A 144179-nucleotide genomic window follows, 5' to 3' on the forward strand; every position below is an offset into this window, starting at 1 on the left:
CAACAGGAGGGTGTGCGAGTTGGGGTTGAGCTCATTAGTACTTAAAGATATATCTCTTTTGTCAAAAAGACTAAACTATGCAAAATTTGGATCCATCCTAAATTAGTACAAGGGTATTTTGGGAATCTTTGAAATTTGAGGGGTATTTTGGTAATTCTCCCTTCGCCCTAGCCTGCTCCCACAGTGCCCATCGCCTGCGATAGAGAGAAAGGTCTCCCTTACCTGCCCTACACGAGAGAGAGAGAGAGAGAGAGAGAGAGAGGCGCCTCCTGTCCCCCCCTCCAATTGAGAGAGAGAGAATCTCCACAAGGAATCTCTATTTTTCCTTTTTTTTTAATGTGGTCGATACATAAATACTACACTTATTGGTGCAATTAAAAAACAATCCCCCAAAATCACCTGATTCCTTCATAATATCCCCCTCCCCCCCCCCTTCCTTCTCTCCTTTGCACCGCCTTCGCTCTCCCACGCTACACCGCCTCCTCCTGCACACCTGCCCGCCCCATCGTCATAGCATTGTCCCCAACCCTTGGCTGCTCTACGGACAGATATTGTAGCAATCAGACAGTCGCTTCAGCCGCTTGCATCATTACAGGAGGGGAAAGAGATCGCAGACGCGTGTATGACTACAATGGGGGCACAGAGAGAGAGAGAGAGAGAGAGAGAGAGAGAGAGAGAGAGAGAGAGAGAGAGAGAGAGTAGCATACAACTGTCCTCTACAGACCCACAAGAGAGAGAGAGAGAGACTCGCATCCATGTTGCAGCCTCCTCCCCTGCTCTCGTGCTGCCCCCGCCTCAAAATTCCCGCAGCAGTTTGTTCATTGCCCTTGCTTACCCCAACCTCACAAAGGCCTGCACACACAAAGTACTCCTTCCCCGCCTCAAAAACATCTACAACCGCAACACCCAAAAGTCGGTTGACACGATGCATGAGAGAGAGAGAGAGAGAGAGAGAGAGAGAGAGAGAGAGAGAGAGAGAGAGAGAGAGGTTGATTAGGAGCATCTAGAACCTCGGATAAAGAGAGAAAAGGCATGGCATCGCCCACACGTAGAGAGAGAGAGAGAGAGAGAGAGAGAGAGAGAGAGAGAGAGTCATACGGTGCTGCCTACTTGGCAACCCGCATGTGTGTGTCTCGTTTGCATTCGGTTGATGGCATCTTCAACAAATTCTCTCTTTCTTCCATTTTTTGGCATGCCCCAAAGAAGGCTAGGCCTTAGTGATGCTTTCCCCTTTTTGGCCTACCCAAAGGGCTAAGGCCATAGTGATGTGTTCCTTTTTGGCATGCCCAAAGGGCTAAGGCCATAGTGATGTGTTCCCAGAATGATGGTATATCTGATGGTAAGATATTCTCGGCTAGTCCTATAGATATAAAGCCCCTTTCCACGTTGGCAACCAACTCTGGGTATGATGGCAAGTGAATGATAGTTTGTGTGAGCCGAGAGAGAGGCACTTTGTCGAGCTTATTCTCTCTCTTACTTTTGACCCTCTCTCTCTAGACTTTTCTCTTGAGTCTCCATGCACGATTCCCTTTCTCTCTCTAGTTGGAGCGCTCCTCCTCCCCCATAGTGATTCCATGCCAAGCTCATTGCAATGTCCCAGACCAATGCTTGTAGTTCACCGGATCTGGCACAGGATGCTTTGCCTTCTACTGTGCCCGCTTCAATACAGCCTACTGGCCTGCGCTATGTCTTAGTACTGGTCTTTACATCCACTAGCCATGCAACCCCTTTTCAACTGCTCTATTGTTAATGCCATTCCTTCACCTCGTCTTCCTCCGCTCTCTGCCCGAGTCCACTTGATGTAAACAACCCCTCCCTACCTGTTGCTAACAACAACAGTGCTCCTCTTTTGATCAACCCTTGGTCCATAGCTGCTACGCACTACAACTTACAAGAACGCAAGAGTAGTAGTTGTGATTTATGGAAAGCTTGCTCGTGTATGTAGCTTTTAGATGACATGGAGGCTTTGAGGAATATTAGTGGATCTATGCTTGGAATTTGTGGTGATAAGGACATGCTCTATTGCTTCCTACCACAACACTTATTTGCTAATGCTTGCGGCCATGTTGTGTTACCAACAAAGCTCTAGAGCCGGCCCCCTTTCCCCCCCGCCTTCAAGCACTATCGATCCTTGGACTCACTACTCTGTCGCCCTTGCACGCCACTGTGAACCCTTGTTGAATTGTTCGGTATGTGGCATGCCCATGTTGTGCATCCATCGCGCTGCCCAACCGGCATCCCAACTACTCTTTGATTGCCTTAGCTACTCTACAATCCATGTTACCCATTTTAGCCATATTGTGCTTCCTGCCTTAACACCTCTAAGCTACAGCTCTGCCAGTGCTGCCTAGTCCACCACCCCTTTTGTGTCACTGCTCCACTGTCCAAAGATGCCAGCTTGCAAAGAGGCTATTTTTCAAGAAATCAAAATCAAAGCATCTAGTTCCTAGAGAATCTGCAGCTCCGTGCTTTTAGATATGTTTGCTAGCAAGTATCTACATTTGTTTGCACCTTGATTTGGCGGAGAACGATGTTGAGCAATACGGGTTTCATGTCTTGAAGAGACTTTGTGTAACTTACGCTCAAAAAATGCCTTTGTTACTATAGATTTAGTTGTCTGATGAATATCAGAATTTCACGTCTCCCCATTGCAGGCTTTTTGTGCATATAATTGAGGCAAAATAAGCCCCATTTTTCTATGGACTCCTTGCATGCAGACTTGAATATAGTTGTACTTGGCACTGTAGATTTGTGCTCGGATATTGCATATCTTCCCGACAATGTTTTAATCTTGTAGACCTTAATACTATAGGCATGCAAGGAGTCCATACCAAAATATTCAGTCGAGTACCTCTCAAATGCTGTAAAGCTCCTAAATTCAAGTCCATCGAGGTTGTTTGATCTGTTTATCTTGTTCCTTATCTATTTTTGTTCCAACCACAACTCTCATGGATGCTTGCATCAAAACTGGACAAAATCTAACCACAAAACTCCAGTTTTGCATAGCTTTTGTTTCTCAAAATTGTACTCCCTATTGACAACACCCTTGTTGATGTCTAGTAGACCCCTTGGTGTTTATAAGTTGGTTTTCAAGCATCATATTACCTATCTTCCTGCATCCCCACTATGATACTATCCCTCACCCTATTCGGACACAACACATGATTATGGTTAAAATACTTGAGTACCTCATGGTTGTAATTATCTCTCTGTAGGTTTTTGATGCAAGTAGTATGCTTGAAAATATCTTACTATCATTGGAATGACTTGCAATAAAACATATATGGACTCTCAAGAAGTAATCTTTTGGTGTGTGCTTTATCGGGAGTTCTAAAACCTTATATGTGTTTTAAGCAAGTCTTGCAAAAAGTGAATTTATACTAAAGTAGTATGTAAATTCGTGCATGCCACAAATTCCCATGAAAACTCAATGACACTAGTGAAAGTGAAGTGTAAATCTAGAAGCAAAAGGTGATGCTTGATGGGTGTCGATGTGTTGTTTGCCCCAACTTAATTAACGGTCAAGAGGAAGGCTACGATAGGGCTCGTGTCTAGGTAGCTCAAGCCTATTCTAGTTCTCTTGAGCATTTGTTGTCTAGCGATCTCACAGGGTGGCATCCTATATAAGCCAATGTATTTGGTAGTTGTATCTAGGGTGGCTTGGCAGGAGCATGGCTTCCTATGTAAGCTTTTTTAATTGTATGTACACTACTATTGTGAGTTTGGGGGAAAAAATCCCATCAAATGAAGAAATATGATTGCAATGTTTTCTCTAGAGATAATTCTTGCAAACTTTTAAGTCTTAGGGTTGTGGATGTTTGTGTTTGGATGCTTTGCAAGATTTATTCGTTTATGGGAAGACGAGTGCCAATAGCCCCATGGTTTGTCCACACTGGTCTCAACTCATGGTTCTTCTTTGAGTATGTTGATGTACTTTGATTATCTCTTGCTATCTTGCTCAAGCTTTTTGCACGTCCTCGTTAGAAGAAAGATCGCACTTACATTGGTTTCTCCCATTCTTGCACTAAAGCTCACTATTAATTAAACTCTTTTGCTTTTGGTTTTTGCATCACTTAAGTCGCACGCCTCGTGATTTTATCACTTGTTATTACTGAAAAAGGGAAGTTTTTTTTAAAAAAAATGCATAATTTCTTATTGGCTGAGCACATAGAAGATCATATTCATTGCAAAGACAGCAGCTCTTGCCAAGGCAGTGAGATACTCATTGAAGAGACAAGACTGAATCATGACAAGGCATGGTTATTGTGTGCCCTATGTTAGGAAATAAAACGTAGCTAAATAGATTTTTTAGTAGATTACTTAATGGAGAGAGATAGATTTCACACACAAGAGATTATAGAGTAGAGAGAGAGAGAGAGAGAGAGAGTACACACGATATACATGGTTCACCCAATGTGGGCTACGTCCACGGGAAAGCAGCCACTCAATGGCTTTAGCACTTCAAAAGAAGAAGTAGTTTACAAAGGGATTAAACCCTTGATAGAGCTCCCGCCTTGCTTCACTCTCACCACCTCACACTCACCTTGTTGCATCAACTTCACACTATGAAATGTGTGTAGAAATGGCCTCCTTTTATAGGCCAAAAGGGCTGCCCTCTCTTATGAGAGACAGCCATGTGTAGCCGCCCTTGTGCGAATAAGTCCAAATCGGACCCTCCAATCCGCCCATGTGTGGCCACCCTTGAGAAGACAAGTCCGCTTTTGAATTCGGCCACCGGCCACCGGCCATTGACTTCCGACCACCGGCCACCGTCCATTGACTACCGGCCACCGACCAACCGACCGGTTGTTTTTCGACCACTTTCCGGCCGCCGTCCGGCCATAATATTCCGGCGAAAAGAAATATTCCGGCCAAAAAAAAAAAGTCTCGAGGGCCTCCGCCCCCGAGCCCTTTAAGGTTGCCCCTGATTCTTGTCCGTGAAAATTTTGGTTTCCGGTGAGTGATTTTCCTTCACGCACGATAGCTTCTCTTCATAATGGGGGCCTTACAAATGTGCGCTTTTACCACAGAAAATTACAAGGGTAAATCAGGCTCCATACTTAACAATCTCCCACTTGGAGACTGATCTCCAAACCAAACCTGTGACCGCTTTCCATTCTGGCTTCTTATCCTTGAATGCCGATTGAAGATGAGCAAAAGCTCAACTTCTCCTTGTTGACCACCTTTGTAAACATGTCTGCAGGATTTTCACTTGTATGCACCTTTCCTAGCTTTAGCTGTTCCTCTTCCAAAAGAGTGCGTATGAAGTGATATCTCACCTCAATGTGCTTTGTCCTTGAATGAAAGGCTGAGTTCTTCTCAAGATAGATAGCGCTTTGGCTATCACTGTACAAGACACAATTGTCTTGTTTGAATCCAAGCTCTTCTAAGAATCTGTGAAGCCACAAAATTTCTTTGCTTGCCTCCGTCATTGCTACATACGCTGCTTCCGTGGTAGAAAGTGAAACCACTTTCTGCAGCTTTGAAGCCCAACTTACTGTTGTGCCTCCAACCGTGAACACATAGCCAGTAGTGCTCCTTCGAGTATCTTTGTCACCTGCCATATCTGCATCAGCATACCCTTCTAGAAAAATATCAGTTCCTCCAAAATACAAAGCATTTGTTGTTGTCCCTTTTAGATACCTAAGTATCCACTTCACAGCTTGCCAATGCTCTTTACCTGGGTTGTCCATGAACCTACTCACAACTCCCATTGCATGTGCAATGTCTGGCCTTGTCCAGACCATAGCATACATTAGAGAACCTACCGCTGTAGCATATGGAACTTTAGACATATAGGCTATCTCCTCTTGTGTCTTTGGACACATATCCTTCGTTAGTTTAAAATGACCAGCCAAAGGTGTAGAAACTGGTTTTGCATTTTGCATTGCAAACCTTTCTAGTACCTTCTTGATGTAATCTTCTTGAGATAGCTTTATTGTCTTCTTCGTCCTGTCCCTTGATATTTTCATACCAAGTATCCTCTTTGCAGCACCTAAATATTTCATTGAAAAAGATTTGGACAGCTCCTCTTTTAGGTCTTTGATGTCCTGCATGTTAGCACTTGCAATCAACATGTCATCAACATACAACATTAGGATGATGAATTTCCCATCTCCCAAATTCTTCGTGTAGACGCAGTGATCCGAGTTGCATCTTGTGAATCCATGATCCAACATCCATCGATCAAACTTCAAGTACCATTGTCTTGATGCTTGCTTTAAACCATACAAGCTCTTCTTTAATCTGCAAACCATTTTCTCCTTACCTTTTACTTCATACCCCTTTGGTTGAAGCATGTAGATTTCCTCCTCTAAGTCACCGTGAGGGAATGCCGTATTTACATCCATTTGCTCGAGATTTAGATCATGAGCAGCCACAAGGCTTAAGACAAGCCTAATTGAGTTCATTTTTACAACAGGAGAAAATATTTCATTGAAGTCAATACCTTTCTTTTGAGAAAAACCTTTTACCACAAGCCTAGACTTGTACCTTTTCTTCCCACCTTCTTCTTCCTTTAGCTTGTACACCCATTTGTTTTGAAGTGCCCGCTTACCTTTAGGCAACTCAACCAACTCCCATGTTTGGTTGCGATGTAGTGAGTCCATCTCCACTTGCATGCTCTTCGTCCATTCTTCTTTGGATTCATGTTGCATAGCTTCTTCGTATGATTCCGGCTCTCCAGAATCTGAGATCAAGAGATGGTTGAAGGAAGGAACAAACCTTTCTGGAGGTCTACTTGCTCTTGTAGATCTTCGGGGAATAGGTTGAGGCTCCTCATTTGGTTGACGTTGTTGCACATTGTCACCGTTTGCAGTCCTTGAGTCTTCACCGTCCTCAAGCTCCATGTACTCATCACCTGTTTCTTTTGTTTGTTTTCTTTCCAAGTAATCTTTGTACATATTTTGTTCGTTAAAAATTACATCCCTACTCCTTAAGATTTTACCATCTTCAGGATTCCATAGGCGATACCCAAAGTCTCCTTCTCCATAGCCAATGAAGAAATACTTTTTGGACTTTGCATCTAGCTTTGATCTTAGGCTTCTATCTATGTGCATGAAAGCCTCACACCCAAACACTTTGAGAAATGCATAATTCACCGGTTTACCTGTCCATGCCTCTTCTGGAACTCCCCCATCCAATGCCGTTGAGGGTGACTGATTGATTAAGTACACAGACGTACTTACAGCTTCCGCCCAAAGCTCAAGCGGTAGGCCTGCATGTAGCCGCATGCTTCGTGCTCGTTCCATGATTGTCCTGTTCATCCTTTCCGAAATCCCATTTTGTTGAGGTGTCCTTGGGGTTGTCCTTTGCCTCCGAATGCCATTGCTAGCACAAAAGCTTTCAAAAGCTTGGCTGCAATATTCGCCTCCATTGTCAGATCTGAGGCATTTAACCTTGGTACCTGTTTCATTCTCCACAAAGGCTTTCCACTTTTGAAATATGGAAAATACATCGGATTTATTCTTCATGACATAAACCCATATTTTTCTAGTCGCATCGTCTATGAATGTTACATAGTACAATGAGCCACCAAGTGATGGTGTACTTGCAGGACCCCAAACATCAGAATGAACCAACTCAAGTTTTTTATTTTTTCTTTCATTTCCTGATTTTTGAAATTTTACCCTCTTTTGTTTACCATAAACACAATCTTCACAGAACTCTAAGTCCACTTCTTTCAAACCTGGTAGAAGCTTCTTTGTTTGAAGGATTTGCATTCCTTTGGCACTCATATGCCCAAGTCGGTAGTGCCACACCGCACTGTCAACTTCTGTAGTTGCTGCACAAGCTGAAGGTTGCGTGCTAACAGTACACAAGTAAAGTGTACCGACTTTTTCTCCCTTGGCAACCACCAAAGATCCCTTTGAGATCTTCCATCGTTTGTTTCCGAATGCAATGTTGTGACCTTCATCGTCCAATTGTCCTGTAGAGATCAAATTTTTGCGAAGAGAAGGAACATGCCTAACATCTTTCAGCTTCCATTTATTTCCGTTAGCAGTTTTGACAGAAACTCTACCTTTGCCGACAATCTCACAAGCTTCATCATCTCCCAAGTATACATACCCAAAATTACCTTTGGTGTAGTCTTGGAAATGTTGCTTGTGTGGTGTCGCATGGAATGAAGCCCCGGAATCTACTATCCAGGAATTAGACACATTGTCTAATGAGAGAATTAGAGCATCTTGCTCTACTTTACCTGCCACATTGGCCTCCGATGTTGGCTTGTTGTCTTGAGACTCTATCTCCTTCTTCTTCTTGGACCAGCAATCCCTCTTGACGTGGCCCTTCTTGCCGCAGTTCCAACATTCAAGAACTGACTTTGTGCGTGACTTGCTCCGCTTTGAGCGATCATGACCCTTTTGGTTTTTGAACCTCTCCTTAGGCCTTCCTCTTGTTTCCACTGATAGTGCAGCACTTGATGATTCTCCTGTGCTTCTCCTTCTCATTTCCTCGCTTAGGAGAACACCCACAACATCATCAAACTTAAGAGTATTTGTGCCAGAGATAGAATTACTTACAGCCATCACAAGGCTGTCCCAACTATCCGGTAGAGATGATAGTATAAGGAGAGCTCGCACTTCGTCATCGAAATTGATTTTCACTGATCGAAGTTGACTTATGTTTGTGTTAAAGTCATTTAGGTGTTCTGCAACTGAACCATTCTCTGCCATCTTTAGATTGAACAAGCGCTTCATAAGAAATACCTTATTGGATGCCGATGGTTTCTCGTAGAAGTCGTCGAGTGACTTCATCAAGTCCTCCGTGGTCCTCATCTCCGAAACATTGAAGGCCACCGTTGACGCCAAGCGTAACCGGATTGTTCCCAGTGCCTTTCGATCAAGGACAATCCATGCTTCATCTGCCATTGTTGCGGGCTTCTTCGCAAGACCGCCTAGTGGCAAATAGAGGTCCTTCTGGTAGAGATAGTTTTCAATCTGCATCTTCCAATGTTGGTAGTTTTTGCCGTTGAACTTCTCAATCTTGAGCTTCCCTTCCTCCGCCATAACTCCCACTCAATTCAAGGAATCCTTTCCTTGAGATAATTTAGCTACGAGCAAACCTTGCTCTGATACCAGTTGTTAGGAAATAAGACGTAGCTAAAGAGATTTTTTAGTAGATTACTTAATGGAGAGAGATAGATTTCACACACAAGAGATTATAGAGTAGAGAGAGAGAGAGAGTACACACGATATACATGGTTCACCCAATGTGGGCTACGTCCACGGGAAAGCAGCCACTCAATGGCTTTAGCACTTCAAAAGAAGAAGTAGTTTACAAAGGGATTAAACCCTTGATAAAGCTCCCGCCTTGCTTCACTCTCACCACCTCACACTCACCTTGTTGCATCAACTTCACACTATGAAATGTGTGTAGAAATGGCCTCCTTTTATAGGCCAAAAGGGCTGTCCTCTCTTATGAGAGACAGCCATGTGTAGCCGCCCTTGTGTGAATAAGTCCAAATCGGACCCTCCAATCCGCCCATGTGTGGCCACCCTTGAGAAGACAAGTCCGCTTTTGAATTCGGCCACCGGCCACCGTCCATTGACTACTGGCCACCGGCCAACCGACCGGTTGTTTTCCGACCACTTTTCGGCCGCCGTCCGGCCATAATATTCCCGTGAAAAATGAATATTCCGGCCAAAAAAAAAAGTCCCGGGGGCTTCCGCCCCCGAGGCCTCTAAAGTTGCCCCTGATTCTTGTCCGTGAAAATTTTGGTTTTCGGTGAGTGATTTTCCTTCACGCACGATGGCTTCTCCTCATAATGGGGGCCTTACAAATGTGCGCTTTTACCACAGAAAATTACAAGGGTAAATCAGGCTCCATACTTAACACCCTACTCACATTTCACGAGGGTTTTCAACTACTACTCCTACACGTAGAAGAGAAAGGACTATGCAGACATGCTCGTGCTCCATCTCCTGCCTCAAGTCTGCGCTCGAGCGCGCTCCCTCTCAACAACCTCATCACACACCAACCCTGACCTTTTGAGAGAGAGAGAGAGAGAGAGAGAGAGAGAGAGAGAGAGAGAGAGATGTTTTAAATAATTGATGTTGGAATAAACTTTTCACAATCCACCGTTGGCTTCCTCCTGCGTCATCGTCGCCATCCTCACGCCTCCTTCATGCTAGAACTTTGCAGAAGTAGAGCCATAAAAAAGAAGGGTTCTTTCCTCCCTTGGCATCTCTGCATCTTCCTCAGATTCGAGGTGGTATGAGAGAGAGAGAGAGAGAGAGAGAGAGAGAGATACGGTTTTGGCTTGATGTTAGAATGCAGCTTCTTGCAATAAGCTTGTATCAATTGCCCGTGATGAGTTCTAACTGTTGATGAAGTGTCCGACGTTGAAGTGGCATATTGACAGTTGAGCAACATGTTTCCTCACGCAAGAGAGTAGAGATTTGAGAGAGAGAACGTTACTGGGATCTTCCCTCCATCGAAGCTCCTTCCGTGATCTGTAGATACTGCAAGTTGGAGGACGAGGGCTCTGGTTGCATGGGGGTAAGAATTGCCAGTTGAATGGGGAGAAAATGACACCATTTGGACGCCATCAGTTAGAATGAACAGGAGGCCACGAGCTACAAGGGCCCCCCAGCCCGCCTGCACTTGACAATGCTGCTGCTATAGCGCCGCATATCACGGCAGTCATATCTAGCTATGGCGAGCCCTGCTCTGCGTCTTTGCGTAGAGACGATTCAAATGAACAATGAGAGCAGCAAGTTAATTAGAATAACGAGGATATTCTCACCTTGGTCATGCTCAGAGACTATTGCCTGACCAAGGGAGGCTACTGGAACACTGCTGAATAACAAAAATTTGTTGTCTAAGGTGCAAGGTGCGTCAGCCCGGGGTCAGATCGTGAGATGGAGAGAGAGAGAGAGAGAGAGAGAGAGAGAGAGAGAGAGAAAGCCAGCCAGGGTATCGATGGAAAGGCGCAAGGTGTGGGAACATCAACTGGAAGTGCAAGTGTAATTAGGGCGCAAGTTGAGGATGCATGTCGTGGGGCAAGCGAAAACTAACATCATGCTCTCTCTCTCTCTCTCTCTCTCTCTCTCTCTCTCTCTCTTTGATCTCTCTCTCGCACGCGTGCAAGGCTAGAAGAACACAATTTCCCTTTACTGGTGAAAACTAGAGTGCTTCGTTAGCCGCATTTGTATTGGATTGAAGTGAGTCCAAGAGTAAGAGAAAGCAAGAACCTAGAAGAGAAGCTTGAAAGAGAGAGAGAGAGAGAGAGAGAGAGAGAGAGAGAGAGAGAGAAAAGCTTGTACTTTGTTTTCCACAAATCTTGTTACCTCAAGTTGACATGGTGATCTTGTGTTCACAATGCCATGATCTACATGCCCCGACTTTGATATGTCTAAATTTGTCCTTAGTTTTTAGATTGTATTAATTTTTTGATTCAATCTCGTCCTATTGTATGCATTGTTGTCATTTGCGTAAGTGTGGTTGTGTAATATGAAGATTCAACAAGAGAATATGTCCTTGAAGAAGAAAATGGAAGAAAGAAAGAGCTTGTTATCTTTCATCAAAGCATGTTTCCTTGTTTTTTGATTGATACCTTCCTTAATACAATATGAAAGCCCCAATTTTGGTCAATGTACCTCGCAAAAGAACCATGCAAATTTTATAATTTTTATAAATAGATGATATGAGTCATTTAAAACATGTTCACATTTAGATGTTGTCCGTTTTTTATGTTTGGGAAAAAAGGAAAACATGCAAGTCTCCTTGCATGGGGAAGTTTGCACAATCCTCCCCAATTTTTATAATACGAGGGAACGTGCCATTCCCACGGCAGCGTGCAATTTTCAGTGCATTCATTTCACAACGTTCTTAGTAATGAGTAAGGAATAGAGTATTTTACGTATCTTTTGTTTTGACATTCATTTGTCAACTGTTCTAACCAACACGATGATATTGGCTACAGCTTTGTGAATGAGCTTGCGGATATGCTTTCTGCATGCTCACATTGGTATATCTTGCAATCTCAGTGTGGATTCTCATCTGTGTGAAGGTCTTGTGTAAGACCACAAGCTTTCAAAGAGCTGACCAAACTGAGGGATGATCAGATAATGACATCAAGGTTGCATTTAGAGAAAGGCCTTCCCTTCACAATTAGTAAAAACAACCTAGAGCTTCCTTTCCATAGCCACATTGGGCATATCTTGAAATCAACGCGCTCTGGGAGACGGTATCACGGAGATGCCCATCATGAATTTTTTGCGCTTTTGTGAGGGAACCGCATTTGGCATACATAGCGAGCAAAGATTCAACAAGAATGACATCCTTCTCCATCAATGCGTTCCAATGGAACAATCAGAGGATAGGAAGTCCTTCAAGCAATGCGCCCTCTGTTTCAGTGGCACCAATGCACCCTACCTTAAACTACAATTTTCAGAGAGACGCAAGTCTTTAAAGAGTAGTGGATCCCACCATTTGTCTCACAAAGAGTCTGCATGTCTTTGTCTTGTCATAAATTATCCCCGACATGTGAGTGTCTTGCATTAGGCCATAGGCCTTCATGGTGCAAGCATAGGTGATTGAATTAGGAGAAAGGTATTCCCTTTACATTTGGTTAAAACCACTTAGAGCTTCCTTGCCATTAGCCATGTTGGACATATCCTGTGGTCAATACATTCCAAGTGATAAAAGTCTAGAGAGAATAAACCAAAGTGTCACCAAGCATGTCATTTTTCATATGGAAACAGGCCTTCCCTTCGCATCCGGTGTGTGTCTTTTCCACAACTATGTTGGGCATATAAGCCATGAAATTCAAGAATCCCATTGAGAACGAACTTGTGCTTTCGTGAGGGTACCATATTTGGCATACATACTCACTAATGTGCTTCTTAAATCTATGTCTTTTTTAAGTAACCCGTTGTTGAGGAGCTCATTGTTTATCCTCCTGACTTAGTACAAATCCTTCCTCTGAACACGTGCATGTACTGCGATGATCAATCAATACTCTCCAAGAAATGACTCATTAAACAATGTTGATGAGCTGCCCTTGTGTTACATCAAAGAAAGAGTTCACATCTTTCTTAATAAGATTGAGTTGGGTATCAAACTTCTATAAGAGTACTCCAAGAGCTTTTGCCTAGCGAGAAACCATCAAGATGAAAGTATAGGTGACTAAATTTAGAGAGATATACTTGCTTTGTATCTGCTAAAAACAACCTAGAGCTTTTTATCCCTGCTCTTGTTGTGCGTATCCCCCAATCAGTGCATTCCAAGAGGGGACATTCCGGACGGGAGCTTCTCAAGCATTTTTGTGCTTTCTCAAGTACACCACATTTGGCATACATATCGACAAAGGCATTGCCAAGCACAACATTTTTTTTAAACAACAGCCCCTGACTAACATTATTAGCCCGAATTTTTGTGCCCATATCATCATCTTGTGTAGAGCCATATGCCGTCAAGATGTATGCATAGGTGATTGCATCTGCTAAACATAGACTAGAGCTTTCTGCAGTGGGGCAAATCGTGTAGACATTGCATTCCAAGAGTACACACTCCGGATAGGAAGCTGAAAACAACCGAGAGCTTTCTGGCCGTGCTCCTGATGTGTGTATCCCACAAACCGTACGTTTCGATGCTTTGCGTCGCTAAAAACAGCCTAGAGCTTTCTAGCCCTGGTCTTGTTGTGCATATCCCGCAATTAGTGCATTCCAAGAGGCGACATTCCAGACAGGAAGCTCCCTCGATCACTTTTTGTGCTTTCTCAAGTGCACCACCTTTGAATTACATATTGACCGAGGCATTGCCAAGCATGAAACCCTTTTTCACAGACATCTCCTGACTAACAATATCAGGCTGAATTTTTATTGCTATATGAGCATCTTGCGTAGAGCCACATGTCTTCAAGATGTGCACAGGCTAGAGCTTTCTCCTACGGCAAATCTTGCAATGGGTGCATTATACAAGTCCACACTCCAAAGAGGAAGCTGAAATAACATAGAGATTTCTGGCCTTGCTCCTATTGTGTGTATCATGCTATTAGTGCATTTCGATGCTTTGCATCCAGTGAAAACAACCTAGATTTTCTAGCCCTACTCTTGTTGCGCACATCCGGCAATCAGTGCATTCCAAGAGGCAATATTCCCGACATGCTTTCTTGTGAAACGTGCACTACATCTGGCATACATATTGACCAAGGCATTGCCAAACACAACATCCTTTTTCATCAATAGCCCGTAATAACAATATCAGGCTCAATTTTTGTGCCCATACAAGCATCTTGTGTTGCGATTGAAATGATGCATGCTTTCCTGGCCAACCGATGGAAGTGGTGGAGAGTCGTTTCCACTCCCTTGACCCTGATAATAGCTTGGATCACCCAAGGCTCCTTAATGAGCTTTAGAGTCAGCTTCAGAGTTGTAGAGATGAACATAACCACTTAGCTAAAGAAGCACTTCAGAAGTTCATATCACAAAATGATCTGGCAACTGATTCGCATGCATGTGTCCTTTGCAAATCTTGCCCAATCTAATCAATTTTTAAAACTTTAAAGAAACCTGCTGATTCCACTTGGGATGCCATTATTTTGGCCCATGCCCGACAATTAGAGAGAGGCATCTGGTAAAAACAGCCCAGAGCTTTCTTGCCAGAGCCAGGTTGGGTATCTCTTGCAATGAGTCCGGTTAGAAAAGAAAAACCCGTTCCTTCTAACTCCTCATCATGCTCTGCTTGTCTATTTTTCAACAGCCTCTGACCAACAATAAATTGTGAATTTTGTGCCCATATCATCATCTCGCATATAGTCACAAGAAGCATGCGTAGGTGATTGCATATAGAGAGAGGCCCTCACTTCGCATCTACCAATAACAGACTAGAGCTTTCTAGCCCTGCCCCGTGTCACGTGGGGATGCCATTATTTTGGCCCATGCCCGGCAATTAGAGAGAGGCCTTTCCTTCACATCTGGTAAAAACAGCCCAGAGCTTTCTTACCAGAGCCAGGTTGGGTATCTCTTGCAATGAGTCCGGTTAGAAAAGAAAAACCCGTTCCTTCTAACTCCTCATCATGCTCTGCTTGTCTATTTTTCAACAGCCTCTGACCAACAATATAATATTGAATTTTGTGCCCATATCATCATCTCGCATATAGTCACAAGAAGCATGCGTAGGTGATTGCATATAGAGAGAGGCCCTCACTTCTCATCTACCAAAAACAGACTAGAGCTTTCTAGCCCTGCCCCGTGTCACGTGGGGAAAATCTTGCAATCAGTGCATTCCAAGGGTCCACACTCCGGTCAGAAAGCTCCTCAAGCACTTGTATAGAGCCACGTGCCTAAAAGATGTAAGCATAGATTTCAAGACGAGAGTGTAGGTTACTGAATTTGCATTTGCTGAAAATAGCCAAATCTTTCTGGCCTTGCTCTTGCTGCGCATATCCCGCAATCAGTGCATTCCAAGAGACAACATTCTGGACAAGAAGCACCTCAAACACTTTTTGTGCTTTCTCAAACGCACCACATTTGGCATACATGTCGACCAAGACAGTGCTAAGCATGACATCTCACCCATTGAAAATAGGTGAGAGCTTTCTGGCCATGCTATTGTTGCGCTCATCCCGCAATCAGTGCATTCCAAGAGGCGACACTCCGAACAGGAAGCACCTCAAGAACTTTTTGTGCTTTCTCAAGCGCATCATATGTGGCATACATATCGACCAAGATAGTGCCAAGCACGACATCTCACCCACTGAAAATAGCCTAGAGCTTTTTGGCCCTGCTCTTGTTGCACATCCCGCAATCAGTGCATTCCAAGAGGTGACATTCTGGGCAGGAAGCACTTGTGCTTTCTCAAGCGTACCACATTTGGCATACATGTCGACCAACACAGTGCCAAACAAGGGCGGAAATTCTTGCAATCAGTGCATTCCAAGAGTCCACACTCTGGACAGGAAGCTCCTCGAGCACTTGCATAGAGCCACATGGCTTCAAGATAAAAGCATAGCCTTCAACACGAAAGTGTAGGTGACTGAATTTGGAGAAATACACTTGCTTGGCACCCGCTGAAAATAGCCTAGAGCTTTCTTGCCCTGCTCTTGTTGCACACATCCTACAATCAGTGCATTCCAAGAGGCAACATTCCTAACAGGAAGCTCCTCAAGCACTTTTGGTGCTTATTCTGAACAAGAAGCACCTCAAGCACTTTTGCCAAGCACGACATCTCGTCCGCTGAAAATAGCCTAGAGCTTCTCCGATCTTGTTGCGCACATCGTGCAATCAATGCATTCCAAGAGGTGACATTCTGGACAGGAAGGATCTCAAGCATTTTTCGTGCTTTCTCAAGCGCACCATTCATATTGGCCAAGAAGTGCCAAGTACAACATCTCACCCGTCAAAAACAGCATAGAGCTCTCTGGCCCTGCTCTTGTTGCGCACATCCTGAAATCAATGCATTCCAGAGAGGCGACATTCCGCTTGTGCTTTCTCAAGCGCACCACATTTGGCATACATATCGACCAAGACAGTGGCAAGCACAACATCTTTTTTTAGTAGCCTCTGACTAACAATATAATTGTGAATTTTGGTGCCCATATCAGCATCTTAAGTCCACTTGAAGTTTTTGCCAAAGGCCACATGGAGAAAGGTCTTCCCTTCATATCAGGGTGAAATAGCTTCCTTAATGCCAAAGCCATGTTGGGCATATCCTACAATCAACGCATTCAAAATGACGACCTTCTAGAGAGGATGCCCATTAGAATTTTTTGTGATGCACCACATTTGGCATACATATCAAACCAAGCATCATCAAGCACATTTTTCTGCAACAAGTAGAAATCTGATAGTGAATTATCTTACACATATGAATATCTTGTGTATGCCCACATGCCTTGAGGTGGAAACATAAATGATTTTATTTCGAGAGAAGCCGCCCTCCTTTCAGTACTGGTGAAAAAAACCTAGAGCCTCCTTGCCACATCCATGGTGGGGCATATCTTGCAATCAATGCTATCCAAATAATGAGATCCTGAATAGAATGTGCATCGAGACCATTCGTTCTTTCGTGAGGCACTTGCATTTGAAATACATATCAACCAATGCATTGTTACACACGACATCTTCATTTAGCAAACCCTGACTGACAATCTCATTCTGAATAGTCTCACCCATGTGAAGGTTTTACCACATCTTTAAGGTGAACAACCATAGCTTCATTTTTCCTAGCCATGTTGGGCATTTCTTGCATTTGACTGCATTAGTATTGACCAAAGCACCCCCATTAGGACATCTTCCTTCAATAGTCCTTGACTACAAATCTCATCATGAAATCTCTTGCCCATGTGAAGAAGGCCCGCAAGGAAAAGTGATTGCATCTAGAGGGAGGCCTTGCCTTTGGAGTTGGTGGAAAAGCCCAGAGCTTCCTTGCCACAACTATGTTGGGCATATCTTGAAATCAATGCGACCTAAGTGATGACATTTTGGAGAGGATACCTACAAAAACTTTTCATCCTTTCGCAATGGCACCACATTTGGCATACATATAGACCAAAGCATTGCAACAACGCATGCTCTTCCTGTCTATGCTTGACTTGTGTAGTGAATATTGCTTCTTCTGGGTAGTGGATTTACTGTGGATACAAAACGCGTGATTCTTTTCAATGGAACAAAGAGGCCTACACCAGAGTGCTTTATTGCCACTGCCATGCATTCCGGCAATCACTGCATAGCAAAATTCAACATCCGGGATAAGAAGCCTATCAAGAACTTCTCAACATTGTGCTCTTTGAATAAATGTCTATACTATTGTGAAGCTCAGTGACCAGTTCTTCTAGCTCATGTCCTGTTTGGGGGGGAGAGAGAGAGAGAGAGAGAGAGAGAGAGAGAGAGAGAGAGAGAGAGAGAGAGAGAGAGAGAGAGAGAGAGAGAGAGAGAGAGAGAGAGAGAGAGAGCAGTGCATGCGTTTTTTTTAAAAAAGACACAACGAGAGAAAAAGAAAAGCAAGAACGCCAAAGACAAACCTGTAGACAAAGCTCGGAGCTGCTTCTGGCAACCTACGAACTGCTTGTGGTTGCTTCTGGAACTTGCAAACTGCTTGTGGAGAAGATCCAATTGTTGTTGAGAGCAACGCAGAATGCTTTTTTTATTTTATTCACTAGGTAGCTTTTGACACTGTAGTTTTTTTTAAAGCTTTTCATCGTTGGGTAAAAAAAAAAAGAAGAGCCACGTGGGTTAACGAGAGGCCAGGGATAGGAAAATGCCTCCTACGCTAACGAAGTAATAAGGGCAAACTTGAAAAACTCACACTCTCTCTCTCTCTCTCTCTCTCTCTCTCTCTCTCTCTCTGGGCTAGAAGAATACATTTTGCCTTAACCGATCAAAAAATGGGCAAACTTGAAATTCTTCTTCTGTCGACATTCACTTTTTAGCAGCTTTCACCAACGAGTACTTGCTGTTGTTCTCTGATTTGACCACTGCTTCAGGTCCTGAGGAGTCAGGAGCTTCATGCAATTGCACATGTATCGATAACTAGAGATTGGCTTGTAGTTGTAGCAGGCTTGAAGTATGGAGTATGGATCTTGGAATCAGAATGAAGTTGGTGGGCGACAGTGGCGCCTAGCGAGGGATGCCTCATTCTAGCCTCTAGGCTTTGTGGTGAGGGGCCACGCATGTGGTCTCAAATCCTACTGCCCAAGGGATGGCCTCCAGGCTAGCGTAGTAGCTACTAGCGACTCTCAATGCTCTCTCTCTCTCTCTCTCTCTCTCTCTCTCTCTCTCTCTCTCTCTCTCTCTCTCTCCACCCTTCAAATTTTTTTGGAATCAGTGCGCTAAGTAGTGTCTCTCTCTCTCTCTCTCTCTCTCTCTCCATCAACCACCCACACACACACACACACACACACACACACACACACACACACACACACACACACACACACATCATCTCCTTTTAAATCGAGATTTTAAAGAATATTTTCTACTATACAATAATTTTAATAACATATAAATTTTGATTTCCTTTTTTACAACAAAATTGAAAGGAACTTATTTCTCTTTACTAGTGCAGCAAAAGGATTTCCCCCAATCTCAATCCGCTCTAGGCTAGGTTGAGATAAACCTTTGCCAAACAATGGTAGATATTGGTTGCTAAAGTGCTTAAATCCTAATCAATTAGGCGAGAACATAGGCTGTAAATGAGAGAGAAATAGGCGGAACTAAAAGGGTTTGGAAGAACAACATAAAAGAATTGGATGCAGGGCAAAGTTGAAAGAGGAGCTGAAAGGGAGGAGCTTGGCAGTCGCGTTTCCTTGCACACCTCTTGCTATCTCTCTCTAAGTTGGTAGGCATGGCGCACGATAGTTGTATATTGTGTACTCTGTTACACACACACACACAGTACATCTGTGAAGTTGTGAACTCGCCCCCTGCCCCCCCCCCCCCCCCCCCCCCCCCCCCCCCCCCCCTCCCAAAAAAAAAAAAGCACACACGTGTGTACTCTGTGAGAGAGAGAGAGAGAGAGAGAGAGAGAGAGAGAGAGAGAGAGAGAGAGAGAGAGAGAGAGAGAGCACTGAAGCATTCCAACCAGCTATAATGATGGCGAGCTGGGCCTATCTAGAGTGAGTCTCTCTCTCTCTCTCTCTCTCTCTTTTCTTTCATATAGCGTCATACAAGATCGTGATATCATTCATCATGCCACGATGCACAAGTTGGTAAGATGGAATAAGATCATGACATAAATATGTTATCTAAGTATGTAAGAGTTGCACCCCACTCTTAGCCGTTCCTAGTAAAGGTCGTTAACCATTGGTACCATGAACACATGTAGCGGTTAATGGAATACACGCCCACTTATTAGAGTTGCTTTTTAAAATTTGAAGCATTTTGAATTTTCTAATGACCAATGCTTGTAGGCAGGCCTCGTGATTTTATCATTTGTTTAAAATCGGACAGACATATTGGAAATGTCATAGTTTCCGTGTGCAAGAAGCCTATGCTGGGGATTAAACTCTTTTAACACGTGCCATGTCAGATATAGACGAGAGAGCACTTGACAGGAAAGGGCGCTTCACGAAGGCTCTAATTTTCCCGCGTCGAAACGGGCTTTCTGTGTTGCTGTATCCCGCACACGCAGAAGACAGAAGCCTCGAAGCTTACCAGTACTGCTCGTCACCATGTACATTAAGCAGGTAACGTGCCTTCTTAGCTTAAATTTTTTTGCTCTCTTTGCTGGTACATGTATGTGCTAGATGTTGTCTGGTGTGTTTTTACTCGAAATTTTCTCCCCTATCTTTGCTAGGCAAAATGAAGACTTCACACTGCGTATAATAACTTGTTCTTCTGAGTCTGCTTTTTCATCCCCACACAAGCGCTCTGAAAAGATTTTTTTTTTGCTACTGTGTGTTTGCCAGGTAATAATAGAGGGATTCAAAAGCTACAAAGAACAAGTCGCAACCGAACCTTTTAGTCCCAAGCACAACTGTGTGGGTATGGTCTTAACTAATGATAGCTTTGCGATGTCAGTAACATTAATTTAACTTGCTTTAAGCAATCTGCAAGGATACTTTTTTTGGTACCTCAGCTTGTCAAGCGTCCTTTCTTTTTTGTGATAATCAGCATGGTGAGGCTATGTGCTTTTCTCTCTCCTTTTGTGCCTCAAAATGTAGCCAACAAAAGTTTCATCACCAACACATGGAGCACTCAACGTATGAAAACCTAGTCAATAGTGCTACAAACCAACATAAAAAACAGCCCACGATTTGGAATGCAAAAAGTCACTTAGTAATAAATAAAATGCTAAGAGGTGGTTCATGCGGCAAAACACCTATATGCTGAAATGTGGTGCTGTGCAAGAGAGGGTATGCAACTATGACTGGCTTGGACATGCATGTCTTGTTAGAGGCTCACAAAGTGCAAGGCTAGGTCCTAAGCTTAACTAAGACTAAAGCTAGATTGTAGCAGAAGCATGTCCACATAACGCAAGTGCAGTGCGCATGTGACATTGAAGTGGCATTCTTGGTAGAATTTGATGCCTCATGAACAACGCCTTCTCCTTGTTATGGTCCACACGCATCTCTTGTTCGCAGGGTTGCTCCCGCTCCCTTTGAGTTTCCATCATGCCAAACTCACAGGATGGCGATTGCGAGGATATAGATCCTCTAGCAATTCTTAGGAAGCAGATGGAGGCCTTTTCCACCGACCACGCCTCGATGACTTCTTTGCTGGACCAGACGTAGTCACATACTTCTTTCTAGTTTCAGCGTCTGTCTTCTCCAACACATGCATCAATTGTTGCGGTGGAAGAAAAAGAAGAAACTGAAGCCTTCGTTGAGGTAGATAACCAAGATCTAAAACTTCTTTATAGACTCTTAAACATCGCACAAAAAAAGAAATTGATGTCGAGCTACCTGAACTATACACTGGTAGTTTTGACAAGCGTGTGTTTGACCAATGGTTATTCAAGATGGAGGTCTACTTTTCTAGCACAAATTTGATTGAGACCAAGAAGTGGCATTGACCAGCTATCTTTTGAAGAATACCGCCTTCTTTTGGTGGTGTTGTAGGGTTGCAGATGGGAAAACCACATCCTTATGGGACAAAGTCTAGTGCACAATTCGCAAGGCCTTTGAGCGTGCAAATGCGGATTTCCATGTCCGTTCCTCTTTTTGTCGCCTAAGCCAAATTGGCTTCTTGGCTGTGTACATCTCCAAGCTCCAAAAATTGACTACGGAGATAGACTCTTAGTCGAGCCAAACTTGAGGGATGTTTCTCATAAATTCGACCCTGCCACCTTAGATGGTGCCATCACTTATGTCAGCGTCTTTTAGTCCCAAAGAACAAGTTACAACCGAACCTTTTAGTCCCAAGCACAAATGTGTGGGTATGGTCTTAACTAGTGGTAGTTTTGCGATATTAGTAACATTAATTTAATCAATCTGCAAGGATACTTTTTTTGATACCTCAGCTCGTCCTTATTTATAAGCGTCCTTTCTTTTTTGTTGATAATCAACATGGTGAGGCTATTTGCATTTTTCTCTCCCTTTGTGCCTCAAAATGTAGCCAACAAAAGTATCATCACCAACACATGGAGCACTCAACGTATGAAATACCTAGTCAATAGTGCTACAAACAGTACTCAAGAACCAATGAGAGCAATGAGGCCGACTAGAAACTGGTCAGAGATACTCATAGCGTAGCTGAATGTTAGCCAACTAGGGTAGAGAAGCATAGTTGAATGTTAGCCAGCTAGGGTAGAGAACCATGAGCTGCCCATACTCTGTAGGAATATTTTCGTCCCAGTTGGGAGTCCCTTTGACCATTTTTTCAACAATAGCGAACCCCAAGGCTGACTGCTTTCGATCTGCTTCCTGTTATTTGCACCGATTCCTCAGTCGGTCTGTTTCGTCTTCTATGTTTCCTGACGCTTGATTTTTTGTCTTTGGTGGTGCTGGTGGTAGTCTTTTCTTTTTTCAGGGGGCTGTGGGTGGATGAGGGAATGTATAACCACCCTTGGAGGATGGTATATTTAGCTGGCAAGAGAAGGCATAGAAGATCTCTAAAGGGATTGCCTGAAAGCAGCTGAACTCACCTGACTATGAGGGTGCCAGTGTTGCTGCACATTCTGGCCTGCAATTGCGGGTCATTTAGGGTGATACTATATCACTTGAAAGGCGCTGGAAATGGACTGTATGAGCTAGCGGTTTTGTTAGCATTATAATCCATAGGATAAGATAAAGAAGTACAATGCCACATTTTTTCTTACGTGATGAAAAGATTGTTAAGGAAATTACCGTATTTCAAAAGCTTTTAAAATACCGAGCTGTTTTTATTAGTGCTTTTTGAGAGTTACTTTTTGTATCAGATGTCTCAAGTGGGCTCTCCGAGCAAGTTGTACACTATGCCTGAATTAATGAAATTAAAGAAATGCAGTGGGGTACCTATTGAGGGGCCAATTATGATATTATTTATGGGGGCAACTCTGATGGAGCTCTAGCTCTAATGGATGTAGGACTATATGCATTGGGAAGTACAACCATGATATGCAAAGGGTTAGGCTGCTAGGTAGTGGTGTAGGATGGCATGCATAGGTGGGTAGGGAGTGAAGACCCCTCGCAACATAGCATGAGTGTTTGAGAGTGTCCGAGACATCGAATATTTTGATCTCGAATGTCGGGTGCAACGGAAGGGTTTATGGATTTAGCTCGGATCTAGTACTCTGCAAAAACACAAGGTTACTTAACTTCACTTAAAAAGTACCGAACTGAATTGAACTGAATGAAAGAGAGAGACACGAGAGAGAAAAGAGAGGACATTGAATGTCGGGTCTCAAACCCTCAAGGGCCCCCTTGCTTTGTTTCCAGAGCAAGTACTTTCTTTATTTCTTGCACAATGCTGATACAATGATGCTGATGCTATTGGGTATCGATGCTACTGATGCTGGGTACTACTGAGATATTGAAGGGTACTGCGCTTACTGGGTATTGTGGGTATTGGGGTATTGCGGATACTGATGGGTACTGCGGGTTCTGATGGGTATTGAGATGTATTGAGGGGTATTGCGGGTACTAGTGGATGTGAGGGGTACTGTGGGTATTGATGGGTACTGAAGATCCCCATGCTGAGCTAGGCAAGAGCCAAGCTAGAACACAAGGGGTGCTAGATACTGGGGTATTGTGTCGACGACGACTGATTGCTGAAAAGGCTAACGATGTCGATGGCTAGGATTTGCAACCATGACGAGGCTAGGGGCTGAATTCTGATGGCGATCATCAATAGGCTGAATCGCTGGCTGTTTTGGGCTGAAAACGCTAGTGCTAAAGCTGAAAACGCTAGGTCTTGTTGATGCTAATGGGTACTGATGCTACTGATGCTGGGTACTACTGAGATACTGGAGGGTATTGCGGGTACTGAGGGGTACTGCGGGTGGAAATTTCCTCGATTGAATTGAAACATGTGCTCTTCCATGCGTGTATTGTTAGAGACATGTAGAGAAAGATGAAATGTATGCAGCATTTTGTCCAATGAATGATTGAAACTTATTGCATCTAGATATTTGTCAGAGATCGGTGAGATCTGGATGTGACGACGACCCTGTTGCAAGTACATCAAGAGTTCCAGAAGGATGAGACGGCTGTTAGATTTACACCATTCTGTTGCTTCACATAGGTTTAGGGCACTTCCTTGTACGCCTAGTGTCTCCAGGCTGGCCACCTATAGCATAGGTTGTACCTTGTGCGGTTGACCGAGCCGGCCGTCCACTTGAGTTGGGTACCCACCTTGGGCACTCATAAATATGGGGCCAAGGGGGTACACATTTCATTATCATTTGATCATTGTATGGGTCTTCTGCTCTGGTAGTCAGTGGGGGGTAGATCGCCCCCTCTTTCCTACACCTAGTGCTCTCACGCTTCCGCACACGTGCACTCTCACATGGTATTAGAGCTTCAGGCTCTCCATGTTCTGGGACCAACGTTTCACCATTAGCATGAGGTTCTCCTCTTAAGGGATCAACTCAGCCAGCGTTTTTGCAAAAATTTGCCAGGTTCTCTGCATAAGCAAAGCAAGCGATGGTACGCAATCAAGGACGTTTGCGATTTCAAGAGGGGGGTATGTCATGAGGACGTGGCAACTGCTAACCTTAGTTGGTTTTTTTCTGATGATTTTTGTTTAATTTTTGAGACCCTCTTTTTGAAGTTGCAAATGGGCGGACATTGTATGGCCAGAGTGAAACGGTAGTTTCACACGCAGATGGGAAGTTGGTCGGCACTGGAATTCGAGTAGTAAAAGGGTGTCTAGGCTCAGTTCAAAGTTATTTAGGTCCCCTCGCCGCACTTAATAAGTTGGTGGATACTAGAAAACTAACTCAAATGAGGCACAGTGCCAAGGTGGGGTCACTCAGAGAAAATCACCTAAGAACAGGGCTACATTGTTGAAATGGTGATAAGATTTAGACTTTACACTTCCACAAATCTTTACTTCTTGTCCTTGCTTGAATATGTTCTTCTTAGCACGAATGATGGTTCCTTTTGAAGAGAGATTAAGAGAGGTAGAGACATGTAGAGGGAGAGAGTGTTTGTTCCTCGTCGGATCTATCCTGCACACACGACATGACACAAGCTATACTCACATATAGACAAGCATAGAGCGAACATCAGGCTCACCTCCTAGCCATAGAGCAGATGTGGGCTCACCCTCGAACCTGCAGCTAACAGGCTAGCCTCTACCGCAAGGGCTGGTGTCCCATACCACCAAGCCCACACCAAGCGACTGTGTGGGTAGAGCTGCCAAGGGCCTAGAGTCCAAGTGTGGTGATCACAGAAGATCTCTCACAAATGAGACCTCAATCCTATGTATAGGACTTCTTAACCTCCTTTTTTAACCTCCCTTCAACTAAGGGTGCGGTGCGTTCACACGCATGGTTGGTTCACACTGGCCAAACATATTGTAGGCGCCGATCTTGATGTCCGGGTTGTAAGACTTTTCCTCTTATTTTTAATTGCTGTCCTCAACAATATCCTCAGTGCTAAAACTGGGAAAACGATTCTTCAACGATCTAACCGACTCCCAAGTAGCTTGAGACTCAGGGCGATGCTTCCAGTTGATCAAATATTCGGGGTACGAAGTCTTGCAAGACTTGTGGACCCATTGATCTAGAACCGATTAGGATTCAAATGGAATATAATAGATGGTGTCATCCAAGTTCGGGATTTCCTCAAGAGGAATCACGAAGTCATCCTATCCCAACCGTTCTTTTAGATGGCTCACGTGGAACAGGGGATGAACAGCAATGCCTTGAGGCAAGTCCAACTTGTAAGAAATTGCACTTATCTTCTTTGTGATTTGAAACGGACCACAATAGCGAGAAGATAATTTCGAGCACGGATCGGTTGGGATTGTTTCAGAATCCTTCAGTGCCCTAAGTAACACCCATAGAGTTCGCGGGGGTGTCGATGCTGATTAGCATAAAAAGTGGCACGATCTTGTGCCGTCTTCATGCTCTCTTTTGTGATCTCGAGCATTTCTTGCATACTGTGCAAGAAATCGAAAATCGACGAGTGATCGCATCCTCACCCCCTTGAGTCTGGTGGTTTCGGCTGATAACTGTACATAAGCATAAACAAGCTATAGCGAGTAGCCGATTGTTTAGTACTATTATAAGAAAATTCAATCTGGGGAGATAGCAGTCCCAATCAGATTGATGTCGGGAGACATGCTCGTAGCATATCCTCCACGGTTTGATTGGTGCGTTAAGTTTGTCCATTAGTTTCGGGATGATTTAAGGATGACATGTAGAAATTGCTAGTGAATTTCGAATCACGATCACTCACAATTTCCTCGAGCAAACAATACAATTTGTATAAATGTTCCACAAAGAGCTGAGCTAACTCTTGGTTTTCTACGATGGAACGTATAGGGATAAACCGTGCCATCTTCATAAGTCAATCGACAATGACCCAAATGGCGTCGTGACCACAATTGGTCCACAAAATCCATAGAAATACTTGACCATTTACTATCAAGGATTCGTAGAGGATGTAAGAGCCCAGCACGCTTTAAAAGTGTTCAACTTTGTTGAGCTGACATTACGTGCATTCTCGCACATACTCTTCAACAAAGGCTTTCATGTGTGCCAATAGAAATACTGACCGCCCAAGGCTAAAGTATAGCGTATGCCAGGGTGTCCTGCACTCGGTGCCTCATGACTCTCAAACAAAATTTGCTTGCGGATATTCTCATCAGCGGGCACACAAACTTTGCCTTGCTTGAAAAATAATCTATTCCTAATGGAATACTTGTCCGCTACCTTTCTCTCAATAGCCAGCCCCTGGGCGTTTGGACGCCATAGCTTTCTGGGCTATGCACTCCCTCTTGGACTTGTTGCCATATTTTACCAACGTGACGATCCTTTTGGCAACGCCCTTTGAGAGAAAGAAATCGGTTGAAATTTCAGCAAATGAAAGAGTATTTACCCAAAGATTCTTCTAAGGGCGTCGACTACTATATTGGTAGTGTCCTTACGGTAGCGTATCTCAAAATCGAACTCCTGCTTGAGACCCACCTTGCCTTTCGACCTCGAAGGTTGGGTTGATTTTAGAGATATTTTAAATAGTGGTGGTCCGTCCATACTACGAAGTTGGCACCATAGAGGTAATGAGGCCAATATGAGGATTAGTGGTGCTAATCCTAGAATTAAGACTAAAACTTCATACTTAAAATTAAAGTGAGACTCAAGAGACGAGAATATTGATGTTTGACCGATTGAATGAATTAAAACTGAGTACATTAGGCTCCTTATATAGGAGACGAAGAGTCAAAAATAAAAGGACACGTCTGATGGTGAAGAGACATGACTTTAGATGTAAAGACACATCATGGATGAAGAGCTACAACCATTGGGTGAAAGGGTGTGATCCGTCCTCGAAGGAGTGGCTTTTGGCGAAGAGGCATGTCTCTTGAACGAAGAGTTGTGACCATTCAAGTGTAGGGGTCCTTCTTGGCATGTCACTTCTCGTATCCGCAAGTAGGACTAGATGTTATAATGTAACATAGTCACAATCGTGACATTCCCTCTCATTTAAAATGAGAGCCTCGATTAAAGAAACGACTTCTCATGTTGATAGAATTCTGGAAAAGCATTGAATCTCTGAAAATCTTTAGTCTTTGAGTTATCTGGAACCTTTGTCTTGAAATGTTACTTATTGCGAAACCTTTTTGCTTTGAGTGATAAATCCCATGTCATTGGATCGTTCAAAGATTTTTTAGAGGAATGTGGCTTAATCAGGTTGACTGCAACAAGAGAGTGATCTTCAAAATCCTTCATGTGATGTAAAACTTCTGGTTCAAAATCTTGTAATAACTGCGAAAGATTTGGTGAAGGGGAAATCTTCTCAAGGCATTTTTTGGAGGGGTAACTTCAACGCTACTAATGGTTGGTGGATTGAGACTCCAATAGTCCTCTAATAATGAATCTGAAAATTCTTCAGGATCATCTTCAGAAACTATCACTTCATGACTTGCAATTGGCATATCATCATCCAACAAAGAATCAAAGAAAGCATAATCGTCTTCTGACTCAGAATCTGCAACCGTTACTTTATTTTTATTTGGTAACAAAGTATTTAGAATAGACTTTCAACACTTCAAAACAACGCACAGAGAGAGAGAGAGAGAGAGAGAGAGAGAGAGAGAGAGAGAGAGAGAGAGAGAGAGAGAGAGAGAGAGAGAGAGAGAGAGAGAGAGATGAAATGTAATGTTATATTAACGTCTTCAAAAGGCCAGAGTGACCTATGAGACCAAACTGATACAAAAGTGGTGAATCTGTTACAACGTCTGAAAAGTGTGATAGTGTGAAAATAAATGCGAAAAACCGAATACAAAGTATTAGATAAACTTCTTAGGAGCATTCTGGGTGTCTGGCTAGAATGCTTCTAATCCTTTGTTGTAGTCTCCTCCGGTGAAGTGTGCTTTTGCATCTTGGTCGTGGTCTTCTCGATTTTCTAAGCTCAATTGCCCTATCAATGAGGGTGCCTTTGGTATGAATGTGGGTACTCCTTTGTGCTCGCTGCTGGCCTCTTGCTTCTCCTTCCATTCCTGCTTCTCTCGATCCGAAGAAATCTGTGATCTGCCTCTGAGGTTGTAGTGCTCTTTGTCTTCTCATTAGATTATCCCTGTGCCGATGTAGTTCCAGTAGGTACAGGCCTAAGCACCTTTTGAAACTAATTTGACTATTTTGTTTCTAATTTCTATTTTCTAGAATTAGGACTTTAATAAGAAATGTGCACAAGTTAACTAATAAGTTAAGGAATCACAGATCTGTAAGAAAAACCATCAGGAAGCAGACAACTCTGGTGTGTCATATGATGGGTGACAAGAAGCACCGTGAAGGAGTTGGCTTGTTAGTTCGGTGGGAGAAGACCAGGTAATGGTGGTCCCTGATGAGTCACAAGATGGGTGATAGGTTCATCGGTAAGGGGACACACTAAGGGTCTAAGGAGGAAATCCGAACTGAGTAAGAAAATACGCGTAGAACGCAAGCACAAGAATAAAGATGGGTTCAATGAAGCTTTTTACGAAAAGCAGGAACAATCGCGGGAAGGCAGACGCTTTCCCGCGAGGAATCTATGTTTGCATTGCATTCGTGCATGTGGTTGCATCCAGGGACGCCTGGGAAGTGTTGTTAAATGCATTGGTTTTAACTTATAAGGTTTTTGGGCAGGTTCAGACCAATTTTAAAATATGCCGGCCGCCCACTTAATAAGTGGGCAGCCACTTAGAAGATAAAGCAACAAAACCAGCCAGCGAATTCTCTCTCCCTATTTCGGGTTAAAATTATTTAAAAAAAAAAAAAAAAACGGCCGCGATCTCTACTCGAGCAGTTATTCGTGCCGTGGCCAGGGAGCTATAAAAGCACCACATGCCCTCCCTCACTCACGGGAGGTACCAACATCAGCAAGAGAAGACTCTGCCGCAAGAGATCGCGAGACTACGAAGCACGGAAGTCGCTTTTCCCGCGCAAGAGCGACAGGTTTCTATTGTGGATTCGCCATACGAATTGTTGTCGCGTGTTTGTGTGGTTTGTTTTGCAGGAATCTCTCGTCTTACGGGGAGGCCCTTCACGGGAAGTACGGCTTCACGCCTAAGTCCCTTACGGGAAAGTACGGCTTTGTGCCTAAGTCCCTTACGGGAAGGAACGGCCTTGTGCCCAAGCCCTTTACGGGAAAGCATGACCTTCGGGTCTAAGATTACAGAACGGAGGGGTTTTCTCGGGTTCTCGTGCTTGTATACGAATTCTCCCTGAATAAAAGAATACTCTTAATGGGGGGGGGGACCAGCCCATCTTCTGGTCCCCAATACTGTGTCGATCTTCTCCCTTCTCTCATGTTTGCAAAGTATTATAATTTTCAGATTTTCTAAGTGCTCGTGTACGCTCCCATTTTGTGACAGTGGTATCAGAGCGTGGTCTCCTCTCTTTCTCCGTAAAGGAGGACGACTCTGGGAAGATACGGGAAGAAGCCATGACAAGCCAAGAGAGAAGTAAGCAGGCGGAAACCTAAGTCCTGCAAGAAAAGCTGGCAGAGTTGGAATTTTCTTTTTCTCTCTGCAAGAAGGCGACACAAGACTTGGGATTCTCTGAGAAGGCGACAAGAGCATGATGCTCAAGAAACTAGAGAATCTGAGAAGCGGAATGCTCAAGATACTTCAGAACCCAGAAGATATCCATGAACATCAATCGAGAACCATAGCCAAGAAATCCCGTCATTTCGGGAAGGATATGAAGAAGGTCTCTAGACCTAGGAACACTCCAGTCAAGCTTGATACTTTTGACGGAAGGGAAGATGTCCTGAAAGCTACTGCTTTTATTCGACAGTTTGAAGTTGCCTTTGCAAACGGCAATTTCTGAGAAGTGTCGAAGGTGAGGCATGTGACCAAACACCTCCAGGGGATTGCAAGTACTTGGTGGTATACCAAAGCTCTGCAAGGAACTTACAACAACAATTCAAGGCTGAGTTCTCCGACAAATTTTTTTTCCTCTACGCTTTGAGGAGGGCATTCAAGAAGATTGGGATTGGTTTGCCCAATAGGAACACGAGCGAGTCAAAGCAAGTAGTGGTTCACTCTTGCCAAGGTAGGTCCATTCTTGATCCTCTCTGAGGAAGGAAAGATGAACAAATTTAACGAAGGACTTTTGCCCAAATTTTGTAAACCCATCTGCAAGATACTTTGCAGCAGATGGTGGAGTCAGCAATAAAAGCTGAAAGTGTACACCTTGATGTACATAAAATACAATCCCCGCAGTGGGATGAGAACCATTGAACACAGAAACAACGAATTTTTGTTACCTCTCCTCGAAGGATACATTGCTATCTAGAGAAAGTTTGGAGTAACAGAACTCAATCTAACTCCTGAATTTTTGACCCTCAAACTTTAAGTGAGAGGGCAGATCTTTGATCAAAGTTAAATCTTTGAGGAACTCATAAAATGCGTATTGCTTTTATGCACGACATATGCACGTGTCTAACCAGGACAATCACTCTCGAGTGTTGAGTCAGAACATTGTTTTATACGATGAATTGCTTTGCTTAACCATCCGGAAGGCCCATGATTGATCTGGTATCCGGTAGTTCTCCAACAAATTGCCTGCTAGTGCGGGTAGGAAATTATGAAGGAACCATTCTGAGCTTTCAAGCAAAGAACAACTTTTATCAAGCTTAAGTACCTTACAAACCAACACTCCCTACCCGGTAAGGGAAGACCAATCTTTGCAAGGAAGAGATGCTGCTGCAGATTTCAGCCGTAAAGAAGACGTTGCCGGTGATGCCCATGGCTGCCCCCAGTGTACCAGATGTCGTCAAGACCCAGTGCGCGAGTTCCCTCGCGAAGAAGTGCCTACGGAGCGTGTTTTCATCGCAACAAGCTGCTGTTTTTCTCTGTTTTCAGCCCATAAACGTCGTAGACGGGGCTGATTTACGAGAAGGAACCCGAGAACACACCTCTTTTGTGTGTAGGATTGGAAGAGAGGATTTTCTATGCAGAGATCTCTTCCGGGGAATTGCTTTTTCGAGAACCGAGTTGCGTTACGAGCGTCGTGACTTTGAAGGTACGATTTTTATGTTATGATCTCTAAGTATTTGATTGCAGGTGTACTTCCTCTTCGTGAGGGAGTAGGAGCAGAGGAAGGCATGAGCCTCTGCAGGATAAAAGTGCTCTGAGGAACTAGAGCTAGATCAGCCCAAGGGTTTCGTACCCAAGTTCGGGAAGCAGATCCACGGATTTAAGAGAGGTAGACTCTCAAGATGTGATCCGGAAGTTGAAATTCCTAAGGAAAGGACTTCGTGTCCAAGAAAGCGGAGTTACTCTGCAGGAACAGGACTCTGGAAACAGAGTCGGAAAAGCGTTGCAGGGATGCCATGCCCTGAGTAGGACGGCAGAAAGGAAGGAACCATTCCGAGATTCCAAGCAAAGAAAAGCTTTCATTAAGCTTGAATACTCTTTAAGCCCACACCCCCTACCCGGTCAGGGAGGACATGGTAGTGCTTTTCGCACAAATGAATGAACACTCTACTATGAGAGAAGGAACAAGCGACGACTACGGCTTGTGCTCGAGGAATCCAAGGATTGAAATCCTAGTTATTTAATGAGCGGGTTTTGCTCTAAGATCGAGCCAAGGGATCGTCAAGTTGAGCGTCTTCGCTCTAAGGATCTTACGAAGGGAAGGTAATTTCCCAGGTTCACCAAAACTCTAACACAACTTAAGAATTATGTACACCTTTGGGTACATGGATAACACACGAAGATGCAGACCTATGCCAAGGAATTGGACGAGAGTTTGTTATACTCTCTTGAGCGCCTTTTTATGTGCAAGGATATTCCGACACGAGAGTTAGATGTGTTCGGTAGAAGGATTCTCTACAGAGAAGAGGTTTTCTGATGGTCGTTGATTATTGAGTACGCTATGTGCTTTTATTATTACAGTAGCAACTTTTGGTTGCGGTATATGTTTCTCCATGAGCAGGTCAAGTAGCATTACACGCTGCTGGAATAAGTTCGAACTATTATGTTCGTAAGAGTAAAATTTGCCAACCATTTTAAAATGGTAAGAATTACCTTAACCACATATGGGAGAACATCCTTGAGATCCAAAGCGGGTTCACCCTTAAGTGGGCCAAGTTTGAACTTATGTTCACAGAATGGTATGGCTAGAATTTTATGTGCCTAAGATTTTGCGAGGAATCCTAGATGCTTGCAAGGATGGCCTCTGCAAGGAAGAGACGCTAGTAGGCGTCACGAGAACACTGCTAGTGGTAATAACTTACAGGAGGAAAAGATTGGAAGGAAGTACCGCTGTGCACAAGGAATCTTCGGATTGGAACCGCTCGCCTACGTTGAGCGATGGCCCGAAACAAGAACCTTCTTTAAGGTGATCGAAGACCTTGTTTGTGAAGGAAGATATCGAAATTAATACTCTTATGATTTGGGCATTCCCTATGTGGGAGGACACAAGAGGTTTAATATCCTCTGGACTAACAGCGCAGGATTATGCGCAAGGACAGATGCCTAGATTGATTTCTAGGAGGATTATTCTTCTCGGGATTGAGAAGGTGGAATTGAGTTAACAGATTCTCTGATAAGGAAACTTCCAATCTGTTGGAAAGACGCGAATGACAAGTTCTTACATGGCTCGTAAGTTTGATGAATGGTGAAGGATATCCTCGAGGTACTAGAGGAAGGACATGAACCGGTAAGGTAAGTATTGAATTCTTGAATTTTATTTAAATTAATTTTTAAGCTCTCTTTTGAGAAAGGACTAGCTCAACTCACCATTGAGTAAGATTTGGAATCTTTCCGGTTTCTCCCCGGCAGTTCAGTTGGACCTCTACAGTTGAGGACAATTGTTTATAAGTGAGAGGGATGAAACTAATTTGACTATTTTGTTTCTAATTTCTATTTTCTAGAATTAGGACTTTAATAAGAAATGTGCACAAGTTAACTAATAAGTTAAGGAATCACAGATCTGTAAGAAAAACCATCAGGAAGCAGACAACTCTGGTGTGTCATATGATGGGTGACAAGAAGCACCGTGAAGGAGTTGGCTTGTTAGTTCGGTGGGAGAAGACCAGGTAATGGTGGTCCCTGATGAGTCACAAGATGGGTGATAGGTTCATCGGTAAGGGGACACACTAAGGGTCTAAGGAGGAAATCCGAACTGAGTAAGAAAATACGCGTAGAACGCAAGCACAAGAATAAAGATGGGTTCAATGAAGCTTTTTACGAAAAGCAGGAACAATCGCGGGAAGGCAGACGCTTTCCCGCGAGGAATCTATGTTTGCATTGCATTCGTGCATGTGGTTGCATCCAGGGACGCCTGGGAAGTGTTGTTAAATGCATTGGTTTTAACTTATAAGGTTTTTGGGCAGGTTCAGACCAATTTTAAAATATGCCGGCCGCCCACTTAATAAGTGGGCAGCCACTTAGAAGATAAAGCAACAAAACCAGCCAGCGAATTCTCTCTCCCTATTTCGGGTTAAAATTATTTAAAAAAAAAAAAAAAAAAAAAAACGGCCGCGATCTCTACGCGAGCAGTTATTCGTGCCGTGGCCAGGGAGCTATAAAAGCACCACATGCCCTCACTCACGGGAGGTACCAACATCAGCAAGAGAAGACTTTGCCGCAATAGATCGCGAGACTACGAAGCACGGAAGTGGCTTTTTCCGCGCAAGGGCGACAGGTATCTATTGTGGATTCGCCATACGAATTGTTGTCGCGTGTTTGTGTGGTTTGTTTTGCAGGAATCTCTCGTCTTACGGGGAGGCCCTTCACGGGAAGTACGGCTTCACGCCTAAGTCCCTTACGGGAAAGTACGGCTTCACGCCTAAGTCCCTTACGGGAAGCTTTGTGCCTAAGTCCCTTACGGGAAGGAACGGCCTTGTGCCCAAGCCCTTTACGAGAAAGCACGACCTTCGGGTCTAAGATTACAGAACAGAGGGGTTTCCTCGGGTTCTCGTGCTTGTATACGAATTCTCCCTGAATAAAAGAATACTTTTAACGGGGGGGGGACCAGCCCATCTTCTGGTCCCCAATACTGTGTCGATCTTCTCCCTTCTCTCGTGTTTGTAAAGTATTATAATTTTCAGATTTTCTAAGTGCTCGTGTACGCTCCCGTTTTGTGACACCTTTGATCTTTGTATTGCATGACTCTATCTAGAGGTCCAAAGCCTTCTTTAAATAGGCAATGGAAACGCCCACGTATCTCATAGTATACGGTGCAATGACATATGTAGTGTAATTCTGTCTCCCGCTCCATTCCGCATAACTTGCAAATTCTGCTCTCAGGTGGGATTCCCCTATATCTGCCAAATTCAATTTCCAGCTGGTGTGAGGATGTACGAATCTGACCAATTGCACATCTCAAACCATGAGACAGGTGGGTATCCATGTAGCTCGGGCGAATCACAAAACCATCTTCAGATAGCTGGAGAGAGAGAGAGAGAGAGAGAGAGAGAGAGAGAGAGAGAGAGAGAGAGAGAGAGAGAGAGAGAGAGAGAGAGAGAGAGAGAGAGTGAGTCACGTGCACATCTAACCCTATGTGTACGTGGACAAGCTACTTCATGACAAGGGTTCACTTCAGTTAGCTTAGGAAGTATTCTGGCACTTTTGTGAGTCTGTTTGCAGACCGTGCTTGCCAGGCACTTAGAATAGATGCATATCCTGTGGTTGCACACAGCATGATCATCAGCATTACCATTAGATTCCATCATGAGCATTTTACAGTGCAAAAAACCTATTTTCCCTATTTTTGCCATTTTTCACTTATTATTTTTAAGTGACTTTTGTTGGGAAATTGGGTAGGGTAATTTGAATCGGCAAGTATATAAGAAAACCTAGCGCTAGCACTTTCTGGCAGAAGAGGCAGGAGACCACCGTCAAAGTGCACCTTCTCAGCAAGACCCGGCATAAGACTCAGCGTTTTCAATCTACCAAGATCAGCCAACGTTTTTCATTTGCATTGCAGATCAGCCAGCGTTTTGCATTTGCAGATCCAACCTGGTGACAACAGGACATAGTAGGAGCCTAGCGTTTTTGCTGCAGACCTCAGAACTGGCCTAGCGTTTTTGGATCATATTTTCAGCCTAGTGTTTTTGCAGATTTCCGGCGTGAAGACCTTATCTGCATCAGCGTTTTCAGTTTTCAACGTCTAGACTCCGCCTCGCAAGTCCCAAACCTCGCAGCTCTCACCTTTCCACAACAGATCCTCGTCTCACGGTTAGATCAGCCAAAGTTTGCAGATTCAGGCTAGAAAATGCAGATTTCAGCATGTGCGTTGTCGTCACCGACATAGAGTCAGAATCCAGTAGATACAAGATTTGCAGATTTCAGCCCTTATCGTTTTCAGTTTTCAGCCCATCTCGTCGTCGTCCTCATTGTCGGCAAGTCCATTGCATTGTAGAGATTTGTGCAATCAATAGTAGACCGCTCTCGCCATAGAGAGTGGGGCCTTTGGAGGAGGGTTTGACAACATTCTGCTGTCGTATTCTTCTCTCTTTATCTCTCAGTCTCAGCACCTTCATTCACAGTGTTTATCCACTTGTTTGTGATCATTTACACTCTCTTATCCACTTCCGTAAGTAAAAGGAACCTTGAGCACAGTTCGGAGCACTCATCTTGAGCAAAGTTCAACATTCACTTCCGTTGCACCTTACACACACACACACACACACACACACACACACACATAGAGAGAGAGAGAGAGAGAGAGAGAGAGAGAGAGAGAGAGAGAGAGAGAGAGAGAGAGAGAGAGAGAGAGAGAGAGAGAGAGAGAGAGAGAGAAAGAAAGATTTTTAACGTCTATGTCAGGCCGAAATCGGCCTATGAGACAAATCAAATGTACATGGTGTGTATGTCATCCGTCTATCGGAAAGACAAATGAAACAAAACTGATACAAAACTGAACTGAATGTAGGTAGTGGAGTATCTGAGGAGGGATGGAGCTCTATCTCTAGGGGTATATGCATGTCTATATGCTCAAGGTAGTACAATCATGAGAATGCATCAAGCTATCTAGCTCCATCCTGTACTAATGGGGGGATGTAAGATGTGGTACATGGGCGGGTCTGGTGCCAAGGCTACCCGGATGAAAGCTGTCGGGTCGGCCCTCATCTGAGCCACTCGCTCCTTAGTGGCACGGCGCTCCCGGGCTCGGATCTCCTCGATTTGTCGGTGGTGGGAGCTCGCGCCCCTGTAGCCTGTGACTCGTGGTCGTTGTCTAGCTCGGCTCACCTCCGCCTGTGGGAGTGTCACTCCCCTCTGAGTGTCTGGTGAGGGAGGGGCGGCAATCCTCTGAAAGAAGTCTGTGAGCTGCGACTGTCTCCCCTCTGTCTGTGTAGCTGTGTGTGGCTGTAGTAGTGTGTCCCGATGGCTCTGTATCTCTAGTAAGAAACGTCCGAGCTGTCTTTGATATATATATATATATATATATATATATATATATATATATATATATATATATATATATATATATATATATATATATATATATATATAGAGAGAGAGAGAGAGAGAGAGAGAGAGAGAGAGAGAGAGAGAGAGAGAGAGAGAGAGAGAGAGAGAGAGAGAGAGAGAGAGAGAGAGATGATGAAATGAAATGAAATGATATATTAACGTCTTCAAAAGACCAAAATGACCTATGAGACCAATTCGTTACAAACTACATGTCTGAGTACAAAAAAAGAGATACTAAAATGAATCTAGAAGTGCTACTAGCTGGAACTGGGTGGGGTATGTGTGATCATTGATACAATGGGTGATGATTCCATCCTCAATGCTCATCTGTACTCTAGATGTCGATATGGCTCGAATCCTCTGATGTAGTCTCCATCGGTGCTGTGAAGCTCCTTGTCTTAGTCGTGGGCTTCTCTATCCACCTTCACCTGGAAGAGTGTCAGAGAATGAGGCCTTCGCTCATATTTAAAGGACCTTGGCCTCTCAAAAGCAATTACATGAAAAACATCAAACTCTAAAAGCACAAAAGCTACTAGTGCGTTTTGTGAAAATCCGTACAACTACCACATCATCAATATAAAACGCGGAAATCCGTATAGGTGCCATGTCAGCATGCCAACGCAAATTTTGGGCGTCCATATTAGCTTGCCACATCATCAGCTCTACGCAAGTGGGTCATGCTTTGTTTAATCTCTTTAAGTCACTTGGGCCCCATCAAACGGTGTCCCATAAGTTGGTGGGAACTCTTCTTTTAAAATAGGCCACTCGGCAAGACTTTGCAAGTTGGTACAACTTCTTCTACTCCTTCTAAGGTTCAGGCCCCTTGGCCGAGATCCGTAGGTTGGCTCTGTTCTTCAGTGGCTTGACACGTTAGCAGTTTATGACAAGCATGATGTGTCTCTGTGTAAAGCTAATTGTCTGGAGGACTCAAGTGAAAGGATTCTAGGTACTAATCCTTCATTGATGTACTTAAACTTATGATTAAGACTTAAGAAACTTGAACTTGACTCAGAAGACTCTGTGTTTGATTGATTGATTGAATGATTGAAAACTGAGTACAATATGCTCCTTATATAGGAGACGAAGAGACATTAGTGAAAAGGCATGTCTTTTGGTGAAGAGACACGACTTTAGACGTAAAGACACATCCTTTCAATGAAGAGCTGTAACCATTGGGCAAAGAGTCGCACCCGTAGAGCGAAGGGGTGCGACCAGTCGTCGAACAAGTGTGGTTTTTGGCGAAGAGGCACGTCTCTTGAGCGAAGGGTCGTGACCGCCCAGGGTAGTTGTAGAAACTTCGAGAGAAGGAAATGTATTGTTGTAGTGCTTCTGCATCCAAAGCTCTTTCTGTTAAGTCCCAAATCAAGGCACTGTTATTGACCATGACTATTTTGCCAAACTGTCATATCTACAACTTGATAAGTGCCTTTGTCAAAGTTATTTGTACTTCGAGCTTTGTCCATTAAAAGATTGAATCTATATCTGCTTCGAGTGAAATTATTGCCAAACTATCATATCTGCAACTTGATAAGTGCCTTTGTCAAAGTTATTTGTAACTTCGAGCTTTGTCCATTAAAAGATTGAATCTATATCTGCTTCGAGTGAAATTATTGGTAAACTGACTTGAGTTTTCTGTTGAGTGATGACCACTGGTTGGAAATCTTTAAGGTATTCCATTGGTTTGTCTTAGACCTTTGAATGATCCTCTTGCACAAGGAAAGGATTGATAAATCTTCAACTTTACTACCATTAGACAAGAAAGACTTAAATGTAGGGCAAGGCTCGTGAGGGGGAACTTGTCCAGCGTCGCGACAGTGACGATCGAGTACTCGACTAGGGTCGGATATATGTGCCACTAAGTAAGCCCATCTTGATAGCGCTGATGATCCTTTGGAAGCTTTATATTGTTGCTGTTGACGATTCTCATAAGAAGTTGGTTGCTTAGCACCGTAACATTTCCAAGAATATTCATGTTGAGACTTTCGTTGCTCGCACGAAATTACTTTGTGTCTAGTTGGTCTCTGAGAAACCATGCTTTGGGTGAGAAAATTTGAGTTCTGAAGCCTTCGATTTGAGTGGTTCTTTTGTTACCATATACATGTGGTAGTGATGTGTGTAAACACACTAGGACCGCCGGGGCATTTTTTCCCTCTTTAGGAGGGTTTTCCCCCCCGTGCATTGTATATACGCCCATCACTCTAGGGCTATCTATCTTTCCATTGCACACTAAGTAACACACTCTCTATTGTGTGCCTTGAGCTTCCTTCGTCTTCTGCAAGGTGTGTGTTTCTCTGCAACCCCAATTCCAACAATTGGTATCAGAGGAGGTTGCGTCCTCTGGGGCTTAGTCGCCAGCTGCTCCAGTACACGTCTGCTCACTTTCTTCGATTTCAGTGAGCTTTGGCGAGTGTTCGCAGGTCGACAAATATTTCGGGAATAGCTCGTAGAGCTTGGTCTGCTCAGATTTTCGATTTGGGCTCACTTCGGCCTCCGTTTTCACTACATACAGTACTGCACAGGCTATTTCGTCATTTTGTGCAGAATTTCTGTCAGTGCCGTTTTCTGCATGACAGGTGTCTTACAGTCTTCTACGGTTTGTGCTATATAGCACGTGTTGTTCCCGCTCCGTTTCTCCTATTTTCGGGGAGTTTTCACATCAGGTGTAGCATTTACCATGGCTGACAACAACAACACAAATGTGTTCAAGATGTTTGCTGCTAAGGATAGGTTGGATGGGGACAACTACCCTATGTGGACTTATATGATGCAACATGTTCTTGTGTCAAAGGGCGTCTGGAACATTGTGCAGGGCATTGATGTACGTCCTGGTTCTGAGGATGTAGGCAATGTTGAGGATGTTGCAGGTCTTGCTGCAAGGATTGCTGCTGTTAGAGTTGTTTTGCCTACGATAGAACAAGCTCGTTGGGATGTAAAGGATGCGCAGGCTCATGCATTGATTGCGTTGTCTGTGAAGCGTACCATTGTTCCTCACATCCGCTCAACAAAATCTACAAAACAGGCTTGGGATATTCTAGCAGGTTTTTATGCAAGCCGTAATGAGTCTAAAATTGCTTTGCTGCGTAAAGAGCTGGAGTCGAAGATTATGCATGAGGAAGATGATATGGACACTTTCCTTGCTAGTGTCAAGGATATCAATGAGAAACTCATTTTTGCAGGTGAAGTCATTTCAGACAGTTCCCTAGTGCAGACTGTTCTTGATGCCTTACTAGATTCTTACCAGACTTTTGCTAGTACTTGGAGACTTATGACCCAAGGAAGACCTGAAGTTGCCAGGTTTGATGCATTATGCACATTGCTATTGGAAGAGTCACCTTCCAGAAAAAACAGGACTAGACAGCGTGCAGTTGAACAGGCTTTTATTGCTTCTCAAAGAAAGGGTGGTAACAGCAATGCAGCCACTTCTTATGGTTATGCTGCGAGTGGCAAAAATTTTGTTCCTAATGCTTCTGCTGGCAGCAATTCGTCTGGAAATTCTGGTGATAAGGGCAAAAAGAAGATGCGTTGCCATTATTGTAAAGCTAATGATCACTTGATCAAGTCGTGTCCTAAGTTGAAGGCTAAAGAGGCTAAGAAGAAAGACGGTGGTTCCATTGCAAATGCTGGTTCCACTACAAATGCAGCCATTGTTGAGTCTTCTCTGAAAGGAGACTGTAATGCTGATGTTGATGCAGAATGGGCTTTTAGCGCAGAGTGCACTTACAATCCTGCTGTCCATGATGCATGCTTGTCAGTTGCTGTAGATTCACATGTGGTATTTTGACAGTGTGCTACAAAGCACATTACCTCACATCGTGAATTGTTTACCTCTCTCGAGTCTGTCCCTCATGGGAATTCAACCACTTGTGCCAACAACGCCTCTTATCTAGTTTAGGGAGTTGGAAAGATTGTGCTCACTGTTGCTAATGGCAGCTCCTTCACACTTGTTGATGCACTTTATGTACCTGGGATCAAGAAGAATCTCTTGTCTGTATCCGCACTTGCTAGACTTGGACTTGTAGTCAAATTTGTGGATGACAGATGTACAGTTCATGCTCTCAGTTTTGGTGATGAAATTGTTGCATCTGGCCTTTTGTGCCGTGGGTTGTATAAGCTCACTTTGTATGACAAGTGTGGACAAAATTTTGCAAATGCTGTTGCAGATTCAAGAGCTATTTCAGATGCAAAACTTTGGCATGCACGTTTTGGTCATCTAAATTTTGTCAGTTTGTTGCATTTGCAGAAATCTGATATGGTTGCTTCTTTGCCGCCTCTTGAAGCACCTGTCAAACATGTTTGTGAAGGCAGTAGTTTGGGTAAGATGCATCCTTCTAAGTTTCCAAAGGATGGTTCAGTTCGGGCCACATGCAGGTTGTAGCTTGTGCATAGTGATGTTTGTGGACCCATGCAAACTCCGTCCTTGGGTAATTACTTGTACTTCATGACTTTCATTGATGATTACTCCAGGCATGCATGGGTATTTCCGCTTAAAGCGAAGTCCGAAGTTTTTATGTGCTTCAAACAATTTCTGGCTATGGCTGAAAATGTCTCGAAATGTACTATGGGCACCCTCCGTTCCGATCGAGGGGGAGAGTATATGTCTCATGAATTTAATGCATTTCTGGCTAGTTGTGGGATAAAACACCAATGTACAGTGCCTTATACACCTCAGCAAAATGGTGTTGCTGAGAGGAAAAATAGGTCACTGACGGAAATGGCACGATGTATGGTCAAAAGTCAAGCTTTGCCGCATTCTTTTTGGCTTGAGGCCATCATGTGTGCCACTTATGTACTAAACAGGTGTCCTACGAAAGCTTTGCAGTCTACTACTCCATATGAAGCATGGCATGATAGAAAGCCTCCTATTGAGCACATGCGTGTTTTTGGCATATGCTTTGGTGCCGCAAGTGCAGCGCAGAAAATTGGATGATAAGGTTGTCAAATGTATTTTTGTTGGTTATAGTGTTGAAAGCAAAGGTTACAGGTTGTATCATCCGCAAACAAAACGTATTCTGGTTTCTTGGGATGTAGTGTTTGTGGAAGATTCTGTTCAGCCCTTGCTGTCATGTACTAGAGACAATAATGTAAGCTCACAGGACATTTATGACACTTTGTTGCCTCTTTTCAGTGGTGGAAATAAGAATGTAAGTTCCAATGAGGCAAATGTACAGCCTGTGAGGGTTTCTGAAAATGTTCTAGATCAGCCTATTACTGATGCAGATGTACATGATGTACTTGATGAGGAAAGGGCTGAAAATGAGCAGGCTAGAGGTATGCCAAAATGTCTGGTGCACACTTTCCGTGACAGTAAATTGGATGCACCTTTGTCTAGCCGTACTCGTTTAGGCTCTCGCCATGCATCTTATGCATCAGATTGTTATGCTTTGGCTGTGTCTAGCTTACATGATGTTGAGGAGCCTCTGTCTTTTGATGAAGCACAGAATTCAGAAAATTGGATGGCTGCCATGCAATCAGAATATGATGCACTCATAGAAAATGACACATGGACTTTATGTGATTTGCCTCCTGGCAAAAAGGCCATTGGTATGAAGTGGGTTTACAAGTTGAAACGCAAGCCGGATGGTGAGATTGATCGCCATAAGGCTCGACTTGTTGCAAAGGGTTATGCACAGGAAAAAGGCATAGACTATGAAGAGACTTTTGCTCCCACTTGTCGTATGACTACCGTGCGTTTTCTATGTGCATTGGCAACTCATTTTGGTTGGGATGTACATCAATTAGACATTGTTACTACTTTCTTGAATGGTGACATATTTGAGGAAGTTTATGTAACGCAGCCTCGTGGTTTTGTCATAAAAGGACAAGAGGACAAAGTGTGTAGATGTAAGAAAGCTTTGTATGGGTTGAAGCAATCTCCTCGTGCTTGGTATGAGAAAGCTGACACTCATTTGGTCAAACGAGGCTTTCGTAACAGTCCAACAGAAAGCACATTGTATGTAAAGCATGAGGATGATGTACTTCTCATTGTGGTTCTTTATGTCGATGATTTGCTGATAACTGGACCAAATTAGAGACATATTGTTGAATTTAAGGCTGATTTGAATGCTACTTTCAAGATGAAAGATTTGGGGTTGTTGCATCGTTACTTGGGTATACAGTTTAAGCAGTGTGATGGTGGTATTGCCTTGTGTCAGAAAAGTTACATAGAGACATTGCTATGTAAGTTTGGACTTGAGGATTGCAAACCTATTGCCACTCTCATGGAAACAGGTTTGAAGTTGAGTCTACATGATGCTGGTGATCCTGTTGATGTCACTCTTTACCAAACTGCTGTTGGCTGCCTCATTTATGTATGCAACACGAGGCCAGATATTCAGTTTGCAGTCTCATAGGTCAGCAGATTTATGCATAGCCCAGGGTCTAAGCATTGGCAGGTTGTCAAGAGGATTTTCCGCTACCTTAGTGGCACTTTACATCTTGGCTTGTTTTATCCCAAGGGAGAATCATTGCCGCCAAACTTACATGCTTTTTTGGAGTGAGATTGGGTTGGTTGTTTTGACACGCGAGTGTCCACAAGTGGTTTTTGTTTCATGCTTGGCAGTTCATGTATATCATGGTTGAGCAAGAAGCAACCTACTGTGGCCACTTCGAGTTGTGAGGCCGAGTACAGTGCAGTCTTCACAGCTACGGTTGAGTGTGTATGGCTCACACGCCTTATGGCTGATTTGAGTGTTGGACACGACACTGCCTGTTAGGTGCAGCGGAATGAATATTGTATTTTCTCAAGATTAGTGATCTTTATTGCTCAAGGTTCCTTTTAGTTCTTTAGGGAAAGAGAGAACTTTCCGTCTTATGGAGAGTGCTATGATCACGAACAAAGTGAATGGATTGTGCGTGCAAGTGAATGAGACTGAGAGAAGGAGAAAGAAGAGATACGACACCGAGAGGTTGTAAAACCCTCCTCCGAAGGCCCCACTCTTGTCGGTGAGAGTGGTCTATTCTTTGATTGCACAAAGGTGTACACTGCGTATGCAATGGACTGATGCAATGGGACTATGTCGATGACGACGACGGTGATGACGACGACTCGATGGCTGAAATCTGTAGGCTTCTAATCGCTGAATTCGGGGATTGTTTCGGTGGCTGAAAATGACTGTTTTGGCTGCGTTTTTCGAGGCTAAACTTGGGGGATCATCTACAACTGAATGGGGGCTGATCTGCTACCGTTCTACTGCTGAAAACCTGTGTTTTCCAATGGCTGAACTGCAGATTCCCTAGCGTTAGTAGATGGGGCTGAAAACGTTGGAGAAGCTGAAGGTCTTGGTGGCGTTTTTGCTTCAAAAATGCTGGATGAAAGTGAGGTTTCTTGGTGATGAAAACGCTGGGCTGAATGCCTGTAGGAAGTTGCTAGCAATGCCAATCGACGGCGAGGCTGATGCTATGGGGAAAACGCCAAGAATGCCCTACCTACTTTTGTTGGAAAGTCACTTAAAAATAATAAGTGAAAATAACCAATAAATAGGAAAATAGGCTAAATGCACTGGAAAATTCCCCTAACTGATGCTAATGGATTCTGATGGGAATTCCGATGATCATGCTGTGTGCAACCGGAGGATATGCATCTATGCTAAGTGACTGGGCATGCACGGTCTACGAATAGACTCACAAAAGTGCCAGATCACTGCTAATCTAGATTGACTTGACTGATTGAACCCTACTGTGGTGTAGCTTGTCCACGGACACATGTGTCACGTGGCACTGCCAACACTATCTACAGTGACAGTCAGAGCGCATTTGCAGTTGCGAGGAACCCTGTTTTTCATGCTCGCACAAAGCACATTGAGGTGCATTACCACTATGTCAGGGAGAGGCTCTCAGCAGGAGAGATCAGCTTGGGTTATGTGCCAACACAGGACAACCTTGCAGATCTTTTCACAAAGGCATTGTCTCGTGAGAAGCTTGAAGCTTTCCGCAAATCTTTAGGCTTACTCCCCTTTGTGGACTGATCATGTCCTTAGGGCATGGCACTTCCCTTTACTCATGTGCCAGCTCTCGTTCACCGCATCACTCCAGGGAGAAGCAGTTGGGCGACTTCGAGAAGAGGATTCTATTTGCATCTAATCCAAGCGAGTGTGAATCGATGTGAGGCTTGCTGAAAGTGCTACCATCTGCTCTTTGAAAATTGCTATTGGGTCCTCGGGTAAAATATTGTCGTTGCCATCTTGTGATTCGGCCATGCCGACTGCTCAACAAAAGTAACGTTTTCGCCGAATAAGCTTAAGAACTGATACTTCAGGAGCGGAAATTGCGTTTGGAACGGGTTTCAGCTTAGGAGTATCGAGAATGACGGTTATTTTGGGTGTCCGGGAGAGGGTACGTTAGCAAGACTTCTTCGGGCATCTCGTCTGTGTATGAGATGTATGGGAAAGCAATCCATTGATGTTCATTGGCCATAGCAAATGCGGGCACACGGCGCGGGAAACGATGTGCAAGGTGCCAGATTTGCTAGTGTGGGCTGCTTGGGGGGGGGAGGCGTAAAAAATTATCCTGTGCTGCATGGTTGTGTTGATATCGCTGGCTGGTATTTAGCAAAGGGTGCATTCAAATGACAGTGTTTAATAAAGTGAGTTGGCCGGCCAAGGTTGGGTGTCCTTAGTGGGTTTAATAAACTTGCTGGTTTTTGTTTTTTTTTGGGTTAGGTTTAATAAAAACCATGCGCTGCTGGTGTCTTAGCGTAAAAACTCCAGCAAAAGAAGGCAACACTTCAGCCAGCGATTCAGCAGTCCAGCGTTTCAGCCTAGAGAATTGCTCAAAGGGGCATGGCTCTCCATGAAGAGGTGCGAGCATTGGCTTGCGGGGTGGTGGCTGTAGGCGAAAGGGTGCCAGCAGGGTGAAGAGGTGCCGTCCTGTCACATGAAGAGGTGCGATCGCAATCTCGAAGGGGCACCATCGGATGAAGAGGCTGGACACTCCCGCACACCCACATATGCATCTCTGTCCTTTATGTATAGAATTGGAACATAATAAATTTAAGTTACCTCATATTGTCGTATGTGTGTGTACCATCTTTCTGCTGCTTCCATGCAACATCGGAAGAGGGTAGAGTGTAGCGGCAAGGGTGAGAGGCTCAACCTTTGGGTCCCCAGAATGTTTTTTGCTTTGATACAACTATAAGGATTCTAGGTACTAATCCTTAATTAAGTACTTAAACTCATGATTAAGACTTAAGAAACTTGAACTTGACTCAAAGACTTTGTGTTTGATTGATTGATTGAATGATTGAAAACTGAGTACAATAGGCTCCTTATATAGGAGACGAAGAGACACTAGTGAAAAGGCATGTCTCTTGGTGAAGAGACATGACTTTAGACGTAAAGACACATCCTTTCGGCGAAGAGTTGCAACCATTGGGTGAAGAGTCGCAACCGTTGAGCGAAGGGGTGCGTCCAGTCGTCGTCGGAGTGTGGCTTGTGGCGAAGAGGCATGTCTCTTGAGGGAAGGGTTGTGACCATCCAAGCGCAGGGGTCCTTGGCATGGCACTTCGTGTATCTGCAACTAGGAGTAGATGTAATATTGCAGCATAGTCACAATCGTGACATCAAGGGTCAATCTGACATATTTGTCTCTGATAGTATCCCATAAGCTATGTGAAACCGGCCTGTTCAATCCAAAAAGGGCGGTAGACTTTACTTTAAACCTTGATTTAGCTTTCACCCATTATTAGTCGTCTATTTTACCTGTACTTTCAAGACACAACAAAGGGGAGAGGGATACAGGCTGCTAGATTGCACCTGTATGAGTAGACGGACACCAGATTGGCCCCTAACTTAGGCGCCCCTTTCGGTATTTCTTTATTATTCAAAAGAGGGAATAAACGCTGTGGTTCCTACAAGCTGCCCCGCACAAACTCGGCTGAATTTCCTCTGTTCCAACCCGATTTCGGCAGCATAACTGTACTAGAACCCTTCACGGTCAGTATTCCCATGCATTGACCGACTTTCCCGACGCATACGGGCACTTTGCAAAACCTGGCGAGAATCTGCAGCACGCTGAATTCTCTGTTTTCAGCCCTGAAAATGCGCCAGATCGCCTGTACAGCGGTCCCCTTGCGTCCCCGAACCTCCTGGGGGTATTAGGGTCCGTTTAGGGCCAAAACCCTAAACCTGCAAAAATACACAGCAGGCTGTAATTCACTGTTTCGGGCTCCGTTCCGCGTGCCGGTCGCATCCCTAGCAAGTCCTCGAGCTCCCGCACCTGTAGGGCTACTTGCCCTTTGAATCGGACGAGATTTCTGGCGTGAAACCTCTCCGAATTCACCTGTACCTGCGGGGGGATTAGCCGCTAGCTAATCCAGTACCTGTGCAAGAGGCTCTTGCCTCGGCAATCGCGCATGAACCCACACAACTGTACATTGGTCAAATGAAGAGCCCACTAGAGGGGCATAACATACTGCCAAAGGGGAGAGAGAGGGCAGTGCGTAGCGTGCAGGGCATCACTCCTGGCACCGCACTGTGCATAAGAGGGAAAGCAAGCACTCCATAGCTCTTAACCTGTGACAGAGACTTGCAAAATGAGCTTCCCAACTATAAATCACGTTTTTGCCTTCTCTATAAGTAGTAAACTGGCCTCAAAGTGCCAAGTGTCACTCATTTGTGCATTTTCCCGCTTTAGATCCTCGGGTCTAAAAATATCTCACCTGCAGCCTCTGTTGACTTGGCCACAGAGTAACAAAATGATCCCCATGTCAAACTGCACGTAATGACGCGAAGACATTTTCAGGTCCCAAAATAGCAGTTCCCTAAATTTTAGGAGATGCTGCCATTGTATCTTTCTAGGTCATCCGACCCTCTTTGTACACTGCGGCCACATCCAGAACTGAAATGTAGCCTCTGTAGCAAAGGATTCCACTTTGGCTAGTCAATGACCCCACTTGGCTAACCATAGTCCTTGTCCAACCTTAGTGCTCTCTTGCCCTCAGGCCTGGACTCCCTCTGGACAGTTCCACACTAGCTATGCAATGCAGGGCAGTTAGATTTCCCGAGGGGTGTTTCCAAAAAGTGAAAGTAAATAGATAATAAGAAAGAAATCAACAAAAAGGATAGATAGTAGTCACACGCTGGTGACATACCCCCCTCTTGAAATCTCAAACGTCCTCGTTTGCATCTATATCGTACATGCTTACTGTCAACACTGATGTATTCAACACCTGTCAACACATATACGACACATACATGCTCATTGTCAACCCTGGTGTATTCAACACCTCGTCGACTCATGTATTGCCTGCGTGTGAACCCTGTCCCAATGACATAGTGGTAGCTTCGCACTCTGCCATTGCTTTGAGTCACTAACTTTCCAATGACAAAATGGTAGCTGCACATTTTGCCACTGTCTTATAGTACACGTTGGATCCCGTAACACTTTCGAGCATACCCAAACCGACAGTTTAAGAATGCAGTTACACATGTACTCTTCAATAGAAGCAATCACTGTATCCTTGACAAACTGACAAGAAATACTCACTTCTATAGCACTAATCAAACTTTTGGACATTCCATAAGAGCAATTGCCAAACTGACAATCTGTACAGCTCTAACATTCATGTAACAGGTATTTGATTTGAGCTCACTTTAAATACCTTGTACATCATTTGTTTCAGAAGCCATTGTCACACTGACAATCCATGTAGCTTTGAAACTCAAGGGGTCAAGGTAGGTTGCAAATCGAAGGCTTCCAGGTAAAGTGATAACACAGTTGGTGAGTCTGCAAGTTCACCTTCTTCCATCCACTTAGCATCCATTGGTGGATAGTTTCTGAACTTTACCAAGTAACGCCTAGTAACCTTGCCTTTCACTTTCCTTTCTTTGTGTGCCAAAATCTGTTCAGGGACCAAGATCTCGTCAAGTTCCTCGACTTCCGGCTGATCTTCAGCTGGCATATCTTCTGGCACATCACCCACATAGGGTCTGAGAAGACTCACATGAAACGCATTGTGAATCTTCCAGCTGTCAGGCAATTTCAGCCTATATGCAACATCACTGATTATGTCGCACACTTGAAAAGGCCCATAGTAACGCATGCTGAGCTTTGGAAACAGTCTTTCCTTGCCCTTCATTTTCTTTAACCTTGCCTTTTCAAACCGTAGAAGCACCCAATCACCAAGTGAATATACCACTTCACGACGGTGACGATCAGCTGCTTTCTTTTGCTTTGCCTGAGTCCTTTCTAAGGCCACTTTGACGACCTTGTACATTTCATCCATGTCCTGAACATACTTATCTGCTTCAAATATCTTGTCCTTTGTATGCAGTATGGGAGGAACTTTCTTGCCACCTTCAACTATCTCAAAAGGTGCCTTGCCAGTTGATGAATGCACTGTATTATTGTATGCATACTCCACCAATGGCAAATACTGCTCCCACTTTCCTTTATGCTCTGACACATAGCACTTCAGCAGATCTAGGACAGTAGAATTTGCCTCTTCTGACTGCCCATCTGTTTGAGGATGAAATGACGAAGAGAATTTGAGCGTGGTGCCCATATTCTCAAACAAACCTCTCCAGAACAAACTTGTCATGCGTGGATCACGGTCGCTAACAATCGACTGTGGCATGCCATGATACTTGAAAATATTGCTCATAAACAAGCGTGCCATCTGATCTGGCTTTATCTTCTTCCTGACAGGAATAAAATGAGCCTGTTTGCTGAATCTGCAAATAATGGTCCAAATACCATCGTTTCCTGTCTGCGTTCTCGGAAGATCAAAGATAAAATCCATAGCAATACTTTCCCATGGTTTATCTGGAATAGGTAGTGGTTGCAATAACCCTGGTGCCTTTTGCCTGTCAAACTTGACCTTTTGGCATATTAGGCATTCTCGCACAAAGGCATCCACATCCCTTCTCAATGTAGGCCAATAGAAGAATGTCTCTACCGCTTTAACTGTAGCATCGATACCACGATGCCCTGCATACGGTGGGACATGACTCTCTTCCATAACTTTGCGTCGCAATGGCTTTGTGACACACAATCTGCCATGCATCATCATGAACCCGTCTTTAAGAAGATAGTGTTCATGACGTTGTCCATCCATTAGTTGCTCGAAGACCCTTGCAAAATCTTCATCATTTGCATACTGTTCTCTCATATCATCAAGTTCATGATGATAAGGAATCGACACAGCTGAAATTTGTGGCTTCCTTGACAAGGCATCAGCCACAACGTTCTTCTTGCCTTCGACATGCACAATCTGAAAATGGAACATGGACAAGATATTTGCCCATCGCATATGCTTCTCAGATAACTTTGTCTGTGTCAAGAAGTATCGCAAGGTCTGATGATCCGTTTGGACAACGAAATCTGCACCTAGCAGGTAGTGTTTCCAACTTAAGAGCGCATGAATCACAGCCAGTAACTCTTTCTCATAGACCTGCATGGTCATCTCTGGCCCTTGCAAAATTCTGCTCTCATAGGCTACTACCCTGCCATCTTGCATTAGCACAGCACCAATGCTACTACCGCAGGCGTCGCACTGGACCACAAATGACTTCCTAAGATCTGGCAACACAATGACTGGATCTGAAGTCATCTTTTCCTTTAAGAGATTAAAAGCTGAAATCTCTTTCTGTGTCCATCTAAAGGTGACTGCCTTCTTCTGAAGAGCATGTAAAGGTGAAGCAATCTCAGCGAAATTTCGGATAAACCTTCTGTAATAGGAGCATAGTCCCAAAAAGCTTCGGACATCATGCACCGTCTTCAAATTTGGCCATGACTTGATCGCTTCGACTTTTGCAGGATCCATTCTGACACCGTCCTTTGAGACAATGTGTCCCAGAAAGTGAATCTCTTCCAGAAAAAACTCACTTTTCTTTGCATTGATGAGCAACCTATGACTGCGTAGCTCTTTGAACACAATGGCCAAGTGATGCCTATGCTCCTCTTCATTCTTTGAATAGACTATCATGTCATCAAAGAACGTACCAACAAACTGCTAGTGTGGACGGAAAATTCTGTCCATCATCCTATTAAACGTAGCAGGAGCATTTGTGAGACCAAAGGGCATCACTAAAAATTCGTAAAGGCCAAACGTTGTTCTAAAAGCAGTCTTGTGCACATCCTCTGATCTAATGCGGATCTGATGATACCCACTCTTTAGATCTATCCTGCTAAACATAGCCGCTCCTTCTAATTTGTCCATAATATCATCAATTCTAGGTATAGGGAACCTATTCTTGATGGTATTCTTGTTCAGTGCACGGTAGTCGATGCACATACGCCATGAGCCATCCTTTTTCTGCACCAACAACACTGGAGAACAGAATGGAGATGAACTGGGCTGAATCAGCCCCTTTTCTAACAACTCCTGTACTTGGCCCATTATCTCTTTCTGCTGAGCCGCACTAACCCTGTACGGAGGCTTATTTGGTGGGCTACTGCCTGGCACCAAATCTATCGCATGGTCCTCGGGTCTCTCTGGCGGTAATTGAGACGGTAATGAATCGGAAAAACAGTCACTATACTGTTGTAAAAACATTGACCTTTCTTTATCTAGCACAGATAAATTTGATTCATCACAATCTGACACTTCACGTGCAAAAACCAAGTACGCAGAAAGATGCTTTTTCATTACAGAAGTAATAGCAGAAGCTGATACAGTAGGAATAGACTCCCCTTTAAGCTTTACATCCAGAATGTGAGTCTTTCCCCTGCTCTGTACAGTGATCTTTTTGTTGTAGGCATCCATGATTCCCTGTACACGAAACAACCAAGGAATACCTAACAACACATCACATCCGTCCAGTGGCATGATGTAAAATTCTTCAGCATCTACATAGGACTGGATATGTAGACGCAACTTTCCAATGATGGGTGTCACAGCCTCTGTATGGCCAGGACATGCCAAACCTGCCTCTGCTGTATACCCCATCTCTTCAGGTCTGATTCCCAACTTTGAAGCCAATTCTGGGGAAATAAAGTTGGCTTTGGCACCTGGATCAAAGAAGATAAGCACTGTTTGATCCCTAACCTTTCCCCATGCTCTGCAAAGCTCACTTGCATCTGAATTTGGCTTGTCGCCCACCATATCTGGCACTAGACCAGCCATGGGCTTCTTTCCCTTCCTGTCCTCCTTGTCTTCAGAATCAGCTGGCCTTTTCTTTGTAGGACAGTTGTAAGCAATGTGGCCAGGCTGCTCACATATAAAGCATTTGTTCTCTGTCCTCAGGACCTTCTTTTGCTCTTCTGACTTGCGAGGAAAACGTCTTTTCCATTTCTTTGCTGGTCCTTTTTCTGATTCAGCCGTAGCTTTGTCTTTCCCTGTGTTGGCCGACTCCTGAGTCCCTTTAGGAGCCTCATTGGGAACGTGCTTCTTGGCTGAATTTTTCTTGCCTGATCCTGCCTTGACGCCAGTGTTAAATTCACAATCTTCTCCCTTGAGCAAACCATTGCCAGTGTTTGCTACCTCGATGAGCTGCGTCAAAGTAGTGACTTTTGTCTTCGTGCAGTATTTTCTCAATCCTTTGGGTAGGCCACAACAGTATTTTTCAATCTGTTCTGTCAATGGCACAAACCTATAGGAAGTTACTGGAAGTAGAGCTTTCCAAAACTTCCGATTGTAATCATCCAGATTTCTGCAAGTGGCAGCATTAAGCTGATGCCATTCTGTCATGACATCTGCTTCAAAGTCATCAGATAACCATGCTGCTGCAAAAATCTGCTTGAAGTAAATCCATGTGGACGGAGCTTGCCCTTGAAGCAATAAAGTTGTCCACCATTGTCCCGCATTCCCTGTCAAGAAAGTGGCTGCCTTGCGGACCTTTGAAGCCTCTGTAAAGTTTCCCCCTGCATAGGCCTTGTCAAACTGCTGGAGGAATGAAAGAGCCTTCTTCCTGTCATCAAACCCTGTAAAGGTCGTGAATGACACACCTTTGCCACCTTCTTTGTACGGAGTTGGCCTCTCCAGCGGCGTTAAATTGTCATATGGAAGTGACTGAAACATGGGAACACTATTAGGGTTCATCTGTGTTCCTTGGCCGCTATTAACTTGACTTGGAAACGCCATATTTGGCTGCTGATTTGTAATTCCAGCCATACCAAAATTTGCTTGTGGCATCCCAAATTGTCCCTGAGTGCTTTGAAACCCTGGTTGCATACCCATGACACTGTACATGGGGTTAGGCATCATCGTTTGAGCACCCGCAAACACTGTTCCTGGCGTATAAAACTGATTTCCAGGTGCATGACCAGCCATGCTTTGGAATACGGATCCACCTCCAAAATAGCCAGGGTGTACTGAAGGTGGTGGGAAGACCTGTTGCATAGCCTGTAAGTTGCTTCCTTGCCCATTAGAACCAGCTATAGGCTGCTGAAAGGTGGCGGGCTGAACTGGTACAGCTTGAAAAACTGGCATCTCAGCCACCTGTTCTTGCACCTTAGGTATACGTTGTGGAGACTGCATGTTCTCCGTCAAGTGTACAGGTGTTTCCATTGACTGTGCGGTATGAATCACCTGTGCTCGAGCCTTAACAGGCTTTTGAATATGATCCAGTGACCCAACTTGCTGAGACGGAACCGGAGGTTGCAGAAAGGCTAAAAACCTCGGATTCTGCATTACTTGTGTGAACATAGCCACAGCAGTAGCCAACTGGGTCCTGAATATATCATCATCAGTCTGTGGTGGTCTTGAGGACTCACCCACTTCATGTGTTTGTTGACCCTGTGAAGAGGAAACCTCTTCAGTCACATCATCTGGTCTGTCAGCCATAATTGCAATTCCCTGTGTCTGGTCTATGATCCCCTGTGTCTTCAAGTCCAAAACTGACCAAGGCTCACTTCTATGGGAAAAAGTGATTTAATCCCGTCGATGGAACCATAAAACCGGCCTGTTCAATCCAAAAAGGGCGGTAGACTTTACTTTAAACCTTGATTTAGCTTTCACCCATTATTAGTCGTCTATTTTACCTGTACTTTCAAGACACAACAAAGGGGAGAGGGATACAGGCTGCTAGATTGCACCTGTATGAGTAGACGGACACCAGATTGGCCCCTAACTTAGGCGCCCCTTTCGGTATTTCTTTATTATTCAAAAGAGGGAATAAACGCTGTGGTTCCTACAAGCTGCCCCGCACAAACTCGGCTGAATTTCCTCTGTTCCAACCCGATTTCGGCAGCATAACTGTACTAGAACCCTTCACGGTCAGTATTCCCACGCATTGACCGACTTTCCCGACGCATACGGGCACTTTGCAAAACCTGGCGAGAATCTGCAGCACGCTGAATTCTCTGTTTTCAGCCCTGAAAATGCGCCAGATCGCCTGTACAGCGGTCCCCTTGCGTCCCCGAACCTCCTGGGGGTATTAGGGTCCGTTTAGGGCCAAAACCCTAAACCTGCAAAAATACACAGCAGGCTGTAATTCACTGTTTCGGGCTCCGTTCCGCGTGCCGGTCGCATCCCTAGCAAGTCCTCGAGCTCCCGCACCTGTAGGGCTACTTGCCCTTTGAATCGGACGAGATTTCTGGCGTGAAACCTCTCCGAATTCACCTGTACCTGCGGGGGGATTAGCCGCTAGCTAATCCAGTACCTGTGCAAGAGGCTCTTGCCTCGGCAATCGCGCATGAACCCACACAACTGTACATTGGTCAAATGAAGAGCCCACTAGAGGGGCATAACATACTGCCAAAGGGGAGAGAGAGGGCAGTGCGTAGCGTGCAGGGCATCACTCCTGGCACCGCACTGTGCATAAGAGGGAAAGCAAGCACTCCATAGCTCTTAACCTGTGACAGAGACTTGCAAAATGAGCTTCCCAACTATAAATCACGTTTTTGCCTTCTCTATAAGTAGTAAACTGGCTTCAAAGTGCCAAGTGTCACTCATTTGTGCATTTTCCCGCTTTAGATCCTCGGGTCTAAAAATATCTCACCTGCAGCCTCTGTTGACTTGGCCACAGAGTAACAAAATGATCCCCATGTCAAACTGCACGTAATGACGCGAAGACATTTTCAGGTCCCAAAATAGCAGTTCCCTAAATTTTAGGAGATGCTGCCATTGTATCTTTCTAGGTCATCCGACCCTCTTTGTACACTGCGGCCACATCCAGAACTGAAATGTAGCCTCTGTAGCAAAGGATTCCACTTTGGCTAGTCAATGACCCCACTTGGCTAACCATAGTCCTTGTCCAACCTTAGTGCTCTCTTGCCCTCAGGCCTGGACTCCCTCTGGACAGTTCCACACTAGCTATGCAATGCAGGGCAGTTAGATTTCCCGAGGGGTGTTTCCAAAAAGTGAAAGTAAATAGATAATAAGAAAGAAATCAACAAAAAGGATAGATAGTAGTCACACGCTGGTGACATACCCCCCTCTTGAAATCTCAAACGTCCTCGTTTGCATCTATATCGTACATGCTTACTGTCAACACTGATGTATTCAACACCTGTCAACACATATACGACACATACATGCTCATTGTCAACCCTGGTGTATTCAACACCTCGTCGACTCATGTATTGCCTGCGTGTGAACCCTGTCCCAATGACATAGTGGTAGCTTCGCACTCTGCCATTGCTTTGAGTCACTAACTTTCCAATGACAAAATGGTAGCTGCACATTTTGCCACTGTCTTATAGTACACGTTGGATCCCGTAACACTTTCGAGCATACCCAAACCGACAGTTTAAGAATGCAGTTACACATGTACTCTTCAATAGAAGCAATCACTGTATCCTTGACAAACTGACAAGAAATACTCACTTCTATAGCACTAATCAAACTTTTGGACATTCCATAAGAGCAATTGCCAAACTGACAATCTGTACAGCTCTAACATTCATGTAACAGGTATTTGATTTGAGCTCACTTTAAATACCTTGTACATCATTTGTTTCAGAAGCCATTGTCACACTGACAATCCATGTAGCTTTGAAACTCAAGGGGTCAAGGTAGGTTGCAAATCGAAGGCTTCCAGGTAAAGTGATAACACAGTTGGTGAGTCTGCAAGTTCACCTTCTTCCATCCACTTAGCATCCATTGGTGGATAGTTTCTGAACTTTACCAAGTAACGCCTAGTAACCTTGCCTTTCACTTTCCTTTCTTTGTGTGCCAAAATCTGTTCAGGGACCAAGATCTCGTCAAGTTCCTCGACTTCCGGCTGATCTTCAGCTGGCATATCTTCTGGCACATCACCCACATAGGGTCTGAGAAGACTCACATGAAACGCATTGTGAATCTTCCAGCTGTCAGGCAATTTCAGCCTATATGCAACATCACTGATTATGTCGCACACTTGAAAAGGCCCATAGTAACGCATGCTGAGCTTTGGAAACAGTCTTTCCTTGCCCTTCATTTTCTTTAACCTTGCCTTTTCAAACCGTAGAAGCACCCAATCACCAAGTGAATATACCACTTCACGACGGTGACGATCAGCTGCTTTCTTTTGCTTTGCCTGAGTCCTTTCTAAGGCCACTTTGACGACCTTGTACATTTCATCCATGTCCTGAACATACTTATCTGCTTCAAATATCTTGTCCTTTGTATGCAGTATGGGAGGAACTTTCTTGCCACCTTCAACTATCTCAAAAGGTGCCTTGCCAGTTGATGAATGCACTGTATTATTGTATGCATACTCCACCAATGGCAAATACTGCTCCCACTTTCCTTTATGCTCTGACACATAGCACTTCAGCAGATCTAGGACAGTAGAATTTGCCTCTTCTGACTGCCCATCTGTTTGAGGATGAAATGACGAAGAGAATTTGAGCGTGGTGCCCATATTCTCAAACAAACCTCTCCAGAACAAACTTGTCATGCGTGGATCACGGTCGCTAACAATCGACTGTGGCATGCCATGATACTTGAAAATATTGCTCATAAACAAGCGTGCCATCTGATCTGGCTTTATCTTCTTCCTGACAGGAATAAAATGAGCCTGTTTGCTGAATCTGCAAATAATGGTCCAAATACCATCGTTTCCTGTCTGCGTTCTCGGAAGATCAAAGATAAAATCCATAGCAATACTTTCCCATGGTTTATCTGGAATAGGTAGTGGTTGCAATAACCCTGGTGCCTTTTGCCTGTCAAACTTGACCTTTTGGCATATTAGGCATTCTCGCACAAAGGCATCCACATCCCTTCTCAATGTAGGCCAATAGAAGAATGTCTCTACCGCTTTAACTGTAGCATCGATACCACGATGCCCTGCATACGGTGGGACATGACTCTCTTCCATAACTTTGCGTCGCAATGGCTTTGTGACACACAATCTGCCATGCATCATCATGAACCCGTCTTTAAGAAGATAGTGTTCATGACGTTGTCCATCCATTAGTTGCTCGAAGACCCTTGCAAAATCTTCATCATTTGCATACTGTTCTCTCATATCATCAAGTTCATGATGATAAGGAATCGACACAGCTGAAATTTGTGGCTTCCTTGACAAGGCATCAGCCACAACGTTCTTCTTGCCTTCGACATGCACAATCTGAAAATGGAACATGGACAAGATATTTGCCCATCGCATATGCTTCTCAGATAACTTTGTCTGTGTCAAGAAGTATCGCAAGGTCTGATGATCCGTTTGGACAACGAAATCTGCACCTAGCAGGTAGTGTTTCCAACTTAAGAGCGCATGAATCACAGCCAGTAACTCTTTCTCATAGACCTGCATGGTCATCTCTGGCCCTTGCAAAATTCTGCTCTCATAGGCTACTACCCTGCCATCTTGCATTAGCACAGCACCAATGCTACTACCGCAGGCGTCGCACTGGACCACAAATGACTTCCTAAGATCTGGCAACACAATGACTGGATCTGAAGTCATCTTTTCCTTTAAGAGATTAAAAGCTGAAATCTCTTTCTGTGTCCATCTAAAGGTGACTGCCTTCTTCTGAAGAGCATGTAAAGGTGAAGCAATCTCAGCGAAATTTCGGATAAACCTTCTGTAATAGGAGCATAGTCCCAAAAAGCTTCGGACATCATGCACCGTCTTCAAATTTGGCCATGACTTGATCGCTTCGACTTTTGCAGGATCCATTCTGACACCGTCCTTTGAGACAATGTGTCCCAGAAAGTGAATCTCTTCCAGAAAAAACTCACTTTTCTTTGCATTGATGAGCAACCTATGACTGCGTAGCTCTTTGAACACAATGGCCAAGTGATGCCTATGCTCCTCTTCATTCTTTGAATAGACTATCATGTCATCAAAGAACGTACCAACAAACTGCTAGTGTGGACGGAAAATTCTGTCCATCATCCTATTAAACGTAGCAGGAGCATTTGTGAGACCAAAGGGCATCACTAAAAATTCGTAAAGGCCAAACGTTGTTCTAAAAGCAGTCTTGTGCACATCCTCTGATCTAATGCGGATCTGATGATACCCACTCTTTAGATCTATCCTGCTAAACATAGCCGCTCCTTCTAATTTGTCCATAATATCATCAATTCTAGGTATAGGGAACCTATTCTTGATGGTATTCTTGTTCAGTGCACGGTAGTCGATGCACATACGCCATGAGCCATCCTTTTTCTGCACCAACAACACTGGAGAACAGAATGGAGATGAACTGGGCTGAATCAGCCCCTTTTCTAACAACTCCTGTACTTGGCCCATTATCTCTTTCTGCTGAGCCGCACTAACCCTGTACGGAGGCTTATTTGGTGGGCTACTGCCTGGCACCAAATCTATCGCATGGTCCTCGGGTCTCTCTGGCGGTAATTGAGACGGTAATGAATCGGAAAAACAGTCACTATACTGTTGTAAAAACATTGACCTTTCTTTATCTAGCACAGATAAATTTGATTCATCACAATCTGACACTTCACGTGCAAAAACCAAGTACGCAGAAAGATGCTTTTTCATTACAGAAGTAATAGCAGAAGCTGATACAGTAGGAATAGACTCCCCTTTAAGCTTTACATCCAGAATGTGAGTCTTTCCCCTGCTCTGTACAGTGATCTTTTTGTTGTAGGCATCCATGATTCCCTGTACACGAAACAACCAAGGAATACCTAACAACACATCACATCCGTCCAGTGGCATGATGTAAAATTCTTCAGCATCTACATAGGACTGGATATGTAGACGCAACTTTCCAATGATGGGTGTCACAGCCTCTGTATGGCCAGGACATGCCAAACCTGCCTCTGCTGTATACCCCATCTCTTCAGGTCTGATTCCCAACTTTGAAGCCAATTCTGGGGAAATAAAGTTGGCTTTGGCACCTGGATCAAAGAAGATAAGCACTGTTTGATCCCTAACCTTTCCCCATGCTCTGCAAAGCTCACTTGCATCTGAATTTGGCTTGTCGCCCACCATATCTGGCACTAGACCAGCCATGGGCTTCTTTCCCTTCCTGTCCTCCTTGTCTTCAGAATCAGCTGGCCTTTTCTTTGTAGGACAGTTGTAAGCAATGTGGCCAGGCTGCTCACATATAAAGCATTTGTTCTCTGTCCTCAGGACCTTCTTTTGCTCTTCTGACTTGCGAGGAAAACGTCTTTTCCATTTCTTTGCTGGTCCTTTTTCTGATTCAGTCGTAGCTTTGTCTTTCCCTGTGTTGGCCGACTCCTGAGTCCCTTTAGGAGCCTCATTGGGAACGTGCTTCTTGGCTGAATTTTTCTTGCCTGATCCTGCCTTGACGCCAGTGTTAAATTCACAATCTTCTCCCTTGAGCAAACCATTGCCAGTGTTTGCTACCTCGATGAGCTGCGTCAAAGTAGTGACTTTTGTCTTCGTGCAGTATTTTCTCAATCCTTTGGGTAGGCCACAACAGTATTTTTCAATCTGTTCTGTCAATGGCACAAACCTATAGGAAGTTACTGGAAGTAGAGCTTTCCAAAACTTCCGATTGTAATCATCCAGATTTCTGCAAGTGGCAGCATTAAGCTGATGCCATTCTGTCATGACATCTGCTTCAAAGTCATCAGATAACCATGCTGCTGCAAAAATCTGCTTGAAGTAAATCCATGTGGACGGAGCTTGCCCTTGAAGCAATAAAGTTGTCCACCATTGTCCCGCATTCCCTGTCAAGAAAGTGGCTGCCTTGCGGACCTTTGAAGCCTCTGTAAAGTTTCCCCCTGCATAGGCCTTGTCAAACTGCTGGAGGAATGAAAGAGCCTTCTTCCTGTCATCAAACCCTGTAAAGGTCGTGAATGACACACCTTTGCCACCTTCTTTGTACGGAGTTGGCCTCTCCAGCGGCGTTAAATTGTCATATGGAAGTGACTGAAACATGGGAACACTATTAGGGTTCATCTGTGTTCCTTGGCCGCTATTAACTTGACTTGGAAACGCCATATTTGGCTGCTGATTTGTAATTCCAGCCATACCAAAATTTGCTTGTGGCATCCCAAATTGTCCCTGAGTGCTTTGAAACCCTGGTTGCATACCCATGACACTGTACATGGGGTTAGGCATCATCGTTTGAGCACCCGCAAACACTGTTCCTGGCGTATAAAACTGATTTCCAGGTGCATGACCAGCCATGCTTTGGAATACGGATCCACCTCCAAAATAGCCAGGGTGTACTGAAGGTGGTGGGAAGACCTGTTGCATAGCCTGTAAGTTGCTTCCTTGCCCATTAGAACCAGCTATAGGCTGCTGAAAGGTGGCGGGCTGAACTGGTACAGCTTGAAAAACTGGCATCTCAGCCACCTGTTCTTGCACCTTAGGTATACGTTGTGGAGACTGCATGTTCTCCGTCAAGTGTACAGGTGTTTCCATTGACTGTGCGGTATGAATCACCTGTGCTCGAGCCTTAACAGGCTTTTGAATATGATCCAGTGACCCAACTTGCTGAGACGGAACCGGAGGTTGCAGAAAGGCTAAAAACCTCGGATTCTGCATTACTTGTGTGAACATAGCCACAGCAGTAGCCAACTGGGTCCTGAATATATCATCATCAGTCTGTGGTGGTCTTGAGGACTCACCCACTTCATGTGTTTGTTGACCCTGTGAAGAGGAAACCTCTTCAGTCACATCATCTGGTCTGTCAGCCATAATTGCAATTCCCTGTGTCTGGTCTATGATCCCCTGTGTCTTCAAGTCCAAAACTGACCAAGGCTCACTTCTATGGGAAAAAGTGATTTAATCCCGTCGATGGAACCATAAAACCGGCCTGTTCAATCCAAAAAGGGCGGTAGACTTTACTTTAAACCTTGATTTAGCTTTCACCCATTATTAGTCGTCTATTTTACCTGTACTTTCAAGACACAACAAAGGGGAGAGGGATACAGGCTGCTAGATTGCACCTGTATGAGTAGACGGACACCAGATTGGCCCCTAACTTAGGCGCCCCTTTCGGTATTTCTTTATTATTCAAAAGAGGGAATAAACGCTGTGGTTCCTACAAGCTGCCCCGCACAAACTCGGCTGAATTTCCTCTGTTCCAACCCGATTTCGGCAGCATAACTGTACTAGAACCCTTCACGGTCAGTATTCCCACGCATTGACCGACTTTCCCGACGCATACGGGCACTTTGCAAAACCTGGCGAGAATCTGCAGCACGCTGAATTCTCTGTTTTCAGCCCTGAAAATGCGCCAGATCGCCTGTACAGCGGTCCCCTTGCGTCCCCGAACCTCCTGGGGGTATTAGGGTCCGTTTAGGGCCAAAACCCTAAACCTGCAAAAATACACAGCAGGCTGTAATTCACTGTTTCGGGCTCCGTTCCGCGTGCCGGTCGCATCCCTAGCAAGTCCTCGAGCTCCCGCACCTGTAGGGCTACTTGCCCTTTGAATCGGACGAGATTTCTGGCGTGAAACCTCTCCGAATTCACCTGTACCTGCGGGGGGATTAGCCGCTAGCTAATCCAGTACCTGTGCAAGAGGCTCTTGCCTCGGCAATCGCGCATGAACCCACACAACTGTACATTGGTCAAATGAAGAGCCCACTAGAGGGGCATAACATACTGCCAAAGGGGAGAGAGAGGGCAGTGCGTAGCGTGCAGGGCATCACTCCTGGCACCGCACTGTGCATAAGAGGGAAAGCAAGCACTCCATAGCTCTTAACCTGTGACAGAGACTTGCAAAATGAGCTTCCCAACTATAAATCACGTTTTTGCCTTCTCTATAAGTAGTAAACTGGCTTCAAAGTGCCAAGTGTCACTCATTTGTGCATTTTCCCGCTTTAGATCCTCGGGTCTAAAAATATCTCACCTGCAGCCTCTGTTGACTTGGCCACAGAGTAACAAAATGATCCCCATGTCAAACTGCACGTAATGACGCGAAGACATTTTCAGGTCCCAAAATAGCAGTTCCCTAAATTTTAGGAGATGCTGCCATTGTATCTTTCTAGGTCATCCGACCCTCTTTGTACACTGCGGCCACATCCAGAACTGAAATGTAGCCTCTGTAGCAAAGGATTCCACTTTGGCTAGTCAATGACCCCACTTGGCTAACCATAGTCCTTGTCCAACCTTAGTGCTCTCTTGCCCTCAGGCCTGGACTCCCTCTGGACAGTTCCACACTAGCTATGCAATGCAGGGCAGTTAGATTTCCCGAGGGGTGTTTCCAAAAAGTGAAAGTAAATAGATAATAAGAAAGAAATCAACAAAAAGGATAGATAGTAGTCACACGCTGGTGACACTATGCATAAAGGAGACTAATCTGGTAAGTGCCTCTTATCTCCATAGGGAGGACTACTAACTCCGCTCTAATGATCTCGTCTAGCACGACGGTCTTGGCTCTAATCAGCCAAGAGATCACAGATACCAAGGGCCTCTCCATATCTCTCCACTCATCCTGACCCACGGAGGGTCCCCCAACATGAATCCCATAGAGCATAGTTGAAGCTACCAAGGTATCAAAAGAGCAAGAGCTTCGCGATTCCTAGAATTGAACTGGCGAACACATCCTCTCCAATCCTCCCAAGGCCGCATACGCCCTAGTCTATGTTGCTTTGAAAAATTTGGCCCAGTGAAGACTACCCCAAGATACGTGTATGCATTTGTGTACTCTAGAGACTCCTGACCATAAGTGAATGTAGGTGCAGATCTCCTGAGCCACTGCGGTGTGGTGCTAAACACCATAACCTTGGTTTTAGATCCACCATCCTCTGCAGAGCTATGTAATGCATCCAAATGTCGTTGCATACCCTTCGGTGAGTCAGAGATCAACACAATATTATCAGCATATAACAACAATGGAATCCACGTCCCCACGAGCTGGGCACCTCTGTCACCTCTCTGTCAATGTAATCAGAAACCTCAGCTATATACATACCAAATACAATGGACAGCCTTGTTTCACTCCAATGGAGTGCACACATTTCCCACCAGTGATCTGTATAGAGCCATGTTCCCCAAATCAACTCAATGGGCACTCCCATCTCCTGTAGTCTGCACATCAATTTGTCTTTGGGCATCACGTCAAATGCTTTGCGGAAATCCACAAAGCTACAAAAAATACGTCTTCCATGTGCCCTACCCTCCTCAATAATGGCTTTGAGTCTCAGAATGTGGTCGAGTGGAGAAGCCTCTCCTAAAACCGGCCTGTCCCGCTGCTCGTATGTAACAAACTTGGACACCCCAAATTTGGAATCTGGCACGACACATGAGAGAATCACTTCCAAATACTTCACACGTGATTCAGAGGTCAATTTAGTCGACACGGCCCGGCGTAGTTCCGTGCCCAGAGAGATTGGCTCCAAACAGGATCACGTCTTTCTCTCATTTCTTATGGTTTAGTTTCTTCTTGAAAGGTTGTAGGAAGCAACCACTTGCTATCTTGCTTTTATTTTTCATATTTAGTTCAGGCTTTGAAGTTCTTGTTGGTTTATGGCATGTGGAATTCTCTTTGTGTACTTTTTCCATTTGCTGTTTGCCAATGTCATTGTCATTTTCATGTATGTCATTCAGTTGGAGCAAATGGTTCCGGGAAAACAAACTTTTTTCACGGTAAGCTTCAAATCTTCAGAATAGTAAGCTATACTGCCAGGCTATGTGTTAATCTTTCTTTGATGACTTGGGGCTGCAGCCATTCGCTTCGTACTTAGTGATCTTTTTCATAATCTGCGAGCTGAGGATAGACAAGCCCTTCTTCATGTACATCCTAACCTCTAACATAAGTTTTCAAACTACTCGTCATGTATTTTGCAACCCTTTGGGATTTTGCTTCACTTTCAGGAAGGAGCAGGACATCAAGTTCTATCGGCTTTTGTGGAGATTGTCTTTGACAACAGCGACAACCGCATTCCAGTAAGAGGCTGTCAAAAGTCGTAATGTTAAAGAATTATTTGTTAGTGCATGTTCTTCACATGCATGTGCAGGTAGTTTTTAAATTCTTCAAGTACTGCAAACTTTAGTAATTGCCTTTAGGTTAGAAATTGCCCATGGTGAAGCCTCAGTAGTCGATTTTAGGATGGTTTTGAGGAAATTGTAACTGTGAAAGTTGAATTCTGCGCTGTGCAGGCCTTCTACCTAATCAAAGGACCACTCGTACTGAGAAAAGATAGGAGATTACATTTTTATCAGAGCCTCTTAGTCTAAAATTGTCAAGTCTCTCTCTCTGGAACTCTCTTATTGAGGCTTGCTATCATATAAAGTTTTGATCATGTTGTAACTCAGTGATTTTGCTTTGATTGTTTATCTGCTAGCTGTTTTTGACGTTGATGGTCAGGTATTCTGAGCTCTGGTATCAACTGGTACTAGTTTTGTTCATAGGTTGATAGAGATGAAATTCGACTTAGAAGAACAATTGGAGTGAAGAAGGATGAGTACTACTTGGACAAGAAGCACATCACGTAAGTTCTGGTTATTGCAACTGCTGTTACAGTGTAATGATATTGATTCACCTTTTTGACTGTCGCAGAAAAACAGAGGTGATGAATCTCTTAGAGAGTGCTGGATTTTCACGGTCAAATCCCTATTACGTTGTTCAACAGGGCAAGGTGAGGCTTTGTTGACTTCTGTATGTTCTCATGCTTTTTTAAAAAAATTTTGTAGATGCTTATGCATCGATCTTCATAAGAGACTGCTGTTCTCATGTTTTTCCAGTATTATGAGGGTGCTTATGAGACTTATTGTGCAGATTGCTTCATTGACCTTAATGAAAGATGCAGAACGCTTAGATCTACTCAAGGAAATTGGTGGTACACGAGTTTATGAGGAGCGCAGGAAGGAAAGTTTGAAGATCATGCAAGATACTGGCAAGTGATTACAAACTTAAGCTGGCAGTCAATGTTGTTTTTTGAAGATCATGAATTTACTGGCAAGTAGTTCCAGACTTACACTCGTAGTGGAAGATGTGAAAAAAGATAAGAGATGAGAGAAAATCGCATTCATATTTTGCAGAGAACAGAAGGAAGCAGATCATTGAAGTGGTTCAGTACATTGAAGAAAGGCTTCAGGAGTTGGACGAGGAAAAAGAGGAGCTAAAGAAATACCAGCAACTTGATAAACAGCGGAGGTCCCTTGAGTATACAATCTTTGAAAAGGAGCTTCTTGATACACGACAGAAGCTTGAGGAGGTTTTTTCTTCTGCCTTTTCAACGAATCGGTGTTGTTCAGCAGCTCTACATATTTCCAATCATTATGATTTTTGCAGACTGAGGAGGCTCGTGCAAAGGTTTCGGAGAAGTCCAGTGCAATGTACAACAATGTCCTTGAATCACATGAGCGCCATAAAACTTTAGATAAAGATGTGAAGAAAATCAACAAAGATTTACAACTACTAATGAAGGAAAGAGAGACTGCTGATAAACAGAAAACAGAAGCTATAAAATCTGCCACAAAAATTGAGCTTGATGTTCAAGATATTGAAGAGAAGATCAGAAATGAGGGAAAAACGAAGGTCTGAAAAAATTGTTTTTGCTCTCTGTGTCATGGCAAGAGCAATTTTTTTACAGCTGAATTCAATCACATTTGCACTGGATGATACTTTTAAAGGTTTTTATGTTTTGGGGGCTGGCAGGAGGAAATCATGAAGGAACTGAAGGCCCTTGATAGGGAAGTGCAGAGGTCCAAAAAGGAACTGGAAAAAGTGAAGCCATTGTATGAAAAGCAGTTGCTTGAAGAGGAGGAGATAAGTAATCAGTGCGTGTCTGATGTATTTTTGTTGTTTTAAGGAAAACTTCACTGCCAGAGGAAATTAGCTTATTTGTTGACGTGTCATAGGATTACTGAACGGGAGAAGCAACTCAGTCTTCTCTATCAGAAACAAGGACGTGCTACACAATTTGCAGATAAAGCCGCGAGAGACAAGTGGTTGAAGTCGGAAATTAATCAACTACAATCTGTTCTGAAAACGACTACCTCACAGGTTGAATTTCAATGCTGCTACATCGATGGGCTAGTTGTGCTCAGAGAATGTAATACAAGTATTGTAAAGGTCAATTTCTTGTGCAGGCACAAAAGCTTGAGAAAGAAATTCAACAGCTTGAAGAGGACCTAACTAAGTTGTCAGTCAACAGAGAAGCTCGTTTGAAAGAATGCCAAGAACAGGAGGCTGAATCGGCAAAATGTTTCGAAGACTCTGCAGCTTTAAAGGTTAAGCGGGATGAACTACAGGAAGCCAGAAAGTAAGCTACTACAAAGTGAATGCCCAACTCTGTTTAGAAGTTTGTCCTTACCATTCAAGCATTTGTTTACTGAGCTCTTAATAACCAGGAAGCTTTGGAAGCAGGAAACTGATACAACGAATGAAGTTGACAAGCTTAAGAATGACATTATGAAAGCTGAAAAAAGCTTGGACCATGCTGCCCCAGGGGTATTTACACATGATTCACATGATTCCTCTTCAGCTAGTGTCACAGCATTAGCTATTAGCCAACAATTTTAGCCTACTTGCGTGGATCAGATGGTAAACTAGTCTTTGAAATTTTTTACAGGACATAAGGAGAGGTTTGAATTCTGTTAGACGCATTTGCAAGGACCACAACATCTCTGGTGTTCACGGTCCTCTTTGTGAGCTATTGGAATGTGATGAGAAGTTTTTTACAGCTATTGAAGTCACTGCTGGAAACAGGTATTTGTAATTATATGAACGTTGTGCAGGAAAGCGGGTTTTTAAGAATCAGGGAATGGAACGAGTTGTTTCATTGCAATTTGGTTGACACAGAGAGGTTTTTGTAATATATTATCACAGGTTGATTGTTGACAGTTGCAAGGTTTGTTGTGTCTCATATGCCAATATAAGTGTGTCTCATTCGTTAAACAAAGATAGAAGTCAAATTCTCACATGGAGAAGGGTGTTGTATCATAGAAATGAAATGAAATGTTCTATTAAACGTCATCAAAAGGCCAAAAACCTATGAGACCAAACTGATACAATCCTGGTGGATCTAATACAATATCTGGGTACAAAGTAAATGAAGTAAAATAAAAGCCAAATGAACATCAGTGTCTGAGCATGTCCGGCATCGGGTGCTATCCGAGGATGTACTGCATCGGTTGTTGAAGAATATCGTCAATGTCTGTGATGGTAAATAGTCGTATTGGACGTCTCTCATGCCGTGCTAGAAGAGTCATGATCCTTTGATGGAGCCTCTGTCGATTTCGTGGTGGCCCTCGACATGGGCCTCTAGCTCTCCCAAACTCAATGGCTTTGTCAGGCAATATACCTTTGGTATAGCTGGACTTTGAAGTATGTTGTGAAGCGTGCTCATCTGACTGTTGAGTCTTTGCTCTAAAGAAATCAGTGATTTCCCTCTGCGAATGTCTCTCATTGTCTAATCCCCTCAAGAGACTCCTTGTGTCTGTGCATGTTATGTCCCACTCATAGGAGAGGGGATCCGGTCTAAGACACCGTCGGGATGGGTGTCCGGGGGAACATAGTGTGAACTAGCCAATGTAGCCGGCCATTATTATAAAAGGGAGGCGAAGGCCTCATTTGTAGTTGTCAACCCCCACTGGCAGAGTGCAAGTGGTTGGCGCGCGAGGCTAGGAGTGCGCGAGGTCACCTCGAGGAGGTAAGGCTGGGTGGTATGGGACGCTCTGTCTTACAGGTGCATGTCTACGTCTTCGGATGCTGGTCAGCACGGGAGTGTTGCCAGATGGTGGCTATGGTTGGGTGGTTTGTCCGACGCGTGTCTATAGGCGATCTGTGTAGCCAGGAGATCTTCTCCACATGTTGGTTTCAGTGCAGTTCTAGCAAAAACAATCCAAGGCAACTCTGATGATCCTGATATCTCATGACTAGCCAACGATCCGAAGCCCTCTCTGAATCGATAGTGAAAGCGGCCTCGTATCTCATAGTACACTGGACAATTATATATGTAATGTAACTCTTGTCTCTGGCTCTATATGACACAACTGGCAAATCTTGGTCACTTTTGATACTCTCCTAAATCTACCAGTCTCAATCTCCAGCTGGTGGGATGATGTGCGGATTTGACCGATAGCACATCGCATCCCATGGGATAAATGAGTGTCGATTGTAAGGTGCAGCCGAATGAATGTTTGAACTTTGCTCAAGATGAGTGCTCCGAACTATACTCAAGGTTCCTTTTATTCTTATGGAAGGCAGAGCCTTCCGTTCCTTTAGTGAGAGAGTGCTATGATCACAAACAAAGTGAGTGGACATTGTGCGTGCAAGTGTATGAGATTGAGAGATAGAGAGAGAAGAGAATATGACACCAGAGACGTTGTAAAACCCTACTCCGAAGGCCCCACTCTCGTCGGCGAGAGTGGTCTACTTATGATTGCACAAATCTCTACAATGCTTGGACTTGCCGACGATGTCGACGACAATGAGGACGACGACGAGACGGGCTGAAATCTGCAAATCTTTATATGCTGAATTCTGACTCTGTGTCGTGGACGATGTCGATGGTGACGATGTGACGACGACGCGCTGAAAACGCAGATGCTGAAATCTGCGTTTTCCGGGCTGAAACTGTAAACCTTGTTGAATCTGACCGTGCTGTGAGGATCTGTTGTGGGAAGGTGAGATCTGCGAGGTTCTGGGTTTCTACTGCGATGTTTGACTGCCGAAAACTGAAAGCGCTGGTGGTTCTCGATGTTCCGTCGCGGTGAATTTGCAAAATGCTGAAGTGTCTTGCAGATGCAAAAACGCTAGGGCTGAAAATGGTCTTGTTGCGGAGAATTTGCTAACGTTGGGGCCTCTGCTTGGTCTTTTGTCGCCAGGGATCTGCAAGAGCAAAAACGTTGGCTGATCTGGTCCAAAAACGCTAGCTTTATGCTGTGAAGCAAAAACGCTAGGGCATCTGGGGTTCTGCTGAGAAGTTGCCTGTTGAGCGAGTGCTCCTGTTGCCTCTTCTGCCAATTAGTGCTAGCCTAGGTTTGCTTATATACAAACTTACTCAATTTGCCCTATCTACTTTCCAACAAAAGTCACTTGAAAATAATAAGTGAAAAATGGCAAAAATAGGGAAAATAGGCTAAATGCATTGGAAAATTCCCCTGAGTGGATTCTGATGGGAATGCTTATGATCATGCTGTGTGCAACCAGAGGATATGCATGTACACTAAGTGTTTGGGCATGCACGGTCTGCGAACAGACTCACAAAAGTGCCAGATCGCTTCTAAATCTAGACTGATTGGATTGACTGAACCCTTGTCGTGCTGTAGCTTGTCCACGGACACAAAGGGTTGAATGTGTCATGTGACATCCCCTCTTTTTTAAAGTGAGGTACTGGTACCGAACTGTATGGCGTCGAGGGAGATCGCCAATAACATTCGGAATCCGAGAAGGGACTCTTCGCCGATCCACTCTGATGTGTGGGTCGTGCGGTACTTGAACTTCATAAAGGTCTGCAATGCTTGCTTCTTTGGGCCGCGCCGAAAGCGACAGTCTTTTGTGGCTCCTTCAATGCTTCAACTTCGTCGAGAGTCATGCTTCTTTCTTCCTCAAGAATCTCCATGGCTGAAAATTCCTGAAACTATTTCCAACACAAAAACATGAACATACCCATTCCATGTAAAGTGACTGGAAAAAATATTGTCTTCCTTAAAGATTGTGCATGCAATGTGGATGAACAAAGAGACGGAGTGCCAAAACCACACACGCAAACAATGAGATCGAATCTTTCTCTTATGATCTAGAGCAATCAACTGTGGCAATTCACAACGGAAATGCCCATGCTTGGCTCATACTTTCCGTGCTCGTTCTACGAATGTGTCATGCCAAGGAAGAGACATGGAATGTGACTTCCTTACATACATACTTTTCAGCTTTTCATGAACAATCCGTATACATTCGTGCTCATTTATGAGTGAAATGTGCTCAACGTACAATATGTCATGCCTAGAAAAAGGGATCACATAAAGACCCTGATACAATAAACGATCACGAATGAAACACTCGAACAATGCGTGCGTACTAATCATGCGAACACATAATACTTCCTGTGGGGGTTCTTTGGACCTAGGCTCGAGAGCCAAGATCGGTTCTTCCTGAATGATTGAATCGTCCTGTGGGGGTTCTTTGGACCTCGACTCGAGAGCCAAGATCGATTCTTCGTGATTGATCGAATCTGCAACAAGGTTAGCTTCGCTAGAAAAAGCATTCACTAACTCATCCTTCTTGTGAACAATCACATCTTCTTCATGCAAATCATCATGCTTGTGAGAAATCACATCTTGATCACCATGCAAATCATCATGCTTGTCATTGTCAACCAAATCATCATGCTCATCATTATCATTCAAATCATCGTGCAAATCATGTGTCTTGCTTTGGAGTAGAGACTGAGAGAGTCTCCTTTTCTTGATTCTGTGCAAAGTGCGCCTGCACTTGAGAAAAAAGTCGAAAGAACTCTTTCATGTGTTGGTCGCTCTGTTCTTGTCTTGCTTTGTTCTCGCGATCAAATGTTGCTTGTCTTTCGTTGTTCTCGCGATCAAATTCTGCTTCTCTTTCTTTGTTCTCGCGATCCAATTTGGCTTGACTTTCTTTTCTTCCAAGTCGTATTGACGCTCTGCGGCTGCCATTTCTTCTTCGTAGGCTTTTCTGTCTGCTTCTTTTTGTGCTTTTCATGCTTCGCGGTCTAACTTCATGTCAATCACCATCTTGTTGAAAGCCTCCATACGAGTTAGTGCAATCCTTGACGTAGATGGGGAAAGGGGAGGGTCGGAAAAACCTCCTGGTGGGGAAAATTCTTCTTCGCCTCTCTCATTCCAAGCAAAGTATCCATTCCGCTTCGAGTGATGACCATCCACCAAAGTCGTGGGTTCTTGTGGGTTCTTATGGTCTTAGGTTCTTAAGTTCACGAGGAACTTTGGTTCTTGGGGTCTTGGTTCTTGGGTTCTTGGTTCTTGGGTTCTTGAGGTTCTTGAGTTCTTGAGGTTCTTCTTTCGCTTGCAATCTGTGTTAGAGAAGGATCTTCTCTTCACCCGAGGCTTGCTCTTTTCCGCGGGCGCACCTCTTGGCTGCCTTGCGCTCACACCAAGGTTGCTTTTTCCCACCTCACGTTGATTGGCTGGCCGCTAAGTGCACTGTCCGCTCTCAATGAGTGAAAAGAGGCACAAGGGGAGGCTGGACAAGCTTTTCTTTCTTGGGTTTCCTGTCATCTTCAAAAACACGAATAGGAATCGACACGCCCAAGAAGTCTTGGGTTACGTGAGACCTCAACAAGCAAAAAAAAATTCAGTGGTTCTTGTGGTTCTTTCCTTGAGTGATACAGAACACTGCCAAAGCTCTGATACCAATGTTAGGTGCAGCGGAATGAATGTTTGAACTTTGCTCAAGATGAGTGGCCCGAACTGTACTCAAGGTTCCTTGTGTTCTTATGGAAGGTAGAGCCTTCCGTTCCTTTAGTGAGAGAGTGCTATGATCACAAACAAAGTGAGTGGACACTGTGCGTGCAAGTGTATGAGACTGAGAGATAGAGAGAGAAGAGAGATACGACACCAGAGACGTTGTAAAACCCTCCTCCGAAGGCCCCACTCTCGTCGGCGAGAGTGGTCTACTTATGATTGCACAAATCTCTACAATGCTTGGACTTGCCGACGATGTCGACGACGATGAGGACGACGACGAGACGGGCTGAAATCTGAAAACTCTAAGGGCTGAAATCTGCAAATCTATATCTGCTGAATTTTGACTCTATGTCGGGGACGATGACGATGCGACGATGACGCGCTGAAAAGGCAGATGCTGAAATCTGCGTTTTCCGGGCTGAAACTGTAAACCTTGCTGAATCTGACCGTGCTGCGAGGATCTTGTAGCGCGGATAATGTGTTGTGCTCTCTACAGTGTGGGTGCCCCTCAGTGCAATGTGCGTGACAATCTCACTCAAACAAATGGAAACTCTCTCAAACAGAATGAAACACAGAAACAATGGATAACAACAGAGACACAACAGTGGACTAGAACATGTGGACTCGACTAGCTCAAAGAACCATGTACAGACTCTGGCGTGGCAGCACACTCAGCTCCAGCCTAGGACTCATAGGTACAAGTGGGGTGTTGAGGCTCAGATGTGCAGGGATGGTGAAGTAGTGCTCTGTGTAAGACTCGCTACCTAGACGATGAACCGACCATCTATATAAGATAATGATAATGACCCAATGGCTACTACTCATAGATTCAATTATAAAGAGCCACCAACGGCTCATAAATGTTAGCCAGCTAAGTGTGACCTGGCCACATGTCCACTAGGCCACCATCCGTATCCTTGCCATGTGTCACTACCCAGAGTGTCCGTCCAATGTGAATAGACCAGACCAACTGTACTAACTGTAACTATGTCCTGTGAAAGTGACACTGTAGCCTGCTACAGGTTGCCCGCCACAAGACTGGTCACTGTCTCGGTGAACCAAAACTGAATGAAACTGCAAAAGGAACTATATGTACAATGAAAGGTGGGGCAAGAGCACAGTCCTGTCACCCAAGGGAAAGTGTCGTCGCCACTGCTGCTCCAGAAGTATCCGGATCGGGAGGAGCCATCAGATCGATTGTGTAACTATGCGGTTGCTGTACTGTGCTCTGCATAACCTGGCTTCCTGTGGTTGTAGCAGCCATCTGTTGCACAACGGATGGAAGCACCTGCCCTGAAGTGAACTCCGGACGCCTAGTAACACAACCATGGCGGTGTGCACCAGCAACACCGTCACAGCAAGGAACACTCTGGCTCTGCATGTGTGGCATCTGGACCTGAGACCCCTGCTGAGTAAAGTACTGGAACTGGGGCTGTGGGTTGTGTCCCATGAACTGCTGAGAGGGCTGAGAGGGACCTGCTGGCGCTGCAAAGCCTGTTGGATTTTGGACTTGTATCCCTGGCCCAGTCCATCCATATCCCACAGGAGCTTGGGTAGGCCTGTTACCATATATAAGCATTTCTTGAAATCCCTGCACCTGTGCTTTTAGGTCATGAATAATCCTCGACTTTATCTTCAATGCCTGCTGTAGTGCAAAAATCGTTGCATCTCGGTCTGCGATGGCACTCTCGGCAACTCGCAGAGATCCCTCCATAGCTGCGTATGTGGCGGAGTGATGCTGGTGGGTTGCAGCTAGCTGCTCCGCGCCTAGCTCGATGGTGGCAATAGCAGCTCTGGAGTCTTGAAGTAACTTCTCTGAAAGCTGAAATAGAGAAGTGGAGTCGGGCCTACGTGAAGATCCCTCAGATGGATGTGATGCTGGAGGGCGCACATGTGGCACAGCCGGCGAGCTAGAAGTAGGTACAGTTGGTGTAGTAGGTGCCTCGGAGATTGTTGTTGTAGGTGGAGCGAGAGATATGTTGACCGGCGTATGAGTGAAGATGGGAGAAGAAGGAAGAGGATCCTGTATGGGTGAAGTGACCATCCTGTCCGGAGGAGCGGCAGTAGACACTGGTGTTGGCACAGCAGAACCAGGGGTAGGAGTAGACCTGTGACGCTGAAGATGTACCCTAGTGTGCTGGCTCTCAGAAACTGGCAAGGAGAGTAGAGACTTCACTGTATCCTTCACCACTTTCGCCTTGATCTTCTTTTTCTTGGTGACTTGGGGTCAACCTGCATGCTCACGGTTTTCCTTTTCCCTTTCGAGGTTCCCTGTTCCTCATCCACTTCATTTATGTTAATAGGTATGTTTATGACCCATGCCAAGAGAGGTGCCGCAAAACATTTAAAACTTAAGTGCACAGACTGCACTTGGGTCCGAAATCTTTTAGCCCTAGACTGCAAAGAGCTGAAGAGAATTTGGTGGAATCCACATGGGATAGTGTGGATTAAACAGTATAGCCCGTCGCAGTGGGAGAATGTAGTGAGAAGATCTGTTTTTTCCTTGTCTTCTTTGGCATCTCGAGCCAGAAAGTAATACCTGAAGATTGTGAGAAGCCGTCTGTTTCGCTCATAATTTGGGTGATCGGAACTCAATAGCTCTTGACATGCTTGAATTGTCGCATCCTTGGACAGCAAAGAGAAAGTGCGAGTAGTAGACTTCACAGCTGGAAAGTTGGTCATACCCATGGCATGGTTAAGCCTTGTAGCTGTTAGCTTGTGGCCCCAGACCTTTGGAAAGTCTTTCAACAGTTGATGTATCAGCTCTGCTGGAACCGTATCAGGTAAATTTGCATCAGCCAATGCTGTGAGGCCCAGAGTCCGTAGCTGAGCAGTCGAAAGCACCTCACTGAGAGATGGTCTAGGTTGCTGCATATGAAAATTTAATGAGAATGCTGTGCGATTTTTCGAAGAAGCAGGCCTCTTGATTTCATGAGTGATGATTGGCTACTTTTCTTTTTTCTGAGCCACTTTTGAATGTTCCTCCTGATCATTGGAAGCACCTGACTCGGAATTTACTTCTGAATCATCAGATGTTGCTGAGTCTGCCTTGTAGCTCTCATCACTTGGGTCACTGGAGGTAAAGTCATCTATGTCATGGCTGTTGCTGCTTGCAGGTACTTCCTCTTCTTCGCTCTCTGATTTTGCAACCAGAGCTTTCCTCCTCTTCAACTCTACCTTTTCTTGCTACTTACTTATGGCTGTTTCTGCTGATGCTTGCTACCTCCTGCCATGGTGAGGTCGGGTGGATGACAAACAGTGAGCAGTTGAGTAGACAAGGGATGGAAAAGCACTCAGTCAGATGCAGACCAAGGTGGAGTTTCTGCAAAACGATTTGAGATTGGGCTAGGCAGAGGTTGGACAGAAGGGGAGCTGGGGCGATTTTGTGGGGCTGGGCGAGAGGATTCGATTGAGGATTGGGTATAGGGGCGAATCAAGAGCTAATAGGCGAAGGGAGTTAGGTTGGGGCGAGTACGTTAGGGTAGGGGCGAATCTAATTGTGCTGAGGGGGTATGGGCGAATTTTGAGAGGGGGCGATTTGAAAATAGGCAGGGGCGAATCCAATTGTGCTGAGAGGGTAGGGGCGAATTCAAACAAAAATAGGGCAGGGGAGAAAGTGGGTGGGTAGAGGGTAGGGGCGAGAGGGGTGCTGAGAGGGTAGGGGCGAGGGGTAGAGGGTAGGGGCGAGAGGGGGTGCTGGGCGAGGGGTATAGGATAGGGGCGAGAGTGGGAGGGTAGGGGCGAGGGGGTGCTGGGAGAGGGTAGGGGCGAGGGGTAGAGGGTAGGGGCGAGGGGTGCTGAGTGAGAGGTAGGGGCGAGAGGGTAGAGGGTAGGGGCGAGAGGGGGTGTTGAGAGGGTAGGGGCGAGAGTAGTGAACTGGGAAGGGAAAATTGAATAGGGGCGAATTATGAAGGATAGGCGAATTTTACAAGGGGCTGAGGTGAATCCAATATAGGCAGGGGCGAATCCAGGCAGAGGAGTGCAAATTTCACAGGCCCAAATTCTTGCAGCCAGCAGCTATGAACAAGGGACGAATTGGGAGAGAAAGGAGCCGAAGTTGGAGAGAGCAGAGGAGAGCGAATTTAAGAGATAGGGGAGGGAGACTTATTGGACAAATGAGATGATTGGCAGCCAATGCTGAAGACGAAAATTTGAGCTGTGTCCCTCCGGTGAGGATACCATACATCACTTTGCACACCTTGCAGAGCATTGTGCCCATTGTGACCACAGTGGGAACAATGCTCAGCCATTTTCGAAGAAGGCCAAGCAAGGCCAAGACTAAGAACTTACTTACCAAATCTTTACTGACAAGCTACTTATATGTGGCAGACCTTGAGAGGAGTTAGTACCCTTAAAGAAAAGATCACCAAAGAGGCTAGGAGCTTCACTGGATAACACTGATGATCGAACAATTAGAGAAAGAGTGATTGAATTGTAAGAAGTTGAATACAATACCCAATTACCGAGATTGAGTGGGAAATGATACTTCAGACCGAAAGATGGAAACTTCTACAAACCTAGCAGAGATTGAGACATAACAGAACCTTCCGTTCTGGTGGTGGAAAGGTAGTTGGGATGAGAGAGATGGGATATTTGAACCAACATATGGCAAAATGCTGCATATTGCTACTCAAAGTAATAGCACTTGATTCTGGAGCCATTTACTAGAGGCAGTGGGACAACTTCTAGAGTGACTAACCGGACTGCCCCCTGTGGTAAAATCTCTTCCACCACGAATGGCCCTTGCCAAGCTGGAACCAGCTTCTTTGCTTTTTTCAAATATTTTGCCTGATAGAGTAGCACCAATGTGCCTTGCGTTATTTTCGGCTTTCTGAGGTGGCGATCATGCCACGCTTTGCGACGAAGTTGCTCCGCTTGCAGAGCATGAGAAGCGAAAAGGCGGCTTTCATCCAATAAGGTAAGACGGGATATAGAAGCAGCTTCCATGTCCCAACTTGCACGCAGACTGCCCATCCTAGGGGATCCGGAGTTGAACTCAAATGGAGCTATGGCTTCCAAACCGAAAGCGAGTTGAAAAGGCGTGTGATTCGTTGTTGCTTTGAAAGATGTGCGGTATGCCCAAAGAGTGCCGTGCACAGCCTGAGCCCACGATGCTGGATGGAGATGACATGCTTTCCTCAGGAGTGCGATCAGAACCTTGTTGGTGCTCTCGGCCTGCCCATTGGCTCTAGGGTAATAAGAGCACGACTTGCGATGAAAAATCTTATAATTGGCCAGTAAAGTTGAGATCATGTCATTGACAAAATGACTGCCCTTATCACTGGTGATCTCTAAGGGACATCCAAATCTGCATAAAATATTTTCATATAAAAATCTGGCTATTGTATTGCCAGTGCAATCTACTGTCGCTAGTACCTCCGTCCACTTTGTTGCATAGTCTGTAGCCACTAGCAGATATTTGCGATTACCTGGGTGAGCCGGGGGATATATTGGACCCACAAAGTCCAAGCCCCATCTCTCAAAAGGTAGCCACGTCATCGAGACCTGCAGAGGACGGTTGGATTGCTTACTTGGCTTCGGCCCACAGCGCTGGCACACATCACAAACCTTAGAATATGCTATTGCATCCTTACAAACGTAGGGCCACCATAGACCACTCTGCAGAATCTTCTGGGCAGTGATGTGACCAGGGTAATGGCCACCAGTGGGACCACTGTGGGCATCCTCCAGAATATGCTCCACCTCATGAGGCGAGACACAACGCTTTAGAACACCATTTGGTCCCGATTTGTAGAGCTGGCCCCCAATCAGAGTGAAAGGCTTGGACTTCAACAACAATCTCCTCTTCTGCAGTGGAGATGCCTTCTCTGGGTACAGCCCAGTAGATAGAAAATGTAGGACCTCGCCGTACCATTCCGATGTTGTATCGATTTTAAAAAGACTGCTATCGGGAAAGTCATCCGCAATCCCGGTAGCTTCTTCACATGTGTGAATGCGAGAGAGGTGGTCAGCCATTACATGATGCTTACCAGGACGGAGTACCACTTCAAAATCAAACTCTTGGAATAGGAGGAGCCATCGCCATACTTGACCTGCGACCTGTGGCTTATTAAGCAGATAGCGCAAGGCATGGTGATCAGTAATAATTGTGAAGTGGACCCCTAGCAAATAGTGACGAAATTTTTGTAGAGCATACACTATAGCCAAACCTTCCCTCTCTGTGGTGTTATAGTTGCGTTCTGCTTTGGTGAGCAGGCGACTTGCATAATGTATAGGGCGATCCAAGTTGAACTCTTTGCTAGGCTGAGTCAGCACAACACCCACAGCCAGCAGATTGGCATCTGTATGCACATGAAAAGGTAGGGCCCAATCCGGGGCAACTAGAATAGGCGCTTCAGTGAGGCGTTTTTTGAGGTATGCAAATGCTTCGGCCTCAGGTGATGACCATTGGAAGGGAAAAGCAGCATTGGTGAGCCGGGTCAATGGTTGAGCCACCTGTGCATACATACGTATAAACCTGCGATGATAGCCGGTGTGGCCCACAAAGCTCTGAACACCTTTGGGATTTATGGGAGGAGGTAACTTCAAGATGGCCACTATCTTCTCTGGGTCAGGTGCCAAACCTTGAGCAGACACCACATGGCCCAACAGTGTGCCCTCTGTGACCAAAAAATGACACTTGTTTGGATTGAGCTTCAAACGTGCTTCTCTGCACCTGAGGAAGACTGCAGAGAGCTGAGCAAGACGCTCCTTTAGATTTTCTACTAGGGTCGAACATTGAGCACCCGAGAAGGTGGAAAAGTCGTCCATGAATATGCGAAGGTGATCAGTAAGTAGAGGACAAAAGATGAGATATACTATGCGATTGAAAGAAGGCGGTGCATTTTTAAGCCCAAAAGACATTCTAGTGTAGATGAAAATACCCCAGGGAGTCACAAAAGCTGTTTTGATTTGGTCGTCAGGATGTATTCCTAACTGATTGTAGCCGTTGAACCCGTTCATAAAACTATACAGTACATGGCGAGCGACATCTTCGAGGACTCTCTTAGTGAAAGGTGTCGGAAATCCATCTGGGATTGTGACTTTATTCAGAGCCCGGTAGTTGACGCAAACTCGAATTTTGTTGGACTGCTTCTTTGGGGCAATAACCATAGGGGACAACCATTCTGAGTGCTCTACTGGTACAATAATACCTGCTTCTTGCATTTTTTCCAACTCGATTTTGATTGCTTCTGCATACTTGGGGTTCAGTTTGTAAGCCCGTCCTCTGACCGGCTTAGCCCCCTCAACCAGAGGAATTGTGTGGACTCCTAGCTTTGCTGGGATTCCTTGCAAATCGTGGTAAGACCAAGCAAACACATCCTTGAAAGAGCGCATGAAAGAGATTACTAGGTCGAGTAGAGCAGGGTGATCCCATAACCAAGTGGCTAACAAGATGGGTTGATGGTTGTCAGGGCCGCCTAGGTTGACCTCTCTGACTGGGTCAGGCGGTGCAGTGGGCGAGGCTACGTCAAGGAGAGAAGACCGTGCCGCCTCTGTTAGCTTCTGGACATTATGAGCTGGCGTTTGATCAATGTTGAAATCAGCATACTCTTCTTGCAACCATCTTGATGGAAGCTCTGCAAATGGTAAATCCTCAGATACCTCAAAGTGCTCCGGCATGGGTGGAGAGTCAGATGGAGTAGAGGCTAAAGAAGGAGCTGGGGTGTTAGCCAACTCTTGCAAGGGAGACTTTTTCCCCCTTCTATGGTGGGTTATAGGCTCACCCAGGCCGACGGTTTCCATCAAGGGACCCTCTGAAGGATGGGCACCAGAGACCGGTCCACTTGGTTCTGGCTCACTTGGATGACTGGGATTACTGGCTGCAGCTGTAGCTTCAGGTGTAGGATCAGGGGGAGAGGGTGAATTTGTTGGCAAAGGTTGAAGAGAGACTACATAGCATGGCATCGAAGAGGTAGCTTCGAACCACTGCAGTAAGTCTTCATCGGACCCATCAGGAGGGACTGACTGCTCCAAATCAGGGTTGGACTCTACTGACAAAGAGCTATGCTGAACGACCGGATCCATACCTCCTTCGAGACGAATTTGTTGCATTGGAGAGCTAGGAGTATGTATCCACATGGCGTCGTTTCCCCAGTCGTGAAGTGCTTTCGTATGTCGCAACCATGGCCTACCAATTAGCAAGGGATAACCTCCCTCTACCTGGGGAAGATTAACTATCACAAAATCCAAGTTGAAAGTGAAATCTTGTACCTTTAGAGGCACCTTGTCGACTATGCCCACTGGGTAGACTGTTCTCTGATCGGCCAATGTAAGTGAAAGGAGCAGGTCGGGTAGGCTTTAGACCCAAGGCCATCATAGTGAATTCGGGCATCAAATTGATTCCAGATCCACCATCAACGATGACGTCGGATAGCTGGTGCCCAAGAATAGATACTGTGAGACGAGGACTTTTATAATTGGTGAGGGGAGCAGATGGATAGGAAATCAAATAAGATCTGAGGGCTGTACAAGGAGGTGCCCGCCACTAGGCCCCGCCCCGGGGTACAAAGACTGAATGATTGACAGGGTGTCACTTCTAAGTGTTGCGTCGAGCTTTAGCATGTCGTATAGTGACACCTGTTGAAAAGTATTTTTCAAGATGGCTTCTGCTGTGGGCTTGGCGCCTTCGAACTGGGCTCCCTTTGGGACCTTAATCTGTTCCAAGTCAGCCACTGCTTTCAAGAAGGCTCCATCAATGTCAGATAACAGGGAAGTTGGTTTGCTCTGAGCAATTTTGAAGGACTCGTCCTTTGGGTCAAATAGACCCGCTTGAGGAAGTGGGGACTGGCGAGGTGGACCTGTGGGCAGACTAAGACCAAGAGCTGCTCTTTGTGCCTGAGTAAGGATCCCAGCAGGCTCCTCCACTTGCAGTGGCTTAACCACATGAGTAGCAGGTGATGGTTGAGGCACGGTGTTCACAGTAATCAAGTTTATCTTCGGGAAGGTGAATTCTTGCTGGTTCTGAGTCGAGCTTGAAGACGTGGATGCCCTTTGCGTGGGACAATCCTTACTGCAGTGATCCTTCGAATCAGGACAATGACGACAAGGAGGGGAGACCCCTCAGGTAAAGGACACTTGCTTTGATAATGCCCATATTCTCCGCATCTGTAGCAGAGTATGGGCCGATTGGAAGGACGAAACGGGGGACGAGGTGGTTGCTACATAGAGTTGGAGGCTGAAGTGTAGAAGCTCTGAGGGGTTGAGGTGGTATTAGCATTATAAAAACTTTGAGTCGGGAAAGTACTTGACATACCTTGGATAGCAGGGGTATTGAGCAAAGGTGGCATGTAGTTGGGATGGCCGTAGTGGGAAACCATGTTGGATGCTGGTGCTAACCCCTGTTGGAGAGTAGGACCAAGACTTTGCTGTATTTTGTGCAATCCCTTTATATAGTAGCAATCCTTATCTTCATGACCCAATTTTTCGCAGAAGTGGCAATAAGAGCGAAGGGGACAGTCCTGTGGAGGGTGTTCTGGAGAGTGGCATGAACTACACCATACCATAGCCTTAGTCTCCTGCTGAGCCCTGAGCTCTTCTAACTCTCTTTTAAGTTGATCATGAGCCTCTTGATGTGGAGGCTTCTCCTGTCTGAGAGAGAAGGATCTCTCTTTGTGAAGGGCCCGTTGTAACTTTAGGGCTTCCAGTTCCCTTCTTAAAGAAGTCAAGGGGTCTGATGGACTGTCCACGAGTACAGGGGTAGTATCTAACTGAGCAGAGTTAGTGAACTGCCTTCTTGCTCCCTCTATTCTAGTAGCAGTAGCAACAAAGTCCTCCAGACTGGCTTCAGGACGGAGACTTTCTTTGAGCTTTTGTTGAGAAGTCTTTGGCAGAGCCTTCTCTACCCACTTCTTCACCATGAAATCCCCTGGTTGCTGAGGCAGCTTGGCGACCAGGGACTTTGTTCTGGTCATGAGCTCTGCAAATGTCTCCTTGGGCTAGAGCAACAGGTTGGCCAACTCATCTAGGATCTTCTCTTGATAATCCCCTGGTCGGAAAGCTTCATAGAACTGCTGTCTTAACATGGTCCAAGTAGTAAAGTGGTTTTCAGCAAACTGACTGTACCATTTATCTGCAAGACCATCCAAGGTGGACGGGAAGAGCACCAGGTATGCGTCTTCTCTGTTGAGGCCACGACCTCTGCAAAGAGAGACAAACCTCCGAGCATGGTCGTCTGCATCTTCTGCGGAGAGACCTTTAAAGGTAGGGAACTTGATGTTCACCTTTGCCAGAACACTTGTGAGCTCCTCCATGGCCTCTTGCTCCCGAGTCTGTTGCTCACTAGCTTGCTGTAACAAAATGGGGGAGAGCCTTACAGGAGAAGGTGACCTGGAGGATGTAGAACCGGTCGAAGGAATGAAGGTAGCCGTATGAGTAGGTATAGGTGATGGGGTTAATATGCTTCTACTGGGCACCAAGGGTTGACGCCATCTGTGGTAGTACTTCAGAGGACTTAGTAGTGCACTTTGACGCTCCAAAGACCTCCTTGTATGTGTCATGCAGTAACCGCCAACCCCACCAAGCTTTGGGCAAGAAGACCTTCACTTGGGCAAGACAACCTTCACTTGACTGAACATTGGTCTAGACTCTACTAGACCAGGGCGAGTGACTAGACCACCTGGCCTGGACCAGGACGAGGAGGGACTAGACCAGGGACGAGAAGGACTAGACCAGGACGAGGACTGGGTGGACTAGGGCGAGAGAGGACCAGACCAACAAGGTGAGAGACTAGACCAGCTAGATTAAGCTGTCAAGGGTGAAACTGGACCAGACCAACAGGCTGCACAGGCGAAGCGAAGAAACCAGCTACTCAACAAAGTGAGATTTCAGTTGAGGTCTCACCGTGATCGCAAAAATGAGAGCACCTGTAGCGCGGATAATGTGTCGTGCTCTCTACAATGTGGGTGCCCCTCAGTGCAATGTGTATGACAATCTCACTCAAACAAATGGAAACTCTCTCAAATAGAATGAAACACAGAAACAATGGATAACAGCAGAGACACAACAGTGGACCAGAACATGTGGACTCGACTAGCTCAAAGAACCATGTACAGACTCTGGCGTGGCAACACACTTAGCTCCAGCCCAGGACTCACAGGTACAAGTGGGGTGTCGAGGCTCAGATGTGCAGGGATGGTGAAGTAGTGCTCTGTGTAAGACTCGCTACCTAGACGATGAACCGACCATCTATATAAGATAATGATAATGACCCAACGGCTACTACTCATAGATACAATCATAAAGAGCCACCAACGGCTCATAAATGTCAGCCAGCTAAGTGTGACCTGGCCACATGTCCACTAGGCCACCATCCGTATCCCTGCCACGTGTCACTGCCGAGAGTGTCCGTCCTGTGTGAACAGACTAGACCAACTGTACTAACTGTAACTGTGTCCTGTGAAAGTGACACTGTAGCCTGCTACAGATCTGCTAACGGGAAGGTGAGATCTGCGACGTTCGGGGGTTCTACTGCGATGTCTGACTGCTGAAAACTGAAAACGCTGGTGGTTCTTGATGTTCCGTCGCGGTGAATTTGCAAAATACTGAAGTGTCTTGCAGATGCAAAAACGCTAGGGCTTAAAATGGTTTTGCCGCGGAGAATTTGCTAACACTGGGGCCTGTGCTTGGTCTTCTATCGCCAAGGATCTGCAAGAGCAAAAACGTTGGCTGATGTGGTCCAAAAACGCTAGGGCATCTGGGGTTCTGTTGAGAAGTTGCCTGTTGAGCGAGTGCTCCTGCTGCCTCTTCTGCCAATTAGTGCTAGCCTAGGTTTTCTTATATACAAACTTACTCAATTTGCCCTACCTACTTTCCAACAAAAGTCACTTAAAAATAAGTGAAAAATGTCAAAAATAGGGAAAATAGGCTAAATGCATTGGAAAATTCCCTTGAAGGATTCTGATGGGAATGCTTATGATCATGCTGTGTGCAACCAGAGGATATGCATCTACACTAAGTGTCTCGGCATGCACGGTCTACGAATAGACTCACAAAAGTGCCAGATCACTTCTAAATCTAGATTGACTGGACTGACTGAACCCTTGTCGTGCTGTAGCTTGTCCATGGACACATAGGGTTGGATGTGTCATGTGACATCCATATAGGCAGGTTTGATAATATATCCATCCTCTGTGAGCTAGAGAAGATGCTCTTTGTAGAAAGCCATCTTCTTGCCAAGCTCTCCTGTCGGCTGTGTCCATGTCCTCTTGGTGTCTAATCTCTGGCCGTGTGAGGGACAAGGAGGGTGCATCCAACGAGTACTGGAAGGGGGGTAGTCTGTCCATACTAAAACCATGTAGTTGAAACCAAGATGTCATTTGTGAATACCAACAAGATATGTCTTTATGTGGGGCAAGCTGTCAAGAAGACTCCAAAGCTTGGTGAGCATAATCTATTTATGGGGAGATCCTTGATATTCTGTATAAAAGAGACAAATCTAGTAAGTGCCTCTATGACCAGCGTGGGATTTTATGTGCAGCTCACATAGATTCAGACAATAAATCCCGCCAAGAGGAAACTGTTGCACCCAATCACTCGGTAAGAGAAGAAAACGGCGATTCCTTTTTTTTTTTCCAAGAAAAAGATTCTTCTATTAGTTAATGAAAACTGCCCATAGGGCTACAACCACCTCTGGAAGAGAGGGCTACACAAATCATGATGGGGAGACTCCCAGTGAAAAAACAACATATGTACAATGAGGCCAAATCAAGAGATGGGAGGAGGAAAGAGCCACACAGGTGGACGGTAGTGCCATCTGAGCACACCCTGGACCATAGTGAAGAAAGGCCTAGGATGCTAGAATCGAAGGAAAGCTTCTCTGTGCTCCCGCATGCGGTCGGAGCTACCCTCGAGTCGCTTGAACTGTGCTCTGAGAGTATGGATCAGCTCTAGCCAAAGATCCCAAACTGTCTCTGTTGGTGGTACAGGGCGAGCCTCGAAGATGCGGAAGCAACGGGCCCGCCGAATGAATCAGAGTGTCAGGCCGTTGATGAGCATCCAACACTCCTCTCTTACTACACCACTCCTGTGGAGTAAGCTCTGTAGTAGGCTGGAGTGTAGGTCGACCCCCCTGCATCACTATCATTCTGCTGGTGGAGGATAGCTCAAACTGAAGTGCCAGGCCCGTGAGAGTAGACCAAGCAGCCCATATGTACTGCTGAGCGGTGGAAAGAGCTGGCATTAGTCGAAGAACACGAAGCCACACTTGCTGCGCTAAAGGACAGTCCCAACGACAGTGACACTGACTCTCCACAAGATGGTCACAAGCTGCACATGCGGCCGAGAGACCACTATGTACAAGCCAACTCCCAACTGCTGTAGCTCGGTGTGCTACCAACCACTGGAACAAAGTGAGTCACCTCGGCTGTCTGGAGTCCCACAACCTCTCCCAAAAAGCTGCCAAAAACTCAACTGTGAGACCCTCCTCTTGCCAATGAGGTGCTGCAGCAGGATGAGCCTCTCTCTGCGCTGCCTGAATGTGACGTCCCAGTCGAACAGTGTACTGAAAGAAAGGGACATCTGGATGGTCTGTTGAGGAGAAAGGGTCACTCCAAAGCCACTCTCCAGGATCCCACTGTGCTCGTGCCAGTGGACAGCTCTCCCAAGCCCACAACCTCCAGTGACCAGTCTCAACACAAGTCCTCCCACATATGCCCACCACTCGGATCCTCTGAAAACAACACTGCGACTTGTGGAGCCTCTACTGCAACTCTTTGTAAACGTTTGTTAGGTGCAGCGGAATGAATAAGCTTGCCATTTTCTTCATCTTCATTACTATGCTATTATGCTATGTTAAGCAAGAAGAGTGATGATAAGTGAGGAACTATTTCTTTCTCCTATGGAATGTTTCTTCTTCCTCTTCCCTACCCTCATTCCCCGCTAGCTCTCTCCACCTTCGAAGGTGTTTGAGGCCTTGGGACTGAGGCTAACTGTGCTCAAGGTTCCTTTCGTTCTTATGGAAGGGAGAGCCTTCTGTTCTTAATGAGAGAGTGCTATGATCATAAACAAAGTGAATGGACACTGTGCGTGCAAGTGTATGAGACTGAGAGATAGAGAGAGAAGAGAGATACGACACCAGAGACGTTGTAAAACCCTCCTCCGAAGGCCCCACTCTCGTCGGCGAGAGTGGTCTACTTATGATTGCACAATCTGGTACAAATGGAATGCATGGGATTGATGCAAGTCTAGGCTATGTCGACGATGACGAAGAAGTCGACCTAATGGCTGAAATCTGCAATCTTTCTAATGCTGTCCAAAAATGCTATGGGCTGAAATCTGAGGCTTCTTAAGGCTGAAAACTGAGGTTCTTACCGGGCTGAATCTGCTACCTTTTAGGGCTGATCTTGCAGGTATTTCACTGATGAAAAACGCTGCATGCTGAATCTGCAAAGGGCTGAAATTGGGACCAAAAACGCTAGAGGCTGAAGTTCCCAAAAACGCTAGGCTGAGGTTTTCTGCTGGCGAGGATGCTGATGCAAAAACGCTATCTGTTGGGACCATCTGGCGAGGACCTGCTGATGTAAAAACGCCATGCTATAGCTGATGAAGAAACGCTAGGATGGGGGGGGGGGATCTGCTGCTTGGAGGGAATCCACCAAGGCTTGGTCTTGCTGAGAAGTTGCCTGCTGAGCTTGGCTCCTGTGCTGAGCTTGGCTCCTGTTGCCTCTTCTACCATTTAGTGCTAACTTTGGTTTGCTTATATATTTCCTTACCCAAATTGCCCTACCTACTTTTGTTGGAAAGTCACTTAAATTAATAAGTGAAAAATGCCAAAAATAGGTAAAATAGGCTAAATGCACTTGAAAATTCCCTTGATGGAATCTGATGGATTTTGATGGGAATACTGATGATCATGCTGTGTGCAACCAGAGGACATGCATCTACACTAAGTGACTGGGCATGCACGGTCTACGAATAGACTCACAAAAGTGCCAGATCACTTCTAATCTAGACTGACTGGATTGATTGAACCCTGATCATGCTGTAGCTTGTCCACGGACACATAGGGTTGGATGTGTCACGTGACAACGTCCCTCACCCTGCACCTCGAAAAACAGGGAGGGTACAGTCTCTGAACAAGCCCGAACTGAGATGAGAACCTCCAGCCGCGTGAAGGCTCCTATCCATCTGGGTGCTGTTGACTCGAGAGGTGTGAGCCACTCAGCTGGTACTGCCTTTGAGATGTCGTGACACATGCTCTGCACCCCTCTCATGCCTTGTAGCTGAATGCCCTGAAGCTCCTCTGACAAGCGTGAAAATTGTAACCAGTCACCTAAAGAGCGTGCTGGACCCTCTGCCATGGGACCTGAGGAAACATGAGGCCTACTACCAACCAAGTGGCCTCTTTGAGTGCTAACCATGGGGTTCCAAACAAGGGGTTGTCTCAGACGCTCCTCCATGCAAGTAGGCTGACGCTGCTCTAGGCCTCTCCGCAGATGCTCCCAAGATCGGAGCAGACTCACAGCAAAGCGGTCCTCCAGTCTCCTGCTCAAGCTAACTCTGCGCATCTCTGTGAAAATCCATCTAGTCGAGGGTTGCCAGGGGCCTCCAGCCTGAGGCACCCTAGCACTAAGCCGCTGAAGCAAGAACTCCTTCCAGAGCTCCTCACCTGGAAGAAGTCCTCTGACGATAAACTTCCCAGGAAGGGCTCTGCTCTACTGTGTTGGGTCTATGATCCCCAACCCTCCTTGAGAACAAGGAAGAGTGATGACCTGCCATGCCACTTTGGCCCGGGCTATCTGAGTGCCATGCCCTGACCAAAGGAAGTTCCTGATCAGCCTCTCTACCTGGCTGATACAAGAACTCTAGAAGATCCAACAAGAAGTGATGTACCACATAGTAGCCAACAACACCTGGTTGGCCACTACAACTCTGCCTGCCAGAGAAAGTTGTGTGGAGCTCCAATGTAACAACTTCCTCTTGATAGACAAGAGGAGGGGAGCAATGTGCTGCTCGGGAGACAAGTCCAAACCAACCTGACAGCCCAAGTACCGAACTGCAGTCCTTGGGGGAATCCACCTGAAACCCTCACCTGGCATCCAATCAGGCGCAGGAGCACTACCAACCGAGAAAGCCACTGTCTTTCTCTAGTTGATCAGTGCGCCAGATGCACAACAGAAAGTCTCAAGAGCGTGCTGACACCTGTGAAGGCTGGCGTCCTGGCCATCCAAGTACAAGGTTGAGTCGTCTGCAAACTCAGCGTCCAGTAGTTCATCTCCCCGAATAGGGAGCGCTAAGCCATGTAAACCAACTTGTTGCGAAACCAAAAACCTGCTTATCGCCTAAGCATAGAACAGAAAGAGGAAGGGGGCAAGAGGGCAGCCCTGTTTGACGGAACGTGCGAGCATGAAACGATCACCTCTACCTCCTGACAGAAGTACCTGATTGTGTGTCCGTTTGTACAAAGCTGACACCCCTCTGATCCAAGCATCTAAGAAGCCCATCTTGCGTAGAGTGCCCTCCAAAAAGTCCGAGTCAACTCTGTCGTATGCCTTCTCAAAATCGAGAAGAAGAATCACCAGATCCTCACCACGGAGCCGCGAGAGGGCAAAAGCCTCCCAAAAAGTAAAGATGTTGTCAAGGATACTACGCTCCTTGACAAAACCTGTATGAGTCCCATGTATAATGCTCTCTAGAAGTGGCCGAATGCTTAAACTTAGAGCCTTGGCAAGAATTTTGTAGGCTGAGTTGAGAATGGTGATGGGGCGCCACTGCCGAATCTCATCCAAGGAGCCACCCTCCTTGGGAATGAGGTAGATGAGGCCCTCACTCATGCTGTTAAGCATCACTTTTGTGTGAAGGATGTACTGAAAAGCACTGCAAAGATCTGAGCCAAGCAACTCCCAGTACTCCAAGAAAAAGCTGGGAGTCAAGCCATCCTCACTTGGACAACTACCACGGGGGAGTGTTCTCATAGCCGTATGTAGCTCCTCTAGCTGAAGAGGCAGCTCAAGCCTCTAGCGCATCTCCTCAGTCACAAGACAAGGCATCTGTGCCCACACCTGCTCTCTGCATGCATCCTATCTCTTTGACTGAGGCTCTGCAGATAGTAAATCACGGTAGAAGTTAGTAGTGGCAACTACACGCATGGCCTTTGGCTCTGAAGCAATTGACCTGTTGGGCCTCCTCAACTGACTGACCTTGGCATGCGTATGCCGAGGTCCCACTGTCTCAAAGAAGGCGCCTGTCACTCTGTCACCCACCTGGGTCCACTTCTAGATGCTTTTAGACCTTTAGCTTTTCATGTAACTGCTTTTCACAGGCCAAGGGCCTTTTAAAGAGTGCTAGGGCCTCTTGGGAGCACTGCGGAGAGAGGATTCTTAGACCTTGTACTTGTGCAAGAATAATAATAAAGAAATACCGAGAAGGGACGGAAGTCTTTTGAACCAATATGTTTGGGCGCGGAACTCCGTTGTGCCGTGTCGTCTCTTTCTCTCAGTGTTGTTCAGTTCTTTCAGTTTCTCTTGCGTGTGTTACATTAGATCTTTGGCTTGGAGTGTCCAAGTCTATTACACCATGTATGTGAGGAAAACAAGTGAATTCATTTGCTACTACTGGAAATCTCTGTAGGCCATTAAGGATGGCTAGTCCATGTGCAATCCTTATGTCTATCAAATATCTCGTATATTCATTATGTACCACATCCTGTGAGCATCTGGCCAATCCCAGATCACTGACATCCAGCTCTCTTAACATCTCCTTTGAGGTATCATAGAAGGCTGTTTGAGAGTGGCCCGTCCTGGCATTGAAGTCCCCTAGGAGGATGACATCCCCATTCTAGAGAACTCCCATATGTCCTCATCTAAAATCATGTATGATGACTGCCCCTTGGGTGATGCGTAGAGAGAGGTGCGTGGGGGGAAATAGCATATTGCAATATAAGGTGGCCTTCTGGTCTCTGCTTTCACTCTGACCCACATATTTCTAGCATGCTCATCTCTCCGAACAATACGAATGAGAGGGTGCAATTCTTCGTTGAATAAAACTGCCACACCTTCTGACCCACGCCCTCTATGCTTTGATCTCACCTCCTGTCTACAAGTGGTCTCCCAATGGTATCCCGTCACTCTAGGAAGTGTGACACTGGGAGTTTGATGTGTCTTAGAGTAGAAAATAATGTCTCTTCCCTTGAAGCTATTCTGAAATGCACCAACATCTAGCTTCATTGATCTATTACAGTTCCATACTGCCATTTTAAGGCTCATCCCGTAGGGCTTGCACCGTCATGTATTGCGTCTTTCCAAGATCACCACTCTCCCCCCTCTATAGAAAGAAATTTTCTCCTCCTTCCTTGCAGCCTTGATGTCTGCCATCAGCTCTTGCATGTGTGCAATTTGCGCTGAAGTGAGGCATCGCCAAGAAATATCCCAGGTTTTTTAATAGTTGATTTTTTCTTCAAGAACTCTCTCCTAGTTTCCACAATAGGGAAATGTAAAATGAGTGCTCTTTCCTTGGAACTTCCTTCCCTTCCGTTTTCTTTCTTCCCCACTCTCCATGCATCTGTGCATGTGGCTTCAGAAATGGCCATACATTTCAAGAGTTCTTCCACTTATTCTTCCACATTTCTAATGTTCTTAAAGCCTGTAACACGCACGTGAAGGGCTCTAGTCTTCCTCTTGTGCTCTTCCCCCAATGGTCATATTGATAATGGTGGTTGTCGAAGTAGCTTCAACCATCTTGACTTTTCCCTTTGCAACCTCAATCTTCAGCTTCAACAACCTTTTTTTGTGTCCGCTCATGAAGAGGTTGTTCTCGACTTCTGCGCTTCCTCTTCCTGTAGAATTTTCACCTCTTCTTTGATCTTCTCAAGCTGCTTAATCACAAAGGGCTGAATTTCTCCCTTCGTTCCAGGAATACTTTTACAAGCTGCGAGTTCTCCCTTAAGTTCTTCAATCAATGTATCTTTTGCACTTATGTGTTTTTCCATATCTGATTTCCACGACTCACTAGCAACAATAGCATCATCTAAGCTTTTTTGCATCACAGCTTCCATTACCTGCACCTCTGCCCTCACAGTAGCTTGCATCTCCTGTTTCAGTGCCATGTACATCTCATCACGCTTACCAAGCATCACTTTGTCTAGCTCTCTCTTCATATATGCATACATAGCATTTCTATAATTCTCCACGGTTGCATACATCTTTTTCTCAATATCTCCCCTCTTAAGGTTCACCTGTACCTTCTCAAATATTAGGTCATCCTTTACCCTCGATACTTTCCTTGCTCAGAGAGAACCGCGTGACAATGTGTTCTCTAGACTTTTCCGACTAAATGTAACCTTTTTGCTTTGGGCGGGATTTGATATGCATCTGGATCTCTAGTATTGTCCGGTTGGTCCATCATCTGTGATATGCGCCAATCAAACTCCAGGCCTGTGTGAGCGAGTACGCCTTGCTGTGCCTCAAACCCGCTCGCCCTGCTCCCTGTACCAGCGTGCTAACAAGTCGGGCAGAATTGTAAGAGGCCCAGGACAGCACTTGCAAGGAGAAACCTTTCTTGAATAGGGCAGAGCTTATCCAAGCCTTGACTGGGCAAAAAACCTGAGCATTGGGAAATCTGGCTGTAAATTGGAAGAAATCCCTGTAAATTGCAGGGAATTCAAAGTTGAAGGATGGAAGCTGAAGGGTGGCATGCCATGTTGTAGGTTTTTTGACCGTTTTCTTGAATTATATTGTTTTGTGTTTTGTACATGAGAACAAGGAATGAGATTTCTGCTGTTGTGTTTAATTCTTTTACCTTTGCAGTCTGTTTCATGTCGTGGTGGAAAATGATGACATTTCAACCAAGATTATTCGCTATTTGAGTGCTGAAAAAGGTGGAAGAGTTACGTTCATGCCTCTGAATAGAGTGAAAGCTCCTCATACAAATTATCCAAATAGTCCAGATGTTGTTTCTCTTCTTAAGAAGCTGAAATTCAACAGTCATTTCTCAAATGCCTTTGGTCAGGTATCAATCAATTGTGCCATGATCGAGTGTGCTTTGTTTAAAAGAGCTTTGATATACAAATCACTCGACAGGTTTTTGGAAGAACTGTCATTTGTCGTGATCTAGATGTGGCTACAAACGTAGCTCGCACAGCTGAACTTGATTGCATCACTTTGGAGGGTAAGTATTAAGTAAAGTCTCGTTGGTGTTGAGCTGTCAGGTCCACCATCTTCTGCAAGCTGTCCTTGCTGCAGGTGATCAAGTCAGTAAAAAAGGAGGAATGACTGGAGGCTTTTATGACCACAGAAAATCAAAGCTGAAATTGATAAGCATAATACGTGAAGGCACCAAGGCAATTAACTCTAAATATGATGAATTGGAAAAGATCAAAGCTTCTCTTCAAGATATCCTGCCTGCTTCTGTGCTGCTGCTTTTGCTACCAGTGACATACTGACTTGAATTCTTGGTTCTCATTGTTGTCTTCTATATTGTGAGGTTTTAGCGAATCTTTTTTTGTCTTTGTCAACCTTAACACCTACCACATATAGATCAAAAGATAACAGCAATTGTAAGTGAGCAGCAGAAGTTAGATGCAAAGCGAGGCCACCATAAGTCTGAATTAGAACAGCTGAAGCAGGATCTTGCAAATATCAAGAAACAGGAATCATTTATAAGTAAAGCACTTGAAAAAAAGGTAATGAGACATTCAACAAGGGTGCTAATTTATCCTCTTTGACAGGCCATTTCAGTTCTTTGTTTGATTGCTTTTTCACAGAGAAAACTGCTAGCGAATGCTCATCATCAGATTCAGCAGCTGGAGTCCTCTCTTAAAACTAAGGAAGCAGAGTTGGGTACTGACCTTATTGACCATTTGACTCCTGAGGAGAAAGCTCTCCTTTCTTCTTTGAATCCCGAAATAATGAAACTGAAGGAAAAGTTGGTCAAGTGCAAGACTGCAAGAATGGAGGTAAATAAACCTGTGTGTTTAAGCTCGAAGTTGCTTGCAATCTTATCGTTCTTTTTTGGCAGGCGGAAACTAGAAAAAGTGAGCTTGAAGCTGCTTTGTCAACGAACTTAGTGAAGCGGCAACAAGAGCTTGAGGCACAGCTGGCAACCATTGATCCAGAAGCTCTGAGGACAGACCTTGAAAAAAAGCACGAGGAGCTGCGAAGTGCGAAGGTTGCTGTGGATGAGGCAACAAGACAGTTAAAGAGTGAGTCTATTTTTTTGGGAACTCCTCAGATCAGCATAAAAAATAAACTATTGCAACTTAAAAGGTGGGTTTACTTATCTCTGTTTAAGTGCAGCTATTGTTGATCAAATCGATAAATTGACAAAACAGACAAATGAAATGAAGGCATCCAAAGATGAAACGAAGGTAATTTTTGAGAAAGTACACTTTTGCTTTGTCTGCTGATGGGGCTCGTACCTATAATGTAATGCTGAACAGGTTCTGGAAGAAAAGTATGAGAAGACACTTCAAGATGAAAAGAAGGATCTAGAACAGCTGTTGAATAGGAGAAACCTTCTTCAAGTGAAGCGCGAAGATATCATGAAGAAAATTAGAGATTTGGGATCTTTACCATCTGATGCCTTTGAAAAGTAAGCCAGGGCTTGATTGGTTTTGATATTTTTTGGTATCAACTACGTGTGCTGATTTCTGATCGATGGTTTCGAATGTATAAGGTACCAAAAAAAGAGTCTGAAAGAGTTGCATAAGATGCTTCATAACTGCAATGAGCAGTTAAAGAAGTACAGTCACGTCAATAAGAAGGCTCTAGACCAGTACGTGAACTTCACGGAGCAGAGGGAGGAGCTACACAAGCGGCAGGCTGAGCTGGATGCAGGAGATGAGGTATGAAATGGATGGCTTACGTTCTTCTTCACTTCTTGCTCATTATAAGGCTAGCTTCAATGCCCTTGTGCTCTCCTGTTCTCTTGATTGTATGAGTGGCCGCTTGTTTGCTTTGCAGAAAATTAGGGAACTGATATCTGTACTCGATCAACGTAAGGATGAGTCTATCGAGAGAACATTCAAGAGCGTTGCTAAAAACTTCAAAGAATCCTTTGCAGAACTTGTATCAGGTGGCCATGGGTCCCTCGTAATGATGAAGAAGAAAAAGGTGAAAACTTTTCAGAATTTTGTTGATATTAGAATAGAGAGTCTTTGTTGGGCTCAATTGATCTATCAAACCAGATATTTCAAGGGTTCAGAATGTTCTTTTTGGCTGTATTTTATTGGTTTTTTTTGTCATTTAAAACTAATACTTTTAGCTTGACATCATCTCTTCATTTGATTGTTTTAAAAATCTACCTTTTTTACTTTTTAAATACAGGACTGTAAAATCCATGGTATCCTCTTTGTCTGTCCCCTCTTTGATTGCAATTCTGATCTTTTTAGGCCATTTAGCTTTGTCATTCATTTTGAGGTCCTAACAAATGTATCGTCAGGCGGATGAGGTTGATGATGAAGATGCAGACGAAGATGGAGATCGAAATGCAGAGAATGAAGGCAGGGTAGAGAAGTACATTGGGGTTAAAGTCAAGGTGGGGTTTGCTTTTAGCAGCAGCTGAAGGTTTGTAGTCATGAAACGTTTCGAGACATCTAATGCCTGCATTTCAGGTATCGTTCACTGGCCAAGGGGAGACGCAATCTATGAAGCAGCTCTCTGGTGGGCAAAAGACTGTTGTTGCTTTGGCTTTAATCTTCGCTATACAGAGATGTGACCCTGCCCCCTTCTACCTTTTTGATGAGATTGATGCTGCCCTCGATCCTCAGTATAGGACGGCTGTTGGAAGTATCCGCCTCATCCTTGCTGTCCATTTGGTGTTGTTATCTAGAAATTATAACCATTGACTCTGATTTGTTTGTCGATCATTTTTGTTATAGATATGATCAAGCGGCAAGCAGATACAACAAATACTCAGTTCATTACAACCACGTTTCGCCCTGAGTTAGTCAAGGTTGCTGACAAGGTTTATGGTGTGACTCACAAGAATCGTGTCAGCCGAGTGGACGTTATCAGCAAAGAAGATGCACTGCACTTTATCGAACAGGATCAAAGTCACCAAAATGAGTGAAATGTCTGAGGCAGCCTAGGATGTTTGAATGTAATCAGCAAGAAGCGGGTATGTCATGAGACATGCAAAGGACCTTCGTGCAATGTGCCTCTTTGTACATAGAGCTGGTACACAAATTTTTCATGTAGAGCAACCAGAGATGAAATGCTATTGCTAAATGGCGGTCCTGCTCATGTTATAGATTGCATCTTTAAACTGGTTGTCAAAGGAAATAGGTACTGCCTTCAAACACATCTAATGAAATCTCTCTCTCTCTCTCTCTCTCTCTCTCTCTCTCTCTCTCTCTCTCTCTGCACCTCCCTCCCCTCCCCTGCCCCTCGCGCTCCCTGCACCTCCCTCCCCTCCCCTGCTGCCCCTCGTGCTCCCTGCACCTCCCGCTCGCCTCCCCCCCTGCTGCTGCTCTGCTGCGTCCTGCCGCCTGCACGCTGCCGCACCCGCGTTGCACCCCCGTCCCCCTGGTGTCCCCGCTGCCCCTCGCGTCCATGCTGCCTGCACTGCCCTGCTCGTGCGCCCTCTGCCCTGCCCTGCTCGCGCGCTGGTGCCCTGCTGAGCACCTCCCCGCCCGCTGCGCGTTGCCCTAACCCCTTTTCTCTACGCGTAGCGTGTGCCACCATTCACTACGCATAGTATGTCTCCTCCCATCTCCTACGCGTAGATTGTCCCTGCCCTCCCCCCTTTTCCCTTTCACGCGTAGGATGTCGGTCCTCTACGCGTAGGGAATTATTATTATTATTATTATTTTTTGGGCCCGCCCCCCTTCCCCACACTCTACCTACCATACTCCCCCCCCCCTTTTACCCCACCCCCCCTTTCTCTTTCACTCTCCAATCTGTAACTACCGCTATCTCCCCCGGGCCGTACCGTCTCGCACTCCACCACTCGCCGAGACCGCCGCTAGGGTGGGTGCACACGTGCATCTAGCGACCCCCTTGCGGCCGACTCCCCCCCTGCACGCCCAACGGCCGCGCCTGTTGCTAGGGTGGGTCCACACGTACATCTAGCCCCCTTGCGGACTGCGATCAAGCATGAGGAAGACGAACGATAAAGCCGACCCCCTAGAGAATGCCATTCAAAAATGTAAAGAGGAAATGACGGAGACCATTACCAAAATGAACCGCAGTCTCTGGGGCACAATAAACATACTCGAAGGACGTGTGCTGATCCAAGAGAGCAAAATAAGCACGTTGGAAGACCGAGTGACGACCCAAGAGAAAGAGATCGCGCCACTCAAGAAAGAACTCACCGAAGCCCGATCAAGAAACACTGGAAGAGGGCGAATTGCAACCCTCAGTAATAATCGAAGAAATCAACACGATCAAGGAACAAGTACGGGTCATCAAAGAGGGAGAAGAACAGCAGAAAGAAATGACTTCTTGGGTGGATGTTCTTACCAAAACCCAACAGAAGGCGGACGAAGCCGAGAAATGGATCAAGGTGGCCAAGAAAGGAAAAGACAAGGAGATAACGCCCACGTCCACACCCAACAACATCATTAACCAGACACTAGAGGAGGAGTAGAGGAGAAGGGTGCGCGCTTTCCATGTGAGAATTTACGGTCTTAAAGACAAAGGCAATGTGGACGAAGAAGTAAAAAAACTCACAGCCTTGATGGGGATTCATGAGCCGACACACACAAGGTCATGGAGAGTGGGCAACATAAAGAAAAATGGAGGCAGTGGAGAAACCTCAAAAGAAAGAGCACTCATCCTCCGTTTTCTCTCCATGGAGGCAAAGAAGTCATTCTTGAAGAAAAGACCAACTCTTAAAGAGATTGGCATCTTTCTCGGGGATGATCTCACCCTCTCGTAGATCGCTCATATGTAGGAAGTAATGCCGGAGATTAGAGCAGCAAGGGGAAAAGGCAAGATCGCTTTTTACCGAGACGAAAAAGTGGTAATACTTTAGCGACGCTCCACATGACGGTGCGAGTCTTATGGGACCACACTCAAAGTAGCTACCTGGAACTGCAATGGATCTATGCGTCTTGATGTGGGTGCTTTTGAGGATAGCTTTATTGGAAGAGACATCATTTTCTACTCTGAGACACACCAGGCCCTTGGGCAATCCATGCCTCACATTAGTGGATACAAGTGGGAGACAGCCTACAGACAGGAGACAGGCTCAGAGCACAGAGGGCGGGGCTCGGGAGGAGTGGCAGTGTTATTTAGAGAGGATCTGCAGCCACTGATACATATAGCCCGCAGGGACGAGCAGGCTAGGTACATGTGGGTGAGATTGAAAGCAGAGACAGGCAGATACCTCTGTCTAGCTATTTGTTACTTCCCCCCGAGTACATCAGTTTATGCACCACCCAGAGGACAGTCCCCTTTCTCTATTTTGGATGATGACATATAGGAGTTCTCTAGGGACGGTGACATTATCATCCTCGGGGACTTCAATGCTAGGACTGCCCATCACCAGGGAGTGTTTTATGATACTTTAGAGGAGATGCTAAGAGAGATAGATGTGGCAGAAACGGGCCTTTCCAGACTATCACACGATATGGAATATACTGAGTATGGGCGACACCTGATAGACATGGGCACTGCACATGGATTGGCCATCTTGAACGGCCTACAGAGATTTCCTGTTGGCGGGAGGTTTTACATGCTTCCCACACAGACATGGAGCCAGCACGGTGGACTATGTCATGGCACAACCGAACCTCATCTCTAGTATCCAGGATCTCACAGTTGGGCTCAGACTGGTCGAGGTGGTAGTGGATCATGCTCTGGTGTCAATGACCATCTCCTTCCTGTTCAGTGTAGCACACAGGCCATGAGTAGCAGTCCCTACTCGCTACACATTCACAAGGGAGACGAACTCTGTATACATGGACGGAATCTACATACGCCTATGCACTGAGGACCCGGGGCGGCCTCTGGAGGAGCTAACTACTATATTGACACAGACATTACGTCAGGCAGCAGCAGAAGCATACCCACACACCCAGCCTGAGCAGAGCCGTCGATCCGGGAGCATGCCTCAGAACAGCTGGTACGATGAGGAGTGCCGCCAGACTAGAGCCAGGCTTCAGAGGGAGGTGCTGTTGGGGGACGTCACTCACAGATAGCCACAGATGAACTTCCGACGCCTGGTGCGGCGGAAGAAGAGGGCTTTTTTGGCTCGACTCGAGCAGGATCTATATCAGCTATTCTTGAGTCAGGACTCGCGCGAGGCGTGGCGGCTCTTTCATGAGCAGTCCCCCCCCCCCCCCCCCCCCCCCCTCCCCCCCCTTGCTATTTCCTCCACAGAGACTTGGGGTCAGTACGCATCATCTTTGTACACAGTACCTAGACAGCGGCCCCTCCCCAACCCCCCTGATCCATGCCCACACACATGTCTTTTTCACCGTTGAGATGGTGAAAAAAGCTATTGACAGGATGAAGACTGGGAGAGCATATGATCATGAGGGCCTAGTCGTTGAGCATTTCATGCATGCCAAAGACTTACTAGCAGAGCTTCTAGCAATTATGTTTAACCGTGCCATGTGTGAGGGCCTATCGGACACTTGGAGCCTATCTACGATCGTACCTATCTTCAAATTAGGAGACCCCATGGAGCCTGGGAACTATCGCACTATTATGATTGGGCACACTGGCAAGATTGTATGCATCCATTCTTGAGCAACATCTGAGTACATGGGCAGAGAGGGAAGGACTGCGGGCAACTGGGCAGGCAGGGTTCAAGAGAGGCTTCTCTACTCTTGACCACATCTTGACACTCAGGGCCATCATCGAGGAAGGCAGATCTCATGGGAGACGGATCTACTGTAGCTTTGTGGACTTCCGCAAAGCTTTTGACACAGTACCCAGAGCTAGATTGATGCGCAGATTACAGGAAATGGGAGTACCCATAGAGCTCATTTGGGGGATCATGGCATTATACAGATCAGTAGTAGGACATGTACGCACCCCGGAGAGACTCTCAATACCGGTTTACTCCACTATTGGGGTGAAGCAGGGTTGCCCGCTCTCTCCTACTCTTTTCGGTATGTATGTGGATGAGGTTTCTGACTACATTGACAGGGACGGGGATAAAGGTGCACAGTTGGCAGGGACATGAATTCCACTTTTGTTATATGCGGACGATATTGTGTTGATCTCCGAATCCCCAGAGGGAATGCAACGCCAATTGGATGCTTTGCATACGTTTGCCCACGAAAGTGGTTTGTCTGTCAACCTTGGTAAAACCAAGGTTATGGTGTTTAATACCACCCCACAGTGGATCAGGAGATCAGCACCTACATCCACATACGGCCAGGAGACTGTGGAGTACACAGACGCTTACACTTACCTTGGAGTGGTTTTTATTGGACCCACATTCTCACTCAGAAGAGCAGCAGAGACCAGACTGACTAGAGCCCACGCAACATTGGGTAGATTAGAGAGGATGTGTTCGCAGGTGTCACAAAACGGGAGCGTACACGAGCACTTAGAAATCTGAAAAATATAATACTTTGCAAACATGAGAGAAGGGAGAAGATCGACACAGTATTGGGGACCAGAAGATGGGCTGCCCCCCCCCCCCCTAAGAGTATTCTTTTATTCAGGGAGAATTCTTATACAAGCACGAGAACCCGAGGAAACCCCTCCGTTCTGTAATCTTAGACCCGAAGGTCGTGCTTTCCCGTAAAGGGCTTGGGCACAAAGCCGTTCCTTCCCGTAAGGGACTTAGGCGAGAAGCCGTGCTTTCCCGTAAGGGACTTAGGCGTAAAGCCGTACTTCCCGTGAGGGGCTTTCCCGTAAGTCGGGAGATTCCTGCAAAACAAACCACACAAAGCAACAATTCTTCTCCAGAATCCCTGCGCTAGCTTCTTCTGCTGCTTCCGGCATGCCCAAAACTGGAACACTGGCTGTCCTTTTATAGGCCCTTGCACCCGGCGGGAATAGGAGCCGAAAAGCAAAACCCTGGCGCCCCTAGAGAGAGGAGAGAGAGAGAGATCGTTGAATCTGGCGCTTCTAGAGAGAGGAGAGAGAGGGATCGCTGTTTTCAGCCCATACATACAGTTTGCGTAGGTTGTTTACGTAAGCTTTTGGGGGATGCTTTATTTTATTAATAAAAGGGCTGGTCACTTAGAAGTGACCGGCCACTTTATAAAATAAAGTGTGAACTTGTTCAAACTTTAAAAACTCTCTCAGTTAGTGAAAACAATGCTACATGAACACATTCCAGCCGTCCCCGGGTGCAGAACACGGGCACAGATGCAATGCAGACACAGACTCCTCGCGAGAAAGCATCTGCCCTCCCGCGAATGTTCTTGCTTTTTGTAAAAAGCTTCATTAAACCCATCTTTATTCTTGTGCTTGCGTTCTTACGCGTATTTTCTTACTCAGTTCGGATTTCCTCTTTAGCCTACGGAATGCCCACTTTCTGATGCACCCGTCATCCATCATGTGACGCATCAGGGGCACTCGTAACCCGGCCCTTTCCACCGAACTTACGAAAACTCCTTTGCGATGTTTACCGTCACCCATCAAATGACACATCAGAGTTGCCCGTTCTTGATGGTAGTTCCTGTAGCTACAATCTTTTAACAGTCCTTAGTGCACACAATAAAATATCCTAAAAAAGAGATTAATCATTAAAAATAAGAAAGTAGTCCAATTAGCAACATCCCTCTGGCTTCTAAACAGTTGACCTAAACTGTAGTGCTTGGACATATACCTCCAGTATCTCGGGATAAGCTACTAGTTCTTCCTGCGTCATCCACTGAGCATCTAGATTCGAATAGTTCTTAAACTTAACCAAATACATCCGTGTTATCTTTCCGGATTTGAGAGGCCGCTCCTGATGACTTACTATCTACTCCGGTTGGAGTATTTCTTCTGTTTCCTCAACCTCAGGAGGTTCCTCAGCAGTAGGATGTCTTGGAGGCGGTCCCGCATACGACTGGAGTAAAGTGACATGGAAAGCATTATGGATCTTCCAATTAGGCGGTAGCTCTAATCGGAAGGTGACATCATTCACTCGTTGAGTGATCTTAAACGGCCCATAATAACGGGTAGAAAGTTTTACCACCTTCCCCTTATGAGACGCTTTTTTCTTAAGTCTTGCCTTCTCAAACTTGAGTAAGACTAACTGTCCGACTGTTAAGTCTAGATTCCTGATGTGCTTGTCTGCAGCTTTCTTATGCTTTTCTTGAGAGCGTAGAATAGCTCTCCTAACTTGCCCGTAGGCTGTGTCCAAATCCCGGACAAATTCATCTGCTGCAAAGATCTTATCCTTAGTTAAAAGGATCGGTGGAAGCAAAGGCTTACCATAGAGAATCTCAAAAGGTGCTTTCCCCGTCGATGAGTGTATGATATTGTTATACGCATACTCGACAAGAGGCAAATATTTCTCCCAGTCAGATTGCCGGTCTGACACATAAGCTTTTACATATCCAATACTGTGGAATTGGCTATCTCACTTTGCCCGTCCGTTTGAGGATGGTAGGCAGATGAAAAATTTAGCTTCGTACCAAGATTATCCATCAAGGCACGCCAAGAATTTCTTGTCATGCGAGGATCTCGATCACTCACAATAGACTTAGGAATTCATGATGTTTAAAGATCTGTGCCAGGAAGACCCTAGCCATATGATCTGCTTTGATCGTTTTCTTGACTGGTATAAAGTGTGCTTGCTTGCTAAACCTGTCCACAATGGTCCAGATCGCGTCATTTCCAGTTTGAGTTCTAGGGAGGTCCATGATAAAGTCCATGGTAATACTTTCCCAAGGTTCATTAGGCACAGGCAATGGTTGTAGCAACCCATGCGTCTTATGCCGATCATACTTCACTTTTTGGCAAACCAAGCATTCCCTGACATATTTATCAATGTCTGCTTTAAGGCTAGGCCAAAAGAAATATCTCTCCATTGCTAAGGTCGTAGGGAGAATACCCCGATGACCCGCGTAAGGCGAAGCGTGTGCTTCATCCATGATCTTCTTTCTTAATGGTTCCGCCACATATATGGCCTGATGGTGGTAGAGATAACCGTCCCGAATGGATTAGAGAAACTCATACTCTCCACGATGTAGCTTTCCCCAAATGGTGGATAAGTCTGGGTCATTCGGATACAAATCCGGTAGTGCTTCTAATTCTTGGTGATACACCGAAGTGATAGCGTTCACCCTTGGCCGCCTAGACAATGCGTCCGCGACCACATTCTTACTTCCAGCCGTGTGAAGGATCTGGAGGTGAAACATAGACAAAAAGTTTGCCCATCTCATTTGCTTCTCAGATAGTTTCCTTTGCGTAAGAAAATACCGCAAACTCTGGTGATCAGTCTTGATCACAAAATCCGCTCCTAGAAGATAGTGCTTCCAGTTGGATAAGGCGTGAATCACAGCCGTGAGTTCCTTTTCGTAGATTGATGCATGCAACTCTGCATCCTTAAGCCGTCTGCTTTCGTAGGCCACTGCATGGCCTTCTTGATTTAACACTGCTCCGATGCAATCGCCTGAAGCATCGCAGTGAACCTCAAATGGTTTCCTTAAGTCAGGCACTATCAAAATAGGTCCATGGCTTAGCAAGTACTTGAGCCGATCAAAAGCTCCTTGTTGTCTCGATCCCCATCTGAACGGAATCTTCTTCTTTGTCAAATCATGAAGTGGTCCTGCTACATGAGCAAATCCTCGGACAAACCTTCGATAATACGAACATAATCCCAGGAAACTATGTACATCATGTACCGTAGTGGGAATAGGCCAATCTTCTACCACTCGGATCTTGGCAGGATCCATACTCACTTGATTGTGAGAGACTATATGGCCGAGATAGTGTATCTCTGAGAGAAAGAACTCGCTCTTCTTTGCATTCACATGCAACTCATGCTTTCGCAATTCTTGAAACACCAAGTCCAAGTGCTTCCGATGTTCCTCTTCTGACTTAGAGAAGATGAGTATGTCATCAAAGAATACTCCTGTAAAAGCCCGATACGGGCTGAAAATGCGGTCCATCATGCGATTGAACGTCGCAGGAGCATTGGTCAAGCCAAAAGGCATTACCAAAAATTCATATAGTCCAAAGGTTGTGCGGAAAGCAGTCTTATGGACATCCTCAGGGGCGATCCGTATCTGGTGATACCCACTCTTTAAGTCTATGCGACTAAAGACACTTGCACGCTGCAACTTATCAAGTATATCATCAATCCGAGGGATCGGAAAGCGATTCTTGATCGTGATCTTGTTTAAAGACCTATAGTCTATGCACATTCGAAACGTGCCATCTTTCTTTTGCATCAATAGAATTGGAGAGCAGTAGGGTGAAGCACTTGGCCGTACTAACCCTTTCTCTAGAAGCTCGTTGACTTGCTTCAGAATTTCCTCTTGCTGAGCAAGACTCACCCGATAAGGGGGTTGATTGGGAGGCGAGCTACCCGGTATAAGATCTATGCGGTGATCTTCCGGGCGTACCGGAGGGAGTTCATCAGGAAGTGTTTCCGGGAAACAATCTTTGTACTTTTCAATAAATTGAAGACTCTTAATTTCCAGACTAGAGAGAGAGTCCCTACTAGTTTTATCCTTCTCACGTGCAAAAATCAAGTAAGCAGAAACACACTTCTTCATTTCTTTCTTAATGGAGATATGGCTTACAATTGGGAACTGCCAATCTCCTACATCGACATGAATCTTTATTTTCTTACCCCCATGATCAAAAGTGAGGGTCTTTTCCACATAATCGGGGACAGGTGTCATGTGGAAGTGCCATGGCATACCCAAGATGATATCACATCCCTCGATGGGTGCCATAAAAAATGATTCGCGGTCCTTGTACTCGCCAATCCGAAGATTGAGCTATCCTTGCACGGGAGTTGCATTGGTTGTCAACCCCTTGAATGCCGATCCGGATGTAACCGGTGTGCCAAGCTGAGCCGGTGTGAGGCACAAACGTTCCGCAGTATCCAGGGAGATGAAGTTATCCGTGGATCTTGGATCATAAAGAATCAGTACTCGCTGGTTGTTCAGAGACCCCCAGCCCTTCAGAAGCTGACGCTTCCCTTTCTCCGTTGCTGTGTTTCCTTGAACATCTCGAATTGAGTTCGAGCTTGGTGGAGCGGGTTCCTTCCTTGCTTTCTCTTGCCTCGTAGAGGCTTGTTCTTGCTGTTGCTGCTTTAGCGGGCAATCCGGTTTCATATGTCCTTTCTCGCCACAGTAGAAGCATCTTCCGTCCTCGCTGAAAGTTTGAAGTTGAGTAGGAGAAAGATACTTAGTTCGCTTGCCATTGCCCTCTGGCTTCTTAGAATGATCATAGTCCCTAGATGGAGGACATTTTCTTCCTTGGCCCCCTTGGTCATCGTAGACCCCTCTTTGTCTTGCACGGTAAGTGCTATGCTCCATTTTTCTGGGCGTCCCAGTTGAGTGCAAATCCTCAGCAATGATTGTTGACTCCATCATCCTCTGAAGAGTATCATGCGGATACACTTTCATACTCTTTCGCAGCTGCGGTTGAAGACCCGCTTCGAACTTTTGTTTCTTTTCCTCGTCGGCGATATTCATGAAGGGAGTGACCTTCAGAAGAACCGACCAATACTTGTCCACATAGGTCGTTACTCTTTCATGTTGCAAGCCAGTCCCATTCCTTCCGTATGTCCTGCTCGAAGTCAGGTGGAAGAAATTGTTCATAAAATTCAGATTTGAAGCTCTCCCAAGTTCTGGCCTGAGAACCTTTCAGAATCTTGGCTAACCACCAATTACTTGCCGTTTCCTTGAGGTGCATCCCCACATGGCGTAATTTGGATCTTTCTGTGAAGTGCCCATTGGTAAAGGCGACCTCAAACTGTCTGATGAAGGACAGTGCTTTGGAGATGTCTCTCCGTCCTTTGTAGGTTTCAAACTTGATGTCCTTGTCGCTCGATTTGAAGACTCTCATGCGGTGTTGAGACTTGTGACCATGCGTCTTGAATCGAGGCTTATCTTTAGGTTGATGTAGGGTAGTAGTAGTAGCGGCTTCCTTCTTCTGACGAGATGATCGAGAAGTAGAAGTATAATCAGGAGAGTAAGATGGAGATGAGATAGAGATGTCCTTGCTCTCATCTGGCAAAGAGAGCGCTTTTTCCTGGCCTTTCCTTGGAGTAGGCCGTTCATTCCGATCCGAAGATCCTTTGTGCACCTCGGCACGTTCTTTTTCTCTTTCCTCATGTGGTCTCACGCCAACAGTGTGGTCTGGATGCCTGGCTGCATCGGTTCCATTCGTTTTCTTCATTCCGCCCAAGAGCTTTTGGACATCTGGCAATAGTAAGATTTGTTGCAAATCCGCAAGCTGAGCTTGCACTTGTTGAAGCTCCTCTTCAACAGTTCTCCCTTGGCCCGACATGGTTCTTCCCGTTCTTCCCGGAATCGTCCTTCTTTGCAGAGAAAGAGAGGAGTCCGAGCTCTGATACCACTGTCACAAAACGGGAGCGTACACGAGCACTTAGAAATCTGAAAAATATAATACTTTGCAAACATGAGAGAAGGGAGAAGATCAACACAGTATTGGGGACCAGAAGATGGGCTGGTCCCCCCCCCGTTAAGAGTATTCTTTTATTCAAGGAGAATTCTTATACAAGCACGAGAACCCGAGGAAACCCCTCCGTTCTATAATCTTAGACCCGAAGGTCGTGCTTTCCCGTAAAGGGCTTGGGCACAAGGCCGTTCCTTCCTGTAAGGGACTTAGGCGCGAAGCCATACTTTCCCGTAAGGGACTTAGGCGTAAAGCCGTACTTCCCGTGAGGGGCTTTCCCGTAAGTCGGGAGATTCCTGCAAAACAAACCACACAAAGCAACAATTCTCAATGCGTATCAACACCTTATACCTGTCGCTCCTTGCTCGGAGAAACGACCTCTGTACTCAGTCGTCACACGAACACTTGCAATTTCCGTCGCCAGCCTCTACTCCAGTATCCCAACGCTAGCTTCTTCTGCTGCTTTCGGCGTGCCCAAAATTGGAACGCTTGCTGTCCTTTTATAGGCCCTTGCACCCGGCGGGAATAGGAGCCGAAAAGCAAAACCCTGGCGCCCCTAGAGAGAGGAGAGAAAGAGAGATCGCTGAATCTGGCGCTTCTAGAGAGGAGAGAGAGGGCTCGCTGTTTTCAGCCCATACATACAGTTTGCGTAGGTTTTTTTACGTAAGCTTTTGGGGGATGCTTTATTTTATTAATAAAAGGGCTAGTGACCGGCCACTTTATAAAATAAAGTGTGAACCTGGTCATACTTTAAAAACTCTCTCAGTTAGTGAAAACAATGCTACATGAACACATTCCAGGCGTCCCCGGGTGCAGAACACGGGCACAGATGCAATGCAGACACAGACTCCTCACGGGAAAGCATCTGCCCTCCCGCGAATGTTCTTGCTTTTCGTAAAAAGCTTCATTGAACCCATCTTTATTCTTGTGCTTTTAACAGTTCTTAGTGCACACAATAAAATGTCCTAAAAAAGAGATTAATCATTAAAAATAAGAAAATAGTCCAATTAGCAACAGCAGGTCCAGTTTCAGGAACCCCGGGCGAAGCTCTGGCTCTTTGACACCTTGGTGGCCTTAGCATTGCTCTATGGGGCTGAGATATGGGGACCTTCATTTTATCACCATGGGAGGCCGGGTCGCACAGACGGATGGGGGAACATGGAGAAACCTCTCGTCTCTATGATCTCGCGGCTCATTAGAGCCAAGGCATCAGTACCACGGGCCATTATCCGAGCAGAGCTGGCGGCCCCCCCACTAGTAGTAGAGGCGCTCACCAGATCAGTCTCCTTCATAAACCGCACATGGGAACTTCCCAGAGACAGATATGCTCGCATAGCACTTGAGTCCTCTCGACAGTTAGCCATACAAGGAGATACAACATGTTGGTATGGGGAGATGACATCATGGTTTCAGGCGCATGGGTTCAGCATAGACAGGCTGCCACCATTCCAGTACTCATTGGATGCACCATCTCTCATTCTTACATAGTCGGAGATCACCAAGCTCATCCGCCAAGACCTGACCCAACTAGACACCAGGAGGACATGGATACAACCAGCACAAGGACTGGGCACGAAGATGGCTTTCTACAGAGACCACCTTCTCCAGCTTATGGAAGATGGTTTTGTGATGAGACCCAGATACATGGATACCCACCTGTCTCATGGGATATGGTGTGCTATTGGCCAGTTACACACATCGTCTCACCAGCTGCGGATTGAAACCGGGAGATACAGCGGAGTACCAGCAGAGGCCAAGACATGCTCCTTGTGTGACATGGAACCTGAGACAGAGTTGCATTATACATGCCGCTGCCCCGTCTACTACGAGATACGAGGCCGCTTCCATTGCTTGTTCAGAGAGGGTTTTGGACCACTCTCAAGAGTAATGGGAGACGAAGATCAAAGATGCCTGGGTTTGCTCTTGCTCGAGCTGCGCAGACACAGAGAGAGCCTGATGAACGGCGAGGCTAACCAGTCTCAAAGAAGGATTAGAGACTTCTTCAGAGCAGACACGGGAGAGCCGCAAGAGCCACTCCCACATCAGAGCTCCCCCCCGTCTCACACCAGAGGCACACTGATTGACCGAGCGATTGAACTGGGGAAATCCAGACGCCCACGATTACGCAGGACTACACAGCATCGACGGAGGCTACGTCAAAAGATTCAGAGCATGTTGGCCAGGCATGCACGACGTCCGGTCAGACTACTAACCATGGAGGAAATTGATGAGATTCGCCAACGACCGATGCTAGATCTTTTGTGACTCAGCTATCCCAACTAGCCGCCCATTTTTGCTTAGATTTCGGCTTAGCTCACATCGACCAATCTAGAATCCCATAATATATATCTTTGTTTTGTACTGTTGATTAGGTTATTTTGTTATTTTGACTTTGTATCGGATCCACCACCTTGTAACTTTCTGGTCTCATAGGTCACTTTGGCCTTTTGAAGACGTTAATATAACATTTCATTTCATTTCATTTCTCTATCTCTCACTCTTTCATCACAGGTCTTGAGTTCTACTCTCCTCTTCGGATAGATCTTTAAGGTCTCTTGGATGGTTCCGTACAATGTTAAAATTCTCTTCTTCTCGGGGGGGGGGGGGGGGGGGGGGGGGGGTTGGAGATAACCTTTTTATCACCCAAGTGTGGTAGATTGGTTATGCCATTTCCCTCTTGTATAACAGGTCTTGAGTTCAACTCTCCTTGTCGGATAGATCTTTTAGGTCGCTTGGGATAGTTTTCAATGACGTTAGGATCTTCTCGGGTGTGTGTATGTGTGTGTGGGTGTTAATAAAAAGAGGAAGACCGTATAACCTTTCTACCACCCAAGTGTGGTAGATTGGTTATGCCATTTCCCTCTCGAATAATAGGTTTTGAGTTCAACTCTCCTTGTTGGATAGATCTTTAAGGTCTCTTGGGATAGTTTCCTATGACATTGAAATTCTCTTCTTTTTCTTCTCTCTCATGTTGTGTGGGAGGTTAGAGAGAGAGCATTTTCTGACCTTGTTGCTATACTATAGGGAATTTTCTCGCCTTATACACATATGCATGATATCCTACACCCCCAATTTGGGAATGGATGGAGCTAGGTTTGCATATCATGGTTGTACTCCCTTAGCATATAGTTTCACATCCACCAGAGACAGAGCTTCATCTCCTCCTTATACATGCGCATATATTCACCCCACCTTTGATGAGACTATCGCAACCATATCTAGTAGTTTGTATTATTTTTTATTTTTAGCACTTTTATCCTTTTTAGGATTTCTAGAGGATACACACGCATATGGTTTTGTCTCATAGGTTGACTTCAGCCTCTGGAAGATGTTTATAAAGTTCTCTCTCTCTCTCTCTCTCTCTCTCTCTCTCTCTCTCAAAACACACACACACACACACACACACACACACACACACACAAAAGGGAGGTCACTAGATTGACACCCCAGGATCTATTTCAATTGGATATCTAGAGGACATGGATACAACCTTTGAAGATGCCAGGTATGAAGACGAGTACATATGGAGAGCATTTTCTCCAACATGGACACTCACTTGTCTCGATGTGTTATTGGACAATTCAAATATTATCACTCTTGGAGATTGAGTTGGTCGATATCGAGGCATTTCAATTGACACCCAGTTGTGTCGGTTGTGTTAGAGAGAGCAAGAGACGAAGCGTCACTATATATGCCATTGTTCAGCATACTATGAGATAGGTGCCTGCTTTCATTGCCTCTTTAGAGAGGGTTTTGGACCTCTTTCTAGAGTTATGTTATGCCAAGATCAACGATGCCTTGGCCAATATTGGGATATAGATTTTGAGAGAGAGATGCTCACATAGCAGGAGACACACCCAAAGATTGAGCAGACAAGACCAATCGGAGAGGAGGGATGCATGCCACATCTCTAGGGTAGGTATACTGAGAGATTGAGCAACAGAGTCGGGAAGATCTAGGAAGGATGCTCCCATTGACAAAGGAGGTTGTAGTAGAGGATCAGATCTATATTGGCGAGACATGGGAGATGCCTTGTGTAGAGTCACCATGGAGGACATCAACACGATCATGCAACGACCGATGCAAGTCATTTCCGGATTTTGATACACATATCCACCATTTTGTATCTGTTCTTTGAGATACACACCTACTTTTTGTATATGTACCTCAAGCTCTTGCTACCCACCTTTTATAGCTCTAGTAGTGTTTTGTTTAGTAGTTTCTTTCTTTCTTTTTATCTAGACCTTGTATTTCTCCATGATGTTACTCTATGGTCTCATAGGCAAGTATGGCCTTTAGAAGATATTAATATATAATTTCATTTCATATCTCTCTCTCTCTCTCTCTCTCTCTCTCTCCCAAAACATGGAGGGTGGGAAAAAGAAGGCAAATATAGGCACATCCTTCGTGAAAGAAAGGGTACTAATTATGAGTTTTCCCTCAATGGAAGCAAAGGAGGAGTTCTTGAAAAAGAGGCCAACTTTAAAGAAGACACGTGTCTTTTTGAGAGAGAATCTTACCTTGGCATAGCTAGCGCATATAATGGAGGTCATGCCAAAGATCAAGGCGGCAAGGGAGAAGGAGAAGGTGGCTTTCTACAGGGACATCTGTGTTGTGATTATGGAGAGACGTATCACATGACGGTGTGAGGCCTATGGGACCAAACTCGACATTACTGCTTAGAACTGTAAAGGGTCGCTAAGACTGGATGTAGAGCCTTTGAGGACAGCTTCATTGGGAGGGACATTGTATTTTACTCGGAGACACATCAGACATCTGGACAGAGTTTACCAAATGTAAGTGGATACAGATGGGAGTCGGCTAGTAGACTAGAGACAAGATCAGAGCTCACTTGACGAGGGTTTGGCGTAGTCGTTTTACTTTACAGAGAGCAATTACAAATGAGATACACATTGATTGCAGAGTTGATCATGCTAGGTATATGTGGGTGAGATTGAGGCCAGAGAGACTTGCAGATACCTATATATTTCTATATGCTATTTTGCACCAAGTACGTTAGCTTATGTGGCACCGAGAGGGAAATCACCATTTACTATTTTGGATGAGGATTTATGGAATTTTTGAGGGATGGTGATATCATGATTTTGTGAGATTTTACAATGCAGAAGTCTGTTATGACACCTCTACGAAGATGTTCAGAGAGCTTGACACGAGTAACATGGGTATGAACAAAGTTTCGCATGATAGAGAGCATATGGAATATGACATATTTTTTACAAGGATAGGTAGTGCACATGATTTACCCATCCTGAATGGTATCGGGAAATTCCTTGAGTTGAACGCTTTCACTTGTTTTTCCCATCGTCATGGAGCTAGTACAATGGATTCCGTCATTACTACACCCAGTTTTATTCCATGTATCGATGATTTTGTGGTGTGTTGTGGGCAAATGGTGGTGGTAGTGGATCATGCTATCCTACATTTTTCGCTTAGTTTGCCTTACAGTATAGCAGCATCGTTGTAGGCACCCAGACCCACTCTATATACATTTACGAGGGAGACAAACTTTGTCTATATCGATGAGATATACATTCACCTCTACATGGAGGATCTTGGATACCCCCCTTGTTGGAGCATGTCCACGAGCATACCTATTTTCAAATCTGGGACCCTACTTTGCTTGGGAATTACCATGCTATCATGATTAGACACACACTATCTAGATTATATGCAATTATCATTGAGCATGAGCTGAGCAGATGGGTAGAAAGAGAGGGCATCCGAACGTCATGGCCAAGCTGGTTTCAAGAGGGGTTTCTCTACCCTAGATCGTATTCTCACACTATGAGCTATTATTGAGGAGGGAAGATTTCATGGGAGGAGGATTTATTGTAGCTTGTGGATTTCTCAAAGCTTTTGATATAGTTTCGAGGGGCAGATTGATGTGGAGACTGCAAGAGTTGGGAGTGGCAATAGAGCTCATATGGGGAATCATGGCCTTGTGCATGACAATTATAGAAAGAGTGCATACGCCCCAAGGGATGTCAGAGACTATTCACTCCACCCATTGGGACTATTCTCTCTCTTCATCGCTCTTTGTCAGACCAAGCACCTGAGGCGGGCATTCTCTCATAGGAATGGTAAGCCAGTTGCAAAAGCTCTAAAGTGGGAACATCTAGAGAAGGGGGAGGGGGAGAGTCAGAGGAGGGAAAGGTAGGCAGGTTGAGGAGAGGAAAAATGAACAACGCCTGCTTTGGTTGATCGCCTGCGAAAAGATATTGCTTGTTAAAAGAGGCAACAGCAGAGAGGGCAGGGGACCACCGGCCTGATGGAGGGGCCGGCGATCCCTTGCCCCCAATCATACCTAGCTAGGTATGCGGTCACGCAGTGTTAGAAAAAAACCGGGGTCTAGTGTATTTTAACCGGCTGAAATTATAAAATCCCGGTTAGATTTTGAGCTTGCCTTTAAGAAAACCGGCAAATTTACACAAGTTTTAGTGTAATTATCGGCAAAAGCTTCAAATTTTGACCTAAAAGCCGGGACCTTATTTTGTTCGGTTAGGAAAAATGTATTTTTCTAGCCCTGATGCGGTGCCTCCCTCACAGAAGCTCATGATGTTGAGGTAATTCAAAACTTCTTGTGGTTGGAGGGGGTGTTTTCCCACAAAACTAAGAATCCGTGACGATGTCATGTGTTCACAAACATAGCTGCGCACAATTATCATTACAGCAGGGCGACGATCTGTTGATAGTTGTAGAATATATCCCCTCTTTTGGAGGTTTGTAGAGAGCCGGAATCCAGCATTGGCTGTTCTCTCTTCTTCTTCTTCTTCACACAGTGTTAACAGAGTTTATCATCAGCATCCTACCATGAAGCTCGAAATGTTTCTGAAAGAATCAAAGAACAAGTAAAAAGGTACAAAGCTTCCTGAGTCGATAATGTGGTGCAAGGGGCGATCGAGATGGGTGCATGAGGTCGGTAGAGGTCCCGCAGAAGCGAGGAATCTAGTGGCAGATGAAAAGATTATCTGAGCCGGCTACATCAGCAAGAGGAGACAATGGTCTCAAGAAACGTCATAGAGAGAATGGCCGTCAAAAGTTTTATTCATGTTCTTTCCCCATAAGTAAGCATTCAGATTCAGCCTCCCTGATGACAGAGAGAGAATCAAAGGTCTGCCATGTTGATAAGCTATTATGCTAGTGGTGTGGAGGCTTCATGGGGGAGCTTGAGCGAAATGCTACTACCTGTGTGAGAGACCCAACCAAGGTCGTCAAACTGATCGACATGAGTGAAGGTGTGAAATAGGAAGATACCATGATAGAGAGGATGAATAAAGAAGGGATCGTAGTCACGATCGGAGGACTCATACAGTGCATATTGATGATTGCAAGAATAGATACAAAGGATATGCTGCATTGAAAATGATGATCATGAATACAGTCAGTATTGCCATCAGGACAAGAACCCCCTACGCTCACCAACATTCGTGTTGTGCTTCCCCCTAAAAGCAAGACTCTAGATGAGGAGAAAGTAAGCATTCACATTCAATGCCTTTTAGTGTCCTCGATAATTGATGAATAATCAAGGCTAAGCCGATTGAAGAGGAAGAACACACAGCACTGGTGCTGGAAGGCATGATAGCAGAAGTGGATAGGATATTCGAGCAAAAGTTGCAGAAGAGATCATGATGGAGATTATAATAGACATGATCGATACGATGATAGAGATCGTGGTTGACAACATCATGGAAGTAGTGGTGATGATAGACATGATAGCAGGAGTGAATGTGACAATTAACACGATGACAAAATTGTGAAATAGATGATGATGAGATTGCATTAGACATAATCAACACCATGAGGAAGATCGATGTGAGACAAGGTAGGAAAGAGGAAGAGACCACGCCAGAGAAGATGAATATAGAAGGGATTGACGCCATAGAGATGGTGATTGAAGGATTCATAGAGAGCACGATGATCGTATGAATAGATACAAAGGATATGCTGACACAGTGATGATGCTAATGGATGCAAAGACCAGAGTGGGAGGAATTGAGATGATAGCTCTTAAAAAAGGCACCAATCACACGAACTTGAACAAGCTTTTTGATGGTTTTAATAGTAATAACAACCTTTGGTCTCACTCCTATCTGCAACACGCTCAACCATGGCTACATTGCTCACCTTTTAACGACTTCAGCTTGACAATACTGCAAGGTCCATTATCTGCATCCAATTCTCCATGCCTATGTGTTTGCTTTGTCCAACACATAAATCCTACAGGACAGGGCCCGACTTTCATTTCTTATAATTTCTAGAGAGACCATAGTGTCAACTCTCCACCATACTTTTGTATGGCACTTGTGCATGACAAACACTGTATATTTAGCATTTTTACTCTATGACACTTCATTGCAATACAAAATGTTTAAATATTCACATTGCTTTTATGTAGCTTGACACAAACATTTTTTTATAGTCTTTTGATGCTTTTTGTATTTTTTGCATTTTTCAATGTTTCCTGAAGTTTAGTTTAGAATTGCACTCCAAAATCTATCATAACACGTAATGCAATGAGCAGTAGTGCCTTGGTCTCACTGCTCAAATAGTTGTAGAGAAAACCGTAGAGGCATCATCATATATGCAATTCTTTTTTAAAAATTCGCCAATGCACTGTACTTGTTTACTTCAGTGCTAGATTCTTGATGTCAATATGCGTATGTCCTTTTATGTTCTATAGATTTTCTGTAGCAACGTCCACCAAGACTAGTTAAAAAAAAACAAAGTCCAAGACGAAACTTTCCAGATGTGACAATGCTGCAGAAAAAGACGTTCGACAATGACATCCACTGAAGACGTGTGTATATGTGGCAAGTGCATCGATCTGTAGGGAGGAGGAAGACGGTGCAGGCTAGGGAGCATAGAGTTAGGCAAGGGAGCCCCAATGGTTTTTTTTAAAGAGGTGAGGTGCACCCTAAGAGCAACAAACGCTTCACGCGGGTTGGCTAGCGCGGTGCTCTCCAATTGTCGTTGTCCACGCATTGGGTTCAAAACCTGCTCGTGACGGTGATTTTACTTGCCATTACATACAAAGTACCAATATTTGCAAGAATCAATGTAAATTCATATGAATAAATAACAAAGCTGCCAGTATGCAGTATGCCCCCATTAGGTCACCACTAGATTGGAAAAAAAAATCCCTTCAAAATGCATGAGTAAAGGGTGAGATTAGGCCCCACAGACGCGGAAAGTCAAAAGACTATTCATCATGTCCATATAAAGAGGTGGTCTATTGTGTATTGATACATTTGTATTTTCCTTCTTCTTTACCTTTGCTTTACCGTTTTCTCATCTTTAGAGTTTCCTTGCACTATGTATGTAGGTAGTGAATTTATATATTTAAAAGCCATTAGGTCTCCCCAATCTAGAAAAAATAAAAATCCTTTCAAAACATCTTAAGTGCATAAGTGAAGGGTGAGTGTAAGAAATAAAAAGACCCATGAAAGTGGAAAGTAAAAAAAAAAGATGATCAAGTGCACGTTCATACATTTGTGTTTTTCTTTTTCTTATTTTCTTGCACTATATAGGTGGTGAATATATATATTCTGAAGCCATTAGTAGTATGAGTATGATAGTTATAGAAAGTACAAAAGACAAAAAAGCTAAAACGTGAATGTATAGGTGAAGTGATAGAGCCAACTTGTGTTCTACGACTGCCAAAACTTGATCTACACTATCCTTGTTAGTACCCTTACATGAACTCCCTCATGGGGCATTGGATCATGTCATCAATCTCCTCCTCTTTAAGGTCAAGATCTATAAACCTATGTAGCTCTATCTAGCAGAGTCCCATCAAGTGAAATGCAACATATCGTGGAGACCCGTGGAGATGCGACTTCAAAAGAAATTTGTCATTTTCCTCTGCATGGGTTGTTTGTTGGAGTGTGTAGAACTTCGTAATGAAGCACGTTTGTGCCTACATAGATCTAGCAAGAATAGCCCATGGTATCTCTGGTCAATGTAATCCATCACCCTGGACAAAGGTGTATGTAAGATAATATTGATCTATTAAATGCCTTAACGACAATTGGTGCAGATGCCAATTATGCTTTGATGACCTTATGTGGCATTGTGGCCTTACATTGTAGCATCCCAGGGATCAATGTTAAGACTCAAAACTGATGCCTTGTGTCGAGAAAGAGGCTTTAAGTTTAAAGAGTCTGAAGTTCACTATCAATGGAGGATACTTTTCAAGTTAGTTACAAATAGTGTTTGGAAAACATATGCTCCTATCACTTCTAGAACTAAGGTAATATGTGACGCTCATGTTGGTGATGTTGGACGGCATTTCTCAGCCCTAAAGTACTGATCGAATTTCATGTAAGCATAGTTGGTGGCAAAGAATGGTGGGGTATATTTTCCAAAGGATGGGCAACTCGATTGCAATAGATGTGATGCCATTAAACACTATCAAATCGAGGACTAGACTTCATGTGACCATTCAAGAATTTTAACTCCTTGAAAGAACGACATAGTTGTAGTACATAACAACTTGCTATGTTAGTAAGTGAGTGGAAGCCACAACAATGACTAGTCCACACCATGATGTATCTACCAACAATTTATATGCCAATGTTGATCGCCCTTTGGAAATTGTTTCAAATGAAGGTACTCAATTCATAAATTAAATGATGCGATTACCAACTCAAGAGTTTATGATTAAGCTAGGAAATCCACAACATGATACTAGCTTAAAATAGTTTTCAGAAAGGAAAGCACAAGGTGGATTTAAAACTCAATTTGCCAATATTTAGAGGAGGCAACATAGATGATCCAAACGTGCAAATTCAAGCGTTTGGGAAATAAATTGAACTAAAAATAAGGTCTCTCAATTATGTGTCAGAAGTATTAGCCACATATACACTTATGGTTCAAGTTGTCTACTCATTTATGACTAAGGAGGGCATCATATAGCAAAATTCAATAAATGATATGATTGAGGAGATTCTATCAAAGACTTGGCTAAATAGCTGGGAGTTTCTAGACATTGGACACAAATCTCTGATCTTAGTTCCTCAATATTAAAAAGTACAAGGAATCAAAAACCATAAACTCAACAAAATGATTCAATGATCTTGTCACCCAAGCTTTGAAGTTGGAGAAGAATAAGAAGTCAAAGGTAAGTAGAAATGAAGCAACACTAGCTTTGAAGCCTCACAATCAAACACCAACAAATTTTAAGAGGAGATTGTTACAACTAAGAAGAAAGAGTTTTGGATGAATCATGTTGAAGAGCTGAGGAAATGGATTCATGAGCTTACACTGATAATATATTTTCCATCAAAAATCAACATAATGGTGTACACATTGCAAAAGTGATAAAGACACAAGTAATGAGTGTGAGCTGTGTATTGCTACATTAAGTCTTGCTTTGACCAATTGAAAATTTGGATCATAGATTTTAGTAAGAACACTAAAGTATCAATGCTAGCAACATGCAAGAAGGAGTCCAAAGAGCAAGAAGAAGGGACCACTACACTATTAACACATGCCACCGGACAAGACTATACTCGTAGAGGTGGCTAATGTCAAGGAAGAGGTCAGTTTTCTTGCGAAAGAGTTTGAGGAAGTACAAAATACAACTATAGTTGCTACAATTATTGCAAGTGTGGTCATTTTGCAGCTACATGTCTAGAATAGAAGAAGTCAGTTGAATAGGTTCTCAAGGAGAAGTAGTAGTGAGGTAATTTCGAAGTTAGCATTGTTGAAGGTCTTTCTTTGCTCACAAAAAAAGAAGAGACCAGTGTAGCTGAGGAAATGCATTTTTCATTTAATCAAACAAAACAAATAGGGAAAGGTGGTGAAGCATGAGTCAGCATACTGGAAGAACATGCTAAGATTCATCTAGTAAATGGCATCATAGTTTTTTCATTTATTTTTGGCCACATATGTGGATAATTAGTTCTTAGTATATACTTTAGAAGACAACCATTTGATATGTGTAAAGATAGCCTTTCTAGATGTACAGAAAAGGTTATCTGCTTAAACCCATTTGGACTACAAAGGTCAAATGCTAGGCCATAGTTTCCAAATTCGGTATTGAAATGGATAAGGATAAAAGTAAAATGATAGAGCAAGCAAGATGGATAATTAATAATGTAGATTCAGTTACATTTTAGGCTACATAAAGGTCTATAAAATCTTCAACCCTTTTTGTATCTCATTGAATGAGAGGTCATCTAGCACAACATGAGGATTATAAGGCTTAAAAGGATGTAGCATAAATGAGGATTTTTGCCATGTCTTTGATTTGTGACTAGGTTGTTTAGAACAAAGGTTTCAATTAGAAAACCAACTCATTGTGTTGGAATTAGGGTTGCAAGGACAATTGGAAAAGATGAAGAAGCTCAAGACACACAACAAAGGGTGTATTGCTTAGTGCACAAAATGAAAGATAAGATAACCCTAGAGTGATGGGCGTATATACAATATTGCATCGGGGGAGGGGGGGGGGGGGGGGGGGGGGGGGGACCTTCTAGTGAGGAGGTGTGCCGGTGGTCCTAAGTGTGTTCATACACATCACTACCACATATATGATAATAAATCCCCCCTAGAGTGATACGGTGAACAAGAACTAGCATATAGCATATGGGGAAGTTCCATGCTCTAAGGACATGATCAATTCACAAAGAGAAGCAAGCCCAAAACTTTGTGAAAAGATTTAAATTTCTCACGAGGAAATGCCTTTGGGAACAGATCTGCAAGGTTGTCCTGTGTCAACAGATAAGCCAAGTTGATCTCTCCCGCTGATAGTCTCTCCGTGACATAGTGATAATGCACATTAATGTGCGTTGTGCGAGCATGAAAAATTGGGTTCGTCGCAATTATCAATGTGCTGTGACTCTCAGTGTAGATGATGTTGCTAGTGTCCCATCCAACATCCAAATCAGCCATAAGAAGTTTGAATCATACACACTCAACCATAGCTGTGAAGATTGCCATGTAGTTAGGTTTAGAACTGGGAGTGGCCACAATACATCGCTTCTTTCTCAACTATGATATGCATGAGCTGCCAAGCATGAAACAAAAGCCAATTGTGGACACTTTTGTGTGATAACAATTAGCGCAATTTGAGTCCAAAAAATCATGCAAATTTGCTAGCAATGATCCCGTCTTGAGATAAAACAACCCAAGGTCTAAAATGGCACTCAAGTAGAAAAAGATCCTTTTGACAACCTGCCAATGTTTAGACCTTGGGCTATGTATAAATTTGCTGGCTTGTGAGACTTCAAATTGCATATTTGGCCTAGTACTGCAAAAATAAATAAGGCATCTATGTGATAAAGAGTGACATCCGCAAGATATCCCAACATCATGAAGATTCAATTTACATGTTTCCATTGGAGTATCACTAGGTTTGTAGTCCTTAAGTCCAAGCTTAAATACTAATGTCCCTTTGTAACTTGCTTGACACAAAGCAATACCTCCACAACACTGCTTAAACTCTATGCCCAAGCAATGATGCAAAATGCATCTCAAAATTAGCATTCAATTCATCCTTGAAATCAGCAATGTGTGTCTCATTCGGACCAATAACCAACAAATCATTTACATACAAAATGACGATGAGATATACATCACCCTCACATCTGACATACAAAGTGCTTTCAGTTGGACAGTTGCACATGACAAAGTGTGTATGATGTGCTGCTTACCAATGAAAAGCATACGTCTCATGTACCCTCTATGTCATGCGTTGAACCATCAGTCAGTCACACACAATCAAGTCTCCCACTACAAAAACTACTAAACCACTCATGACATGGTGTGACATGGAAAGCAACGTCACCATCTAGTAGCCATTATGGAGAAAATGTGTTATCAATAGACATATCTGTAAGAGGTATACTTGAGGCAAGCATGAAATCACCATCACTGGCATACATTTTCATTGCAACTCCTTCTCTATCATGTTTCAAAATGAACTTTGCATCTCACATACATCTCCTCTGTTTCCTCATGCATGTAAAACAATGTCGTCTAATGTGCCCTGTGTGATCATAATGCCATTATCTCAAGTGTCCATATAAACAAGACAACTATCTCACATGAGTCATCGTCATGGACTCAGAACTATCACACATGTCAACTGCCATAAATGAATGTCAAATTAGGAGATCAACTCGACCACTATCATCAAGACAATGGTGGATCCTGGGAAAAAATTGACAAGATCGCGTCTGTGTTTTTCTCTATTTTTTGAGCAAAATCTCCACAGATACGATGCTTTCAAAGCATAAACAAGAGTGTGGCTCTACAACATGTAGAAGGGCAATGTGCATGAACCAATGCTGAAGGGAAGTGCACCAAACTTGGACCAAAAGGAGTCCCTATAGTGAGAAAACACTCTCAAAAGATCTCACCAGTACTCGTAGTACTCAAGGCATCAACGTATAAAATCTCCCACAATAGTGTAACCACACTGTGCTCTGCAATTGTCACACAAATGCAAGTCTCAACTGCCAAATGTACCTAGAACCTGTGACCTAGAAGCTAGAGTGCAACTACTTGTAGCTTGTAAGCAGTATACTCATAGTTAGATTATCCATAGATAAAAAACATTGCATACCATGTATCTTCTAGCCACTATGTGAATACATAAATCTCACTCCTACGAGAATGGATACAAGAACAGCCAATCTGTGTCTAAAACTGACAAAACCTATCAAAGTGAGAGTCAAAATTTGATCATTTTCAAAGTGGAGTAAATCTCGACCATAAAAGCTTTAGAGAGTAATTTGCAGATACATAGAAAGCGTGGCAAGAATTTGGGAAAAATGGGTAAGGGTTTTCCTTGAAATTTAAGCAAAGTCTAAAAAAATGTCATCAAAATGGATATAGTTTTCCTTGAAATTAAAAGTAAAATCTCAAAAGATATCACCAAAACTACATAGACCATAAAATACACTCAATGTTTCAATAGAAAATCCAACTAAGGTATACATAAATTGCTTGAATCATGGCAATCTAGCTTAATCTTGATTGAGCACCTTTATGGACAAATGCACCTATCCAAAATCATTGTAAGCATGTGAATTTTCCACCTGGGAGTTGGAAGTAGCTCACTTTGTATCTGCATGTGCATATGTAGCAAAAAAAATGCGCAAAACCGTGCTAGGAAACTCTCTAAAGTAGCCCACATTGTCATACATAAGCACAATAATTGTGATGCATAAACCACAGTGGAAAAAATGCAACCTATGAGCAAAATTCATGGAATCTAGCACACTACCTCGTTGGCTAGAAAGCTCATTGATCGAAAAACACATAGAACAATCAACCACATAGTAGTGGTTAAAGTCGCCATCTCAGAACCGATGCCACTTGTAGGGAGAAACCATTTCAAAAAAGCCTTAAGAGTTGTGTGCGTCATCGCATATGTGTGCCAGAAAAGAACTTGAAGCGTCAAAGGAGAGCTTAGATCCGCTCTCTTTTGCTCTTGGTATGTCAAGGAAGTAGTGATAGAGTCCGCCGAGAGTGTGCATGTGTCAAAAAGCACACATCCTACTTCTATTTCTCCAAAGCCGGAGATTAGGTTCTTTTTCTCCAAATCCGGAGAAGAAACACCTAATATCTCTCTATCATCAAAGCCAACATCGAATGTTGGAGAAGCATCAATAGTCAAATATGATGCTGAAAACATCAACTGAAAACTACCTTCTATTGCTACTCAAATGGAGATTCCAAGAGCATAAACTGATTCAAAAGGGGGAAAATTTATAGGACACTTGGTAAGACACCTATTGGAAAATACTCTCGACACGAAAAAGAATCTGTAGCAACAATCAAAATTGAGATCCGGTGCCTGAAACTATACGTGGGTGGATGCAAATTGTAACTCTCTCTCTCTCTCTCTCTCTCTCTCTCACACACACACACACACACACACCCCTTCTATGAACTCTCCACAAGACCTCTCCTCTGAGCTCTATTACCACTTTTGAGCTCGCGGTGTGAAAGTGGTGCGTGGTCCCTTATTCTTCTTTCTACTAAAGAATAAGATGTGTGTACAGATATGTTGTGGGAGCGAATCACACCACCCATAAAGGGCATGCAACACAACCTAGATCAATATAATGTCAATCGAGGACATAAATGACACGATAGGCGCATGAAGAAAATCTCCTTAGCTTGTGAGGCTGAGACCATCCCACACATACAACACTCTGGAAGGCTAACTAAACACAATCTTTAATGTCACTGCTCTCAACTACACCACCAACCCACATGCACATAAACGGAAGGAAACTCACTAAATGATATCAGAGTTGTATGAAACTTAAGGAACACCATCCCCTCACTAGGATACACCTATCCCAAAGACTCTACACTCAAAACCCTCACTCTAGACCCATCTGTAGAAAACGCGTATGAAGACAGAGCAGTATTTTGGAAGTGCCCAAAACTGAAATCTATGAGTACCTACGCGTAGCTCATGTCACCACAATTCTAATGACTACTTGCAAGCAGAAAAAAGACATTGTTTGATACACTTACGACCATAAATGGCTCGTAGATGTGTCAGCATGCGTGCTTCGTCTCATGTGGAATGCTTGGCGTTGTTGTGTAGCTCTCACTGAGCCTAGCACAATGGTGTGGTCGGTTCTCCAATGCGATGAGCTAGTGGGGAGAAGTGCCAGGATGAAGCTCATGCTCTCTCTCTTCCTCTCTCACACACAATTGATGACAACTTAAAACTTAGATTATGATAAAAGTCCTCTTCACAAAATGACCTAGGTACCTTGTTAAACCTAAAATAGAGTTCAAGGGATAAAATGGCTTTGTATGTACAATCTGGAAGTGCCATTGCACCCCGGCTTCTGCAACTAAACTAACTACTCATTATAAATGATGTTTATGGCCATGATCCATAGTATTTTATAACTCACAGAAAATCAGGTTTTGTTGCAAAAATAGTTATGTCGTGTTGTTGACCCAGCTGTCAACACTCCCCCCCTCCGAATTCATGTCATCCGTGACATGACCTAGTTGTCAATGTCGGTGCGGTCTTTATTGTCATTTGCTGATGTAAAGAAAGTATAGGCTGTAGCCTTTGCACAAGCTTGTCGTGTTCATCCAATCCAATGTACATAGTCTTCAGGAAAATCATAATTGATGAGACAAACATTTGCCAATTTGGTGTCTTTTCTCATTTTTAGAAACAACTTCTACAATCTATAGAATTGAATGATTGGCTTTCAGATCTTGTGAGCCAATGACAACTTTGTAAGGATTCTGTAGAAGTTGTCTGGCTAAACCTTAAAGTTCTTTAGGCCAAGTTGCACTTCAATACAATGTCTGTTTGTCATGCCAAATCTGAAAGATATTTTTTTTTGATTTGAGGTTCAAGAACCATGTCCAGCATTCGATTCGTTTTATCAAGGACAAGATATGTAACCATGTGAAGGTTGATTTGTCTACCACTTGTGTGTGCTATTCTTCATTGGTGACTCCTTTGTTCCTGCATTAAGGTGATCAAAGTTGCATTTGCCACTGTTAGCTTTTGTGTGCTGTGTAAATCATTATACTGCTTCTACTTGATACATGACTTAATTAAAGCCTGGCAAACCCCAGTAAATTTCCCAAGTTAGTAAATTGCATCAAACGGGCTTTATCTGACATCATTTGTGATAGATGTCCATCTATGAGCTATCAAGGTCCATTTGTCCCCACAACTCATATACATGATGTACAAGGTATGTAGGTGGCTATCATGGCTTCAGATTTGAAAAATTGCATCTAGGGGTTTGACTTCTATCCACGGTTTTTTTAAAAATAAAAAAAAACCCTTAGCTTGTATCCTCTATGCATAGCCTCTTGACAAAGTTTGGCTTGATTTGGACTTGTAATTGGCTTTCCAAGCTAACTTTTTGGATTTCAGTCTTGAAAATGATTGATGGGCATCGCTGGAACCTTCTGGCTACAAAACACACATAGAACCAATGATAATGACCAAAATTTGGCTGCCCCTTTTGTTCTGGCTACCAAACACATGTAGAACCAATGATGATGACTAGAATTTGGCTTGATCCTTGGTTGCTCCTGCAAGCATCTGCCTCTTTTGTTCTTGTCAGTACAGTTAGTCCCTTTTGTTTGTTAGGCTTCATTAAGTCACATACAAGATAGAAAAAATACAGTATAAAGATCTACTTCCTGTATACGGCGTCGTAGTCGCATGAAGTGTATGATATGCAACTTTACACTTGACGGGTGCTTTCGTTTTGTCGATCACCAACTTCCTTTGTCCTTGTAGTCCATCCCGGATTTTTATGACCACTCTTAGTCATGTTTGGCCTCATGTTGTTGTTGAAGGCTGATCGGCATTCTTTTCTTACCTCTGACATTACCCATTGTGCATATGGCTTTTGAGACATGCTTCGTGAAGTCCATCATTTTGTTGTACCTTCTTCTCTATGTACTGCTGAAGCATCTCTTCAGTCTTTTCTTCATCTGAATTATGAATATATTTTTTGAAAATCTAAACAATAACAAAATAAAACCAAAAATCAACTTAACTCAAAAAGAAAATTCAAGTTAATAGAATTTTAAACGCTATTTACACTGTACACATGTCCCTAGGCGCTCATATATGACTTTTGTCCATGTACTCCTCTTGTAACGCTATTATGAGGGGTTATACTCTGAATTTTGTGAAAAAATCATCACAATCAAATGCAAAAATTCAATACAACTCACAAAACATTGCCCTCTAATATTCATATATTAAGTCCGTATTTAGAATGCCTCCCCCCTTCCTATTTGGAATCCTCCTTGATGACAAGGTATCACCAAGGGTATGTGTTGTGCTAGGGCAATCAAAAATTGTGCCTATGCAGGCCTTGTAATGTAGCGCTATTATGCATACACAGTCAATGCATGTAAAAAATTCATGTTGTGCAAGATGTGGGTATACGCAATTTGTTTATTGGCATTTGCTGGCAAGGATTCCTATTCTAAGCAATGTGCTGATCTTTGAAGCTCCTGTGCCTTTGGTTATTTTGCTTCCAAGATTTTCCTGTGCATTCACTTCATCTCCTGATTTGTAAGCCTTGTGCATCATGCAATGGTGAAGTGAGCAATTTGTTTGCTTCCTACTGTACCGTAATCATAGGAGGAATTGAAAGAATTCAAGTGGTGGTGCAGTGATAGTAGGGTTATCGGTACCCACTTCTTTGTGATTACTGGTTGTTTTGTTGATGCTGCTTTTTTGGGAATCCATACTTGTCCCTGCTTTGTTTGTGCTTGAAGAGACTTCTTTGGGATCCACCTTGTCGTTGTGTGAGTATTCAACGATCTTTGATTTAGCTCTTTTACTCTTGGTTGAGGACAAGATTCAAACTTTGGGAGTTGATACTTTAATCCTTTCGGAATCCAAATAAACTCATGATCTCTTTGTGCTTGAATCGACTTCTTTAAAACCCAAATCTAGTTGCAAAAGCTTTCGACTTTGTGATTTTCTTAGCTGTTCTTGCGTGCTTTGATTGCTTTTCTTTTGGCATTGGATCTTGTGATTTTTCATCAGAGATCTGCATCTTCTTGATCCATACCTGCTTTTGGTGGCGGAGCTGGCTCTTTGGTATCCAGATTTGTCAAATTTTTTGGTTTTTACTTGTTTTTTTCTTTTGGCCTTCTTTGGTTGTTACAAAAGCTGCTAGTGATGGTGATGACCTAAGTTGCTAGTAGAGAATGTCATAAGAATCATCACTATCGCTAGTATCCTCAGCAATGTTGCATCTAGCACTTTCTGTTTGTGGTTTGGCTAGTAAATGGAAGTTATTGTTTGCTTGCTTTTGGATTGCTATTTTTTGGAGGGCTTTTCTAGAAAATCCATTATAGCGTTGTTAGCCCGTTGACATGGTTGTGTTGTGTTCTTCTCGACCGAGTCCTTTTTTCATGTATAGAAGCCACGTATGAGGATGCTTGTTGTAGTTGCGTTTTTTGGAATCCACTTTTGATGCACTTTATTCTTGTAGCGGTGACATTGGTTCCTGGGTCTTTGATGTGGACACTCATAAAACCGTGCAGTAGTCAAAGTGTCATTTATGTCACCTGCTTGGTTGTCTGGATTTTTGTTGTCAGAATCTTCTTGAAGCTCTAGGTGTTTTATAGAGTCATATAATGTGTCTTCTTCTTTGTCTTCGTTCCCCTGGATTACACTCTGCAAAGTAAGGAACGACATCATAGCCATTATCATCACAAAAATTTGTTGTTGAACAGTCTTGAATGGTGCACACATCTCGAGTAATCAAGATGTGTTCCCATTCGAGTGGCTCTAATGCTTCCTCAGGAAAGGGTTCTAGGATATAATCTTTATCTTCAATTGCCCTTTCTGAAACACACTTCTATCGCTTTAAACTTTTGCACTGCAAAGCTCCACACATCCATAGTTATTTAGGCTTACCCAACCATGCTAGAAATTTTGATCCTGCTATGATAGTAGAATCAAACTGCTATGATAGTGGAATCAAACTGCTACAATATTGGGGTACTTTTCACATCCTTGTAACTATAATCCTTAAGATTTATTCTTGTTTTGGTTTCCATATATCTCAGGTAGATATGGTCATAACCCTAATCTTGGATCATTTTTAGTTGCCTCATGAATAATCTTCTTAGAATGATATCATAATTGTTCTTCTTGCCAAAGTTAACAATAACAAAGGTTTGCTCATATTCAATGCCAAAAGAAGTAACAACTGCTTTTTCTAGTAGTCCTATGGGCCATTCCGTGTGTCCGTCTACAAGTTGTAGTTTCATCTTGGTAGCTCTCAATGCTTGTGGAATTCCAAGGTATAAAAACCATGGAAATCCTTGATAGTGGAGAAGGCATTTCCATCGCAACAAAAGAGATCTAGAAAAAAAGGGAAAAACCATTGTTTCCTTAACTTATAATCAACCTGAATGACTGGTGGAAGAGTGGTGTTCCCATTTTCTCCCTCATAGTACTCGCCTACCTTGTTTAATGGCACTGGCCTAATGTTTAGCTGAGGCATTTCCAGCTCTTTGATCCCTTCCTCGATTTGAGTCATTGGTTTTTTAACACCAAATTTCTCTAGGCATTTTCCCACAGTAGCCCACATGTTTGGTCGTATTCTAAGGAATGCGGCCAACATTATCGTACAGTTGATTGGTGTCAACAAAATGCCTATCAACCCTTTTGAATCGATGACCTTTGGAAGACAATCTCTATGATGGGACTGCAATAACTTCTGACTTGGCCTCATACTCTCCCGTATTGGAAGGTAGTGTTCTTAGTGAATGGGGTTGATTGTCCATAGACTGTACAGATCCTTTGTCTCTCCAATACGATTCCACTTCTAGATTCATTTGAGATCCAGTCTCAATTTCCTCTATTGGTGGAAGGACACTCCTCTTCCATCACCCGTTTGGTTTACTCGTCTGCTTATCTCACTTACTTCATTGACCTCTCTAACTTGTTTTCACAATTTGTTAATTCCATCTATTTCTTTACAACTCTCTCATGTATAGTTATGTGAAATCACTCGGAAGAGTTATCCGTGGTAGTCAACACTATCCTTGGATCTGATGTTGGGTCCTTGTGATTTGCTCCGTGCTCGTGACTGGAATCTAGCTCTTCTTGTTCCTGGTTTGGTGAGATTATTGGTGTAGGTGGGACTAGGATCACACCCTCAGTTTTTCCATTTCCAACTGGTGGTTCTAGTAAATCTTGGGATGTTTGAATCATTTTCTTGCACATTTCAAGCCTGTTCTTTTCTAGTTCCACATATGGATATGTCATCCACCTCTATTCTTGGGTTTGGTTGTTTTTGAGCCGTGTTTCATAAGCCTTTAGGAGGGCTTCTAATGGATCATTAATCTTCTCAACCAATACCGATCCTCCTGAGCTAGTACTTCTCAATTTCTCATTTATGGATGGTTCTTCTGGAGGTTGAGATATCTGCGTAAGAGAAGGTGCAACCATTTCCTCATGTTGTCTTATCTTCTCTTTAGCTTGGGTAAGCTCATCACCTAGTAATTTTTGCTCTCGTTCCCTACGTGCTTTCATCCCAGCTTTTCTAGCACTACAAGAGGTTGTGTGCACTTGTGACGCTGTTAGCGACGAAAATACATTGGGTTTTTATGCCCCCCAACGTCGCTAAGAGCGTCGATACAGGAACGTCGCCATGGGCATCGCTATAATCGTCGCAATATGCATCGCTATAGTTGTCGTTATATAGCAACGCCTATAGCGACGATCATAGCGACGTTTTTACAAGCCACCTATAGCGACATTTATAGCGACGCTGTAGAACCTTATATAGCGACGGTCATAGCGACGCCCGAGAGAAATTTTTTTGGTGGACGGGCATTGAATGCCCTGCCACCCATCAACCATATTGTGTGTTTCATTAATCGATTCACTTTTGAAAGAAAGTGCAAGCTTAGATATAGACCCAAAGTAGTCACCCACAAGACAATATAAGCATTAACTCCATCATCCATAATATTGTTTGCAGAATAAAGATACAAAACTGACAAAAGTAAATTGATGAAAGGAAATCAATGACAATTGTATACATCATAGGCAAAATCACTTGATTGTTAAACTTTGCAAATGTAATAGTTACAACACCATTGTCATTATTGAAAAAATATACATGGTTTTCAAAAAGACGTATAAACATCAATTCATGATACATATGCTATGAAAAAAGGAAACTAATGCTATCTAGCTAAGACTAAACTGACGTCGTCTAATCAAACATCTCATCGCGTCCAAGCGACGTATTTGTCGAATTCTGCAAAAAAAAACCAATAAGACAGCTTTCTGTAAGTATAAACATATAGCGACATTCATAAAACAATACAAAAAATAGAAAAGAGTAAACCCTAATACTAACCATGCCACCGCGAGAATGTCCATCAGGGCGTTTAAGCCCTTCCTGCCTGCGTACTCATGCTCGTAGGGTGTGGAGTCACGTCCTGTCATCGACCACTGTCAAAACATACAAAGAATCCATTATGTTAGAATTCAAAAACCCCTAAACCCTAAACTATCAAACCTAAAGAGCAATGGGAAAACACTTACAAAATCGGCCTCAAATGATGCCCACCCGCTGCTCCCTAAGTGGTACGAGCTCCCTGCCTCTACTCGTGCTCTGGCTGCCTCCTTTTGTTGCTTCCACTTGTCGGGATTCTCGCGCGCTGCTTTCTTCGCATTCTTCCAATCTTCTTTGGCCAACCAATCTGGTATGTTCCGCCCATGATTAATTGCTTTTTGCACTTCGGAACGCTTGTGCTTGCAGTATTCGTGCATTCGAACCTTCATCACGTCTTCATTGAAGCGGTCACCCTGTGTTGGAATGAGAAACTCATCATGAAGCATGCTGATGACTCTGTCTTTTAAATAGCTTCGTACTTCACTCTAGGTGTTTAGTATGTAGTGTCTAAACACGTGAGAGCAAAGATCGCGCATGCACGAGATCATCTTCTTGCCTTCATCATCCAAGATGATGCCGTTGCTGAAGTCGACGGGGTAAGGCAAGCCCTCTCGCCGATGAGGTGTGAACCTGGGTGTCCCGACAGGGGTCTCTAGCGGTGTGTTGAGACGAGGGTATGGACGTCAGGTGTCTCCACTGGAGTCTGGTCCCCGAAGCGAGGAGTGTCGACTGGCTGGAGTGATTCCTGGAGGAGTAGCTAGTGGTGTGTAGTCGCTAGGAACGGCTGACAGCCGTGTAAAACTTGGTGTAGATGGCGATGCCGTGGCTGGTGTCGGGGTGGGCAAAGAAGGGAAGGGTAAAGAGCCTCGTCGAACATGAGGCGTTGTCAAGGCATCGGCGGCGGCATCCCCACAACAACCGCCGCCGCCACCACTAGAGCGCGGGTGACGATACGAGTGTGAAGATCGTCTCGTCGACATCGAAGCTTCAGAGCACATTGAATGCTCCGAAACAGAGGGGGACACGACCGGAGTAGGAACGCGTGATGGTGTGCCAGAGCGATGACGCTCCACGTACCACTCTCTCTGCTGGGATGACAAAGAAGAAAGAAACTCCTCATCATCCATACCTGCATGAAACACACGAACATTTAAACTTAATATTGAATGAATGGAGAAGAAAACATGGACAACTAGAGAGAGAGAGAGAGAGAGAGAGAGAGAGAGAGAGAGAGAGAGAGAGAGAGAGAGAGAGAGAGAGAGAGAGAGAGAGAGAGAGACTCATAAAGGGGGAGGGATTCCTGTGTAGACAATGACGCGTATAGACATAATGGACAAAAAGCCACGTGAATACAATATACATTATAAATCGGAGCTAGATTGTTCAAATACAATATTTATGGCTTTAAGAGGTCTCTCTCTCATCCTCGCCAAGCTCAACATAACTTCCTATATCTATATAGAGCTCTCCGTTTACTAAACAGATGTCCTCCATTTCATTTTGTAGATCCTCTGCATGCACCCCATAGAGAGTAGCAGCTTGATGCTCGTCTGGCACCACCTCAACAGCTTTTGACTGAACATCTTTTTCGATCTCCTCCATTGATGCCGCTGTGATTCGCACATGGTAGCCTTCATACGTCCGTGCACTACGAGGGGCTACCTCTATGACGTACCACCAGTTTGATGCAGACTTTGTAGGATAAAATATCACTTGCCAGAGCCACATAGCTTACATGAGAGCTTCCAAGCACATAACTTCTAAAATTGGATATTAACTATTTACATACTTACTTGTTCACAATGCTCGGGTAGTACAAAAGTGTCTCTTAGGTTAGTCCATTTCTTAGTTGAATCCACCTCAAAAAAACTAGACTCTCCTCTTCGCACAGTAGCGTTGCGACACTCCATGATTATCTTGAACCATTGCACGTCGAACAAGTCGATAAAAAATCCTCTATAATCGATCCTCAAAATCTCTTGTAGCGTGCCGAAGTAAGTGACTTCCGCCACCACAGGATCTGCATCAGAGGACCGTCGTCGACTAGACTGTTCAAAATTTTCCATGATTCCACAATCTTGAGTAAAACACTTTTTGTCGATCCGTTCCACCCTAAAATGTCGACCTTTACACCATGCTGTTGTGTATGACTTATACTACAACCAACAAAGATTATGAGTGGCCATTCAACATCTAGAAAGTCACTGGTCATACATTGCAAACTTACCTTGGTCATGCAACCCCGAGTGTACTCCCACTCCTCCTCAGTCACTTCTTCACCGCACTGTTGTGCGCTTTTCGGTTGGTTGTGCAACCATCTTAAGCTCATGAATGTTGTGCCACCGGTAAAATAAAATGCAAAACACGTGCAACAATGATATTAAATTCCACACACGAATTTGTTACACAATTACCACTATGAACATACCTGACACATTTTATGCCAGTCAAACTGGTAAGCTTTCCTTCTTTAGTAAAACACGTTCGGAGCAAGTGCATTACGCCAGTGGGGGTCCGCAAAGATCAAATGGTCTCTTTTACTTTGCGTTCTTGGGCTCCTGTGAAAATCCATGGCGCTTTAGGGAGTTTTATCGATCCATCGGATGCTGTCTGCCGCCAATATTGCTCCATACGATCCACATTTCTAAGGTCAACCCTGGCTCCCAAAGTATCTTTCTTGCCGATCAGATGGTCCCATAGTAGATTACCCACATTCTTGAAAATGTGCATTGGATCGACCAAGTGATTGATCATGAGTCGGGGCCAATATGGTAACTCGTACCATAGAGATAGTCTCTTCATCCCTGGGGAAAATCGTCATCACACATCTCCTTATGCTCTAACCATGCTTGTGCAGACATCCTTGGTGGATTTCTTCCCAAAAAGTCATCGCATAACACATGATTCTCTGGAAGATACGCTTGATGACCTTCATAGATTTGCTTCTTCAATGAGGGCGCCCGACGTGCATTCAGCCTAGGTCTACATGTGACACATGCTCTGTATCCGCTTGTTTGAAGCCCTGCATGTATAAACATGATAATAGATAAGCTTGAGAAAAACCAAGATTTACACTATTTGAGTTTAAGTGTAAATCACCTGAGCATTCTGTTAGTCCGGGATAGTCATGCATGGTCCACATTAGAATGCCTCTGATCAAAGCATTCCATCGACCTGTGTGTCGGCTCATATCCACCACTTCTATGCCAATCCACAATTGTTGTAGCTCTTCCAATAGTGGACGAAGATACACATCCATATTCTTCACTTTATACCACCCGGCACAATCACGGGGTTCCCCTTCTTCGTAGTCAACCACGGGGGAATGTTGTAGTTGACGATGACAACGGGTCATACACTGTAAGATGTTAATCTTTGACCAAATGGATTTACGCCATCCATAGCCAGGCCTAGGCGCAAATTTTGAGCTTCCTTGGCAAAATCGGACCATGTTTCATCTATATATTTCCAGGCTGCGCAATCTGCAGGAATCCGTAGCGCACCATCCGAAGATTTATTCTCCTCATGCCATGATGCTAGGGCGGCCATGGACTTACATTCAAAGAAATACTTGATGCCAGGAAGTAGAGGAAAATTTCGCAAAACCTTTTGCATAATTTTTGTTCTGCGGAGATCTACTCGATATCTCTCGGAATCACATTTCGGACACTTCTCCATGTCTATGTATTCCCCTCTGAAAAGAATGCAGTCGTTAGGAAAAGTGTGGATCGAATTGTAATCCATCCCCAAGTTTCGCAAAATCTTTCTTGCTTCCTCTCTGGAATCTAGTATCACATTATCAGCTGGCAGTATGTGCTCTTTGAGCAATCTACACAACGAAAAAAATACGATACAATTGTGTAAAAATCTATCAGAGTGTTATACATCTAGGGTTTTTTATTAAAGTAAACTAATTGTAATAGATCACTTGAAAAGTGTTGTGACGCTAGTGTCACTCCATCCAAACTTTGTCTGCATGTTGAGAAGAACCAGGAGCGCCTTCAATCTAGATACACGTGCTCCATCATATAATGGCGTATCGGCTTCACTTTTCATATCATCATAGATAAGCCTTTCTGAATCCGTGATCGTCTCGATCATTTCATCGATCTCGGACTCAAACATTGCCTTGTTGGGAATGTGGTCTGCATGATCATCCCCCGAGATGTCAGAGGCTACATCTTGTGGCCTCACATATGCTGCTTGACCAAAGCGCCTGCGAACACGTCTATTGGGTTGCAAGATTGCTGCCTGTTGGCCAGCGTTAGAGGTCCAACGAGTTATAATTGGCAACAACTCGATCTATATTAGATGGATCGAACTCACCAAATTCGCGAGCGTGCAAAGAAACGAGTCTTGTCCGTCGCACATCATGCTTGCATTGATTACAAGGACATAAGATCCTCGTTGAGAGATAGGTGTTTCGGTTCGACGGCCCCACATCCTCGTCACTACTCATAATGAGGGTAAAAATCTTATAACCTGGACAACAAATTTAATCTTCTATTGGAATTCTTTGTCTTTTATCTCTCTCTCTCTCTCTCTCTCTCTCTCTCTCTCTCTCTCTCTCTCTCTTTGTTCACACTGTAAACTACCTCACATTCTCTAGTCATGTCCAATCCCCGCACACCTCGGTCTAGAGGTGGACGGAGATCAGAACCACCGGGTTATAATCTCGTCTTTATTGGTCAATGCCTATATTTGTGGGTACAAGAAATCTACACATCCACGTCTACATGATAGTGCATGTAGTGGACAAAACCCCTTTGCCTCTTCTCTAGTTGTAGCATTTCACAGCATCTTAACATCTTTTCATAGCAGATCTTTTCACCGTTCGTCTAACTCTATTTTTTTTACCGTAATCTCGAAGGTAGACTCTAATATAAAAACTCAATCCAAAATCTAATCTTAATTCTAACCTAATTGAACATGTGGTGATTCGCTCCATTAAAGGGTAAAAGACATATCAATGGGGCTACTAGCTGCGTAGATGTGAATGGGCCTCACATATACAAATACTTGAATGCAAGAGTTTAATAATCTCACCTCTCCACCCCATCGATCCATGACCCACTCCTCTCTTTCAAGCCAGTCAGATATGGCATCTATGCATCTGACCTCAGATGCTTCATGTAGTCGCGCATGCGTCTCCTCATCCAAGCATCGTCAAATGTATTCTCCAGAGAGGAAATTGGAAACTTCCGATGCAGCGTAGCAATAAGATAATCCTTGGAGGTTTTATCCTGAGCCCTCCAAGAGACCATGACAGACTACAGTGTGTCACAAAACCTGTCTACACAACTGTCGTATGCGGCCCATCACCTTTGGGTCATAATGATCACATTGGATATACGATTGATGAGGTTGGTGTATCCCTTTGGCATGTCCCTCCCGTGAACTATAGCAACCCTGTTTGGTGAAAGCTCACTAGGCCTCTAGGCAACCCCGATGCAGTGTTGGGGTCACTCCTCAGCATCTCCGACGCAGTGGCCAGGACACCACTCTCAAACACGTAGGCAGTATGATCCTTTGATGTAGTCTGAGAAGTCTCACAAGCATGGACACTCCTCGGTGTGTCCTAGGGACTATGCAACACATGAGCTCCAGGAACAACGTGCTCCTCGCCACAACAACCACCACCGCTAGACTGTCGTGGAATTGCTCGTCCGCATGGTCCATCGAACATAAATCTAGATCTAATTTAATCTTAAACTCAAAATAAACCTAAATTTAATCTAATCTAAACGTAAATGTAAATCTAACGCGCATAAATAAACCTAAACTAATCTAACGTAAATCTAACTCAAAATAAACCTAAATCTAATCTAATCTAACCTAACTATACATTGGTGTTTTATCCCATAAGTAGCCAAAAATGTATTAAAATCATGAGACATATACTTCTCCCCTTGGTTTGAACAAAGATGTCCAAAGTACATTTTGAGACATTTTCAACCATAACCAAAAATTTATTGAGAAGCACAAGAACATTTTGAACACAGCTTTAAGTAGACACGTCAATGCATGATTGGAATAATCATCAGTGAAAGTCATGAAGTACATGTAATTACCCAAGGATGGAGTTTGGATAGGCCCACAAAAATCACTATATACAAGTTGTAACTTGTATATAGTCCTTACTAAACTATACTTTGGAAACTTTGAATGTTGCATCTTACCCAAAATATAGCCAACACAAACATGCTTAGAAGGTTATTAAAGAGGTGGCTAAGAAGCAACCAAATTTCTAAAAATGCAAAAATTTCTTGATGTTTTTCCAGTCTCTTACTAGAATTTTGCTAGTACCTAATCTTTGACTCCAAATCTTTACATAGGAGCTACATAGTAATGTATTTTTTGCCTCATTACAGCTTGCATAAAGTCCAACCACAATATCCCAAGCTTGTTTTGATGATTTTTTAGAGCAAATGTGAGGAGTAACATTGTGATTCATAGATGATGCAATTAATGCATGAACCTCCACACCTCTTACATCCCAACAAGATTGCTCAACTAGAGGTTAAACAACTCTAGCAATAATAGATCTAGTAGAACTTGCAGCATGCTCAAATTAGCCTATATCCACATAAGGCAGACATACATCAATGACATGTATAAAATTCTAGACACCCTTTGAGACTAGATCATGTGTCCTCATGTAAGCCCACATTAGCTAGTTATCCTCTTCCATTTAAGCAAACATCTTGGAAACATCTATGTTGATGTGGCAAGTGATTGATTGCACCTGATATGGAAACTGGCCGAAAAGAGGAAAAACAAAGTAGGACTAACACGTGCTATATAGCATGACATTAATAGGACTAAAAAGAAATTCTTCTGCAGAAAATGCACTAATAGAATTTATGTACAAAAGGATGAAATTTTCTCTACGGTATTGTGTGTGGTGGAAACAAAGAATGAAATGAGCTTGAAATGAAAAATTTGAGTAGCTGACGTTGTTTGAAGCTCACAAAAATATGAGAACATGAGTAGAGGGGTCCTGACAATAGTACTAAGAGGATGTGACCTACTCTGATACCAATTGCTAGAATTAGGCTTGCAGGGATACAAAAACAACTTGAAGAGATGAAGAAGCTCAAGCCATACAATAGAGAATGTATTGTTTAGTGTGAAAATAGAAAGATAAGTTATCCCTAGAGTGATGGGCATATATACAATGTACGGGGGAAAAAACTCCTAGTGAGGGAAAAAGTGGCCCGATGGTCCTAAGTGTGTTCATACACATCACTACCACTTAAATGGTAGCATGATAAAGATGTGATTAACTCAAGAAGACTAAAATGAAATCTCTTTGCACAAGCTATGTACATAGTTTTGAATCTTGGAGTCTAGAATCTTTTATTGCAAGGAGATTGTTTCAACACTTCCCCCTCCTAATCCTTTTCATCCCCAACATGATCCTTAGTCTTTGTTGTGTCTAGGTATAGTGGGGCTTGCTTGTTTTGAAATAGCTTTTTTAGCACCTTTGCTTAAGTAGCACTGTGGATTTTTTCCCTTTGGTCATTTGGATACTCAAATCTTAAAATACGAAAAGAATATAATTTATTTCCAATTCTACTCATTTGTTTTCAATAAAGCTAGCAAGCCTTAATAGCTTGGAATCTTATAGGTCTAAAACTTAATTGCCACAAACACTATTGCCATATCATAATCAAAGCCAGTTGTGCACATCAAAGTTGTGTACTTCTATAGGAGGGGGATAGATACTTCTAACCCACAATGTGAAACTATAGGTAAAGACTATGGAGACAAGGAATTAAGAAGGACAATCAAGGATTACATATGGCTCACAAAATAAATGTTTCAAGCTGACAATGTAGAGGGACTCTCTTTCAAGAAAAGTTTCCATTCAAGAAAAATAAATACAACAATCTTTGGTATATGCATATTTGTGGTTACATATACTTATAGCTCTCCTAACTGCTTTATAAAATATATATTTGCTACCTATATAGTGCAAAGACACACTCTAAAGAGAAGAAAATGCAAAAGGGAAAATAAGCAAAAGAAAAACTTTCATGTATCAAGTATACTCGGCCACCTCTTTATATATATATATATATATATAGGCACAAAAAGTCTTTTGACTTTCCGTTTCCATGGGTCTTTTCATTTCCTAAACTCACCCTTCACTTATGCATGTAAGATGTTCTAAAAGGATTTTCAATTTTTTGAGATTGGGGAGACCTAATTGAGTGTTTAAGAAGCAAATTCATAAGAGGACACATGAACATGAAGAGAGCTACTAAAATAAGATGTGATCTTGTTAGCCAGGTCTAGCCTGAGGGCAAAGATGGAAGTATAGCACCTAAGTTCACCCAAAGAAGTTTGTTATATTTCAAAGAGATAGAATTACATGTACAAGAGGCGTTAAAAATGAACGTTTTAAAAAAAGCTACAATTTTATGAAAGTTAAGGGGCCTTTTAATTCATGTTGAAAAGTGTGTGTGTGTGTGTGGAGGGGTTATAAGAATACCTTTTAAATGTCTGTTATAGATATTTTTGAAAGGTGGACCCTTGAGGCTCCCACTATAAGAAAATCCTCTATATCATGTGCATCCAAGAAACATTTATATAAACCCTCTTTACATACATATTTTCATGAATTGAATGATACCTCTTCTTTAAAAATCTATATATTATTTTTTAGAAGTGATTTTTGAAACCACTTATGTCGATGTAAACTTCTACCTTTCTTGAAATTGCAAAACCCCCTTAATTAATACAACCATCATTGACATGTACGATTTTGACAAGCAAAGAGTCCATTGTGCACCAAGCACCCCATGCCATCTCCAAAGTTAGGGAGTGTGATGCATGTAAGGCCAATATTTCTTGTTGTGACCAATATGTCAAGCAATTTGGTCGAGATCATTTTAGAAGTAAATAATGTATTGTCTTCAATGCTCACCTAAGCACACCCATTTACTCCAGCTACCAGAACTGTTCTTAGAATATAAAGGATTGAGATGATGAGATGCATAACCTTAGTAGCAAGAAAAGTGCCATAGAGAAAAGGCAAGTCTGCAAGTGACTCTCACCGTTCCAATCTTCTCGAGGCTCGCATAACCACCTCTCATAATACAAGAAAAAGTAGTTTTTGTGATCTTGGGCCATTTAGCCATCAGAGGCATGGCAATTCACCACCCCTATCATGGAATATTCAAGATAAGTGTGCCTTAGCTTACATTCATGACACTATAAAATAAAAGAATCCTGATTGAGATGAAAAGAAAAGCCACATGGAATCTTAAAATAGTGTAGAATTAATAAAAATTAACTCAAATCCATAAGAAGGAGTATTGTATGTTTGCAAAAGGAACATCACCTCTATGAATTCTTTTTGAGGAAAGATGGTGCCTCTGATGGTGCACGCAAGTTATTGATTGAAGTAAAACTAACTTAGTTTAATAAGCCTATGCCTCCAAACATCGGCAAAGAGACACCAGTTTTTGGCTTTCTTCTCCATGCATGTAGGTAGGCATGTAGGCATCGACTCAATATGAGTTCTTGTGTACTACAATAACCTAGTGTTCATTCTTTGAGACAACTTTCAAAATAGTGTTTGAATTTTTGGTTGTCGAGTTAAAGCATATACTTCCACATGTACGGATAAGTTTGTGATGCTTGGTAGTCAACTCTATCTATTTGAGACAAGAAGAGAGTGCTTAGAGAAGTTGCATGCTTTAGATATGCCATGCTACAAAGCTTGGTGCACTATCTTTTTGGCCTTGAAAAGGCCATAGGAGAGTGGGTGGAGAATTGGTGCACTTTTTGGACCGTTGATTAAGAATCAAGGATTGGTGATACATGTTACGTGAGCTTGTTTTATAATGTATATGGATTTTTCCATCATTGTAATTTGGTCCCTTCTTTTAATGCTCGTTTGACTTCCTTGTTTCATAAAGGTTATATTTTATTTTTATAATGTAAATGGATCTTTCTGTCATTGTAATTTGGTCCCTTTATTTAATGCTCTCTTGACTTTTTTGCTTTTTTAACTCTTTGTTTAGTTTATAAGTTTTATAAAGGTTATATTTACCTTTTATAATGTAAGTGTCTCTTTTCATAATTTGGTCCCTTTATTTAATGCTCACTTGACTTTTAAAAAAAATCTTTGTTTGGTTTATAAATGGGTCTCTTCATTTAAGGATCTAGTGACTTTCTTGTCAACTTTTTGATTTAAAACATACTTTTTCCCTTGTAAATTTTCTTTTCATTTACAGACAAAGTGGCAGTTGGACTATCTCTCAAGTTCCACCCAACCTTCAACCTTGAGATCTATTAGCATGCATCCTGGGAGTTTCTCCAATATTCTTATGAGGGAGATACCATAGTGAAGGAGGGAAACAAGAAATTCACAACTAAGGAGAATACCCATGGATACAAATATGTGTGTGCATGTGTGGGAAGGGTAGGATCAAAGGAGTCCCCTTAAAAAAAATGAAATCAGAACATATCTGTGAACACGGTGTGTGTATGCATGGGTGGCAGAGTGCACTAAACCAAGGTTGAAGTCTAAGCCACCACCCATCTCTAGCCTCTGGTCCAGATAAATTTTTGTTATTATATTGATTGCTATTGTATCTACTTCTCTAGATGGTATGTCTGTGTAACTCAAGTAGATACAGTCAAAGACATCTTTAGTCTTGATACCTCATGACTCTGGAGAAGGGTCCAAATCCCTCTCTAAATAGATAGTGGAAGTGACCCTGTATCTTGTAGTACACTATGCAGTGACAATTATATTGCATCCCTATCTCTAGCTCTATATGGCATAGGCGACATATCCTGCTAGCTACTATTGGTATCTCTTTTAATCTACTAGTCTCAATGTCAAGCTGGTCTGAAGATGTCTATATCTTACCAATGGCACACCATAACCCATGAGAAGGATGTGTATCCATATAACTAGATTGAATCACAAACCCGTCTCCTAGGAGCTGGAGAAGATGCTCTCTATAGAAAGCCATCTTCATGCCCATCAACTCCTGTGTCGACTCTATCCATGTCATCCTCGTGTCCAATTGGGTCAGGTCATAGAAACAAATGAGCCTAGTAATCTCCATCCATGTAAGGGATATAAATGGTGCATTAGGGGATCAATGGGAAGCAAGCTCTATGTTGAAGCCATGTATCTAGAACCATGATGACATCTATGCATACCAGTATGATGTGTCCCCTATAAAGATAGTTTCCTAGAGAACTCAAGGGCCAATCTCACATATCTGTCTTTGGTAGTATTCCAAAAGCTGTGCATAATGGAGACTAATCTGGTAAGCGCCTCTATCTCCATAGGGGGCTGCTAACTCCGCTCCCATCTATGTCTGTGAGGATTGAGTGAAGCTCAAACTGTAGATTCAAACGCAGTAGTCTATTCAATCTGCAAATTCAAACTTAGTAGTCTGCTCAAATTGCAAAATCAAACACATTAGTCTATTTGAAGTGAAAAATCAGACACAGCAATAAAGTGATGGATATGCACGCATAGAAGATGAGCAGAAGTTAGAGATGGAGAGGATAGCTCCGACACTGCGTTTGTGGGTACAAAAGAGTTATACCTCTTTAGGTTTTTTCTGATAGATATAGTGTAGGATTGTCCAACCACCCAATAAGCGTGCAAATATACAATCACCCAATAAGGGTGCGGACGGGCATGTGGCCCTTTATCCCAACAACCTCCAACCTAAAGGCAATGTGTCTGAAGTGGAGGAAAGAATCAGCTATGTACAAAGCAAAAACCACCTATACATATCCAACCCCCATCATCTGTCGTCAATGAGCAAACCTCTCAGCTGGAAGACCCTTCATGAGAAGGTCTGCAAGCTTATCATCCCTGTATGTACCTTGATGAGATGAATGCTCTTACTGTCAAGTACATCCCGGATAAAGTGATACTTCACCTGAAATGAAATATCGGGATGTCTGGCCACCATAGCATACATCAAACTACCAACAATTGAAGCATATGGAACCTTGGCCATTTCAACCTTTTCATCATCAGATGCAGGGTTGCCCGCTCACTAAGTTTCACGTGTGGAGGCAATGGTGCTCCAATTGATTTCCCCCCTTTCCATATGGAAACACTCCAAAATTCTGGATACATATTCTTGTTGTGACAAATAAAGGAGACCTTTTTTACCTATCCCTGAATATATGCAATTCAAGAATATGATTGGCCTTACCAAGATGTGTAGGCTTTGCTTCAGCATGTACACTGCATGAACGTTTTGGGCTGCAATCAGCATATCATCCACATACAAAACCAAGATAATTAGACTGTCATCATCTGTTGCCCTCTTGGTGTACAAGCAGTGATCAATCTAACTTTGGTTGAACCCTTGAGATTGCATGGGTGTATTGAATTTCTAATATCATTCCTGAGGTGCATGTTTCAGCCCATACAAACTCATTTAGAGTTTAAATACCATATTTTCCTTCCCTTTTGTGGCAAAACCTTCAGGCTGCTGCTTATAGATGTCCTCATACAAATCACCATGTAAAAATGCAATTTTTACATCCATCTGTATGCTCCAACTTGTTGCGGTCTTCCTTACGGATGTGCACAAAAGCTTTGCAACCAAACACTCTCAAATGATGCCTCCTGGAAACTAACCCACCCAAAGACCTTTGTGGTGATCAATTAATCGAATGTACGGCTGTCATAATAGCCTCTATCCAAAAACCATGGGGTAACACAACAAGAGATAGCATACATCGGACTCTTTTTTGAATAGTTGGATTCACCCGCTCTTCAACACCATTCTATGGTGGATCATGAGGTGCACTCAGGTACCTCTTTATCCCTGTACTACCACAAAAGTCTCAGAAAGACTTTGACACATACTCACCCCCATTGTCAAAGTGCAAACACTTTACCTTACTTCTGACCTGATTTTCAGCAAGTGTGACGAATTGTTTGAACTTATCCAAGGCCTCATCTTTATGCTAGATTGGATATAACCACACCTTGTGGGTAGCATCATCCACAAAGGTAACAAAATATTCCTTTCCCCTTAGAGGTAGCCCTACCATCTGACATACATTGAAATGTACCAATTCCAAGGGAGAAGCCTTCAATGAAAGATATTCCTTGTGATGAGCATGCTTGCCATAGATATAGTGGTCAAAATGGTCAAAATCAGCATACCTCAAACACGGTAAATACCCCAAATGTGAAAGCACCTTCTTTCCGGTTTAATCATATGTTCCAACCTGTCATGCCACAAGGAAACACTTGGCTGCTCGGTTATGGCAACTACATGGTCACGCACACTAGATACCTGAAGTGGATACGGAGTGTCACTTTTACAACCTCTAGCAATGATCCTAGATCCCTTGCTGATTTTACACCTGCTATCCCCAAAGGTAGTGTGATGGCCATCAACATCTAGTTGCCATGTGCTTATCAGGCTCTTCTTGAGCTTGTGTACATGCCTCACATGATGCAATGTAAAATATGATCCATGCTGAAATTTTAGTTGCACATTATTGATTCCCTCAATATCACATGCAAAGTTGCCTGCCAAATGAACGACACCTTGTCTACCAGCATTGTAGCTCAAGAACCATTCTCGATGTGGTGTCACATAGAATGAAGCACTTGAATTCAAAATTGCATGTCATCGTCAAAATCAACAACCACAAGTTCTGCACTAAAAGAAGAATCAAAGAGAATATCATTGCCACTGTCCACATTACTAAGTACATTGATTTCCTCTATCTTAATCATGCTCTTCTTTTCAGGTCGACCATCCTTTTTGTCATCACTGCTATTATCAGCCTTTTTACCATTACAATTCTCTTTCTTCCAATTAAAAAAAATCACTCTTAAAGTGTCCTTTCTTGCCACAATGATAGCAACTCAAGGTCTTTCACGTAAGATTTGTTGTTGCCTCTATTTTTTAATTTCCCCCTTTTGCTGAGATCTACCTCTATGCAATGCATTGGAAGACTTATTAGTTGTAATTGTTGGGGTAAAGGCACTACGCCTTTTGCCCGCTCGGGCGTCCAGTGTCCGACTGTCCGCCCACATGTGTACATACCCTTATCTTCATTACATATGAGAATAAGGAGCTCCTGATCTTTAGTCTTGTGAGGTTGCCCCCCCCACGCGGCTTGTGCTTCTCCCCTTCCCTGCACGCACCACATCGTGCACACGTGCACTCATCAATTGGTATCAGAGCTACGGCTAGGCGGCGGCGGCAATCTCTCGACGACGGCGGAGCTCAATGCTTCAAGGCATCGGATCAGGCTGATTTGGGGCGGATTCGGCACGGATCAGAGAGATCGGGCGAGGTCGACAATTCCCGGCTACCCGACGCACGAAGTCCCTCTTTGGCTTGGAGGGAATCTTGGAAGTTTTGAGATCTCTGTGTGCAGCAAATTTGAAATTGGGAGCTTGAGCAGTTCAATTGAGCGAGCGAATCGAAGGCAGAGGAAGCAAAGGGAGTGTGTGGTGGTGTGTCCACACACACACACACACACACACACACACACACACACACACTCGATGGCAGCAAGCTACAGGCAGTCGGGCAGCCATCGACCGCAGGATACAAAGCTTGAAGCATTTTTCTACAAAACTTGTGGAGTGGGCAAGGCCGTGAGCCTTGAAAGCAGGGTTTAGTGCAGAAGCGGGCAGTAGCTCGACATTGCACGGAACTTGGGCAGCCAATTAAAAGGCTTGCAAGGCTTGAAACATCAGCGATCAGAAGCAAGTATAGGCCTTAGGGGAAGCAACATCCAAAGTGGATAGAGCCGAGGTGTGGGATGAAGCAGGGAGCGCTACTCAATGGGGGAATGCAGCGTTGAGTTAAGCAAGACCACCCAATTGGGGAAAGTAAAAAAATCGAGGCAAGCAATAGGGGAATTTGAGTAGGCCGAATGCAAGGAAATTCGGGCTCACGACCAGCAGGCAATCGAGAAGCCAGGCCAAGCAGTGAGCAAGCTTGTGTGTGGTTACACACACACACATACACACACTCAATTGGGTTACCAACACTGCAACAGCCATTTTGCAATGAAGGAGCCATGAGCTGCAAATCCAAGCAAAGAGAGATAGTGCTGCAGGACGAGATTTGCAGGTTTTGCCTCGATTTGCCACAGTGCACACACACGCGCAGGAGCTTGAAGCGGAGCAAAAGGCGTCAAGGTACTGCAGCTCGTCCGAGCTCGATAGTGGCAGTAAACAAAAAAAAATAAAGTTTTTTTTTAAAAACACTTCACCCCTTTTGTGTGCAAGGGTGGGTTCACACCCCCCCCTCCCTCGACTTCGTGACTTTGTATGCTCCCACCACCAAAGCCCCGACTCCTCACCCCAAGTCCCCGAGCTTGGAGATAGCGAGACAGGGACACATTCTCTCATTACGGGAAAAGCTTGTGAGATAGAGAGAGAGCGAGCGAAAAAGAGTGAGTGAGAGAGAGAGAGAGAGACATCGGCATCAATTTTTGACATTGATTCGACGATTTCCTAGTGTTTCTCCTCCACGGCTTCAAGCACCGGCTAATGGCATCAATTTACGACATTGGTTTAGCGACTCGACTTTAGTGGTTCTTCTCTCTGTTTGGAATGGCTCGGCATCAGCCTTGAGCTCGGCCATTAGCCATCCCGGCGCATCCATTTCAACATCGATCAGGCAGCTATTTCACTAGCGTGCTTTCGCCCGACGATGGAAACTGACATCGAGCGTTTCTTAACTCCGAGCACAGGCGGCCATAGCATTGGTACTTCCGCCCGGCAGCAGAAGACGGCTGCAACGGCCATCCCCGGCTTTTCGACTTCAACGATCATCTCCAGTTTCGGCTTCGATGGCACATACCAACAGATACGGCTCTGACGGACCATTCAAGAGCGGATTTCTCCCTTGAGCACGACAACTCTTGGCAGGTTTTCTCGGTCAACGTGTTTACCGACCGATGAGGTAGTAGTTGCTATTTTTCCAGTGGTTTTGCTCACAGGTTGCAGTGAAGCTTGTGTGGCGCACTAGAGAGCAGTTTTTGCACAGTTTGGTGCAGTTTCATACTATGTATGCTTATGCGGATACAATTTGAGCTAGATATAGCTCGTAGGTAGCAAGTTCACAGGTTTACAGGTGTTTTGAACAGGTACATTTTCATAGAGCCACTCGGTCAAAAGTGAGTTGTTTTGCCAAGATTTTGGCAGTGCTATGTATGCCATTTGTGGATTTTGCTACTGAAACACTGTGTGATTTGGTGAGATTTTTTCAGATTGTAAAAAAGGAATAAAGATTAGAAAATCTTGAAAAATCC

The 144179-nt window shown here is 44.2% G+C and overlaps 1 protein-coding gene across 2 annotated transcripts; it reads left to right on the top strand.

Moving 5' to 3' along the window:
• The first annotated feature begins 19946 nt into the window (after nucleotides 1-19946).
• TTN7 (Structural maintenance of chromosomes (SMC) family protein) lies at nucleotides 19947-94770 on the top strand. 2 transcript variants are annotated; one of them, XM_086498654.1, is made up of 28 exons: nucleotides 19947-20131; nucleotides 20354-20429; nucleotides 63737-63775; nucleotides 63855-63922; nucleotides 64004-64075; nucleotides 64541-64620; nucleotides 64689-64767; nucleotides 64908-65025; nucleotides 65171-65346; nucleotides 65424-65669; nucleotides 65790-65911; nucleotides 65993-66137; nucleotides 66224-66396; nucleotides 66485-66584; nucleotides 66706-66842; nucleotides 91276-91477; nucleotides 91549-91636; nucleotides 91711-91860; nucleotides 91999-92150; nucleotides 92232-92423; nucleotides 92486-92669; nucleotides 92764-92834; nucleotides 92907-93058; nucleotides 93143-93311; nucleotides 93430-93579; nucleotides 93908-94003; nucleotides 94080-94254; nucleotides 94347-94770. In XM_086498654.1, exons 1-28 carry the CDS (start codon nucleotides 20117-20119, stop codon nucleotides 94535-94537), a joined length of 3618 nt encoding a protein of 1205 aa, XP_086354780.1. In that variant the 5' UTR covers nucleotides 19947-20116; the 3' UTR covers nucleotides 94538-94770. The 2 variants fall into 2 exon arrangements, with proteins under 2 accessions (XP_086354780.1, XP_086354781.1); XM_086498655.1 differs by lacking the exons at nucleotides 19947-20131; nucleotides 20354-20429; nucleotides 63737-63775; ... (2 more) ...; nucleotides 64541-64620; nucleotides 64689-64767 and having other exon boundaries at nucleotides 64967-65087.
• Nucleotides 94771-144179: the final 49409 nt, after the last annotated feature.

This window comes from Adiantum capillus-veneris, chromosome 24 (genome assembly GCF_014529385.1).
Source record: "Adiantum capillus-veneris isolate H3 chromosome 24, ASM1452938v2, whole genome shotgun sequence".
Taxonomy (NCBI): domain Eukaryota; kingdom Viridiplantae; phylum Streptophyta; class Polypodiopsida; order Polypodiales; family Pteridaceae; genus Adiantum; species Adiantum capillus-veneris.

Excerpts from the sequence above, each read along its gene's own strand:
- TTN7 (XM_086498654.1), top strand. Across the intron at positions 65,347-65,423 it reads CACGACAGAAGCTTGAGGAG|ACTGAGGAGGCTCGTGCAAA; the intron begins GTTTTTTCTTCT and ends TGATTTTTGCAG. Across the intron at positions 93,580-93,907 it reads TAATGATGAAGAAGAAAAAG|GCGGATGAGGTTGATGATGA; the intron begins GTGAAAACTTTT and ends ATGTATCGTCAG.